Source organism: Periplaneta americana, chromosome 5, assembly GCF_040183065.1.
Source record: "Periplaneta americana isolate PAMFEO1 chromosome 5, P.americana_PAMFEO1_priV1, whole genome shotgun sequence".
In the NCBI taxonomy this organism is placed as follows: domain Eukaryota; kingdom Metazoa; phylum Arthropoda; class Insecta; order Blattodea; family Blattidae; genus Periplaneta; species Periplaneta americana.
The window spans coordinates 149,279,437-149,423,615 of NC_091121.1; the positions used below are offsets into that span (position 1 = coordinate 149,279,437).

The 144,179-nt window shown below is 36.3% G+C and overlaps 2 long non-coding RNA genes across 3 annotated transcripts; one reads left to right on the forward strand and one right to left on the reverse strand.

Moving 5' to 3' along the window:
* Nucleotides 1–23,367: 23,367 nt before the first annotated feature.
* LOC138700212 (uncharacterized) lies at nucleotides 23,368–48,381 on the forward strand. The gene is made up of 5 exons (XR_011332301.1): nucleotides 23,368–23,747; nucleotides 23,851–24,747; nucleotides 24,844–25,081; nucleotides 37,745–37,973; nucleotides 47,486–48,381. It is a non-coding gene; the product is annotated as an uncharacterized lncRNA (long non-coding RNA).
* Nucleotides 27,939–97,885, reverse strand: LOC138700213 (uncharacterized). Of its 2 annotated transcripts, XR_011332303.1 has the most exons (4): nucleotides 95,362–97,885; nucleotides 72,614–72,748; nucleotides 29,041–29,207; nucleotides 27,939–28,931 (listed from the first exon to the last, which is right to left on the reverse strand). It is a non-coding gene; the product is annotated as an uncharacterized lncRNA (long non-coding RNA). The 2 variants fall into 2 exon arrangements; XR_011332302.1 differs by having other exon boundaries at nucleotides 27,939–29,207.
* Between the last annotated feature and the right edge of the window lie 46,294 nt (nucleotides 97,886–144,179).

Consider the following 144,179-nt stretch of genomic DNA (forward strand, 5'->3'; position numbering starts at 1 on the left):
TTTCAATTTTGAAAATTTTTGAATATTGAAAACAGTTCAGAATTTTGAAAAATTTTGTAAATTATTGAAATTTGAAACATTTTGAAAATTTTTTGAATTTTGACATTTTTTTAATTTTGAAAAATTTCGATTTTTTTGTAATTTTGAAAAATTTTAAAAATTTTCGAATTTTGACATTTTTTAAATTTTAAACAATTTCGAAAATTAGTTGAATTTCCAAAAAATTTTCGAATTTCGAAAAAATTTGAAATTTTTAGGGATTTTTCAGTTTTGGAAAAGTAAATTTTTTTTTATTTTGAGAATTATTGAAATTTTTAATATTTTTAAATTTTGAAACATTTTTGAATTTTGAAAAATTTTGAATTTTTTTCGAATTTTGAAAAATTTTGAAAACTTCTGGAATTTTGAAAAATTTTGGAAATTACGGAAATTTGAAAAATTTTCAAATATTTTGGAATTTTGAAATTTTTTTAATTCCAAAATTTTCGAAAATTCGTTGAATTTTAAAAAATTTTCAAATTTCCAAAAATTTTGAAATCTTTAGGGATTTTCAAAATGGAGATGCAGTTGATCGTCTATGCAAGATGTACTAACAAAAGACTAGACAAACTAAACCTAACCTGGATTAATTTCAGAACACTGATACCTTCCTTTCCCTCTTACTCCAAAATTCCAACCTTGTGCACCTTGTGCCAATAATATATTTTGTGTGCACAAAGTTGGAATTTTGAAGGGGTAAAGGGTGCAATCCCTGTTCTGGTCGTTCTGGAGTTTATCCGACAGGGACGTTATAATTATTCATATCTCCCAGTCTTCGGATCATAAACTGATGCTTCTCTTTCAGTATTCTGGGTTTCAAAATGTAATTCGCATACCTGGGAAACAAATTACTACTCATTTATTGAGTAATACACATCACACATTGGACAGTTTTAACAAGTTTTGGCAAGGACGTACTACTGACTCAAAAGGATGACGGAAATAAGAGAAGGCTAACGGTTTCATGTATGGAATTATGGACGTAGTTCACAAAGCCTACACTACACTATGCGCAATAGGTCTGCAGTTTGAACCAAATAACAGAAGGCTAACGGTTTCATGTATGGAATTACGGACGTAGTTTACTAAGGCTACAATACAAAGAGTTGCATTCGCAAAATATGTCTGCAGTTAGATTCCATAGATAGATAGATAGATAGATAGATAGATAGATAGATAGATAGATAGATAGATAGATAGATAGATAGATAGATAGATAGATAGATAGATAGATAGATAGATAGATAGATAGATAGATAGATAGATAGATAGACAGACAGACAGACAGACAGACAGACAGACAGACAGATAGATAGATAGATAGATAGATAGATAGATAGATAGATAGATAGATAGATAGATAGATAGATAGATAGATAGATAGATAGATAGATGCATGGATAGATGGATGGATTGATAGATTGACGGATGGATAGATGGATGGATGGATAGATAGATGGATAGATTGATAGAAAGATAGATGGATGGCAGGATCGATAGATAGATAGATAGATAGATAGATAGATAGATAGATAGATAGATAGATAGATAGATAGATAGATAGATAGATAGATAGATAGATAGATAGATAGATAGATAGATAGATAGATAGATAGATAGTTTGCTGTGAAGTGATTGTAGTGTCTTTATAGATAGCATATAACACTACCACCAGAGACACAGTCGATTAAGGGGCTCAGTTGGTCACACACGTTTATATATACATTTATATTAGTCTTCGGAAAAGTAATGCCTGATTCTGACAAAGAAGCGACACTACACCACTTGAAACGGAAATGCACGAGAGAAAGGAAGAATGCTACGCTTTTCATTACGGAAATAGATGCATTTACTGATGACACCAGCCTAGATGACCTTGAATATTTCCGTGACCGGCTTCAGGAAACCCTGAGTAAATTGGGCACACTTGACGACGCCATCCACGATCTCCTTTTAGACAGCGAGTACGATGATGACGTGGAGAAGTGTGAGGAGTACATGGATTCCGCTAAATGCGCAATACAGAAAGCGTCGCGATGGATTGGGGATAGATTATCAACCTCGATGACGAATACAAGTATCTCTGATAAGCAGGCAGTCGCAACTGCACCAACACAAGCTTCGATCACACACTCGGTCCGTCTACCATCGATCAAGCTCCAACCATTCTCCGGAGACGTTGAGACCTGAGCACGATTTTGGGAGCAGTTTGAATCATCTATAGATAAGGATCCCTCCCTCTCTACAATAAACAAACACATATTTCTCCGTGGCTATTTGGAGGATGAGCCGAAGCAATTTGTTGATGGAATTCCTGTGATTGCAGAAACGTACGAGGAGACGAAGAAAATACTACGGACGCGCTATGGCGACAAGAACGGGATAATTCAAGCACACTTAGATTATCTGGAGGATGTAAAACCCATACGAATTGCCACTCCTAAAGCACTGAACACTACGTACATAGAATGTCACCAGCGGGTGCAAGCCCTTCGAGCACTCAGAGAAGATGTCAATGGATATGGAAGGATCCTCGCGCCTAAAATACTGCGAGCAGTGTCGCCGGTGGATAATTCACGTGAAGAGAGAAAACTTATCAGAGGGAGATATTCTCAAGCTAATGGAGTTTTTGGGCGAGGAAGTAGACGGCGCCCTGACTACTCAGAGGATCCGTGGTGACGCCTTCTCTTCTGCCAGCATCCCTACAACAGCAACATTCCGAGTCGACACCAAGACAGGATCGAGATCGCGAAAGAGCAGGTCGACACCTGACCCCTTTTGTGTGTTCTGTGAGTCCCGTGGTCACTGGGCTCAAGATTGTAAGGTAGTCCCAGATGCCAGTGAGCGAGTGAAGAGACTGAAGAATGCTAACCATTGTTTTCTTTGCCTGAATCGCGGTCACTCTGCCAGAGACTGCAGCAGAAAGGGCAAAGCATTGTGCACTCACTGCAAGATGTCACACCACAGGTCTATCTGCAGCAACCCCAGATCTACCGAGCCAAGAACTCACCCGACAAAATTTACATCCGTAAATAGGATAAATGCTGAAGCAACAGATTTCACATACCTGCAGACAGCACGCGTATGGGTCACAGAACCCACTGGTCTAACTGAACTTACGTGCTGCGTGTTGGACGGTGGGAGTCAGTCTAGCTTTGTCACCAAATCCATAGTGGATGAGCTGAAGCTAGAGGTTGTCGACTATCGAGACTTAGCCATTGCATCCTTTGAGACACCTTCTACATCAACTCCACGCAGACTCGTGAGATTTTCGATGAAGAGCATCTGGACCAACTCTACTACGAGTGTCACTGGATTTGAAAGCACCCATGTCTTTTCTCCACAGCCAGCAGTACCTCACGACGTAAAAATGCTAGCGCATACTAGAAAACTGCGGCTACCTGATCCCAAGGATCACACCAACGATATGAACCTTTCAATCGAGATCTTTATTGGAGGTGATCACTACTGGAAGGTGGTTAAAGACAGCTCACCCATCCGTATTTTACCAACAGTAGTACTTATCCCCTCCAAGTTTGGTTGGATACTAAGTGGGAATCGAACAGGCATAACCGTGGGCTCAATATTTGTGAATTACATCCACTCAGAACATGCCCCCTCTTATCCGGATGACATCCTCAGAAAATTCTGGGATCTGGAGACCCTGGGGATAAGAGAAAATCAAGATCGACAACGCAGTTCCAAGGACTCAGCAATACTTCATGCCTTCGAGGACTCCTACCTCATCGAGGACCAATGGCGGGTAGTTTCCCTTCCCAGGAAGGAGGGAATTATTCTGCCCACCAATTGCTATAATGCACAGAGACGGTTCCACAATTTAGAGAAGAGACTGCAAGGAAATCCGCATCTAAAAGAAATATACTATACTCAGATGATGGACTACATTGTTAAGGGGCACGTGGAACTTGTTGCACTAGGAAGTCAACCATATGACGAATTCTGCTTACCTCACCAATTAGTAAAGAAAGAGAAACGTGGAAAGACGAAATGGAGGATCGTCTTCGACGCATCTGCTCGTGAAGGCGATGGTCCCTCACTCAATGATTCACTAGAGATGGGACCAAATTTATTACCAGAGGTTCTTTCGATTCTTCTGAGATTCCGAACATACCGTACGCCAATAATTGGGGACATAGCGCAAGCGTTCCTGCAGCTTAAATTGGATCGGAAAGACAGAGATTTGACCAGGTTTTTTTGGTACAACATAACTCAAGATGAAGGAAAATATGAAATGACAAGTGACGTCACCATCTACCGTTTTACACGTCTACCTTTTGGCCTTACCTGCAGTCCGTTTCTCCTTTCAGCAGCACTAAGAGAACTTGCTTACCTACACAAGTCCACATTTCCTAGTGACGCGAGTCTCATCGATAACAGTACTTTCATGGACGACTTTGTGGCCGGCGGGGAAAATGATAACCAAGTAATCTCCCTGTACTACGAACTCACACAACTGATGAATATATTTAGCCTATCTATGGCAAAATGGGCAATTAACTCCGAGCAGTTAAGATGTATTTGGGAAGCCGAGGGTCGTGAAATCGAGACTGACACACAGGTTCTGGGAGGAAGGTGGGACACGTCATCTGACCTTCTACATAGATCACCGTGACATCACAGAAACGCTCCTGGAGGGACCAGCCAGCAAGAGGCAACTCCTGCGTGTAACGTCCAGATTCTACGACATACTTGGACTTTTGACACCTATATCCATCACCGGGAAATTTCTATTTCAGGACATATGGTGCAGAGGAATGGCATGGGACGAACTCTTGCCACACGATCTAGGAACTCGTTGGCACATGTGGATCTCTAGCCTTTCAGAGTTGTCGCAAATATACATTCCTCGATGGATCGGCACTTCCGAACAATATATCCACCAACTTCACGTTTTTTGTGATGCTAGTGAAAGAGCCTATGGAGCAGTCATTTACGTCCGTTCCACCAAGGATGACTGCGTCTCCATCAGCCTAGCCTGTAGCAAAAATAGACTCGCACCAGTAAAGAAGGTAACACTGCCAAGATTAGAACTACTAGCTGCTCTGGTTGGAGCGCGACTGCTGAATTACTTCAGCAAGGCGACAGGCCACGACACTTCTGAGGCAACTCTATGAACCGATTCGACTGTGACATTGGGCTGGATCCGCAGCAACCCTAATTGGTGGAAGACATTCGTCTCGAACCGTGTCACCGAAATACAGACTCTGACTACTCCCTCCCAATGGAGACATTGTCCTGGGGAGGAGAACCCAGCGGATCATTTATTGAGAGGGGTTCCGGCGAACCAGTTAAAGACACTTGACACATGGTGGCATGGACCCACATGCTATCACAGAGCCCATGCTACTGGCCACATCAAAATTCCGCTTGCATTCTGTTACCAGAAGAAAAGTCCACTAGCCATGTCCTCAACATTGAGATATCTCCACCTCTTCTGGACCCTTCGCAATTTAGCTCATACTGGAGATTGATTCGCATCACAGCTTGGGTTCTTCGCTTCCTTCACAATGTTAGAGGAAATGAAAATTACACCGGAGAGTTAACATCCACAGAACTTAGAAACTCGCGCACATATTGGATTCAAGTAGCGCAGGGGCACTGTTTTCCAGCAGAACTACAAGCACTGGAGAATAGATTACCACTATCTAAGTAATCTAAAATAGTCCGCTTTAACCCCCTTTTGGAGGATGGCCTTATACACTTGGGTGGCCACTTACAATTTGCAGACCTCTCTCGAGAGTAACGACACCCCCTACTCCTGGATGGATTGCATCCCTTTGTGCAACTACTTATTCGGGAGACGCACATTAGACTTCACCATCTAGGAGTGCGAATTGTATTGTCGGAGCTGCGTTCTGAATTTTGGATACTTCGTGCTCGACAAGCAGTTAAGAAGATACTACGCACCTGTCTTCCCTGCAAAATGGCGCATAATCACTTGGGCCAAGCTATAGAAGCCCCACTCTCAGGAGACCGCGTAACGCCACTGAAACCATTCGAAGTCACAGGAATCGATTTCGCAGGACCGCTCTACGTATAGGTGGTCGGAGGGACACACAAGAAATGCTACATAGCCTTTTCACTTGTGCTACAACACGGGCATTGCATTTGGAACTATGTTCTGATATGTCTACTGACACATTCCTACTTGCGTTTCAGAGATTTGCTGGAAGACGAGGCCTACCTCATACCATCTACACTGACAATGCCAGATCCTTCCATGCTGCCAACAAGGAATTAGCTTCTATCTGGACATTTCTCTCAGCTTCTTCAACCCATCAATATTTAGCCAAACATAACATCCACTGGAAGTTCATTGTACCTAGGGCGGCTTGGTGGGGAGGATGGTGGGAGAGAATGGTCAGCACTACCAAGAGATGTTTGCGGAAGGTTCTGGGAAAGACACAGATTAGCGAGGAAGCGTTGAATACTACCCTAGTCAACATAGAAGCCGCCATAAATTCCAGGCCCATCTCGCAGGATGTAGACAATAGTGATGCACTAACACCAGCTCATTTTCTGACAGGACAGCACTTACCACAGGACCGGAACCAAAGATGAAGAGAGACCTAACAAAGGAACTGACGATGCGTCAGAAGTTAGCCGACGACTTCTGGAAGCGTTGGACCAAGGAATATCTGTTGGAGCTCAGACGTTTCCATGAAGTTCGGCGTCCACACGGCAGTTCACCATCTCTGAGAGTCAACGACATAGTTCTTCTCCAAGAAGATAACCGGCCGAGGCACATGTGGAAAAGGGCTCGTGTCGAGACTCTACAAACAGGACGAGATGGGACAGTAAGAACTGTCATACTTCGCGCCGCCGACGGAGAGAGGATGGCCAGACCTGTACAGCTGGTCGTCCCCCTAGAGATCGACCAGGGTGGGGAGGATGTGGAGGATTTAAGACGCCCCTGCCATCTATGACCACCCTATTGAACCATGTTATACTGTAACTTTCTATTTCAGCTATTCAATTGTTTGTTCTAGCAACGTCGGCCTTTTAGATTGTTGTAACTTTTGATTTCATTAAAGCAGTCTTTCAGTGAATACGACGACTCATCTTCTCTCTTTGCATTCCCCACAGCCTTTATTGAGTTTCTTACATACTATGTCAATATGACAGTCCCATTTAAGTATAGATTGTATATGTAAAAAGGTAAAGGTAAAGGTAACCCCGTAACATGCCATGAAGGCACTTGGGGGGCATGGAGGTAGAGCCCCATGCTTTCCATGACCTCGGTACTAGAATGAGGTGGTGTGGTCGGCACCACGCTCTGACCGCCTTTTACCCCCGGGAAAGACCCGGTACTCAATTTTATAGGAGGCTGAGTGAACCTCGGGGCCGTTCTGAAAGTTTGGCAACGAGAAAAAATCCTGTCACCACCTGGGATCGAACCCCGGACCTTCCAGTCCGTAGCCAGCTGCTCTACCAACTGAGCTATCATAGATTGTATATGTACTCCTAAAAATTTGACATTCTTTACAATTAATTCTATTGTTTAAGAAAAACTCTCTAAGTTCTGGATCTTCTCTTTATTTAAACAAAGAGAATTAGCTTGAACACCAATCTTCTATTTTTTTATTGATTACATCAAATCATTAATAATTTTAATCTATCTTATCCAGTAATTGTTATAGCAAGATTGTCCACATATAAATATAACTTTATGTATTTGTCATTGATTATATAAGTAAGTCATTTACATAAATTATGAATAAAATCTGCCCCAAAATGGAGCCCTGAGGTACACTAATATCAGTAGTTGTGTATTGAGAAAAACTGTTATTAAGGGCCGTATTCATAAACGAGACTTTGGATGAAGACTTCCCAAAGTCGACTTTCGTAGTAAAGTTTAACTTTGTTAAAAGTCCTATTCATAGACAATACTTCTGACTCAGAACTGAGTTCTGAGACTTTGACTTTGACTTCGGTAAGTCGAGATTTGACGATCTTGTTCTAATGTTGGCAATAAAAATCACTGCCTTCTAAACGAATTAAATTAATAGATAGTTGAAATAGAGTAGGCATTTCCACAATCAAAGCCATTTGAGTCACAAATCAATGAAACAATTGAACATCGGTACATGTTAAGCAATTGTTAATAGTTCTTGCAGTTTTACATAAGAATAATATTATTCGAGGGCTTATTGTGAAACTAACGTAAGTACAAAAATTGACATTTTCAGGTCTTTATACCAATCGATAATAATTTGTTCTTCTACCTGGTCACAAAAAGCGTAACTCAGTTCGAACAGTCTTATATATAACACAATTCATAACTACAAAACGTGATGGTATAGTTTATCTGAAATAGTATTGCCTGTTAAGAATTTTGTTGTGAATAAAACATCTATTGCAGTTACTTTAGTTTCACATTAAGCCCTGAAATTATTCCATTGTAAAATAGTTTTGTTGTGAAGATATGGAAGATAAGAGTCTACCAATGACAGACTATGAAAGAGACATATTATCCAGCTGACAGTTGGCAGAGTTATTCCCTGCATGTCTGTAGAAACTACTTAAAAATTATCTGAACTCAATATGTAGAAAACATTATTATGACGACCGCAAGGATTATAAATTAACTGCATTTCCAACTGTATAACCTATCTTCTATAAAATTAAATAGTAAGAATCAATATTAAGCTATTAATCCTTACCTATAGCTTAAAATCGCGATGAAATAAGTTGTATTATTTATGGTGGAATAGATAATCCTCTTTGATTATTCATCAATGAAAGTTGAAACATGACGAGGATATCTAATACTGTCTGTTTATCAAATCTGTACCTTGATTTGAATTTATAATCTATAATAATACGCTAAGGAACATGAGAAACTTTAATAATCTCCTAGATGTCTTCAATATTCTCGGCAAATTCAACAATTTCCCAAATATCAATCATTTTCCTTTTGTCCACGAATGAAAGTCAAAGTCAAAGTCTAGATTTTCGGCGACTTCGAAGTAAAGTCACGATTGAAGTTTACTTTCCTCAAAGTGTCGACTGTGAAGAGGAAAATGGTGACTTTGTACTTTCCTGTTGTTTAAATAATACTTTAAAAATTTCAAATTTGATGCACTAAAACCATAAAACTTCAATATCTTTAAAAGTACTTCATGAGAAATATTGTCAAATGCTTTGACATGTCAAAATCGATTTAATACGTACATTTTACCATCAATATTTTCAGTGCATAATTTAACAATTACATGGTAGCTCTTATTATGACTTGGTATTGTGTTGAAATGCTAGAGCAGACATGGGGCATAACGGAGGGGAGATAAATATGATCCAGTTCATCCCTTCCACAATATTTCGGACTTGTTTACGTCACATGAATTTCTTTTCTTGAACTTGTCATTATGGCATAGCACTCTTTATAAATAATCACTTAAAAGCTTTAGATCGCCAATGCTGTTTGGTCAGGATGAGTCTATCTATATTAGGATGAATATTTCGTTTTAGAAAAAAAAAATGTTTGCAGACATATATGGATTCAAAGATTGTCACTATCTTAGCATCAATATTAGGTAAGTTAGGAGACTTGTCATTAGGCAATAATTAATTCAGTTCCCTGCTGGTTTTACCTGGCTTTTGAAAAAGGCTATTGTCCTCTATGAGTCACCTGTATGTTTGAACTGCAATGAATTGATCAGACTGCAGTTTCAACTAGTAGTGATTGTTGTTGTTTAGTCAACTGTCTGATGACAGGTCTTAACCTCACAAGTGATATCAACATGACATCACTTATGAGACAACTAGGCCAGGAGATAATGAGGATCACATGTAACAACTATTTTGTTAATATAAACGATTTTTAACAATTCCATTTTAAATCCTTACCTATAATTTTATATTCAAGATTAATATTCTAATGCTTCATATAAATCTACAGTTGAGGCGTTGAACTTTATCTTTATTCATAATAACAAAATAGTCTCTCTTTTTTTTCCTTGGAAATTAAAATGAAATCTACAATTTATTTCATATTCCACCACTTTACACACCCTGATTAGAACGCTATGGTACAGAGTTCAACTTCTGTTTATTATATGCACATGCAGACAGATAGAATATATATGGAAGAAGAAATGAAGGGGTGGTATATTATACTGTGCCCATGTAGGAACATAGTATCCAGGCCTGTGTTAGAGCATCTGCTTTCCAAATTCTAGATGATTTTGTTATAGGCATAGATGTGTTGGGATTGTCTTAGGTGTTTTGTTTCCTATTGTACTACCATTTCATGATAATTCTCAGAATCATCTTTTCCACCAATGTAAAGAGCAACAGAAATCTTCTGCATCATACCACATTTCTTAGCAAAGTGGTGGTGGAGTATAATTATCTTGTTAATCTGCAACAATTTAAGCACAGTTTGATTCCTGTTCTTTTGTTGTTGCTTTATTTGATTGTGTATACCCTATTGCATTAATATTAGTCATCATCATCATCATCATCATCATCATCATCATCATCATCAACAACAACAACAAGATAGGCTATTTGGCCTGTTTCGTCTCAGAAGTTGTCTTCCCAACGACGCCTAGGTCTGCCAATATCACGCACCCCTGTTGGGCGATATTGCAGAACCTGTTTTACTAATCCGGCATCCGGGATATATGTCCCTTCCACTGAACTTGATTTTCTTCAATTCTCTTATTCAAACAAAAAATATTCAGGTGTGCTCTTATATCTTCCCTTCTAATGTGATCTCTAAGAGTACAGCCAGCGACATATCTTAAAAATCTCATTTCAGCTGTCTCTATTATTCTTTTATCACTTCTGTTCATGGCCCAAGTCTCTGCTCCATAAGTCAATACTGGTACTGCCATTGTTTTATAAAATTTTAAAACCGTGTCTCTTCGTGTTTTGTTTTTTAATGTTCGTTTTATGGTGCCACATATACTTTGAAATTTATGCACCTTTTGTTTGAGATCTCTCTCCTCATCGAAAGATATATCACACCCCAAATAATTAAAATGTCGCACCTGTTCTAATACCATATTGTTGAGGATAATTTTGGAACGTATCTGTATTTCCCAACCTTCGTTTTTTCATGAGAAACATTTAGATTGTACTTGGACATTATTTTGTTTAGCTGAAAGAGAGCTAGCTGCAGTTTGTCTTCCTTGTCAGCAAAGACTACTTGGTTATCGGCAAATAGAATAGTATTTAAAATCGTCGATCCTACTTAATATTAGTAAACTACAATAACATAATAATTCGACCTAGAAACTATTCCACAAGATTGAAATCTCAACTATCTTATTTGATGCGTTCTTCCAACTTAATGAAGTACCTATTATATGACGTTTCCAATATACAGTATTTCCTCTGCCATTGACCAAAGTTTATTGTTCTTTATTTCTTGTTCATAAGTGATGCATCGGGTCCTAACTTCATATTCCAAGATTTTTTTTTTCCATTTTTTCCTCAAAATCTGGATGCTTACAGTCCAATAGAATATGTTGAAACGTCTCCTCTTGTAAATTGCAGACATTACATGACAGTGTGTCAGCTGAAATATGAATATGTAGGACTAACATACACAGTATGTCCAATTCTTGCTTAGGCTGCAAAGATTGCCAATTGTCAAGGAAAGCCGCAGTTTTGTGTTACATGATTTGGGTATTCTAAGAGAGCAAGCATATAGAGACCTTTCTATACACAGGTGATCAAATGATCCATTCAGTTCCTATCAGAGCAGTACACTTGGATAGAGGAATTCTTTCTTGTGGAACTGATTTGCCTTTTTAATTGGACAGGTTTAATATTTTTTTTGGCATGTAAACTGAACGAAAATATAAAAACTGCATTAGTGGCCACTAACTCAGTGTCCATACTATAATACTGGAAGAGGAGCTATAAAATACTTTACTTGGCTGTGTATTTTGTGCACTTATCACGTGGACGTGAGGCCAGCTGGTCGGTCATGGTCCTTCATGGGCTATTGTGCCTCGGATTATCATCATTATCATGTGACATTAATATGCTTTCATGCTACTTAGCTCATGCATCTCATATTCTTCTTGGCTGCAACATTTTGTCTTGGCACATGTAATATTTAAGTTACCATAACTAACAGTGACTGAGTCTTAACATTACAACTAGGCAACTTTGCTTAAGCTCAAATGCCTAGTTTTGTTATGAGTAGCTAAAAGCTGTGACCTCCATGAACTAAGTCACGTGAAAAGGGGTATAGATGTTAAACAGTAATAGTTAGAATAGTAAAATTGTCAGTACTTATGCTGTATTGTTTTATTATATTAAATTTGGGACAGGGATGATTTTGTAATTTTTGCTTTATTGGCACTGTGTAGTTTATTTAAATTGTCCTGGTGTGAAGCTTGTGTTAATGATAATGTTTGTAAAATTGGCAGATATTTTTACTGGAAATACATGATTTTTGGATAACTAAAGTTCTGACAAACAACCATACAACATGTTAGGTGTTTCATTGAAGATACAGAGAGATAATTATTTTGCGAACTTCCAAGTTATGGCAAAAATGCCAGTGACTTAGTGGAGTTTACTGCATTATCTTATTTGTGGGAAAGTTGCATAAAAGTGTGTGTGTAACTTATGATTCATCTCCGTAAATTGTGTGAAATGTTTATTTTTAAGTGAATTTTATGCTGTTACTGTAATCGACATGTATCTCCAACAGGTAGCTGACGGTATTTATGAAGAGCTTGATTCTCGTGATGAGAAACTTAATCTTGGTATTACACTGATATCAGCTGTGCCAAGCGATCTCATAACACCTTCTGCCAGTATGTCTCTACCAGTCACATCAACATCCTCTAAGTTAATAAAACAAGAAGACAGCATATCAGAAGAATATATTGAGGTATTTTTATTTTTATAGTTAACTCTTTATTATTTGGGTTAATGGTAGAGTGGCAGCACTGGTAATGTTTATGAAATAGTGGTAGAATAATAAAAACTTACCTGACTTGAATTTGAGAATTGTAATTTTCTTATGTTTTACTTTCTCATCATATGAAATGTAAATATTGAAGTGCCAAATGGTGAATGACTTCATTGTCAAGAGCCTAGGCATTGGACCAACAATAGTAAGTCGAGCATGTTAATGGCAAGTTCATTATGAAAGTGGAAAATGCATCCTAAGTACAAGTGCGAAGAGTTATGTAAGGTAAATCAAAATTATGTTTCTGATTTCAGTAATTTATTATGCGAAATCTATTGAATGTATTTTGCTGTGAGATAAACTGTTGGGATTTAAACTCTTACTGATAACTACACCAAATGGCTTCGTACAATGTTAATTCCAAATTTACCCCCAACTCTGTTCTAGTTATCGACAATGCTTCATAACATAATACACAACTGGATAAACCCCCAACCTCAAATTCCTTAAGAAAAGATATGCAAGCCTGGTTAGTGAAACATGACATCCCAATTGGTGAAAACAGTACCAAAACAAAGTTGTACGATTTAATCTTAGCCAATAAGCCAACACAGAAGACCTACTTAATTGACCAAATATTAGCTAAAAACAACCATACAGCCTTAAGATTCCACCTTACCATCCCGACCTGAGTCCCATTGAATTAATTTGGGGAGACGTTAAGCAATGGGTTGGTAGTAGAAATACCACTTTTAAAATAAAAGATGTCGAAATGTTGTGTCGGCAAATATTTGAAGAAATTGGCCAAAGGGAATGGAAAAATGTATGCTGTAAAGTGGAAGAGATTGAACGAGAGTATTGTGAGAAAGATGGCATCTTGTAAGAAAGAATTGAGAGGATTGTGATTGAAAACAATGGGATGGAAAGCAGCGACGAATGTGAAAATGACCCAATGGAGAATTAAGACGACATGTCAGGTATGGAAGAAATAGAGGATGATTAGTTGTCGATTTCGTAAAATGTGACATTTAAAACATTAACAGAATGCCACTATTATATATTGGTAATGAGTGTACTTTGTCCGTGTATCAACATACTGTAAACACGGAGTGCAATTGTTTTTAAATAACATTTAATACCAGCAGCTAAAAGTGTGGGATTTAAAAAAATTAACAGAATGCCAGCATTATATTTGGTCAAGTAGCGACTGTACTTCCAGTAAATAAAATAGTGCTTGTGTTATCGATGATGTCTGACTCTGCTAACTGCCTGACACTGCAATGGTTATGAAGTATGCTGTCCACCGCCCATCCACATCTGGTGAGTAACTCGCATCTAAGTTTCCATTACAAATTTCCATTCGTGTAGAACGAATGCTATGCCTGTACACCATGGGAGGCAAACTATGTAACACTGTATGGTTGATGATTAATGTAGCAATAATGGAATGCTGGTATGGGAAACGAGAGTATCTCACGAAAACTTACCACCATAGTCTTTGTCTGCAATAAATTCCAGTTGGACCCACCAAAATTCGAACCCAGGTTACCACTTTAGAAAGCCCATGCTCTAGCTGTTTGGCTAACAGTGCATTGAGATATGCACACACACACACACACACACACACACACACACACACACACACACACACACACACACACACACACACACACACACACACACACACACACACACACACACACACACACACACACACACACACACACACACACACACACACACACACACACACACACACACACACACACACACACACACACACACACACACACACACACACACACACACACACACACACACACACACACACACACACACACACACACACACACACACACACACACACACACACACACACACACACACACACACACACACACACACACACACACACACACACACACACACACACACACACACACACACACACACACACACACACACACACACACACACACACACACACACACACACACACACACACACACACACACACACACACACACACACACACACACACACACACACACACACACACACACACACACACACACACACACACACACACACACACACACACACACACACACACACACACACACACACACACACACACACACACACACACACACACACACACACACACACACACACACACACACACACACACACACACACACACACACACACACACACACACACACACACACACACACACACACACACACACACACACACACACACACACACACACACACACACACACACACACACACACACACACACACACACACACACACACACACACACACACACACACACACACACACACACACACACACACACACACACACACACACACACACACACACACACACACACACACACACACACACACACACACACACACACACACACACACACACACACACACACACACACACACACACACACACACACACACACACACACACACACACACACACACACACACACACACACACACACACACACACACACACACACACACACACACACACACACACACACACACACACACACACACACACACACACACACACACACACACACACACACACACACACACACACACACACACACACACACACACACACACACACACACACACACACACACACACACACACACACACACACACACACACACACACACACACACACACACACACACACACACACACACACACACACACACACACACACACACACACACACACACACACACACACACACACACACACACACACACACACACACACACACACACACACACACACACACACACACACACACACACACACACACACACACACACACACACACACACACACACACACACACACACACACACACACACACACACACACACACACACACACACACACACACACACACACACACACACACACACACACACACACACACACACACACACACACACACACACACACACACACACACACACACACACACACACACACACACACACACACACACACACACACACACACACACACACACACACACACACACACACACACACACACACACACACACACACACACACACACACACACACACACACACACACACACACACACACACACACACACACACACACACACACACACACACACACACACACACACACACACACACACACACACACACACACACACACACACACACACACACACACACACACACACACACACACACACACACACACACACACACACACACACACACACACACACACACACACACACACACACACACACACACACACACACACACACACACACACACACACACACACACACACACACACACACACACACACACACACACACACACACACACACACACACACACACACACACACACACACACACACACACACACACACACACACACACACACACACACACACACACACACACACACACACACACACACACACACACACACACACACACACACACACACACACACACACACACACACACACACACACACACACACACACACACACACACACACACACACACACACACACACACACACACACACACACACACACACACACACACACACACACACACACACACACACACACACACACACACACACACACACACACACACACACACACACACACACACACACACACACACACACACACACACACACACACACACACACACACACACACACACACACACACACACACACACACACACACACACACACACACACACACACACACACACACACACACACACACACACACACACACACACACACACACACACACACACACACACACACACACACACACACACACACACACACACACACACACACACACACACACACACACACACACACACACACACACACACACACACACACACACACACACACACACACACACACACACACACACACACACACACACACACACACACACACACACACACACACACACACACACACACACACACACACACACACACACACACACACACACACACACACACACACACACACACACACACACACACACACACACACACACACACACACACACACACACACACACACACACACACACACACACACACACACACACACACACACACACACACACACACACACACACACACACACACACACACACACACACACACACACACACACACACACACACACACACACACACACACACACACACACACACACACACACACACACACACACACACACACACACACACACACACACACACACACACACACACACACACACACACACACACACACACACACACACACACACACACACACACACACACACACACACACACACACACACACACACACACACACACACACACACACACACACACACACACACACACACACACACACACACACACACACACACACACACACACACACACACACACACACACACACACACACACACACACACACACACACACACACACACACACACACACACACACACACACACACACACACACACACACACACACACACACACACACACACACACACACACACACACACACACACACACACACACACACACACACACACACACACACACACACACACACACACACACACACACACACACACACACACACACACACACACACACACACACACACACACACACACACACACACACACACACACACACACACACACACACACACACACACACACACACACACACACACACACACACACACACACACACACACACACACACACACACACACACACACACACACACACACACACACACACACACACACACACACACACACACACACACACACACACACACACACACACACACACACACACACACACTGCATACCTACATAAAAGGTGGCCCATATAAAGCAATACAAGTTAGTATCTCTTCGATGGATCACTACAGGTACTGTCTCATAATATTATCGACTTTTGAGCAGAATTTTAGTTCGAGTGTGATGTGACAAATTAATCAAATCTTCATAGTAAAGGCCATTTCAATCTGATCTTGAACTACTTTTCAGTGAGGTTTGTTAGCCCATGTTGATACCACTTTCTGGTTTTTTATACAAAGTATTTGGTGATACCCATTCCAATGGCTTCATGCAGGAAGTGGGTTAAGAATCGTAATAGATGGCAATCTAATGGTGCAAGATCAGGGCTATATGCCAGATAGGGTAGCTAGCTCGAGTCCTCCCAATTTTTTAATTTTCTCTATGGTTGTTCGAGCAATACGTGTTCTTGCTTTTTCTTGTTACAAGAGAATTCTATTTGGTTTAGCTAATGCCAAGCTCCTCTCTCGAAACTTTATGAACTTGTTGAGAATGAACATCCGCATCAACAGTACATCCATTTGAAACAAACTTCCAGTGAATAACACCTTCAGAATTCCACCAGACACACATTACTTCAGGGTCAAACCAATTTTGTTCAATGATGACTTTGGCAAGTTGATTGGGATTGGGCCACTCTTTTGAGGTATCAAGTTTGTGGTAATGTACCCATTTTTTTTATCACGTATAACAATTCTCCTGATAAATCTATCATTCATGAGATTATTAGATATTAACTCGCTTTGAGTCTGTTCAAGTGTCAATTCATGAAGTACAGATCTAAAACTGTTGTATAATGTTGTAAGCATCTTAATGTGACAATGTATTTTTTGAAGCACCAAGTTCGTCTGACAACCTCTGAGTACTTTTTTGTGGATCTTCTTCCATGATGTTGTAAATCTTTAATATCTCCTCTTTTATTGTTTGTTGTGCCACATGCTCGGTAACAAGACCTTCATTCTCGACGTAACATAAATTGTAGGCATTTATTTATAATTTATTTCCATGTAATTATTACTTCCAAACTGGTACTGACTAGATGAGAAGGCTAAGAAAAAATATTCTGTGCATAGTCTATAATTAATGGTATTACATACAGTTGATTTCGCTTAGTGTTGCTTGAACAAGTGATTTTAAAATGAAGAGAGTGGGTTATTAAATGCTCCCTTCCATTCGTTAAAATTAGAAGAGAAACTTTAAATTAAACAGTTAGGTGCACATCAACCAAATGAATTTATATGTATGCAACTGTATGGAAGAAAAAGAGAATTTTCTGTAACATGTGGTTTAGTAAGAAATTGTGGTTAATAGTGAGTGAAGAAATACGAGAAAAGTGAACTTAAACATAAAAATTTTAATCCAGAACCACAATGAACTGGTCATAGACACATACTAAACAGTGATAGAGTGTTTACAATTTTGTGGCACTCATGAATAAACATTGAGGGGTCATATTGAAATAGAAGAATCAGCAAACCATGACAATTTCTTAGATTTGTTATCTTTACTGTGTAATCTTGATGTGTTAGATAACCACTTGAATAGTATTTCGGTTTTTAAATATACCTCACACATTATACAGAATGAGCTGTTAGACCAGGCGTCTCAAGGCCAATGCATAGAAGTTGTTACAGAGAGCAAGTGTAGATAGTGTAGTCAGCTGAAGAGATAAGCGCAATACCCAAAGATAGCCGATTGTTGATTATGTTACGAGCGTGAGTGAGCTAAATTGTGTCGCGGGAGAAATGCTACAAAGCTTTATTTTTGTGTTGTACTTAATGCGCATGTCACAATAGAAGGAAGGAATTTCTTAGGTAATTATTTAAGCACAAGGGACTGGCCACCCTACACCATTATCTTCTGGCCTAGTTGTCTCATAAATGGTGCCTTGTTAATGTTTGTAATATTTGTGAGGTTCAGACCTGCCTTCGAACAGTTGACTAAACAACAACAGTACTTCATTTCTAGTAAATTGTTTTTGGTATCTTGATAGGTTGTTTTTCGCCAGTATTACTGGATTCACGACGTTTTTCTCTTCTTCGCCTGTTACAATCAGTCTGCAATAAGTGGATTCCAATTGTTAGCACGAGATGGAACTCTCAGTGTCGGGTTGTGAATAGTGTTAATGAAAACAAATCTAATTTATTGGAATGCTTTGAGGAGAAAAATGGATGGGATGATTTAACAGTGAGGGAAGCTTTTAGTTTAAAGAATTTGCTTAACAATCCAGGATTTTTATTTTTCTAAATTTTTTCTACAACATCATGAAACATGTTGACATCTTGTAGTCCTGTAATATGATTCAGATGCAGAATGTCAATAAAATTACCATATCCAACACATTACAACATTTTGAACCAGCTGTATTTTAATTAAGACAACACTGGATGGTATTACGTTGATGACACATCGCTGGCTAAATGCTACAAGGGTGTATGTAGTAATATTTCTGATATAGACATATGTAGAACCTTGTAATATTGAGCCAGCGACATATACTAGTTCTTTAAGGCAGTGCGCTACTGAAATTTCTAAAGTCCATAATTTTTTAGCTACAGACTTAAAATTTTTACTGATAATGCATATCAGTATCATAATCACACATTGTAAATTTCAGTCTTTTCTCATAAACATTTTTAAAAAAGTTACTTCCCCCCCCCCCCCAAGGTATATATGTATACGTTAGAAACACAAAAAATTATGAAAAATGGCATTTTTTGAAACATTATGTTTTGGACGTAGCATTTCTTCTTCTTTCATTTGCTGGTTTGCTTATTTAATTCTGACTGGTAGTTTTGTAGATAATGGCACTTTTCTATGATAGTAACAAATGGTGAACACACAGAACATTATGGCTTTATTCTTTTTGATGTTAGATATTTAACAAAATTAATTTTACTACTGGCTTGTCCAGAATGTCTTATGGTGGGTTCAGTTTCATTATGTTTGAATAGTGGCAAGAGAAATGGTTTGGCAGTATGTGTGAAACTGGCTTGTTCAGCATGTGGGTATAATTCTGATGAATTATTCTCAAGCCACAAAGTTTCAAAATATTTTGAAATAAACAGGAGAATTGTCTATGCGAGCCGAGAAATTGGTTGTGGCTATAGTGAATTGAACAGGTTATGTTACCTTCTGGGCTTGCCATGTGGCCTCAGTAAAAATTCTTATCAGGGTCATATCAAGCATGTAAACAAAGTGGTAACACAGCTTGCTTATGATACAATGAATGATGCTGCTAATGAAGTACGTGAAAATACTGGTAGCAATGAATGTGCAGTGTCAGTTGATGGAACATGGCAATGGAGAGGATTTTCTTCTTTGTCAGGTGTTGTGACAGCCATGTCAGTAAAAACTGGTAAAGTTCTCGATGTGGAGGTAACGTCCAAAAGCTGCATGTCTTGCAGAATGAATGCTAAGGAAGACAAAAAATCACCTTCATATCAGACTTGGCTAGCAGACCATGTACCAGTATACTCCTGTAACTACAAGGGATCTTCACCTAACATGGAACCTGTTGGGGCAGGTAGGCTCTTTTTGAGGTCAGTCCAAAATAGAGGATTACTTTATACTCAATATTTAGGAGATGGCGACTCAAAAAGCTTCAAAACTGTATCTGAACTTGACTCATATGATGGGAAAGAGATTGTGAAATTAGAATGTGTGGGGCACTACCAAAAGCGTTTAGGCAAAAGTCTTCGGCAGTTAGTAAAGACCAAAAAGATCGGTGGAAAGGGGAAACTGACTCAAGCCCACAGAGACAAACTTCAAAATTACTTTGGTATTGTCCTCAGGTCTAACACAGAAAGTGTAGAAAAAATGAAAAGAGCTATCTGGGCCTCTATGTTCAATGTCGCAGCAAATGACAGCCAGCCACTTCATGCAAAGTGTCCACTAGGTGAAGACAGTTGGTGCACTTATCAAGTGGTCAAAGCAAAAGGCATCCTTTACAAGCATGAAGGTCCTGGTATTCCCATTGCAGTGATTAGACAAATGAAACCGGTCTACGAAAGACTGACGGACCATAAGATGTTGCAGAAATGCCTGCATGGGAAGACCCAGAACATTAACGAGTCCTTCAATGGGATGATCTGGAAAAGGTGTCCAAAAGAAACCTATGTGGGACATGCAACACTGAATTTGTGTGTAATGGATGCAGTGTGCCACTACAACTGTGGTCCTGAAGTGGAGCTGGACATCCTAAGGAAGATGGGAATTGAACCTGGACTGATCACAACTTCTTCGAAGGTTGTAAAGGATATAATGAAGAGAAATCAGGCTACACCAGAAGCAAGAAGCAGAAGAAGATACCTGAGAGGAAGAAAAAAAAATGAAGGTGGATCGCAAGACTACTGCTGAGGGTATAACGTATGAAGCAGGAGGATTTTGACAGCCTAACTTTCAACTGCCGTTTCCCGTAAGTACAGTTTCTTGACATATTGGCTTAAGGAAAACATCATATCTCATCCAAGAAAAAAGATAGAAATATGATTCTGGTATCATTTTGAAGCTTGGAATGTAATCTAGTGCATGAATCAAATAAAAATTTGATCTACATGTTCACAGTCCCATTAAAATTTTTTTTCTTCAAGGTTGCATACTTTTTTGTCTAATATTTTACAAAATTTAAGATATTTATGGTAAATTACAACAAAATGTTATTCAAAGTTTATTCAGGCATTAGACAAACATTTTTCCTATAAAACAGTGAAGGAATTTTGAAAATAGCTTCATTAGGAAAGAGGGTATCATATTTACCATTTTATTAAATTTTTTAAACAAAAAAAATATTATTATAAACAATTTCAAAGAAAAATTGTTTAAAAATAGTTAAATCTCTTAATAACAATGTATTCTTATAGCTAAAAATATTGAGAGCCCTAAATGTTGCCTGATTTAAATTTTCACCCCCTAATGTATACATTTACCTTAATGAAAATTCCAAAAGCATTATAAATTTTTTAAAATCTAATTGTTTCTTGAAGGTAACACTGCATATTGTGCAAGAAGCATTAGTAATGCTCTATTCTAGATTGTTGCATTTGCAATATGTTATATATAAAATTCAATATTCAAACATTAAGGGGACCCGGTAAGCCAAAAAATCTTGAATTTTTCATTTTTTCGTGTTTTATTGATCTATGAAGCTTTATCTTTCAGATGAGCCATGATTTAAGTTTGTATCTGATTCCTAAGTATGTTTTTTTTTTTTTCGGTTTAAATGGACAGCGACATTTAAAGTGGGCGTGTCTCCTGTTCAGCTGGCATACTACTATCTTAGTTTCAAATTTTGCGCCTTATATGCGAAATTTTTTTCATTGTAGGGAATTTGTATGTATTGGCATACCTGGTTTAGCGGCCTGTGCTTTGTTTCGTAGCAGCTTTGTTTCGCCTTACAGTATATGCGAAATTTTTTTCACTGTAGGGAATTTATATGTATTGGCATACCTGGTTTAGCGTCCTGTGCTTTGTTTCGTAGCAACTGGTTTGTTTACATGGTTGTGATATACACGTGTTGTTAATTGTGTTACGATACAGTTGAGTTGCATTATAGATGTGCATTTTGTGATAATTTCTTACAATATGGGTTACAGAAGTAGTTTGAAAGTATTTAAGAAGAGAAGAATGTTGGTAAACGCAAGAACACATTCGGCATTATCAAAGCAGTGTGTACGCGTTAGAAAACGATTTTTTCACGAGAAATGGGAGGAAGAGTTTTATTGCTGTTTAGAAGGGGAGAACATGCGATGTATGTTATGCTCGAAAATCCTATTAGGCATTAATAAATTTAATATACAACGACATTACTCCTTACGTCATAAAGAACATGCTGAATTAGAAGGTAAGACAAATTAAATGTTATTTTTTCGCACTATTCCGAAGAAAATTTATGATCTTAACATTTGCACAGTATACTAAATATAATTTTTGAAAATTGTTTTTAGGTTCAGAACGTGCAAAACTATTATATTAAGTGGCCTTAAGAAACACCAGAATATTCAAGAGAATAAAATTTGTAGATAACACAGAATATTACTGGCTAGTTTTGCAATTTCTTGGGAACTCGCCCGTGATTTAAAACAGTTCAGAGACGGGGAGACAGTAAAGAAGTATATGATTAAAGCTGCAGAATTAATCTGTCCGAGTGAAACACAAAATTTCGAGAGTACTGTATTAAGTTATCTAGGCGCACTGTCGGTAGGCGAATTGAAACAATTGGTGACCACATTAAGAACACAATCAAAACTAAAATTAAAGATTTTGTGGCTTATTCCTTAGCTTTAGATGAAACAACTGACCTTGTTGATACTTCCCAACTTGTTTTATTCATTCGAGGTGTAGACAACACTTTGTCGCCTCAAGAGTACTTGTTAGACTTAGTGCCCCTTAAATCCCGAACCACTGGCGAAGTCATCTTTGAAGCAGTGTGCAGTGTGTTAGAAACTAATGAAGTGTCATTGATGAAACTGGTTTCTGTTGCTACTGACGGCGCACCAGCTTTGTGTGGAGAAAAATTGGGGTTTGTTGGTCGCTTAAAATCTCATTTAAAGAACATAGGAAAACCTGAAGAACTGCAGGCATATTACTGTATCATACACCAAGAAGCTTTATCTGCGAAAATAATAAATTTACAACATGTCATGGATGTAGTTACAAAAACAATTAATAAAATCAAATCAAAAGCTCTAATGCACAGACAATTCAGGCAACTCCTCCGTGATATTGACGAGAATTATGAAGATCTTGTGTATTATACAGAGGTTAGATGGCTCAGTCGAGGAAAAATGCTGAAGAGATTTTTCGACTTAAGAATTTCAGTGGCCGATTACATGAAACAACAGGTAAGGGGCTTTCGATAAATCTATCAAAATTTGTTGATGTTAATGATACACTTCTTCTATCATATGAATTAATTATACTGTTCTATTTGCTTTTAGGGAAAGAATATACCAGAATTAGATAACGATGAATGGATACGAGACTTGGCATTTTTGTGTGATATATCGGGGCATCTTAATGATCTGAACTGTCAGCTGCAGGGAAGAAACCAGAACGTTGTACACCTTTATGATCACATCAAAAGTTTCGTAATGAAATTAGATTTGTGGATGGAGCAATTGAAACAACAGCAATATTATTATTTTCCTTGTTTACTTTCTTTGCCCGTTAACAGAGGTAATAATGATAATTACATAAGCATGCTTGGAAATTTGAAACACGAAATAATATAAATGTTAGATTTCATGACTTCCATGATAAGCATAATGATTTCTTGCTTTTCGCCAATCCATTTTCTGTTAATATCATGGATGTCAGGCCGTATCTGCAAATGGAAGTAATTTGTTTACAGAATGATACTTTTCTGAAAAGCAAATGTGTCAATGTAACTGGTCTAGAAATTTATAAACAACTGGACATAAATAAGTACCCCAGACTGCATACATTTGCTGCAAATATAGCATGTGTGTTTGGTTCCACATATATCTGTGAACAGTTCTTTTCAAAGTTAAATTATGTGAAATGTAAAACGAGATCGAGATTGACAGATGAACATTTAACTGCTCAACTAAGGATTGCTGTGTCAGATTTTGAACCTGACTTCGAAACAATTGCATTTTCAGAAATGAACATCGTTGAGAACGACGTTGATAATAATAGAAATTGAATTCATAATAGTAATAATAATAATAATAATAATACATGAAGAAATACATATTACATGGTTTATTTCAGTTTAAATAAGTTTAAGGGGAGCAGATCTCGACAATGTTAAAATCACAGAGTTCAGGTACGCGTAGCTCTGAAACCATTGAACATAGAGGTTTGAAATTTTTACATGTTATATTTATAACCTTTATCTATGTATTAGAATAATTTCATTAAGTACATTCAATTCCTATAATTGATAAAAATTTTTTTATTGTGATCTAATTTTTTTTTTAAATTTTAATCACATGTTATTTTTTTGGGACCACAATTTTAAAGCTACAATAATACATTTTGTTTTAAAAATAGAGGACTTTAAGATTGATAAGTGTTGTAAAAATTGTTTTTCTATCTCAAGTAGTTTCTGAGCTGTGCGTACCTGAATTTAACATTGTTGAGATAGGCAGTACCTGCTCCCCTTAAGTCTTCTTATATTTCGAATTTTTTATATAAAAAGTCATAATTTATTGCTTTTGTTTATGCAGATGTCTGTATGTGTATCAGTAATTTCCTTTTGCACACTTTGTATATGTATATAGAAAAATAATTATAACATTTTCAAGTCTTTTCCTGTGTTTAGTATGCTTTATTAATGGTTACTAACAATCTGCCACTGACCACCCTAGCAATTAAGATAAGCGGACGCCCTAGCAATTAAGATAAGCGGACACCCTAGCAATTAAGATAAGCGGACGCTGGTCGCAGTTTGAATCTTCCTTCCTACTCTGCCTCCTAATAAACAAAGTATTGCGTAATGTTGTGCTTCACGTAACTGAAAATTCTGCCCATGTATGCTGTAAATAGTGGCTGTGCATCAGGAAAGAAACTTGAAAATTCTAAAATCATTTATGAAACTCTGCAACAAGAACACAGTGTTAGGCCGGTTACACTATACCAAGAAATGTGTAATGTGAAATGTGTGCCGAGAAATGCGTTTAATCGAAAGCATTGTTTTAAATGGAACGTCACACACTACGAGTTTCTCGCTCACCTCGCGCGAGGCAAACACATTTCTCGCTCTGATCGCTAGCCCAGCGAATTTTTCAAGACACATTCGACCTCTGTCAACGATTACAGTTACACACAGATATCGGGAAAACATTTTTCAGCTATTTTAAATTCAGAAAACATAGCAAAATTGTTCTAATATGTCAGATCGGCCATTGAAATTTTTCGGTGTCATACATATAAGTATGATACATGAGACGATAACTATAATAGTAGTAAATTGAAGACGTCGCCGGAAAAAGGAATGTAACATCAAATTATTAAAATATGTGATGTAGGTAGGAAAAGAAACTTTAAAGCATTTATTTATAACAAATCATTGAACTCAATGGCTGAATAAATTTGTATCCCTGTTTAGTGAAATGATTGTGATAGTAATGAAATGTGCTCCTGAAATAATTTTCCTTTCTACTGAAACATGAATTTACAGTTTTGTTCGTTATATCCTTATTCCGGGGAGGTCTTCAAATAAAAGAAGAAATATGGAAGCAGATAATCGATTTAATCAGACATTAATTAGGTTAAGTTTCTAATTTGCAATGCCAATCAACATGATATTGGCTATGAATGAAATTATGCCTTCATGATCACATAATACTTTACCCTGCATTGGTGACGTGGGGTTTGACACACCCCACCTTGCTTTGTTTTTTGTTTGCTACTAGATACTCTGGTTTGTTATGTGGGGATTCGTCTAGCTGCTTGCAATACTTCCTTCAGTATGTTTCATGTCATATTCAGTAAAAAGCCAAAAAAATGAAATGGGGTATCTCAAACCCCACGTCACTACTGATGTAATTTTTTTCAGGTCACACAATGAAAAGATATGATTTTATATTAGATGTTACTGTATGTATTACTTGCTAGTCAACACGATAATTTATTAATGATTAAGTTTTCTTCATTGTACTCGTGATGAAGGGGTTTCATTATTGGACTGAAGAGAATGCTGTTCCTGGTCATGAAAAAGTGAACAGTATCATTCCGTTTCGCGATAAAGTGAAATACGATTTTGCTGCATGCCATTTAATATAGCGAGGGAATAATGGTAATTCTCCAGAAAAATTACACCAAAGAAGGCACAATTTTCTTTCGTTTCACTGACTTCTGCGAGTTGTATAACCTAGTAAAACATGGTTTTGGTTTGCAGCCACATATAATATTGTACTTTCAGAATAAAAAATCTTTTGATACTTGTGTATTCTAATGCGATTTTGTAGCCCACACTTATTGAAATTATACAGATTTGATTCTTTTGTATTTTAATGCATTGTTGCAGTTAGGTCCAAGATACAATATTATGAAAACTAGTCATTTCCCTAGTAACCCATGCTGGAACTATCACGTCTGATATTGATAATTTTTTCAAATATTTTATATAATTGGGTGCAATAAAAGAAGCTCCAACACCTCCTCTATTATGACCACATTGTCAGAGCCAGTGCCACTTTCGCATCAAAGAGTCTGTCAAATAGGCCTACACTTATTGCAGTTTTATGCAATATAAATCTTTTTCTTTTCATGGTAATGGAGTAACAATCAAAATATAACTTCCCAAAGAAAATAAAAGTTATATTTCATTAATTTATATTTTGCACCACGAAATTACGTAAACTACTTACCTTTTTAGTATTATTAAACTGTTGGTTCTTGGTTTGATCCACTGCTGTATTTTTATTAAGACATTGGATGATTTATAAGGTTCAAACTATAGACTACAACATAATAAACATAGAAAAAACAAAACTATTTGTATATTAACATTTTATTTATATTATGCTAAGAATATGAATATCTCATTTATCTGTACAATGAACTTTGTATCATTTCTATAGAGTCCGAGGATTAGGAAGAGCTGTATCAAATTCTTTAACAAAGTTATATGTGTTAGGGAAAAGAAAATTAATTGCTACCGGTAGGCTAGGTACGTTTTCATCACACTGTTTCTTTTGCTTTTTACCATTAACCTTTCATATGTATCTTGAGAAGAGATACAAAAGTCTTTGAAATGGAACGTGACATATCACAAAACTCGTATCCAAACAAGATTTTCTGTTTCACAGTTTCCAACACATCTTTTAAATCACCCACTGATTTCACCACTCGCCATTTATACTGTTGCAATGTCTTATTCTCTTTTTGTACACAAAACTATCCTTTCCTTAACTGCCTTATTCTTCTTCGATAAAACCCAAATTTCATTTTCAGTATCAGTTTCCAATGACATAATGGAGGTCCCAACTTCGTCTACAACTGTCACAGTAGAGTGAGGGAAGATTTCAGCAAACTTTCGTTTTACTCTTCTTCTTTCCTGAAAATAATAATTCATATAACATAATGAGCCTACTTTATACACAGTAGCGAATGGATATACCAGTATTATTATGGTTAATTATCAGTGTAATGCTCATCTAACTAACCTTTGGTTCTTCAAGGTGCAAATATATACAACACAGCCCCCTGTCTGATACACATATGATAAGGTCGTGCGATCCACATCCAACTCCCTGAAGTGACTGGAACAAATTGTGTTGCAACGACAACACGAGGTGTTTGAACAGCTTTAACCTCAGGATCCTTTGGAAAGCTGTAATACAATTTTACATTTAAGTATTAATAAACTACAGACAACAACAACTCCGGATATTTGCGTACATAATGCCATTAATCTCTCATACATATCCATGATAGGTTATGTTCTTGGACTCTTATTTCCTCTGCCATACAGAACATAGATCAGCATATTTAAATTTATCAAAGTATTACTGTACAAATTTAAAACAACACAACTACACTATGAAAACACAGTGATAGGTTAAATTAAGATGGATACCGCGCGACACTGACAACTATTATGTATTCTGTACTTTTTGGTTCGATTACACATTTCTCGGCGCAGTGTGTGGACAATGCTGTCTCGCCTCGCTCGCGCATTTCTCGGCACACATTTCACATTACACATCTCTCGGTATAGTGTGTAACTGGTCTTAGTGATACCAATGAGGTTATAGATGTTGGCATATTATCTAGTGTACTACAAAATAATGTACTCTGTAAAGGCTGTGGCAAAGGTGGGATATCTCTTGAGGTAAAAAAGCACATTGGTCTTGCTGCAGAATTAGTTTTGGTCAATGTAGAGTATCACCACCCACTGAGCGTTGAGCGACTTCCGCCGATTTTGGAATAGACACCGACACAGGTTAGGTTAGTTTAGGCTTTTATTATCACGTCAAGATGAAGGTGAAAGCAATTGAGTGTGATTTTTTGTTTTCTATGTTGGCAGTTCAAGTGCAGTTCCTATAGTGGGCGGGACATAAGTAACATTCACCAACAGTGTAAAACTCTACACAGTAAATGTTACACTAGTGTATGGCCTTAGGGCTATTACAGCTGTAATACAATTTACATTTAAGTATTAATAAACTACAGACAACAACAACTGATGTGAAGAGCTCATGCAAAACGTAATAGAAATGGAAATATTATCTGGCAAAATGAAAGGAGAAGATCATTATATTCCATATATTCTTATGATACCCACTAACATGCATTTAGAACTTAAGCAACTGCAATTTCAGTTCGACTAGCATTTGTAATGGTCGTATTAAAATAAAGCTCAAGTACAGTCGCTCAAAGTTGCAGACATTCACTTAGAAACTCCGTGTTTTTCGCAATGTTAACTATGTACTTTCCTTTCGAGTGAGCACACCTAAACATTTATATACACCATGTCCTGCTTAGAGGGATCGAGAAATAAATGCTCACCATTTAAAATCAGATGAAGATATCTTTGTGATTTACATCTGACAAGATGCAGAAACTGTGCAAGTTTATGCACCAATGGTTTAAAAACAGTTGCATGTTCATGTGCATGCACACTAACGTTTATTGTGGAAACAAGCTTGGCGCCATTCAGTAGAACATTCCGTCGTTGGACCATTCTTCTTCATCGAGGCAACAGTCACAGGGAATGTGTATCTGGACATGTTGCAGAACATTTGTTATTGATCAGCTTCTCCCAGAATCGGCTCTTCAGCAACCTGGGGCTCCATCCCATTACAGTGGAGCAGTATGTGGCTTCTTGAATGCAAACTTTCCCAATAGGTTGGTCGGAAGAGGAGAACCCTTGCCTGGCCACCTAGGTCAACCAACTTGACGCTCATTGACCTTCATCTGGGGCTTTGTGACAAGTGTTGTGTACCAACGTGATACCATTGGCACTTTGGAAAAACTGAGACAACACATTATAAATGCAGCTGCACTAATCACCCCACAAATGTTATGGAACACTTGGGAGAAGGTTGAGTACCTTTTAGATGTCTTCAGGGTAGCTCGAGGCAAACACATCGAGTTGCACTGACCATTCTCCGAAATTCGGAGAGCTTTTACATCAAGTTATACAAAAGGTTATGTTATAAAACCATTATTTATACTTTAAATCAGCACTTATTTCTCGATTCTTCTAAGGGACATGGTGTAAATGCAATAGAGGAGAAGAAAGGAATTGTACGCATAACAAAAATAAATTCAATGGTACCTTCATCATGTTCGTAATGTAGTATCTGAATGTATGCAAGTCCACTGAAAATAACACTGTATTAATTGAATCGGTCGGAGCTAAAAGGAATTAAGTCAAAATATGAAGTTTTGGGTTATGCAACAATTTGAACAACTGATGTCATGTGCATCGAACGGTGGAAGAAGGAACTAAGACTTTTAAATGTTCTTTTGTGTTCTATAACATAAAAATATAATATTTGTGTTATTAGATGAATATTTTTTGCTTCTCCTGAAAGGTTGTCAAAAGTGAGTTAATTCCTTTTAGCTCCGACCGATTCAATTATAAAGTAACATATCTCTCAAAATATTGTTGTTAATGTCCAAAAATGCGCTACTACGAAATTCTATGTGTAATCATGTTGCTAATGTAATATGTTAAGAGTTGTGGAAAGAAAAATCTCTGAATCTCTAAAATATGTGTCTGTCAGAATATAATTATGTTAAATAATGACCCCGTGAAATTATACAATACATATAATATATTACATAATTACTATGCTCTGGATTCCACTAGTGTGAAGTAACGGTTAGCATGCGTGACCATGAAACGATCGGACCTGGATTCAAATTATGGTTGGGACAAGTTACTTGGTAGAAGTTTTTTCGAAGTTTTCTGACGCTATATAACCATAGTAGTTGATAAAGCGTCATAAAATAAACAATTAAAAATATGTTCTGAATTTTTTAGGTATAATTTCTCAAGTCATTAAAAAAGGGAATAAAGTAAGCGAGCATACAGCAGTCAAGGGGGTAAAAATTTTTCCAATATAAATTACATTATATAGCCCTACGTATATATGATCCTTTGGTACGACTGATAAAGAGAGAAATTTTGGCTCATGATGACACCACAACGGGTTCACACTGGAAACGAGGGAATTTCTTATATATCATCAGCTGTCTCTGAAATTCAAGTGAAAGCACACATAGACATGAAATTACGTGAAATTTATGTACCACAGCTTCAAATCAATGTACAGATCTTATAATGGAGACGGCAGAAAGGTTGTAATGCTTTTCAATATGCTGACGCCCACGAATAAGATAAGCCACTTGAAATTTAATGAACACTAACAGGCAGAGATAAAATGTAAGATCTGTAGAACATTGAGTCATCGCTTTAGTTGGGGTATAGGTACCGAGGGGTATGTTTTTGTTTTTTCCTGAACTTCAAGACAGTACTAACTCATTTAAAGTTTGTGTGACTAGCCTTTATATATTATATATTTTCATTTGGCTTTACTTAGTTTATAGTTTTATTTTCTCTGTTATTTTATTTGTATTTCTGGTGGTGTGGAAGAGAAGACCTGTTGGTGTTAACTATACCAGATTAAACATATATATATATATATATATATATATATATATATATATATACACAGTGAAACCTGTCTAAAGCGGCCATCTGAATTACCTTGTAAAATGGCCGTTTTATCAGGTGGCCGCTTGATTAAGGTTACGGTTTTTCATGAATGAGCATGAAAATACTGAATTTCATTGACTTTTTAGTACTATGCGAGCACAACAATCATGCATATTAATTTATTCTGTATTGTTAATACTAAATATGCTTAGAACTACAGCACTACAGTATTACATTAAATTATTCTACATTTCACATTGTGGAGTTCACTTTATGTATGTTATACAGTATAGTAGTCTTTCAATGTCAACTGTTTTAGATTTTTACATTTTCTTTTCACTGCACAGTTCTCTAAAGTGTCCAACAATTTATTCCATGATTCCATTGCATTCATTTTAAAGTCTTTATCAATTGTTTCACACAGAGATTTTATGTTTTGAAGAGCAAGAATACCGTCTTTTAAACTTGAGACCGAATCTCTTATGCCATCAGCTTCTTTTTCGGTGTCACTTCCATCTTCCTCAGGTACAGGGACACCTATGGAAGATGGCGAGGAATTAATTTTCATCACTAGGCCTATTCGGTATATATTAGGAAATTAAACAAAATACTGTTTAATGAATGCTGATATGCATGCAAAATGTTGCAAAGAAACATTACCTTGATACTCTGCCTTAAGTCGGTCTTCCCAGTTGCCGTTCAAATCATCGAAGCAATCAATAGGCATCTCGTCAAAATCTGGGTCATAATTAACTCCTGCTGCCCATGCCAGAGATTGAAGCTCTGCGTCAATGTCGTTTTCTTCACCAGGTTGGGATGGCGCTGGTTCAGCAGGACTCGAATATGCGATGATCCCACACTTTGCGAAACACTTTGTTATTGTAGTCTCACTAACTTCATTCCAGACAGATTTCGTCCATGAAATGGCATCTCCAACATTAACTGTCTTCGTGAGTTCTGTCACACTGTCAGTCTCTTCCATTCTTGCAACTAGCCTTTTCAAAACTCGCTTGCGGTACCTCAGTTTAAATGACTGGATAATGCCTTGATCAAGGGGCTGGAAGTGTGATGTCGTATTTGGGGGAAGAAACACCAATTTTACGTTTGACAATTGCGTTTCAGGATGACACGGTGCATTGTCCAGGAGCAGGATCACATTGCGATTTTGTCGTTTAATCTTGGAATTGAAATCGCATAGCCAATTCTCAAACAATGATGATGTCATCCAAGCTTTATTGTTGGCAGTCCACTTCACCCCCAATAAGCCCATGTCAACATTTTTCAAACATCTGGGCTTTAATGATTTCCCTATCATTAAAGGTGGTCCTTTTTCTCCTGCAGCATTACAACAAAAGAGTAGGGTTATTCTGTCTTTTGCCAACTTTCCCCCTTTACACTCTCCTTTCTTAAAATAAAGTTTTGTTAGGGAGGGCCCTGAAAAAAAGACCTGTTTCGTCGACATTGTAAATGTCTCTGAGTTCATAGTCCGCAAGAATTGAAGGCAGTCTGTTTTTCCATTGTTCAATATCATTGGTTGCAATGTCACCTCCTTCACCAGACACAGATCGAAATGCAATGTTATGTCGTTTTCTGAAGCACTCTAACCACCCATTACTAGCAACAAAATTGCTTACACTGAGTTCTTTGGCAATTTCAAGAGCTTTCTCTTGAATCATAGGCCCACTTACTGGCAATTTCTTTGCCCTCGCACACTTGAACCATTCGTAAATGAAATCATTCACATCACTAAACACAGATTCTCTCTTCATTTTTTTTGGCCACCATGCTTATTTTCCTCCCACTCTTTTAATATTTCATTTTTATTCCTAATTATACCGTTTATTTGTGTCCTTCCACATTTGAATATTTCTGCAATTTTTCTCGCAGATGTTCCCTTCTCACTTTCTTCAATCACTTTTCGTCTCACCTCTAAACTTAACACCACTCTAGATTTATTGTTAGACATGATTTCTCTCTCAAACTAACGTCACAGTTCCCCTAAATCAACTGAGTGAAGAAAAGAAAAATTCCTGAAAGCTGGTCCAAATAGAGAAAGATAGAAAGAGGAGAGAAAAAAATATAAAAAATTCGAATGGTTAACTACTGACCTAAAACATACTGTGACTTTTCGATAGAAAAAGTCCGTGTTTCAATCCTTTAAAAACGAGTAAGAATTTATAGCTGTGCAGGGTCGGAGTGGAAAGTGACAAAAGAGTCATAAAACAGTAACCAACTAACCCCAAGACATGGAGGGTGTACTGATGTACACTTAGGTATTGTCCTCTTTATATTGCTTCCTGTCCTCTAACCATTGAAAAAATAGGTCAGACAGTATCCGTGAAAATATTTTCTGTTGGACAGTGACTGTTATAGTCAGGTTCCAATCCAAATAGACCCTGGCCTCTGGCCGGTGCATGAGGTGGCCGCTAAATAAAGAGAGAATTTGTATTGTTCTTATAGAAAATCCAATTGGTTCCAGAGAAAATTGGCCATTTGGCCAGGTGGCCGTTTAAATGAAGTGACCGCAAAGGCAGGTTTCACTGTATATATATATATATATATATATATATATATATATATATATATATATATATACACAGTATATACACACATACACATTAAAAACCAGTTGAACGTAAGGCACATGATGAAATGTTTTCTTTTCGGTGCCTGATCTACAACTGTTTTAAATTGAGTTGACCCTGGCAGGTATTTGGCTAAGAAGCTTATTAATTGATGTAAGTGACGCTATGTAAAGATTCATCTTTATGGACGAGAAAGCATAGTAAAGGCAATTTGTTTTGTTTGTATATAGTTGAGTTCCGAGATTTCTGAAAAATCTAACAAGTTTGATTAAAATTAGAAGCAAAAAGGGAAAGCCCGGGCTTTCAGCTAGTACAACACAAAAAATTACATTATTTTGTTTTGTTGTAAAATAAAATTAATTCTTTACTAAAGGACGTTTTATAGCTAAAAGAAAAAAATAATGGTTTTTCATCAACATCCTCTAGGATTCCGGAATGGACACTATTTTCGTTGAAATTAATGAATTTTTCAAATACAGTAGAACCTTTATTATTCGAGGTAATGAAGGGGATGAACTGAACAGTTAATCGAAAAAATCGGATAATTCGTGAATTAAACTATAATTTCGTAATTTTCTCCGTGATGGTGTTTGACATGCTAGGTAATGAATGAGAACTTCAGTGATTTAAGTTCTGTTGTCAACAACGGGTTCTAAGGACCAAGGGTGATGGAAGACAGGAAAATTTGAAGTCTCGTGTTGTAGATTTGCGTACTCGTACTTTGCACAATTGTATTCTTGTATTTTTTTAAAATAAATATCGCAGAGTTGTAACGCCAATCTCGTATGAAATGAGCCACAGTTTCTTCCTCAAAACTCTCAATTATTTGTTTTTTGTTTTTTTTCGATAATTAGCACAACACCTTTTCTTTTGACACCCGTGGAAGACATTTTGCATAGAAGTACACATTACGCCCACTCGAATAGTAAGAAGAAGGTCTGAATGGTATATGAGTTGAAAGTTCTTGGGGTAATTTCTTTGAAAGCATGTACAGTAGTGTCTATTTTACAAGTTGGGGAAAAACACCCCTTCCCACAAGTAAATGTCCCAGTTGCCAGTAACGAAAACACTCCTACTACATACTGTGTAAGGGTAAAGGCTTGTAATTAATTACCTCCTGAGAGCTTCATTTGTTCTCTGCAATAAAAAAATTGAACTAGAAAAAGACATCGGATAATCTGCCAATCGGTTAATAGGGTGATGGATAATCGGGGTTCTACTGTACAAGCTTCGAAAATTGAAATGCAATGCTAATTATCAGCATTAGTTTTAAAAGTAATTACTAGTAGAGATGGGTCGGAGTCGTTCATTGATGCGAGCTAGCTCTTTGACTCCCGCTCCTTTTGAGGAGTCGTTCAAAAGAGCGGAGCAGTACAGTGTCCTCCCTCTTTCTCAACCAGCTCGCTTCTAGTGATCACTCACCCTACGCTTCACCACCGCACCGCTCCGACTCTTCTATGATAACTGCAGAGCGGGTTGTTAACTGTATGACATAGTACACATGCTTCTCAATAGATGCCATTGCAATAGACATTCGAATCGGTTTGCATCGGTCTGTGAATGCGGAGAAAAGCTTCTTGTACACGTAGAGTAAGGCAAGTTTCCATGTTATCCCAGAGGGAGAGAGCCCATTTACATTACTTACGCTATTTTAGGAACCAGTAACAATCGTGAAGGATCGGTATGTAGTATAAACAGATCAATTAAAAACAGTTCTGAAAGTGTTGGTAAACAGGGACGTCGCTAGGGGGGTGCGAAAGGGTGCGCAAGCACCCCATAAAAAATCGGAGCACCCCTTTCCACACCCCAAAGGGCAACTTATTAACAAAATACTAGGCATAAATTATTTTGAAGAACAAAAACAAACAAACAATTTCTTGGATGTGAAAAAACTGCGTGCAAGAGAGTGAGGTGAAGTTGCCTTGCTCTCCCAAGAGTAGGGAGCGAAATGCAATGAACGACTCGCTCTTTTGTAAGGAGGGAGCGGGAGTCGTTCATTCGAAACGACTCGCTCATGAGCGGCCCATCACTAATTACTAGGGAAATATACATTTATTCCAATTATCTACTGTCGACTTAACTTCTTTGTATTGTATTATTAATTGAAAAAGTTTTGACTCCTACACAAGTTTCTGCTCTACGAGTATATTTCAATCACCACATGACTGACATAATTATGATACAAAAATGGTGTAATTTCAACTATCTACTTTCACTTGTTCCAGATAAAATGGGGACACATGCAAAGAAATGTAATTTTTTAAAAACCAAATATACAAATGAACTATGTTTTCTTAACTTCACAATCGCAACATTAAGGTTCATCTCGTATTATGAAAACGCAGCCAACATAGTATAGAATGAATTTACAGATATAAAATTAATAAAAGACGAAGATCTCTAAGCCAAAGGGTTTTGAAATTAATATTCTCGGAAAAAGTAACGATTTGTGATTTCTATAGTGACAAAAATAAAGTAACAGGAATGCAATATATAACTGCATAATAAAATGTACATTATATCAATTGTGTTTTAAATATAAAGTATGAAAACGACAGGGGAATTTTAAAGTCAGATCGAAAGTTCTCAATGTACTATCAATTTTCTTATTTACAGCTTCCTCTCTCTGACGCTAGTTCCATTTTTTCATTCTCTATGGAATTCGCGATCATCGCCCAACGCGTAACAATGCCTTCTTCAACTATGCAAATGACATATTGGACCGCCATTATGAGTTTTGATTTCATTTAAAGCAAGCAAAGATAGCGCTTTATGGAGAGTACGTGAATTGAGGAGCTCGGTTCGATTCCCATGGGACAACTAGGATAAACCTCTTCCCACTGAGGTAAGCTTTCTAAGTTATATTACGATTCTTGCTTGAAAATTGCAACAATAAGTAGGGAATAAAAACATTTACGTTTTGTAGCATCAATGACGATTCTACGAATAAATGTGTATATTGGAAGCTGATAATTAAGCCTCGATTAGAAGACACATTTAAAAATACTAGTACCTAACGCGTGATGCAATATAAAAATTACTGAGGGCAATGAGAATTCATGATTTTAATACATTATATTATTTATGGCCATCCTTTCTTATCAATAAATAGAAACAAAATGAATCGTGGAATGCAGCGCTTCTGAAAGTGTGGAATTCTGTGAATCGTAAATTGTATTTAAATAGTATTTTAAGTTTGGAGAATAGTTCAACGGCTAAATGTATACAGTCACGAAAAACGAATCAATAAAAACCTGAAATGTCACCAATAATAATTATAATATAATCGTAATATTACAAAATAAATATTAAGAATTTTTATATTTCATTATTGTTAATACTAGGCTACTAAAGTTCTAAGAAAAATATAATATTAATCAGTTTCATATCTGGATTCTCTGCGAATTTATCCACGAAAATAAATTACCGAAATAGGTTAAATGCAGAAGAAGAAATTAGGCTACAGTTTTTTGCCCTAAAACCAAATAATTATACAAAAAACATTGTAGGCTTTAAAAAGGAACATATTCATCCCACTGAGCAGAATAATTAAGTACGGTGCTGGATTTTATATATTGTGTTAATTATTAAATAGGTACTGTACCTTGACCTATTTCATTACTATTAATACTATTAAAAATCTAAAAATAAATATAATATTAATCAGTTTCATATCTGGATTCTCTGCGTATTTATCCACGAAAACAAATTACCGAAATAGGCTAAATGCAAAAACATGAATGAAACTACAGCATTCCGCCCTAAAACCAGATAATTAGGGAAGTTTCCTAGTACCCGGTACTCGTTACATAAGCCGTTAAGTCAGCCATTGTTGTATATTCATAAGAGATGTGTATTTTCCCTGGACCAAAAATATATTACAAACTGACTAAAATCACATCTAGTAACAAACTATTGAAATTCTTTTCAGAAAGGAACCACTGTGCAAACACAAAAAAAAACTTACATGACGAGTACTGGGTACTAGGAAACTACCATGTGCACTTAAAAATAAATTGAAAATGCAAGTTTTTGACGGTATGTGCATTATTAACATAGTTTCAATTCTACATTTACACCCACTTCAATGATACCGTTAATAATAATAATAATAATAATAATAATAATAATAATAATAATAATAATAATAATAATAATAATTCTAGTACTAATGAAAGTCCACTGCTGTGGTCTCGTGGTAGCAGGCCGGGGTTCAATTCCCCGCTTGGGACGAGTTGCCTGGGTGAGGTTTTTTCCTCACTCCTATGGATGAATATCAGGCATATGGAATCCCACTCATTCTCGCCACTTCCTTTCCCCCCCCCCCCTCATTATCCTTTCCTTATCATTCTGCTTGTATTCTTGGTTTTCAGATTGCCCCTGCGGCGGCCCTCCGAAGCTCCTGATGCTCTCGGTTGGCCTCCACGGATATGGTAGTTGGTGACCCAGCAGCAGAACCCACTTCCCTTCCGACGATAGGGGTGGCCTATACCTCAGACCGTTTGCGGGGGGGGGAATGTGGGGGCTGTTGAGATGGAATGGTACACGGACTTAAAGGGATGGTGGGACTGTCGTTAGGGTGTTGGGGGTTAGGTCGGTTCAGCATGGGTGCGGTCATTGGGCTACAACTCATCCCAGGGGTGCACAATAGACCTCAGTTCGCGGTGCATAGGGATGTTCCCCTCCCGGCCTCATAGAGAGAAAATGAAACTTCGAAATCCTCCCATACCACACATGGGACTGTGCTCTCATTTGCGTTGTGTTAATTCATAATGAAATGAAAGTGAGAAATGTATTAATATTTCAAAGGATAACACATTTTAGACAGGAACTAAGTCAAAATTTGCTACATTTTAGGAGAGCAAAAAAAAAAAAAAACTTATTTTCATGAATATGTTAAATACGAGTGTACGAGTCCCATACTATAAATATCAACTTGATGTTAGAGATACAGGGGAAGGTCTGACTGACTAAGTTCATTTCTTTGCAAATCAGTACTTCATGAAAGTATTAATCATTTCATCACAAAAAAAATGCAAATTTTGACTTTGTTTCTTTTTAAAACGTGCGATTCAAATATACATGTGGTATATATTAATTATAGGTTAAGGTACACATATTTTATCACCTAAGTTAATTATGTATATGAGTTTGCTGCAGTAATGTGTACTTAAAATCAATTTGTTCTTCATAAAATACTACTTTAACTAAATTTCAATATAATAACAAAACAACAACAGTAATAATAATTATTATAACAATATCAATAATATTTAATTACAAATTGCTTTTAGAAAATCCAGAGGTTCATTGCCTCCCTCACAACAGCCCGCATCGCACAGTGTGCAATTGGGATATTCCATGAAAAACAGGACATTATTATGAATTTATCATAATTTATTTTTTTCAGGTAAAAGTTTTGTAAAATGGTACATAAAACCCTGAATTAAGTAGAAACACATTGCCTTTTCAATTGCTTCAAAATTTAACTGTGGTACATCTGCATTTAAGATGACCTTTATCAGCCATTTCCCACTAGACTGAAACTGCATTGTTTTTGAGACTCTCAGTTGCTTAACAAACATTATTGTGCAACTTTTTCCTGTTCTGTGTGAAAAGTGAATATATATTTTAACACAAGTTTATTATTATAACGTTATAAATGTGTTAAGTAATTATTAATTAAGCCAGTGAAAAGAATTAACATCTATGTCCCACATGTGACTCAAAATAGGTTATATTTTGTTTTGCAAAAGAAATATATTCATTAAAAAAACTTCGAGTAACTTTTTTCCTTCTTTTTTAATCAACAATTGCATGACCACATTTTGAAATTATTTTATTAATTACAAACAATTAAATAATGATTTTCATTGTTGTCCCACACATAACCATCCTATATGGGACATGTATGCAATTTTATTTTTATCACCTTTGTAATCAAAACAAAACTTGCTCTCCAAGTCTGTTAGAAATTCAAAGTGCTCTTTGATCACACACAAGTGTACTTTTATTTACTGCAGCTGTTTTCTATAAAGGACAATGTAAAATGTACCTTATCTATTCTGACTGCCAATCTAAGACAAAGACATTGTATTTGTGTTCACTTTCTATATGATGAAATCATTTGATCAGGTAGTGATGAGCCGAAGTTGAAATAATATGGAGCGATGGGTCATTGTCAGAATTTTAAAATAAGTTCATGATAAAGATGCTGGAAATATAGGGTATTTAAAAAGTCAGTTCAAGCTTAAACAGCTATAAATATTATAATATTTGAGATAAGGAAAAAACAAAAACATTATAGTGTTGGGCAAACAATGGGGTTTACAAAACATTGGGAAGATGCCCGCTGTTCTCTTGTTCAATGTACAATATTCTGTCAGCGACACCATGCACAGCATTTTGCAGATAATATCTTGGAATATTGGCAATTTCTTGAGAGATGGCATCTTTCAGTTGCAGTAGAGTCGTTGGATGTGTCAGAAAAACTCGTTCTTTAAGGTAACCCCACAACCAAAAAGTCGGATTGAAATCTGGAGATCGCAGAGGGCACATTGTTGGAAAGTGCCTACTGATGACACGATCGTCAAACATCTGCTTAATTAATTGTTTTTCAGGGATAAAGATGTGGGGTGGAGCGCCCAAATCGTGATTCCTCAGTCTAGGGATGACGAAGTTCTGTAACATGCTTAGTAGCGCTCCCCATTTACTTTAACAGTCTGTCTTATTCCATTATTGTCCACACCTGTGGAGTAACGGTTATCGCGTCTGGCCAGGAAACCAGGTGGCCCGGGTTCGATTCCCAGTCGGGGCAAGTTACCTGGTTGAGGTTTTTTCCCGGGGTTTTCCCTCAACCCAATATGAGCAAATGCTGGGTAACTTTCGGTGCTGGACCCCGGACTCATTTCACCGGCATTTTATCACTTTCATCTCATCAGACACTAAATAACCTAAGATGTTGATAAAACGTCGAAAAATAACCTACTAAAAATTAATGGTGGAGTTAACACGCGTAATTGAGGTTCTTTTTCCGACCAAAGTCATCAGGAGGCACTTTCCAACAATGTGGCCTCCGCGATCTCCAGATTTCAATCCGGCCGACTTTTGGTTGTGGGGTTGCCTTAAAGAACGAGTTTTCCTGACATCCAACAACCCTACTGCAACTGAAAGATGCCACCTCGCAAGAAATTGCCAATATTTCAAGACATTACCTGGAAAATGCTGTGCATGGTGTCGCAGACAGAATGCTATACATTGAACAAGAGAATGGTGGACATCTTACCAATGTTTTGCAAACCCTGTTGTGTGCCCAACACTGTGATGTTTTTGTTTTTTTCCCTATCTCAAATATTATAATATTTATAGCGGTGTTTAGTGTTCGAACTGACTTTTGAAATACCCTATACTTTCTGAGAAGTACTAGATAGATTTTGCTTGGAAGTATTTTCACATTAGGAATAATAATCAAATAATTAAAAAAATTAATTTCATAAAAAACGAAAACCAGTAGGCCTACTTATAATTACCCAGATATTTTGCTGAACTAGCCTCACAGGTTGTTAGCAGTACCCATACCTGTTACGTGGCAGAGAATCACATTATACTGACTCTGAAGTAATTGCAGGTACATGCTTGTGACAAAATTGAAGTCTCGGCTTTGGTACAGGCTGGAATTTCAAATCACTTCAAGTGGCCTGAACGACCTGACGTATCTCCTACAGCCAACAAGAGAGTGTCAAGAAACTGTTATCTCTAGATGTTGTGAATAATCATGGAGTTTTTTTATTTTTCAGAGCATTTTTAAAGTAGAATAAACTGTTGTATTGTGTTCTTTATGAAGAACATTCCTTTTTAAAATTTGTTGATGTTTCCTTAGTTTTGTGATATTTATAATTTTTTTTGTTATTCCATAAAAAATTTACGTATAATAGCCTAAGAGTATTTACAGTCATCTGTTTTAATTCCTCCCATAAGGGTAAAAGTCCCACACGTGACCCCCTGTGTCCCACATGTGACCAACAAAAAAAAAAATCTACAGGCTCACCAGTTAATGTTTTGTTCAATGTGATTGGGTGAGATTATAGAATTTTCTGCAAGTAATTCAGAAAAAAATACAGCATGGCAGCATTAGCAGATGGGCTGAATTTTCTATCATAACTCAGTAATTTGTTATGTTAGGGAAATGCATGTGTCCTGCACGTGACCATCTTGTGTCTTGTATTGTCCAAGTACACAAAAAAGATTTAACTTTTCATAGCTCAAAAAATCAGTCATTGTTGGCACTTTCTTTTTGGCATACAAGACTTTTAATTTAAAAATTTACTTAACTAATTATATGAAGATATGTGATTAAGAAATTAGTACAAATGTCCCACACATGACCATGGAATGTCCCAATTACTTAATCTAGATGGACACAATTAATAACTTCTCTCCTATTCAACAGATTTTCATTATATTTTATGCCGAACATTAAGGTAGCATATTTGTTTTAGTATAAACTCTGATTACGATTGTGCAAAGGGAACTACGGTACCTCTTTATAGGTGGTGAATTTGGGCAAAATTAATAACTTCCTTCATATCTAATATATTTTCATGAAACTTTATCCAGAACTTAAAGGTAGCTATTTGATCTGAGTACAAACTCTGATTACATTTGTGTAAGGGAAACTACCCTTTATAGGGATTGAATTTAAACAAAATTTATAACTTCTTTCCTACCTAATGTATTTTCATGAAACTTTATGCAAAACTTGAAGGTAGCATATCGTCGGTGAAGAAACAATACCGCGTAACTGACTTTTTGACGATTTTTTGTTTTCTGGTGCGTTGGCATCCCTAACACTGCGAGCACCATTTGATAGCGCGGGAAAGTGTAATTTCACCATGTAAATGTGAGAAAAAGGAGTTGAAACAATACCGCATATTTGAATTCCTGAAAATATTACTGAAATTCCGCATAACTACACTACATGCAATATTGCTTAACTGCATTCAGGGTACATTTGTTGGAAATACCGCGTAACTGAATAAGAAACATTTCAACACGGAAGAATAAAATAATGCTGTAGGCTATTTTATGAACAAAGTGTGCGAGCTGTGTACCTCCAAATAGATATTATCTCACAGTAATGCGTACGGCGGAAAATACTTTAATATAACTAAACTGAATTAAAGGAGTTTTACATTTTTTTCAGTAACAAATTGAAATGTAATACATGCTCATTTAATATGGGTGAGTTGATATGGGTCATCGAAGGAAAAGACTTAATATTAATATTTAATATTTCTCAACAATGCTACGGAAACACACACGTCAATCTGTGTGCCACAAAGCATCGTTTTTCCCGCCAATTCGAGGTGTATGCACTTATCTGACACATCAATACTTCTGTACCTATTAGTTACTGAGTTTCGTTGTAATAAGCGTACACAATATTCTGTGAAAACTGCAAAAAAGAGAGAGCCTACGTTGGGTATATAAGGCTGAAAACTGGAAAAGTAACGCATGACACACACAGGGACTCAAGGAAACTAGGGGCATCATGTAATTCCAAAATGTGTCAAAAATCAAAATTCAAACAATGCAATGTAATTGGTAATGCTGAAAGACAAGACATTTTTTATATATCTTGGAATAGAATGACCTGGGATCAGAGAAAACAATACGTAAACGGTCTTGTGGATGTAATCCCGACAAAACATCCTGGGAAGAGTACTAGTGAGTCAAGAAGAAAAGATACTTTGTTGTATCATTTCCATGTGGGCAATGAAAAGTTTCAAGTGTGCAAGAAACTGTTCTTGAATACTCTTGCAATAAAAGATTGGTGTATCAGGTATTGGTTAGAAAATTCAAAGCATGGAATGTCCTCTTGTTCTACTGTTTTCCACACTCATGCCAAAAAGGACAAAAAGGAAGAAGGTACACAATTTCTCTGGACATTTTTTGACAGTCTCCCTAAACTACCTTCCCATTATTGTCGACAGTCAACAAGCAAACTTTATTTAGAGCCTACAGTTCATTCCAAAATTCAGTACATGATTTGTATAAACAGAGATGTGCACATGAAAATACTGACCCTCTGAGCAGAGATATTTCAACCTGCTTTTCCAGGAAAGTAACATCAGCATTTATAGCCCGAGAAAAAATCAATGTGACATCTGTTGTAGTTACAAAACCGGGAAAAAAAAGTGAAGCTGTATGGCTGCAACATGATGGAAAGAAGAAGGAACCTCGAAAAGAAAAAAAAAAGGATAAAGAGGATGCTGAAATGGAACTGGGCAATGTATTCAACATGGATCTCCTGGCAGTCAAAATAGTTCCATACATACAGGCAAGTTCTGTGTATTGTAAGACTAAGTTATGTGTGCATAACTTTACAATTTACAACTTGAAAAATCATGATGTCATGTGTTACTGGTTCAACAAAACCCAGGCAGAATTGGTGGCGTTGGTTTTCGCCAGTTGTGTCATAAATGCATTGACTGACTGCATAAAAGAAAATCCTCTGCCAGTAATTTTGTACTCTGATGGATGTACATACCAAAATAGAAATGCAGTCATGTTTAATGCCCTCCTTGGTCTAGCAATTTCTGTGTTGATTACCCAAAAATATCTAGAGGAGGGTCGCACTCAGATGTAGTGTGACTCAGTTCACAGTGCAATTGAATGCAAGTTAAAATGTTTCAATAACAAGAGAAGCAAGAAAGAAACCCACACCTTACTTTGTTAAGCATTTAGATTATTCTTTATCCAGAAATTATGGTGACAAAATATTTTGGATTTATTATTCAATTCGCCCAGGAAGAGGAACTAATGAACCCACTGTAACTGATCCGAGGGCAATACAATATCGTCCTGATGGTACAATTTTTTTCTTAAAAGCAACACTATAATTCATTGACACGTCTCACAAAATAATAAACATAATTATAATTACATCATATTGATCTTTTTCAAGGTGATTGTTTTACAGGAAACCTTTTCAAGTATTGTTTAACAAGTACAATATTTTTCTGTAAAAAACTTAAGTAATATCAAAAATAAAATTAAGAGTACCAAAACATTGCTTACTTCTTTTAATTATAACACTTCTTCACTTTAAAAATGTTCTATCATTGAAATTAAGTGAAAACTAATTTAATGCAATACCACGTAACTGACATAAATCTTCACAGCTAGCCTTCTAATACCACGTAACTAACATAAATAACTTAAAATTGGAATATAATTTCATTTTCGGATACCGTACACATTTCTAGCATTATTTACTAATACCATGCTGAATTTCACATTGCGGAAGTGATTAGTTTTTTTTTAAATTACGTTTCTTGTTTGCCCTGTAAAATTTGCATTTTGTTACTTACGTGGTATTGTTTCTTCACCGACGATATTCGATTTGTATACAAACTCTGATTACGTTTAAATAACAAAAACTACATTTTTATAGAGGTGCATTTAGACAAAATAGTAGGCCTAACTACCAATAGAATAGAATTTATTAAACATTTATTTTGTATATAATATATTTCTTACCGTTAAACATTTACTTTCAATAAAAAATGTTGAATTCATAATATATGTTGTGAACTGTTGAAGTGCGTTAAATATACACGATAATGTTTGCAGAATCACACAGAATCGCTAGATGAGTTCATTTATTCTTCTTGTGTCAGGGTTTCAGGTGGTTTTTAAAAAACTTCTTGCCGCTTTATCGTCAATAGTGGTCCCTCATCCAGGTGTCATTCCATCATTTTATTTCCTTATGAAATTTAACATTAGAATAATTAAGTTACACATAGATCAGAATTTTCCGACAGTTGTAAGGTTAACCAAACACTCCCTGTTACACTTTTAAAATATTAACAGAACTTACTCTTGAGTAAATACACTTGCCTAACCTATTACATCACATATCTTATATTTTGAACATCATCTCGTAAAATAACGATAATACAATAATTTTGTTATCTATATACACATACTTTTATATACACGTTCACACATAGATTTAACATTCTTGCTATAACATTTTGAACAACAAAAATAGCCAGGTATATTCAACATTCCCTGCATACTAAACAGAAACCTGTTTTAAATAGACATAACCAAAAGAAGTGAATGAGTAGTCCTTTCCTTTTCTTCTCGTACAAATACCTGAATTAGTCCATAACACCATATAGGCAACACTCACACACATAGGCTTTTCACTCTTGCTAGAGCACATTCTAGAAACATAAGAAAACTTCTCCCGATATGTTTTAAGTTCTCCAACATACATTACCATATGTACTAAACCGAGACAGCCAAAATAAGTGAATGACTAATCCTTTCCATTTCTTGTCATACAAGTAGGCTGCCCGGTTCACACGAGAGGAATGTCTGTGGAAAGGCAGCTGTGCGGCAGCCGCACCATTCTGAGGTCACACGAGCAGATGAAGGACGGACGGAAGGATTTGAGGTGGACAGTCGCCATAGATGCTAATTACCGTGCAGTACTAGTGTACTTCGAAAAGTAAAGATGAAGACATTGAGTGCATCCAATAGTCAACAGTCCTTTATTATAAGGAACTTTTTATGTGTTGTTTAACAAGTTGCACAAGAAGGAATCAGTTTATTTTAATTAACTTCAAAATGACATTTCTGAGCTTCGATAATTGTATCATACTCTGAAAAATGCCTTCAGAAGATTGGCTATACCTCCAATACAATGCTGTCTATGACATTTATGGTAAATTAATGCCAATAATTGTATGCATTTAATTGTTGAAATGAAGCTGTAATAAGTGCATTTAATTTCGTATTCACTTTGGAGAAAATATATTACGGTACGTACATTACCAGTACTTTAATAGAAGGTAAAGAGAGAGGAATTAGAAGGAAGTATCAATACTAAAAAATAGAGTTTACTGAAATGAAATATATTAATCGATGGCCCAGAACCAGATTGTTCCAAGTCCATTTTACTTTTTTTTTTTTTTTCAGGAGAGCTATTTTAAGCTTCTGACATTCAAAGCTTCATGAAACAATTTGGAATAGCTTCATAACAACCTTATGGAGAGGAATATTTACAATTTTGTTCGATTCATATATGCAGAGAAGAACTGGAACACAATGAAACACAGACTTAGAACAGTCTGGTTCTCAGCCGTCGTAATGTTACTGTTTGTTTTATTTTCAGAAATTGAAATGTTGTTGTTGTTTTCTAATGCCAGGCGTTTGACAATAAAGTCATTTGACCTCTTGCACTCCAACATTTTTCAAAGATATTATCATGGCCAGCCAATGAAGCACAGATTTGGAGGTGTTCCGAATCCATTTCTTGGTTTGAGTTGCACAATGGGCAGTTAGGGGACTGATATATTCCAATTCTATGCAGGTGTTTGGCCAAACAATCATGGCCTGTTGCCAATCTAAATGCAGCTACAGACGATTTTCGTGGTAAATCTGGAATTAACTGTGGATGAATTTGAAATGTTATCAGTGTTATCACTTTATTAAAAAGCACATAGAAAAATTAATGAAGTAAAAAGTAAATATCATAAATTAAAATAATTTATGTATTATTGTAGAGGCTTATGCGAGAAATATTTGACAAGGACTACTTATTAACACATTTCCTTTCTGCGTCGGAATGTTCCATGAAATTGGGAAACAGTACACAACAAATTTCATACCAGGGTGAACATTTTTTGTTTCTGTCCTTGTACTCTTCATTTTGAATGTCCTAAATATATGGCCTTTTCTCATTCTCGATCACAAACACCTCAATGTCAACTTTCTCTACATCCATATCCTCATCGAATACAATCGCAATGCGCAATGCAACACTACAAGTTAAAAAAATTGCAACAGCCAGTACTACAATACATGTGTGATATGTCGACTGTGACTCAAGCAGACGTTGCAGAGGGTTTGTCTCGGGGTACTCCCGTTTCCCTCTATCATTCCATCAACACACTCCACCTACCCCTCATCTATCATCTGCAATAGTAAAAAATAGATGGGGGTAGTAGTGCTTACGGATTTCCTATGCTGATATAGGAAGGGTTTGGGGCTCATCAGCCCGTATGCCTGGCTCTATCAGGGGCTCAGATAGGATGCCTGTCTCTCAGCTGACGATGGCAGGAAGGGCTTGGGGCTCCGGCCCCTGAGACTTATCAGGCTACTCGTCTGTAAAATGGGACCTAGCTCTATTAGGGGCTGATGCAGGATGGCCCACCTGTCAGCAACAGATTCACGAATGTCACTCAGGCACCTGTCAGATTTGGACAATCGCATATAGGCCTATAGACATACAAAGCGCCAAAGCATGCCTAAGGTATCAAGTCCAGCTCTAGTAAAAGCCAAGATATGTCGTCTGGACACTCGCCGCCAAACTGTCGCGTCCGCTCGTGTGATTGATACAATATAATTCAATAGCCCATAGCGAACTTGCGGCCACTGTGCGGCGTCCGTTACGCTATGGGCGATGTGGTTGGCATGCGGAGATGTTCCGCTGCCGCAGACTGTCCGTCCTGTGTGAACTGCTACATTTAAATTAGTGTGCCATAGAAAATGGTGCGGCCACCGCGCGGCTGCCATTCTGCAGACATTCTTCTTCTTCATCTATTCCTTGTGCCTTGCAGCGTCGGGTCCTCCACCCATTTCTTATATCTCTCCCGGTCCAATGCCAATCTTCTTATTTCCCGGATTTCCTTCCCTCTTCTCCTCACTACATCATTAACCTATTGTTCCCATTCTATTCTTGGTCTACCCCTTCTCCTTTTACCTTCTACTCTTGATTCGAATACTTCTTTCACTTTCCTCTCATCTCCCATTCTAACCAGATGTCCAAACTAATTCAGTTGTTTCCTTTCAATTTGTTATAATAAAAATAAATTTAGCTTCCCTTATGAAAAGGTTGCCAGATTTGACAAAGCGTATTACATATAATTTGGAAACACACCTAAAAGGTAAAATGATATACATTTGAAACGGTTAGGGAATCGAATATGCAAAATGTCAGAAAAATTTACACCTAAGTAGCGTTTGTGCTCATTTACAGTTAAGAAATGTGGGAAAAAATATCATCAGATAGGTTAGAATGATTTGAATGCCATATACTGTGAGAAAAATAATAGTACGGATTGATTGGCATTGATATCTAAACCAATCAACAGCCATCGGTTAAGGTAACTTGAAATTTCCATTATCACTCCCATACAAATGATTTCTCAATATCTGAACCGATCCTTTGAGGGCACTAATGGCTATTTCCTTCACAATGCTGTGTGTTAGGCCCAGGTTTTTACATTTGTTGGCAAAGAAGGAGGGTATGGTACTTCGTGCTCCCACCATCAGACCTATCACATCAATGTGGGACAGGCTATATTTATCTTTATAGAACGGGATTGTTGGTTCATAGATCCGTTTCTTTTCACTGTCCACCTCATGTGGTTGATCTGCATGTGTCTCAAATCTGATGGTGGGATCGAGAATGTATGCCGAGTTGTTCTTAATGGCAATGATATCAATTCGCCGAACACTTCCTTGTGTGATTAGTCCCTGCACCTCTTGATGGAGTGTAAACCCTACTTCCTTCAGCGCCTCGGGCAGCATAGAACGGACAGCATGGTGACGGATGTTGACAAAGGCCTCACTATATGGCCAGAAGTCAAGGATATGGGGAAGAGTTTCAATCTCGCTGAGACAGCGCCTACCATCCTGACTTCTACCCGGTACAGCTCGGACCAGAGCAACATAGCCTACTGTTTTAAGGGCGTCTATCCATTCCGAGAGGGTTAGACCTTTGTGATTTCTTATCCAGCTGTTTGCTGGGGGGAACTCTTTGTTAAGAATAATTCCTTTACCCTTTTGTTGCAATGTACATCAATTTTCAAATTCTTTGTCTCTTAAAGCATCTCTAACTTTTCGAGAGTCCACAAAATTTTCACGATTATTTAAAAAAGAATTAGCAGGAGTTAATTTAAGGATCTTTAAACATGTTTTACTCTCCTCAGTAAGGTCCCGAGTGGAAGTAATGTAAGAATCATTAGTTTTGTGTAATACCCTTAATTCGTTAATGTGTTGTAGCGTGGATTCCCAGCGTACCCTAAAAAGACCAAGACCTTTATATTTACGATGTGTATATATCATAGAATCGGGTGTGTCAGCTGGTAGTTGAGAAATTTCTTTAAGAATGCTTTTAATAATTTTATCAGCGTTATCTAAAATAGTATTGGGTATTGTTTTCAAGGGCATTGTCTGAAATGTGTAGATTAATGATGGGCAAATTGAGGAATTTAATATACAAAACTTTTGATCAGGATGTAATAAAGGCGACAAAATTAGCAAATCTAATCTAGTTTTCAGGTCGTTTAAAATGGTTTGGGAATCGAATATACAAACATCAGAAAAATTAACACCTAAGTAGCGTATATGCTCATTTGCAGTTAAGCATGTAATAGTAGTGTCATCAGAAATGTTTAGTTGATTTGGATGCAATTTACAGCGAGAAATATTAATAGCTACAGATTTATTTACATTTATATCTAAACCAATAGCTTTGAAACGATCAATAGCCATCCTGGTGAGTTCTAAAGCAGAGTTTCTGTTTTTAGCTATGATAACAGTATCATCTGCAAAACCAAGTACAGTAATAGGTTTTAAACCTGAAACAAGATTGAAACCGTATTCGGCAGCGATCGAGTCTTCTGACAATTCATTAAGGATGTGATCAGTACATAGATTGTATAATGCGGGTGAAAGGGGCGATCCTTGCATAACTCCTTTTCGTAAATCTATGGGATTGGTTTTTTTATGATTGATTTCTACTCTAGTGGAATTATTTAGTTGAAGATTCAAAATTAACATTTTCAACATGCTTGGAATAAGCAAGCTATCTAATGTGTTTGATAGGTGCAAGTGCCTGATATTATCGAATGCCTTACTAATGTCAAGGAAAACGAGAGTTGCATCACATTTTTTTAGATTTTGCGGACATTAAAATGGTCCTGAGAAAGGATGTATTAACTATTGTTCCTGGAGAATGTGTAAATCCCCTCTGATGAGGATTGAATTTTATATATTCTCGAAGGCGTTTATCGAGGATGCATTCAATTACCCTACGTAACACGGAACAAATAGTAATTGGTCTCCAGTTTTTAAAGTCATTTTCGTCACCAGATTTATAAATGTGAACACTTCTTGTGGTCTGGAAGCATGGAGGTACGTGACCAGTCTGGAGCATTCTTGTAGCTATGGAGGAGATGATTTCTGCAGCAGTATCGTCCTTCAGAACGCTCATCAGGACATGGTCTGGGCCAGGAGTGGTGTCCACTGCGATTCGAGATATTGAAAGCGCAACTTCTGACTTGGTGATAGATTTCTGGAATGTTTCATTTAATTCGAGTATTTCTGCTTCGGTGTAATGGGGTGGATATTCTGATCGAATATTGTTATTTGGTTGAGAAAGATTTGAACTGTAAAGTTGTTGCACCTCGCTGACATCTAATTTGCACGTTGGTTTATTTTGACTCAGTACTGTTCTTATTGCTTTCCACTGTTGATTGAAGTAGTCAAATTGTGTTTTCTCATAGAGAAATCTGTTTCATTTTGTGGCTCATTTTGTGGCTCTTTATGGGTTAGTGGATCTGCTGTAAGTCCTCTGGTTATTTAAATTTTTCTTTAGTTTTATGGCTTCGTAATATTTCCTGGTTGGATGTTTCGGTCCGGGCAGATAACACTAGGGAACAAATGAGAACTTTTTTTCTGCGGTATAAATATAAATATGCACTTTTACTAATTTCGGTGTGCTGAATTCAAAAATGCATTTTGTTTTGCCGTACCAAGTCAGGTTTTTTGGCTATGTAGCAAAACATTATTTTGCCACAAAATGAAATTATAAGTTACAGCGTGTTCGTAGAAATCATATAATTATTTTGTGTATCTGATTCTTTAACACATTCATCTATTTTTTCTACGATGTATAACAATAAAATAAACAGTTAATGATTCACAGAAACATTAAGCCTATATACTGCACAAGCAAAACATTTTACTAAACTAAATTATAAGAGCAGAGAGCTCACCTTCAGAATGTAGCCTATGTTAGACGTCCTCGGTTTCGCTTTTTCTCTTTCCATGGAATCTTAGTGTGTGTGAAGTAATCGAGTATTCTCTTCAACACTCCAACAGTAATCGGCAATCATATTTACATCTCAATGTCCCTGGTAGCGTCGCTCTACCTCTTTTAGATCCTGTGGAACCTTTCACCTTGCTCTTCGCTGAGGGCTACTAAATTCGCAGGAAAGTAATCTATATGGTCCATTAGAAAGTGAAGCTTTAGGTTCGTGTTACAACCGAGCACTTTGAACTTGTCCAACATGTTTTCTACAATTTCTTTGTACCGTGGATCCTTCACATTACCAAGAAATTTCTTCACAACTTCTTTGAATGCGTTCCATGCACTTTCTTCTGTTTCTTTAATTTAAGTACTGGTGAAATTGTGGTCCATCATCAGCTTTCGAATTTGTGGGCCATCAAATATTCACTCGCTGATTTCAGCGTGTGACAATGAAGAAGAGTTTGTACATAAGTACTGGAAGCAAGAAAGATTTTTGTCTAGTGCCTTGACAAACTGCTTCATAACTCCCAGTTTTATATGTAAGTTAACAGGGGGAGTATTTATTTTCCTACGAGCAACGAGACTTACATTATTAATATTTTTGTCTGCTGGCGTTAGTTGCTTTCTTTCAGGCCAGTATACAGTGTTCCAATGTTTGTTCCTGACCCTGCTACCCACTCGCACAGGACGCACGGAAATTTTGTGTATCCTCCCTGTTGTCCCAATAGTAAACCAACAATCATCAGGCCACTGCATATTTTGCCACTCATGTTCATGATATTTAATTTTTTCGAGAACCAACCTTAATGTTTCATATGATTCCACTAGGACTGTAGAATGTGGAAATGGTATGGACGCTAATTTACTGCCGTTAAGAAGCAATACTGCCTTAAGGCTACTTTTCGAAGAATCAATAAAACCCTCCAACTTTTGGGCTCATATACCTCCTCTCCAAACTGTTTTAGTAGATTTCTCACAACTGTACAATATACCATCTATCGTCCTGTGTACAGTATTTCCGGAAATGTTTTTCACGATTCCTGTACCACGAAAATGTAACTCCAGGTGCCAACATGTTCTTCTCATGCAGTCTAGAGCCTAGTAATTCACTTTTCTTTTTGATGAGTCCTAATTCCCTTACCAAATCATTCAGATTGGGTTGGGTAAATTTTTTTGGTGAATTGTCAAATTCGTCTGGATCAGAAGACATCTCAGTATCTGCATTCAGGGAACTGCTTTCAGATTCACTGTCATACAAGTTTGCTGGTGGTGCAGGTACAGGTAAGCCCATGAGAAACAGGCCTCAAAGCTGATTGAAGATTTGGATACTTAATTGATTTCTTGTTTTCCTTGATGTAATCAGTAACATTACACATACAAAAATAACAGTCATCATAGTGATTCCTTTGTTCACCCCATACTATTGGTATAGCAAATGGCATTGCTTTCCGTTTTCCTGCATACCAGCAACGCAATCCTTCTACACAGTTGTTACAGGCACTTTGAGGTGCAAATGATTTATCCATGTCACCAACTTTTACTTTGAAGTAAGCAAAATATAGCTTCTTTACAAACGAATCTATTTTACGAACTTTACCATCGAACATATAACACCCACAAATATAGCAAAACTTCTAAGGATTTTATATACACTGTCTCCTACGCAATTCTGATGTACTCGCCATATTCAGTTTTTAAAATCACACTTTTGCACTACGATTCTAGGGACTCCACTGTAACAAAATTCACACAAGTTCACAGAAGTAAGCCAGGTGCTCAACTGACAAGATTTAAGAATTGTATATTAGGGTTTTCTGTAAAGAACAACTTCCCGGCAAAGTGAGGAAGGAGATGAGGTGATAGGGCATGGGATAATAAAACGTCATTCTGAGATAAATATTAGAACAAAAATATTTACTTGTGGAAATTTAGTGCCACCTCGGCTTAATATATAGTGAATAGTGCGCGGCAATAAATATCGAAAAATTGAAATTGCGACAAAACTAGACGTGATACATAAAAAATGAAATCATTTTCGGACTCAGGGCATCGGTTTCCATACTAATTACCAACTTTCTTTTTTACCGCAAAACAGTTGTTCCCTAGTGTAATCAATTGCTTCGGATAAGAAAATCAGGAATTGCTGTGTCACATCATCAAACACATTGTCGGATAACTCTGCGCTAAATTTATCCTTCCAAGTAGAAAGATTATGTTTGTAGAATGATGAAGGACTTGTATTAGTAGTAGAGTGGTTTTCAGAATTATTAGTTAAATTATTGGAATTGTTCTTCCACATGATGGTTGAACATTGGGGTTGTTTATGAATGAGACGTTCTCGATGAATATCTGGGTGAGATTTACTAATATGTATGGCTATTCCTCTTGAATATAAGAAACATTTTTCACAATAATCACACTGAATTTGATTAGGACTCTGCATTGTGTTACAAGTGTCTAAAGAAATATTATTTATGTCAGTTGACTCTTCTCCTGTTGCAGCCTCCATTTAGTAGGAAATATCAAAGATTTGCTTATACTTGACCAGGTAAGGGTCTGTAAATTAATAACAATATATGGTATTTGTAAAGTTTCATATATCGCAATAGTCTCACCTACAGTATATTCCAAAACTTATATAAGACACAGCACAGAACTATAAAACTTTCATATCACGATATGCAAAACCAATAAAAACTGGACGTTGTTGATAAAATGTCTATAGCAACACATAACAGTTCAGGAAACAAGGTGAAAAAGTCACTATTTTCCAAAAGTCATTCATTAAATCATTATGCGAATATCACTTTGTTTGAAAAAGAATAATTACTATGTATATCTTGCATAAAATAAGTGGAAACACCTTAAATGACACTAATAAGTTCACATAAATAACGTCAAACCGTTCTGTTTCTCCGATCTCATTCCATGGTGCCTGCTGTAGTTCATTTCTAATATTTATATTTCTAACTCTATCTCTCTTAGTTTTCCCAACTACTTTTCTCAGAAATTTCATTTCTGATGCCGTCACCCTGCTTATCCTTCATTGCCCAAGTCTCAGCACCATATAGGAGTACAGGTAAATATACTGTTTTATAAATCTGCATTTTTGTTTTCTTGTTTACTTCTCTCTTTCCAATAATTGTATTATTTACATTATAATAAACTTGATTTTCTTTTCTAATTCGATTGTTTATTTCTTCATCTAGTTTGCCATCATCATTTATTGTTGTTCCTAAATACTTATAACTATTTACTTGTTCTAATGTTTGATCTTTCCATTTTATTTCGAAATTTACCTTTTCCCCTCCAATCTTCATTATTTTGCTTTTACTAATATTCACAACCATACCTCGTTCTTCTAAGGTACTTGCCCATTCTATAACTGCATTTTGAAGGTCTTCAAAATTATTATTAATCAAAACAATATCGTCTGCATATATCAGTGATTGCAGGTATATACGTAGGTCTAAGTTTCCAATTTCCAATTTTATATCTTCTTATTCGTCTTCTGCATTGTTTTATGATTTGATCCATGAATGTTATAAATAATAATGGGCTTAGACTGTCTCCTTGTTTCATTCCTTTTTCCATTCTAAAAATTCCACTCTGTTGTCCATTTATTCTTACTGACCCTTGGACATTCTTATATATACTTTTAATTAATTGATTAACTAGTGGACTTACTCGTGTTAAGTATGTAAGATTTGTCCGGCTTACAGCTGTTTCAGTGCTTCACGCACCATCCTCAGAGCCTTCTAGATCACGGCGTCATCTCGAACTTCTCTGCCTGTTAAGTGGGTGTGTTTTATTGTTGAAAGGTGTTGAAGAGTGGAGTCGAATAGTGTGTGTGTACTGAAATTGATCTGTGTGTTGAGAATTTGATCGGGGTGTGTTTTAGTGTGTTTGTATATTTCGTATTGTTCTAGTGTGTTGAGTTTTTGGTTCTTGAGTTGTATGTGTAGGATTTCCATGTCCGTATTTATGTTATTGTATGTATGGTTAGTATTGGTTATGTGATCAGCGTATGTAAATGTATTGTGTCCTCTGGTTATTGCTTTAATGTGTTCTTTGTAGCGTGTTTGGAATGATCTGCCTGTCTGTCCTATGTAGAACTTATCGCAACTATTACATGTGAGTTTGTACACACCTGTGTGGTCGTATTTATTTGTTTATGTTGTTTGTGTGTTGAGATGTCTTTATAGTGTGTTTTCTGTTCTGTATGTTATGTTGTATTTCTGTTTTCTGAATGAAGATGCGATCTTATGTGTGCTTTTGTTTTCATATGTTAGTGTGATGTATTTCTTGTGTTCTTGTGTTTGTGTTGTGTTTTGCGTGTTTTTGTGTTTAAGTTTTTGTTTTGTCTTCCTTATGATGTTGTCTATTATGTTTGGATTGTATCCGTTTTCTTGTGCTATGTATTTGATTGTGTTCACTTCTTCATTGTAGTGTTGTTGGCTCATGGGTATGTTGAGTAGTCTGTGTACCATTGTCCTGAATGCAGCATGTTTGTGTTGTATGGGGTGGTTAGATGTGTTGTGTATGTGTGTGTTGGTGGTGGTTGGTTTTCTGTATATTTTGTAGGTGTGTTTGTTGTCGATTTTTGTTATGGGGACTTTTAATTATATTTATTAATTTCTTATTTACTTCTAAATTATGTAGTGGTTTCCATATTTCTTTTTTCGGTACTCTATCGAATGCTGATTTTAGAACTAGGAAAGTTAAGTATACATCTTTTCCTATACTATTAGCTTTTCCTATCATTGTTTTCAATGTACAAATATGATCCTGGGTTTGTCTTAATGGTCGGAATGCTGCTTGTTCTTCTTCTAACTTTCCTTCTACTTCCCTTCTAAGTCTGCTTTCCACTATTCTAGTATATAGTTTAAAGACAACAGAGGAAAGGCATATAGCTCTGTAGTTCTCACATTTTGTACTACTTCCATTTTTAAAAATGGGTATTATATAATGATATTCCCAATCACTTGGTATTCTTTCTTCATTCCATGCTTATTGGAAGATCTTTCTTAGCCATATTATAACCCATCTTCCTCCATATTTGATAATTTCCGGTGTTATACTGTCTGGTTAGCTGCTTTTCCCAGTTTCATGCTATCTATAGCTATTTCAACATCTATTTCATCTATTTCATTTACATTGTGTTTTCATTTACATTAAAATTATCCTCTACGTCATCTTCTTCTTCCACTTCATTCATTTCTTTCTCTTTAAAAATATCTTCATAATACTCCCTCCATGTATCAAGTATTTTAGGTGTATCAGTAATTAGTTTATTCTGTTTATCCTGTATCTTTCTTATGCTTTTTCCTGTCTTTCCACATAGTCCCTTAATTAATGTCCAAAATTTTCTTTTATTATCTTTAAAATTATTTTCTATTTCATTCCCAAACTCTTCCCATGTTTGTTCTTTGGCCTTTCGAACTTCTATTTTGGCTTCATTTCTTGCTGTTACATAACTGTGCCAATCCTCTCTTGTCTTTGTTTCACAATATCTCTTCCATGTCATTTTCTTCTGTTTTACTTTCTGTTTAACTTCTTCATTCCACCATTTCGTATGTTTCATCCTTGAACTAACTGTTTTCTTCCCACATACTTCTTCCGTAGTGCTAAGCATTATTTCTTTAAATTTTTGCCATCTGCTCTCTAAATTTACAAAATTCTGATCATCATTTTCTATTAATTTATCTTCTATTTTCCTTTTAAATTCTTGTCTTTTATCTAAATTATTCAATTCTTCTATTTTTAGCTTCGTGCATCTTTTGGTTTTAACAGTTTTTGGAGCTCTAAACCTGTTTTAATTACTAGTAATTTATGCTGTGTACTCAGTTCTGCACTACGAAAAACTCGTAACATCTAGTATTGCATACCTAGTTCTCTTTGTGTATGTAAAATAGTCAACAGCACTCCTAGCTTGTCTTTCTTCAGCTATGAATTTTAGTTGATGTATATTTTTATGTGGGTAGAATGTATTTCCTATCAGGATTTGATTATTAATACAAAATTCTACCATTCTCGTTCCATTTCCATTCCTAATCTCTTCTGCCTCATGTGTTTCCCATGCATCCAAAGCCTGTATTCATATCTTTTCCTATTCTTGCATTCCAGTCCCCCATTATTATTACATGTTCTATTTCATCTCTTGCCTTATCTAATATTCTTTGCAGTTCATCATAAAATTCGTCTTTTTCTGAATTGTCTTTCTCATCTGTAGGAGCATAAATTTGAATCAATGATACCTTTTCATCTAGATCTAAGTCTACTCTTATTATTCTTGAGTTTATTGGTTCCCAAAATATCACCCTATCACTAGTTTCTTTATTTAACCTTCTGAGGACTGGATACATTTTGTTACATAGACGACTATGTAGGGTGTTTCTTCAGTATATTTATTTCAGTATATTTCTTAAGTATATTTATTCACAAAAGTATAACAGGATAGTAAATGATCCTCAATAATGAACATTGCTGTAAAACCGAGACCACTAACAATGGTAACTAGCAACATTGTTTACAAACAGTTTTATTTCTTATTACATAAAATAAGGAGAAAAAACTTTTTACAGTTTATTCTTTCTATGCACTCTCAGTAACTGAGGCTTATCAATGAACCAATTTCTTTTAGTGTTCTGCCCAAGGGCAGGTCTTTCACTGCAAACCCAACATTCTCCAGTCTTTCCTATTTTCTGCCTTCCTCTTTCTTTCCTCATATGATCCATATATCTTAATTTCGTTTATCATCTGATATCTTCTTCTACCCGAATCCTTTTCCCGTTCACCATTCCTTCCAGTGCATCCATCAGTAGGTAGTTTCTTCTCAGCCAGTGACCCAACCAATTCCTTTTCCTCTTCCTGATCAGTTTCAGCATCATTCGTTCTTCACCCACTCTTTCCAACACAGCTTCATTTCTTATTCTATCTGTCCACTTCACACATTACATTCTTATCTATATCCACATTTCAAATGCTTCTATTCGCTTCTCTTCACTTCGTCGTAATGTCCATGTTTCTGTCCCATACAATGCCACACTCCATACAAAGCACTTCACTAGTCTCTTCAACTCATCTCTAACAGAAAAAATAATTTGTTGACCTAACCCTTTCAAACAATTAGATTTTCTAAAAGAAAGCAATACTGCAAAAGAAGAAAACAACTGAACTCCTTGCGCTGCTGCTGAAAACAAAGCAACACTTCTTGCAATTTTCCCCTTATTATACTTTCCATGATTACTATTCCTAACTTCCATCAAAGATTTCAATTTATTCATGGGAAAGATAAATGCAGTAGCTTTCCGTTACTTTCTGCACACCACTCTCTCTTTCGTATCCTAAAAAGATAAGGTAAGGATAGTGGATTTGACTAATTAGGCCCTCCGGACTTCACCGAAATTCACTGCAAGGGTTACATATCAGTTCTATCAGGGTTTTTGACCCGATCAGAGACCAGGAAATCCCAATTAGCCTTTGCCCCAATGTGAACATATAAATGACATATTTGATTCCATACATTGCTGGCTTTGACTTCACATAAACCCTAAAGGGACATCGTCCCCTAGATGGAACTAACTGTTCATCAATTCTGAAGTGTGAACAAGGATTATAATTTTCTTGGCAGTGCCGAACAAAGATAGTGAAAATTTCTCGGAAAGCAGCCATTTTGTCTGTGGATTTCCTTTCTGACCTAGTATTGTAATCGTCAAATCTTAAATCTCTAAGCAAATCTTTGAACCTATCCCTGACCATAGATCCTGAAAAGAAAGACAATTCTGAAGAATGCATATATTTCCTCACGAAATGCAGGAACCCAATGCCTTTTTTAATAATTCGGATTTTCAAGGTCCATTTTCCGGACAGTAATTCTCCTTTTTGATTTGAATTTTTTCTGCTTTTCTCCACTTTTACTAAAAAGATACGAAGAATCGCCTTCTCCAGAATCTCCTGTAGATATATCATCAGGTATAGGTTCACGGGTGATTACGTCAAATTTCTCTGTAATTTCTAAATTATCATCTGCTTCTGAATCAGAAGGAGAAGAAGAAAAAGAAGAAGAACTATCATTTACCAACCTTCCTAGGTCTATATTATCAGTTATAATTCTTCTACGTTTAGTACCTTTTGATATGTTGCAGAAAACAAACCATACTTCAAGACAGTAAGACAGTAAGTGATCCTCAGCAATGAACAAATAAGTTAAAATTTGGAACATTTTTAAATATCATGTTGTAAAACCAGTAGACTACTACCAACATAAATAATCTATAAAACATTTGAAAAAAGAAAAAAAAAAAAAAAGAAAGAAAATTAGAAAATGACAATAAAGACTATGTGGGGTGTTTTGAACACCCCAACTACTAGTTATGTGTTTTCTAAGAAAATTAATTAACTGTCTTACTTTTAACAGTTGGCATATGAAAACATAAAGCAAATCTGACACAATAAAAAGTTATCATTACATAAGACGAGCTTTCAATGTGTTTTTAATTAAAAAACTGCAACTGAGGTGTCAAAACACCCCACCCAGTCCTTAGAAGGTTAATATTATTCCTACACCTTCCTTCACACTCTGATCTTTACCAACTCCAGAATATTTCAGTGTATATCCTTTATCAAGCTGTAAGTCTCCAGTTCCTTTCTTTTTAGTTTCACTAAGTCCTAATATGGCTATTTTATATTTTTCCATTTCCTCAACTATTTCAACTTCCTTTCCTGTTAATGATGTGATGTTCCATGTTCCCATAATCATATTCCTTTTCTTGCTCAGTTGTCTTCTAGAAATTCGCCCAGCTATATTCATATGTATCCTCTGAATCAATAAGAATCCACTATGCGGGTGATTAGCCCTGCGATAGCTTCACTAGAGCCCCGATTTGCCTAGTGTTTCGTGGTTCTTGTTAGGCCTTCACAGCTACTGTAGCGGTCGTGGGACACATGAAGTTCCCGCTGTACATCACCCTAACGAGCCATCCACTACTTTACTAGTTACCACCATCCATGACGAGGAAGTTGGGGTTGGACTTGGGGAGGTCTGCAGACATTCCGCTCATGTTAACTGGGCCAATTCAATAATCTCATACTTAGACTAAAACCAAGGAGCACTAAAATAGTAGAAAAATTGTATTACAAACACAGTTGTTCATCACCGTATATCTTGAAGCTACGTGTTTTACAGATGCAATAATTTTAGTTCCTGAAAATTCTGAGAATATAGCCTATGCCACTGCACTTTCGCTCAAAATTTTTTCATTCTGTTTTTAATATTTTCAAAAATTCCTTCATCATATGAGTATGTGCTGATGCTGTCAGTTGGTAATGCAGAAAACCTGCAGCACGCCAAGCCTTCACGAATACAGCATTTTTTGTTGGAAGGTCTACTAACAATAGGGTTTGTCGTTCAGTTGTGACGTGGACTATATCTGCTGCAGTAGGTTTTTTGCTCCGTCCCAAGTCGTTTTTGCAGTTCCACAATTAGTTATTCGGTGTTTCAGCATATCTAGGAAACCACATGTTTTACATGCAGGCGAGTCCGTCAGATGGTGTCGGTGTTTTCTTTCTTCCGTCGGTATAATTTGGTTGACATAACAATAAACTGTTGTCTGCCATGCAGTAGGAATATTGGCCAGATGTATATTGTGCTAGATTTTGTGCCAGCGTTGATTCGGAAATTGTTAAACAATACGTGGGGGATGAACATTGTTCTTCATGATGTGTTTATAAATTAATTTTGTTTGTTTCGTGTTCGATGTGATGAGTTCTGGAGGGTATGACTCTATTAACTGCCATAAGTTTTGTATTGCCTTTGGTAGCAGGGATTTTCTGCTACGCAATTGCGGAATGTGTCGTTTCCAGAAATCGTTGTCCATGGGATCACTTTCTCCTCGTCCGCGTAGAATGTTTCGTGTTATAAGTCCTTTCCATTTTTCTTTCACTGCCGTCATTTGCAATCCTTTCCCTTTGACAAAACCAACTGTGTTTTATTTAGTTTATAGAGGTAACCTTTCCAAATATAGAAACTAACAACTCGTTCAAGGACCTTAGCATATTTATCTGGAAGTGGAAGAATTTGTGCTAGGTACCACAATTTGGACAAACATAAAATATTAACATGCCACACTCTTTCAAAAAGATTTAGATATCTATGTATCTGTTGAAATAGTGTAACTCTTGTGCAGGCAGTTGTCTTTTTCCAGTTTATTTCAACCATTTCATCGAAAGAACCACAAACTGTCATTCCTAGCATCTTCGCTTGCCGTACCGTAGTGATATCATTAAATGTATGTCCGTCAGGCCAGCTACCCAAGGGTAACAGGAAAGACTTCTGTGTGTTCAATTGTGCACAGGAGGCTGCATTGTATGTTTCTACAATCCATGGCAGTGTCATACAATCATGTATGTTACGAAGAAGAAAGACCACCTCATCTGCGTACACTCTGCTAGTGAATAACGGGAAAGTTGTTCGTTGTTCCGAATTTAAGTTCTGATGTAGGCCTACATTCGAATAGAGGTTTCACACTAAGCGCAAACAGGAACATAGATAATGGACAACCTTGGCAGACAGGTGCTTGGATGGGAATTCGTTTCGTAAAGAAGCCATTAACTTGGACTCTGGAATGTGCAGTACTAATATATGTTTTTGATAATCTAATAATTTTATCCGGTATGCAGAAGCATTCATGACCTGTTGTAAGTACAGGTGATTAACCCGATCAAATGCCTTATTCAAATCCACTGACAGCAATGCTCCCTTATCGTCATGATGTTCTTCAAAATGCAGCACCATGTCGCGATTGGTGGAAAGATTATGTATAGTGGATTTTTCTGGAACACTGCATGTCTGACCAATTTCAAATATATCCCGAAAGGCCGGCTTCAATCTATTGGCTAGTACTTTCATCAACAGCTTGTAGTCTTGTTTAGTAAGGTGATAGGGCGATACTCCGCCACTTTATTCGGGTTATTCATTTTCGGAATTTCACCATCACTGAAACCTTAGATAACTGAACCAGTGTCTAAAATATAATTCATCAGCTCTAACAAATAGTCCTTAATTAATCGCCAATGAGTCTTGTATAATTGATAAGTTAGTCCATCGGGGTCAGGTACAGTGTTTTTGGGCGCACCTTCTAATGCTGAGCGAATTTCTTCTTCAGTAATTGGCAGCTGAAGATCCTGTTGTTGTTGCAAACTCAGATGTCTGTTCACACTTTTCAAAATGTTGGTTATTGCCTTCCGTGATGTAGGAGCTGCAGCATACAGTGAAGTAAAAAATTCCTCAACTTCTTTGATGCAAAGTTTATCTATATATTTGATTCTACCCTTTTGTTTTTCCTTTACCAAATGGTAAACTGCACATAGTTCTTCTTTGTGCTCGGACCATCATGCCACACATAACTATTTCTGTCCATTTGTTGCCCTCTGTTTTTTGTGCCTCATACAATTCAGTTAACATCTGATAGTAAAAATTGTGTTTCTCGTTTCTTGAGCTCGGTGAATCCCTACAGACTGATAAAAGTATTTGACACCAGGCTTTATTATTTTCATTCATTTTTGCATTATATTAAATTTTGAATTTCTAACCCTTGTGTTTAAAGTTTCGAAATGTTGTTCAAATTGGTATTTGTACTCTAGTATAAACAACAACGATTCATTAAGTTTCCAATAACTTTTTCCAATTAGGGGGAGTTGTGAATCTGTCTGCATGGAAATGCAGACACAAGCGTGATCAGAAAACGGTGTCGGGATAACTTGGATTCTGTATACATCTGTTGAATGCGGTCTCGTGATATAAAAGCTGTCTAATCTGGACGATACGTTCTGTGTACGGAAAGTATATTCTACATCATTGCCATGAAGAGTTCCCAGGTATCCATAAACTGTAGTTCTCTTGTTAAATTTTCTAATGCTTGCGATGGATTATATTGACCAGTCTGGTCTTTTACATGTAGTACACAATTGAAGAGTCCACTGCAAGAATGCTGGATGTCATTTGGAATACATTTTTCAGGAGAAGCAATTGAAAGTTTGAAATGCTTAGCGCTCAAAGCTTAATTGTGATTTTTCGATCATTACTAGACATGACTATCAGTGTTAATGCCATATAACTCTCTATGTACATTCTATATGTCGTAAGCTATGCATTGACAGTCTTGGTTCATTTTCGACAAGAAAGTGATATCCATCATTCTTGCAGTGGACTCTTCAATTCTAATCTCCACCTATAAGTAGTCGATTGTATCAGTGACGCAGATAGAACGGAATTTCTTTACTAATAAAATTTTCTCTCTCCTGATGATGGTTGTTCCTGAAGGCAGATAGACATTTATAAATTATTATTGAGACTCATGGATATGACTCTACCACTAGGATGTTTCTCCAATTGATCAATATTCATGCCAGCACGATAAATGATAGCAGTACCACGATTATTCTCACCAGTGTTCACAACATTTTCATATTGCGGGCCCAGAAATTCGAAATTATTGGTATTTACTTCTTGCAATGAAAGAACATCTATATCATTTTGCCTAATGAAAGCATTTAGTAACTGTTGGTTATGTTTCCCTTGTATGAAATTTACATTTAAAGTTGCATATTTTCGTAATTTTACCATTGAAATTGAATATTCATAATGTTGTAAAAGGAACCAAGCAAGACCGCATACGTAATACATTTACATACATTCTATACATCTGACATGTCCACTTCTGCAATACACTCGGCAGTAATGTTGTTATTGTTCATATTTCCCTTCTGATTTCATTTTGCTTCAACACCCTCTTTCTTGTTGTTGTCTTTGGTACGTCCATATATAGCATATGGACGTGGTCTTGTTGGATTGTTCTTCGTTTTACTATTAGTGTTGACTTGTGGCGTATTTTTGTCTGGGCCCCGCGTCTCGACTTCTTAAACGTGAGTCCCTTGAATTATCCTGTTGTGTTGTGGATTTTAGTTTTTTTCGATGGGGTTTCCGTTGGTTCTTCTAATTGAAGTATGCCTCCCGAACAACACTGTATAGAACATTTTCTGTTTTTTTGCAGAAGAGACATAAAACAATATTGTCATAAAAATAAACAATAATTTAATCCGTATATCAAGGTAACAGGCACATTACAACATCACAATACATATGAAGTCTTGATCAGCTATCTACTACTGAATGTTTTACAATTGAAGTAGTTATATAAGGAATATCAGTGGAACAACGATGTATGTTACTCAGTGGAACAATGCTGTATGTTTTCTATTGATGAACACTTTCTATTAAGGCATGGATTTGTGATCTTATAAACATTAAAAACAAAGAAAAGGCACCAAATAACATAATGCATATAACACTTTAGGGTTCTATAGCATGTAAATACTTTTTACATCTTGATTTCACAACTTTTAACACTGTATCACTTCGGAAAATGTGTTAAATTTTATATTACCTTATTAACATGTTTCAGCCTGCTATCGGCCATCTTCAGAACTGATTGTTGGTGGTCTTGGTGCCTTTTGTTTGTGTTTCCTGTGGGGGTGTGTTTGTGTAGTGTAATGGGGAGTTAAAGAATGTGTGTGTTCTGAAATTGAGCTGTGTGTTGAGAATTTCGTTTGGATGTGTTTTTGTGTGTCTGTATATTTCGTGTTGTTCTAGTGTGTTTAGTTTCTTGCTTTTTGGTTGGATGTGTAGAATTTCCATATCTGTGTCGATGTCTCTGTAGGTGTGGTTAGTATTTGTAATGTGTTCTGTATATGAATAGGTCATTGCAGAAAGGGGATAAGTCATGAAAAACGCGAAAATGAGTTAAGAGTGCCATTGCTTTCTCCAGACCTAGATACACATTTCCATGCAGAAATGGGACAAATTTGCTCATTCTCAATGCAAAGCAGAGTACCATAAGCTGCGCAGTCATTGCAGAAAGGGGACAAGTCAGCGACTTACCTTCTTTCTGCACTGACTGACGACGTGACACAACTGAGTGCCGCAGATCTAATAAGTTATGCTCCCATCAACTGATAAGGAAAATGACAGATAAGCTAGAAGTAGTAAGTGACCAGGAGAAGAAAACTGTGTTATTAGTGGTAAACGTAAACACAATGAAATTAACTACCGCAGAAATGTAATTAAGAAAAATAAACTGAAGGCATTGGAATGTCAATTCCATTGGAAAATCTGTAGCAGCCTGTATGACAGGAGAGCAATGTGGGTAAAAACTATTCATTGTTTGTTTAGACGCAAGTTTGGGTCATCAATTTTCAACATTCACAATTTCAAAGACTATATGGCGCACTTTTATTCCTATCATGAAGGTATAGGCCACAAATCTTCAAATGAAGTGTGTTCCTTCTGAACTATATTGAAAATAATATCCCTTCTTCAGAAAAGGAATTGTGTCTTTTCTCTGATAACTGTGGAGGGCAAAATAAGAATCATACCTTAATTCGATTGTTGCTTGCACTGACCCAAATGGGGAGATTTAACAAAATCACTCATTATTTTCCACAACGAGGCCATTCATTTCTTTCCTGTGACCGCAACTTTGGTGTAGTGAAGCGCAAACTAAGGAAGACAGACAGGGTAGCCTATATGTGCCAGACCAGTACAATACCTTGATCCACCAGGCAAACACAAACAACAGATTTTCTGTAGAATCAGTTACTACTGATGATATTTTGAATTTTAAATACTGGTGGCCAGAGTATTACAAGAAAACCACCTGCTCATTAGACACACTTCAGCACAATTCAGTGAATTTGTTTACTCTAAAGATGATCCAGGATGTGTGACTGCCAGTTTGTTCATTGGTAGTGAAATGAGGAAACACAGATTCTGTATGAAAAAAACCAGGTTCTGGACACATAGTAATTCCTACACAAAAGCATACAAATGGAAAATTCCCATTAATACGAAAAAAACTTGGAGAGTGTATCGAAAGTGAGGCAATACATTCCATTGGAACACACTTTCTTTTACGAAGAGATCCTGAACTGACCACCTTGTGACAAGGAATCTACAAATGACGTGGCTTCCAACGTCTACCAATACACTCTATAACAATCGAAACAAATGATTTTGTGTAGTACTTTAGTGTATTTTATTGTGCCCTCCTATATGCAGTTTTTAAGTATTAGTTTAAAAGTAGAGTTTTGATTTAAAACTGTGATATAAAATCACATATTGGTTCATTCCTGTAGTAGGAATAATGATTAAAATGCAAAAATAATTATGTAAATGGTGACAGTAATGTAGTAATTACACACAAAAACATTGTTATCATTGTAATTATTAACATTTAGTTTGTTTTCAAATATTACATAAGCCCAAAATTGTAAATTATATATACTGTATATATATTTAACAATTCCTTGCAGAAAGAGGATAAGTCATGGTTCGATTAAACAGCTTTAAACAAAAGTGTTTGAGATGTCAGATGTCTAACATGATGTATTATACTTCACTATTCATAAACAAAGTAAGAAAAAATATTTATAATGATTACTCCAGTATTGGAAGAAGAAAACAGTTTTTATTGATTATCTCAAAAGTAAGATTTTATGACTTATCCCCTTTCTGCAATGACCGATTCAATGTGGAAGTGTTTTGTAATTTTGTTATGGCTGTGATGTGTTCTTTGTAATGTGTTTGAAATGTTCTGCCTGCCTGTCCTTTTAGAAGTTATTGCAGGCGTTGCATTTGAGTTTGTATATGCCTGTGTGGTTATATTTGTTTGTTTGTGTTGTTTGTGTGTTGAGATGTTTTTGTAGAGTATTATTTGTTCTGTATGCGATGTTGTAATTTAATTTCTTGAATGAGGTTGCTATTTTGTGTGTGTTTTTGTTTTCGTATGTTACTGTGATGTATTTTTTTGTATTCTTGTGTTTGTGTTGTATTCTTTCACCAAAGCTATTGACTGTTCATTATAAGTAAGTCTGTGATATTCCTCATATAATGCAACTTTTATTTCCAGTGTCATAATATAACACCCTTCTTTTCTGATTTTTTCTGGGCCACACACCCTAGGCTGAGAATAAAATAATATGGTATTCTATTAAAATTCCAAATAATTAACTTTAAAATAACTATTAATAATGTAGGTTTTGGTCATTTCTATGTAGCCTACATACTGCTCAAGCATTATACATGTATTAAAATTATGATCCATCCTTCATAGTACGTTTACTATCAGTCATAATATTTGAAAAGAACTTAAAAATAGCACATAAATTTATAGGAACATGAAGTCATAAGTAGCGATCAGGTGACCCGAAATTTTGTGTATTGCAGTAGGAATAACATTATACAGCGTTGTTCCACTCACCTTATTTGGAAGGGTTTTTCCAGGCACCTCTTTGCCTTTCCGGTTTTTGTATGGCTTTCCAGAGTACCGTAGCTTTTTCCGTTTTATATCAGACATGTTAATTTTGCGTTTTCTCGACATAGTGAGATGTTTTAGATCGTTTGGTGAAACATGCATACTGCCTGCGTCCGCCATCTTGTTTGCTATACATCATTGTTCCACTGAAGTGGTTCAAATGTCTGACTATTACTGCCACTTGGGGGTTGATATTCGACATTCCAGTGTGTTTTCCATGTGTAGGGTGTGCTATACATCATTGTTCCATTAAAAACTCAAATTCTTAAAAAATGTTATATACAGCGTTGTTCAGGGGCGTACTTCAATTGTAAAGTACAGCTTACCTCTATTGATGAACATCCAAACTGCGGGTATGACTTCGATTCTGGTGGGATTAATGTTGTTTCCATTAACTCCGGAACTGCATGATGTCCATCTGTGTTTACCTCCTCTGGTCGGTCTGTAATCTCCAACATAGGCTGTGTCATCTACCGGTGCATCTCGCTCCACGGGCCGTCTCATCGTTTGCTCTGTTTGTGATATGGGTGGTCCTTGTGAAGATTTCCCCATAACAATAGGCCTATCACTCAATAACATTTTCCGTTACTGAATACTAACTGGTATGGTCGTTTTCCTTCGTGGGCAGTCTTCTTTTTTGTGATCAGGCTCATGGCACACAAAACATAAGATTGGTTGACCAAAGTATGTGACATGAACGTTGTAGCCCGCTATTGGTACTGAATCTGGAATATTGTGTTTCACCTCCATCTTTAATGCACGGATACCGTTATTAAAAGGAAATGGAAATGCTGTGCTCCACTGTTCATTCCTCACTGAATGAATAACATCATACCTAGTAAAAGCTGTCGTTACTATTGAGTTCGGCACTTCAGGAGGAAGGTTAAATACTCCAGCGGCGGTTCCTCTATATGAGCACAGGAGCATGTGAACACCTTAAAAACCAACAATAATCATACATATTACTGTATTAATATTATTACATCTATTACTTTCCAATGTGTAATGACGTTCCTACATTTTTCGTATCGAGAGAATGTCCCGTTCATGTGTCCTGTGTCTTTAAATCTCCATTGGACAAGTTGACAGCAGCTCGCACAATTTTTCTCTAGCAGGGTGAAATAGGCTGAGGCAAGAATATTTTCTGGTTTGTTACAATGGTTACAATAGCTCTGCTCGCACAGGTCTGAACATGATAGTGACAGAGAAACAGATGCTCCATCTCCCTTGGATCTGGCATCCTGTTCCTTTCTCCATCTTTCCTCGTTTTCTCTCTTTAGTCTTTCTTTTAAAAATACCGTTATGCGCAGGAGCTGATTCTGTTGTCTTTTGTTCAGCAAAGTAAGGAAAATACAAGCTGCAGTGGTGCGTATTGAAAGTTGAAACAGTAACACTTGAAGTTTGGAGATGGACGTGTGTGAAATTGTGTGTTAAATTAAAAGAAGATTAAAACATTCCTCCGCACCATGACAGAAGACCGATTAAGTACATTGGCCATGTTGGCAGTGGAAAAAAAAACTTGTTAATGACATTAGAGACTTCAATGATAAAGTTATTGATAAATTTGCATCTCTCAACACTAGGCGCATGGAGTGTCTCTACAAATAAATCTAGATCTTCAACACCATCTACAACAGGAGTCAAGGTGAGTCCTATGAATTAATTTTACTCTACTCTTGTTTAATGGTTTTAATTTTGGTTTATATGCGTAGATTTGGTAAATGCATATTAGAACTGGTTTATCTCTGACATGTGACTCAGCTATACGAGAATATATCAGTGTGTTCATTACTCAGTTTTTTTTTTGTGAACACCAATCCAAGAAAGGCACGAGCCGCCACTGAAATAGTCGAGCTGTTATAGCAGGAGAATCAGCTTTACTAATTTTAATATGTGTTTGTTCACCGTTGCCATATTTAAAGTTTGTTTCACCTTCATGTTTGTGCACTAGTTTCTCATAAACAGTTGGCGATATCACTTTTATATACTGTACAACGATTTTTCTTGAATGTCCAACTGCAGTATATCTCCTTGGTCTGTGTTTATGTTCAAAGTTTGTTGTATCCACAAATGTAACTCCATTGCCATAGGACGCGGGGCACTTGCCTCAAATTGAACTTTTATTGTGTTAACACACCGGATATTTACCATGTTCTGTTCAATTTCTTTGTTGCACTGTCTTTATATCACCCGACAAAAAAAAAAACCAACACTATATATGTAATAATGTAAACACTGTTTGCGATGTATTACGCGACCAAACGACTATGTACTGTACTCAGTCCTTAATACTCATGTAAACCATACAACCATACTCTGCCATACTCTGCTGTGGTCGAAGCCACACTGATAGGATTCGCAGATATACACAACCCGGAATAAACATATATAATTGTTTTGACAGCACACAACAGCTCGTATTTTATAAGTCAAATTGAAGTCAGAGTTTTTGGAAAAAAGTATATAAATATCTTTCATACGAAATAAAGTCATGTAAGGGGATCTGATTTATTAATTCCGCTAAATTACACATTATATTGAAACACATACCTGGCTTTACAAATTTCATGTGAAAGAAAAAAAGAAAACGCAATTCACTGGCATTTAATGTGCTTTCAACAAAGTGCTCTCTATAGCGATAGAGGAGTATGGAATCAACATTTGAATTTGAATTTGAATTTATTTATTTAATACTTTACACTTGAGTTACATTAGGCATTGCAGCCCGAAAGAGCAGAAGCTCGTGCTCGGGCGCAGTTCAGATCAGTTATACAAAATATATCACAAAATTAAGAGAGTTCATTGAGCACAATAACATTAATAAATGGTATAATACATACAGCATCTAATAAAAGGGTCTGTATACAAATAGAAAATACAAGAGTACATGAATATTAGAGTATCAATTTTTAACTCAATAAGCTTAAACATAATCCATTTTGAATCTTGCGTACACTATTTTTAACACTTGAATATAAGTAATTGATTAACTAGCGGACTTACTCATGTTAATTATGTAAGTCTGTGTGGCTTACAGCTGTTTCGGTGCTTCATCACACCATCCTCAGAGCCTACTAGATCTCAGCGTCATCTCGAACTTCTCTGCCTGTTGTGTGGGTGCGTTTGATTGTTGAAAAGCTTAAACAATAATTAAATAATTAATCTGATTTGTTTCTTAAATCTATGTGTGTTAAGTGTACTTAGCTCAGGGCAAGCTCTAATTAATGCATTATATATTTTGGGTCCAAAATTTCTGCAGTGTTTTAATCCAGAAGTTGTGTGGCATTTGGGAGTATTTAGAAAGAAACTGTAGTTTTGTCTCATATGGTATTCATGAAGATTAAATTTAAATTTATTGTGATTTTTATGGAAGTAAATCAGCAATGTTTGTTCTAGATTTGATACACAAAATTCCTGAAAAATTAATTTTGTTGGGTAATCAAAAGGTTTATATAGACAAATTTTTATAATTCTTTCTTGGAGCAAATTTAAAGGATGGAGAGTCGATTTCGCCATTCCTCCCCAACCTAATATACCATACTGAATTATTGATTGAAACAGGTAAATAAGATCGTAGAATGGAAAATTTGTGGATTGTTTTACGCAATCTGTCACACAGGAAGGAGATATGCTTGTCCCATTTTAAATGTTGGTCAATAATAATGCCTAAATATTTAACTTGTGAGGATATACTCAAAGCGTTACATGAGCAAGTAGGTAGGTTACAATCATGTATTGTTATACTTCTATTATTATTTATTTTTAGTTGTTCAAGGCCATGTGTTGTTAATGAAAATGGTATTAATTTTGTTTTAGAAACGTTCAAAGAAAGTAAGTGAGCATCCAGCCATTCTTTAATAATGTTAATATCACTGTTAGAAATTTGATAAGTTTCATTCCAACTCGAACTCTGAGGTACACCTATATCAATGTTACGTGATTCACTAAGGTGATCATTTATTTTAGTTGCTTTATTTCTGTTACTTAAGTAAGATTTAAATAATTTTAAAGTCATTCCATTAATTCCCAATCTATCCATTTTATTGAAAAGTATATTGTGATTGACTGTATCGAAAGCTTTTTGTGAGTCTAGAAAAATTCCTAGACATTTATTTCCTACATCTAATTGTTGAATTATTTTTGAAGTAACTGCCATAATAACATCATCAATGCGCAATTTTTTTCTGAAACCAAATTGATTATCATGTAGTAGTTTATTTTTTTCTAAAAATTGTATTAACCGTGTTTTTATACATTTTTCAAATACTTTAGAGAGACTGGGTAATAGTGAAATGGGTCTGTAATTATTAAGATGATTTTTGTCACCAGACTTGTGAATTGGTCTCACCACAGCAGATAGTAATGTTTACGCTAGCCTAAAACAAATAAATATCCGGTAGATATATTGCGCACTGTTTTTACAAGATGCCTTATACAGTCACGATAAATATATATTAGCCGTTCAGAGCAGAAGTAGTGTAAGTCAAAAATGGGTAATGAGGGTTAAAGTAAACATTCTGTAAAATATAGCGCAAAGTAGCAATTAATTTTCAATGTATTTAAACTATTGATAGTCAGTGGATGGCACGAGGAACATATTAATTGCTACTTTGCACTGTATTTTACAGAATTTTTACTTTAAACCTCATTACCCAATTTTGACTTACACCACTTCTGCTCTGAACGGCTCATAGGCTATAGTGAAATCAGCAAGTGGAAAAATTAATTTTATCCAGCCAGATTAAGAAAATTGCATACTGTGCATCGATCACTATCCTAAGCAAGATTAATCCAGTCCCTACCATCATATCCACCTCCCTCAAATCCATTTTAATATTATCCTCCCATCTACGTCTCGGCCTCCCCAAAGGCGTTTTTCCCCTCAGGTCTTCATTCTAACACTCTATATGTATTTCTGGACTCACCCGTAGGCCTACATGCTACATGCCCTGCCTATCTTAAACGTCTGGATTTGATGTTCCAATTATGTTAGGTGAAGAATGCAATGCGTGTAGTTCTGCATTGTGTAACTTTCTCCATTTTCCTGAACTTCATCCCCCTTAGCCCCAAATATTTTACTGAGCACTTAACAGACTTAATCCTCTGTTCCTTTCTCAATATGAGAGGCCGATTTTCACAACCATATTGAACAACTGGTAATATAGCTGCTTTATGAAATCTAACTTTCAGTATTTTTAAAGCAGACTTGACGACAAAAGGTTCTCAACCAAATAATACCAGGCATTTCCGTTATTTATTCTGCGTTTAATTTCTTCTCAACTTTTGTTATTGTTGCTCGAAGATATTTGAAATTGTCCACCTTCTCAAAGGATCAATTTATAATTGTTATATTTCCATTCTGTGCTAGGCTCTGGTCACGCGACATAATCATATACTTACCTTTACGGGATTTACTTCCAAACATATCTTATTACTTGGTTCAAGTAAAATTCCCGTGTTTTCCCTAACAATTCGTGGATTTTATCTTAACATATTCACGTCATTCGCATAAACAAGAAGCGGATGTAATCCGTTCAATTCTGAACCCCCTATGTTTTCCTAGACTTTCCTAATGGCATATTCTAGAGCTAAGTTAAAAAGAGAAGGTGACAGTGCATCTCTTTGTTTTAGCCTGAAGTGACTTGAAAAAGCCTCAGGCAGAAATTGGCCTATACAGACCCTGCCGTGCATTTCACTGAGACACATTTTACTTACTTACAACTCGATTTTAAGCAACCCGCAGGTTCATTGCCACCCTCAGATAAGCCTGCCGTCACGACGGTCCCTATCCTGTGCAAGACTAATCCAGTCTCTATCATTCATATCTCACCTCCCTCAAATCCATTTTAATATTATCCTCCCATCTACGTCTCGGCCTCCCTAAAGGTCTTTTCCCCTTCGGCCTCCCAATTAACACTCTATATGCATTTCTGGATTCGCCCATACATGCTACGTGCCCTGCCTATCTCAAATGTCCGGATTTAATGTTCTTCATTATACCAGGTGAAGAATATAATGCTTGCAGTTCTGCGTTGTGTAACTTTCTCAATACTCCTGTAAATTCATAACTCTTAGCTCCAAATATTTTCCTAGGCACCTTATTCTCAAACACCCTTAACTTCTGTTTCTCATTCAAAGTGAGAGTTCAAGTTTCACAACCAAGAATATAAGGCAAATTGTTTATATTCATATTTCAAAATTTCGAATCGTCAAACTGAAATACCAGTACTCTCCCATTTTTAAGTAAATTCAGATGAAAATGAAGTTCACTGAAACAGGAAAAATGAGCCATTTCTGTATTTAAACTCATGATTTAAAATAATAGATAAAAAGATTTAAGGTGCTTGTACACGACCAAATTTTTCTTCCAATTCAATACTTTACAAGAAATTTAGATTGATCTATACTGGGAGGAGGGGAAATGTATGTGTGTGTGTGTATATATATATATATATATATATATATTTTCAAAGACTATTTCACATCCAAATTTTTCTTCCAATTCAATACTTTACAAGAAATTTAGATTGATCTATACTGGGAGGAGGGGAAATGTATGTGTGTGTGTGTGTGTGTGTGTGTGTGTATATATATATATATATATATATATATATATATATATATATATATATATATATATATATTTTCAAAGACTATTTCACATTGCTAAAAATTTGACAAGATTGTAACACGTGTGCTTCAAGTTCAAAAAGAAGAAGGGTAATATCTTCTTCAACCTATTTTACAGATTTTGTTGTTGTTTGAAGCATCAGGAGTAATAAATTTTAAGTCTGTGTAGTGATGACTACAATTCCTTCCTAAACAAGGTAGCTGGACAACCATGAAATTCAATTTAAAATACGTGATGATGCTTATTCTGTCTTAATAAAACTACACTGCATGTTAGAAACGTAACTTCACTTGCTAGCTACCAAACTGTTCACTTAAGAAGATCCTCTAAGACTGTTATTCACCAGTACCTTGTTTAAGAAAAAATTATTCCATCTCTACTTATTACATTAAAAACGAAATTAATAGTGTTAAAAAGTGACATACTGTAATTGAGGAGTTGAATCGAAAACGGGTGTAATCCATGTTTTGCCCTTTTTCCGTTTAATGCATTATTAGATTCTCTAGTGTGTTTTTGGTTACCCTGCAAAGTTTCGATTTGATATCTCTTTTCTAGTGGTCTATGGCGCAGTATAAGTGTTTAGCTGTTTTCACAGTCTAATGTTGGTTATTAGGTGATGGTTGGAAGGTTGTGTTTTCTAATTCCTACGTACATACTTGGGACTTAAGGGAGAAATAAATTTATTATTGTTTTAATGTTACTCATTTTTTAAAATACCCAGTGATTTTTATGTGTTCAGTGATGATGCATCTTTCGGTTCAAGCAAATGTGAAAGTGACTAGTAACAAACAAAGCAACGAGAAAACAAAAAATAAATTCTGGATTCAACTATCATACCAAGAAAGGAAAATCTAAAAAATTATACTTCGAAAATCTCAATCTCAATATAAAGGTGTTGTTGAGGAATAAATGATAATAAATTAATTTCTAATCCTATTCATGCCCCTAATCATGAATTAGATGAAATTGAAATTAATATACCTCTTATTAGAGTTGTTAATAAGAGTATTTTTGTTGAATTGTTGGTCATTAGAGAAGAGAGGATTTCCTCTATAAATGAGGTATGAACCAATCTTATTAGCTCTTACTACAGGCCAGAAATGGGCACAACTCTAAAAAAAAAAAGGGTACAGATCCTATTTCAGCTTTTGCAAGAGGACAGATTACCGCGAACAAATGTTTGTGTTAGAGTTTGACTATGTCCAGAATTTAGCACGTCCCAGATTGAATGTTACCTCTCAGTTTTATAACAGACTACTGTGGTTTTACATCTTCAATATCCACTGTCACAATGATGACTCCAGCTTCTTTTACTACTTCCTAGAGACAAAGTTGAAAAAGGATCCTAACACAGTATGACTATGTTTGCAATACACGAACTTTACAGATTCAGTCAAAATAAGAACCTCACAATGGTACGTTTCTGTTCATGGTTGCCAACGAAGATGAACGTTTAAAGTTACTCATATTTTTATAGTTCGTGGTCACTCTTACAACCAGCGTGATTAGGACTTCGGTTTGTATAGCACGATAGTCAAGAGGAAAGAAAATATTTACACAGCTGTGGAATATGCTCAGATTCTTCTAACCTGTAGGCTGATTGAAGGAAATGAGAACATATTTGACTGGAGCCAAACTTTGACAACTCTTTTCAAGAATAAGAAACACGCAAGAAAGATCAGGATTTCAAAATTCAGTCATATACAAAACTGAAAAATTCTTCTATTGACACTGTGTCTACTTCAGAGAATTTTCTTGGTTGTTACTGTCCATATTTTTTTCGGCGCAAGAGAACACAGCATTTAAGGGTTTAGGTACAGCTTACAGCAGTAACATTTTGGAAACATTCAACGTTTTTTTCCTCCATTACTGTATCTTGTACAATATTGAAAATTGGTATGTTTAAAACACTGTCCTTCTGCTATATGAAAAAAATATTTTTACGATTTAAAAAAAATATATATATTTACTTTTTTTTTTTTTTTTTTCAAAATTCAGTTCACTGTGCAGTGATGAAGTATTTCCCACATAACTAAAAAACTAACCAACATTCTGTGATAACATTTTTTTTTGCGTATTTATACATGACATATCTACAAAATGTGAGATCATTCCTCTACCTTTGATAGATTGTCTGATAAAAAATAAAATTCATTTAAAAATGGTCAAATAACAGTATTTTCTTCTAACACAAAATAAAAAAAATATATATTATTTATTAAGGTATGTAGTTGAAAGAGCATGATATTGTAAATAATTGTTTCAGCACTAAAATAAAAGAGAGAGAATATGAAAAAGTTAACAAGTTTATGAGTTATGAGGGAAACACTTCATCATTGCACAGAGAACTGCCACCATTTTTACTTTTGAAAAAAGAAAAATATAAGTATTTTTTTTAATTGTAAAAATATTTTTTCATATAGGAGGACAGTGTTTTACACATACCAATCAATCAATCAAACTCCTCTATCTCCTCATGAGGAGCATAGGGCATTCACAAAGTGCCTCCATCGGACCCTATTTGTAGCTAACTTCTTCACTTCGCTCCATGTTTTCCCCTCCCTAGCAATTTCCTCAAAAACTGTTCTCTTCGATGTATTTTTTGGCCTTCCTCTTGTTCTACTACCCTGGGGGTTCTAATCCAAAGCCATTCTTTCTACTGCTCCATCTTCTTTGCTGATTGTGTACCCTGTCCAGATCCACTTTCGTCTTTTGATTTCTATTGTTATTTCTTTCTGATTTGTTATCTTTCATAGTTCTGAGTTTGTGATTATATCTGGCCATCTAATTTTTAAAATTCTTCGTAAACATCTATTAACAAATGTTTGCAGTTTATTTTGTATAATTTTACTTGTTTTCCATGTCTCACAGCCATATAATAAGACTGATTTCACATTACTGTTGAAGATTTTAATTTTTGTATATCTAGATATATAATATAAGATTTCCATATTGGATACAACTGGACAAATGCACTATTTGCATTTTTTATTCGGTTCCTTACTCCTCAAAGGTTCCACCATCCTTGTCAATTATACTATCCAAATATTTAAATTCTTGAACAGTATCAATGTTATTATTATTATTTTATTATAACTTTATCTGTCTTTTTACTATTTAATCTCATTTCTTTAGTTTTCTTTACGTTTATTTTCATATGAGCCCCTTTTATTACTTCTAATAAAGTATTAACTTTATTCTGCATATCACCAAAACTATGGGAGAGCAAACAGATATCATCAGTTTACACATACCAATTTTCGTTATTGCACAAGATACAGTAATGGAGGAAAATAATGTTGAATATTTCCAAAAATTTTACTGCTGTAAGCTGTACCTAACCCCATAACAGATTTAGATGTTCCAGTAGTCCCACCAAACTCTAAAATCGAGGAAGGAAAATGATGTAAAGAGTCTGTACATATTCCTGTCAGAAGAACAGAAGACTTAGGTTGCTTTAAACTAGTCTTTGTTAAGTTTCATCAATTTACTTGACTTTTGTTGTATCTAGCACCTTTCTTCTTAAAGAATTTCCTCATGTTTTCTTTTTTTACACAATAACTTTACCATTTCAAGTGGAATCTTTAATATTATTCTGAAAATATGGTTGTGTTTACAAAACAGAAAGCATTTTACTTGTAATCATTTCTCACGAATTTTAAAATATGCTGAAGCACAGTGTTGTCCTTAAAACAGTATAAATCGTGTGTTCATATTCCTTGTGTAATCCTGTTTATTTAATCCTCAACAAGAAATCACAGAAGGAAATTTATTCTGTTGTTTTTCCATGCATAGGGTAATTGAATGGAAGAAAGGTCATTGAATGGGATAAGGGCAATTGCAACGTTCTTTTATAACGACTATTTCTTTTTTACTGTATATATATTTATGTCAATTAAAATGTTTTTCAGTTAATGAAATATTGAATAATAGCGTGAATCTCCGTTATTTACTATGACTAAAAATGTGTTATTTATACAGGTACTCAAACAATTTCAAGACTTTTTCCTCAAAACTTCAATTTCTGGGTTATGTCCATTTTCGATTCAACTCCTCAATTCCTATAGTTAAAAAGAAAATGCCATGTTGCCAAAAATAATAACGATTGATCCCCAATTTGGCCAATGGAAGGGCCCTCTTTACACTTCTTGTATTCCCTTTGTCATCCTTGACTTAAACTTGATCTCATTGGATTCCCCTGGTTACCCTTCTATTCCTCTTCACATTCACTATATTTCCTTCATTCTCCTATTCCTTCTCATCTTTCCCTTTCTGTCATCTTCCTCTTTTCTCATCGGCTTCACCTCGTTTTAATTATAATTTCATTGTTCACTTTTTAATCCCCTTGTTCTACTTGCATTTCATATATTTTACTATAGCCTATATTATAACTTAGTTCCCATTATATTCATCCTGTTCTTCATGCATCTGTCATATTTTCCTTGTCTTGCCTTAATTCTCCTTGCATTTCCCCTTGCTATCATTTTATTCCCATTGTTAATATTGTATTCCTCTTGCAATCCTATTATTCTAACTGTTCTCTTTGCATTCGTCTTATTCGCCTTGTATTCCCCTTGTTCTGCTTGTATCCCCTTGTTTTCACTTTTCTCCCTCTGATGTCCTTTGTTCTGCTTTTATTAATCTCATTCTCCTTGCATCCTCTTGTCATTGCGTGTTCTTTTCCTCATTGTATTTTTTTTCTGCATGTCTTCAACTTTCCTCCCCGTCTTCGCTTTGTTCTGGTTGTATTATCCTTGTTCTGTTTTTTTACTTCTCTTCCATTTGTTCTTCTTGCATTCCACTTGTTGTCCTGATATTTGCCTTGTCCGCCTTGCATTTTTTATCGTTTTTCTAGTCTTTTCCTTGCTCTCTTTGTTTTCCCCTTTCTTTCCTTGCACTTCTCTTGTTCTTCTTGCATTCCCTCTCTTCTCTTTATATTCCCTTATTCTCCACGTATTCCATTTTTCTCATATTTCCCTTTCTCCATTCCCCTTTTCTCTTTCAAAGACCTATGTAGTCCTTGAATTCCCCTTGTTCTCTTTGTACATCCCATTGTCTTTGTATTCCCCTTTTTCTGTTTGTATTCATCTCTGTATAGAACATTTTCAATTTTTTTACAGTAGAGACATAAAACAATATTATCATAAAAATAAACAATAATTTAATCCGTATATCAAGGAAACAGGCACATTACAACATCACAATACATATGAACTCCTGATCAGCTGTCTACTACTGAATGTTTTAAAATTGAAGTAGTTTTATAAGGAATATCAGTGGAACAACGATGTATATTATTTAGTGGAACAATGCTGTATGTTTTCTATTGATGAACACTTTCTATTAAGGCATGGATTTGTGATCTTATAAATATTAAAAACAAAGAAAAGGTACAAAAATAACATAATGTATATAACACTTAAGTTCTATAGCATGTAAATACCGTAATATTACTTGTGGCAGCACACACTCCTTACTCCAAATGAAATTTTACAAACTTCAAAACTAATATAATTTGCAGTTTTATAAAATTAAGATATTTCAAACAGAACACACTTCTTTTTTCCATTTTCACAAACTGATCCCGATTTACCACGAAAATCGTCTGTAGCTGCATTTAGATTGGCAACAGGCCATGATTGTTTGGCTAAACACCTGCATAGAATTGGAATATATCAGTCCCCTAACTGCCCATTGTGCAACTCAAACCAAGAAATGGATTCGGAACACCTCAAAATCTGTGCTTCATTGGCTGGTCATGATAATATCTTTGAAAAATATTGGAATGCAGGAGGTTAAATGACTTTATTGTCAAACACCTGGCATTAGAAAACAACAACAACACAAACTGATCACGTCACATTGAGGGCAATAACATATAGAATTTCCTGTATGCTTGCTTCAGATACTGACACATGTTCTTCAGGTCTTCCTTCTTTTCCTTTGTTATTGGAAGTACTCCATTGTAAAGAGTGAGAAGATTTAGAGGAGGGACGAACTCTATAGACTGATTGGCTCTTCCTTTTCTCAGAATGACGCCAATTTTCGAGAATTTGCATCACTTTTTCTCTTTTTCCGTCTTGCTGGTTCTGACATAATATATTTTACAAAAGCTATTGACTCTTCATTAGAAGTAAGTCTGTGATATTCCTCATATAATGCAACTTTTATTTCCAGTGTCATAATATAACACCCTTCTTTTCTGAAATTTTCTGGGCCACAAACCCTAGGGTGAGAATAAAATAATATGATATTCTATTAAAATTCCAAATAATTAACTTTAAAATCACTATTAATAAAATAGGGTCAGATCATTTCTACATAGCTTACACACTGCTGATCCATTATACAAGTATTAAAATATTATGATCCATCCTTCATAGTACGTTTAATATCAGTCATAATAGTTAAAAATAACTTAAAAATAGCACATAAATTTATAGGAACATGAATATCATAAATAGCAATCAGGCAATCGGAAATTTTGTGTACTGCAGTAGGAATAACACTACAGCGTTGTTCCACTCACCTTATTTGGAAGGGTTTTTCCAGGCACCTCTTTGCCTTTCCGGCTATTGTATGGCTTTCCAGAGTCCCGTAGCTTCTTCCGTTTGATATCATTCCACTCAGACATGTTAATTTTGCGTTTTCTCGACATATTGAGACTTTTAGATCGCTTGGTGAAACATGCATACTGCCTGCGTCCACCATCTTGTTTGCTATACATCATTGTTCCACTGAAGTGGTTCAAATGTCTGACTATTACTGCCACTTGGGGATTGATATTCGACATTCCAGTGTGTTTTCCATGTGTAGGGTGTGCTATACATCGATGTTCCATTAAAAACTCAAATTCTTAAAAAAATGTGCTATACAGCATTGTTCGGGGGTGTACTTCAATTGTTCTCCTTGTATTTCCCTTGTTTGTTCTTTTATTACCTTCGTTAACCAGATATTCCTCCTGTTTTCCACGTATTTCCCTTTAATCTATGTATTCCATTTTTCTGTATGCATTCACCTTCTTCTCCTTGTATTCCTTTCTTCGTTTAAATTTCAACTTGTTCTCCTTGTACACCACACAATCTCCTTGAATTGCTCTATTCTTCTGGTATGCCCTACATTCGACTTGTATTCGCATACTAGTTATCTTTATATTCCACTTTTTTTTTTTTTTTTTTTTTTTTCATTCTCCTTATTATCTTTGCACTCTCCATGCACTTGTATCTCAGTTTCTCTCCTAGCATTCCGGTCGTTCCCTTGTGGAGTTGTGTTAGCTTTTTTACCCTTGTATGCCGCTTGTTTTCATTGTATGCCGATTGTTCACCCTATATTCTCCTGGTATTTATCAGGTTCACCTCGTTTTTTCTGCTTGTATTCCCCTTTTTCTTGTGTTTCTCTTTTTCTTCCTGCACTACTATGATTTCTTTTGTATTCCATATTCCATGTGTACTGCTTGTATCCCGCTTATACAGAGGTGAGCCTGCCTGGAGAGAAATAAAAAATAGGTTGCAACCGCCAAATTACTCTTCAAGGAACGACCACTCAAAAAAATTGAGGGAAAGAAGACAGAGGACGGACACTGGAAAGTTTTCTTTTCTCAATCGTACTATCAGGGACTGGAATGCTTTACCTGCTGACTTACTAAAGGCTTTACCAACAACCAAAAAAGTGCTTAAAAATAGGCTTAAGGACTTTACTAATAGACGGTAATTATACATAGTATGTAAAGGGTAGCTCAGTTGGCAGCTGGCTATGGACTGAAAAGTCCGGGGTTCGATCCCAGGTGGTGACAGGATTTTTTTCTCGTTGCCAAACTTTCAGAACGGCCCCGAGGTTCACTCAGCCTCCTATAAAATTGAATACCGGGTCTTTCCCGGGGGTAAAAGGCGTTCAGAGCGTGGTACTGACCACACCACCTCATTCTAGTGCCGAGGTCATGGAAAGCATGGGGCTCTACCTCCATGCCCCCCCCCTCCCCAAGTGCCTTCATGGCATGTTACGGGGATACCTTTATACCTTTTTTATGTAAAGGGTGTAAATGATATTTTGTTTTTGAAGTGTTGTATCAGTGAAGAATTATGTTGTGTCAGTGAAGTGTGTTGTGTAAGTGAAACGTGTTCCTGTCAGTAAAGCTTTATAGTTTATAGTGGCAGTGCAAAGTATTTGAACAGTGAAATGTTTTTGAAGTGTTAGTGAAATCAGGATAGAATCAGTGAAATGTGTCGTAGTTCTAGTGCAGTGAGTGAGTTGACAGCAAAATGAGTGTAATGTGGAAATGTACTTGTGCAAATATGAACATATACTCGTGGGTTTTAGTTCGAACTTAGGTTTAAGATACAAATTAGATTTATTTTAAATGTTATTTTAAGTGATCGTGCTTCATTTAATATAGGATATTCCCTATTATTATTATTATTATTATTATTATTATTATTATTATTATTATTATTATTATTATTATTATTATTATTATAAATTATTGTTAGTATTAATTATTGGTATTATTATTACCTGTATTTTTAATTAATAAGTCTATTATTGTCATTATTGAGTGTAATTAGTTACCACTGCCACTGGGTATATACCCATGGCAGTGTGAATAAATACATACACATACAATAATTAAATATGATTATTAATATTTATTTTGCAATGTTATGATTATATTATAATGATTATTATTGATGATTTTTTGTTTTTATTGATTAATATTTTCGTGACTTTATATACATTTATCAGTAGGCTATTCTCCAAATTTAAAATATTATTTAAATATAATTTACGATTCACCGAATTGCTCACTTTCAGAAGCTCTGTATTGACAATGTATGTATGTGCACTATTAAGGGGAGATTTAAGACCGAAATCGCCAAAAATGACTATTTTTTATTATTGGTTTAAAAAATTCTACATTTAATTGCGAATAAAAAAATATATAAGTAGTTATATATGATTCTGACGTTAGTTACGCCCTTAGTTTGACATTTAAAAATGGTCTGCCACGCCCACTGGATTCGTTTTGACTTCACTGGAAATGGATCTACAATCTACTCGTATTTCTTTCGAATCGATTCCTGAGTGTCCCTTGGCAAGTATGAATTCATATTTTGAAGGAAATTGTCAAGGTGTTCTTTTATTATTGGTATGAATGAGTCATACATTGTTCTGTTATTTTCTTCTATAAAGTTAGAAATCAATAAAATTATTCTTGACGCTTTCTATGTAGAACGCTATCTTTTTCTTCAGCGTGGCAATTTTGTCATTAGCATCGAATATAGTCTTCCGTTTACCTTGTATGAATGTGTTGAATTAGTTAATTTTGAAAAAAATGTCTACCAAGTAACATAATTTGCACAAGCATTCCTGATCATTCAAATAATCTGCTAGCAAACTGTTTTGGTCATTCAACCGTTCAAAGTTCAAGTAAACGAGACAACACATCACACGACAACCATCGCACTTCTATGTGTAATAACAATAACTTGTGTAGGCCTATACTTCCCATATCTTCGCACAGAATACTGAGTAGCCTACACTGCAAAGGTCGTGCCTTAACAAAGTTAATAATTTTGACGACGTTATGTAGTACTTGCTTTAATAACGCTGGCATTTTTTTCGTTGCGAGAGCGTGTTGGTGTAGTGCACAATGACTACTTGTACAGTTTTTTTTTTTTAACTTTCTTGATCCTTAACAGCACCAGAAACAGGACCTACCATGGCCTTAGTGCCATCTGTGCACACATCAATGCAATTGTCGCAAGGTTTTCAATGAAATTTCAGTACCGCATGTAGAAGATGGCAGTGCCTTGCAGAACAAAATATCTTCATGAAAGGACCTGAAAATTCGTACCTCACAAACGTCATTAACACAGCTAATCCGGTGACGTCTGTGGATTCGTCAAGTTGTAGCGAAAATTTCATTTGACTGATACAGGAAATTATTATATTTTTAACATCTTTTGATAGATTCTGTATTCGATTACGCACAGTGTTATTTGATAAGGGCACACTGGAGATCAAGTTTGCAGTTTTTCGCCCACCATGCACTTCACTACCTTCACTAATAGTGGTTTCAGCAAGAGTGAGGTTTACCAGCAAGAACCAGGTCATGACTAATCAAGTACGATGCTTCCAGTGCTTTCTCGTTATTTATTTTTTACATGAGATAAAAATATTGTCTGAACTGCATGGAGTTCGTCAGTTTTTGTTTTAATGTACCTAGTCTGAGTTTCGAAATGCCATCTCTAAGCTTGGCAGGGAACATAGAACTATTGGACAAAACTTTGTTACATATCTCACACTGTAAATGTCCATCAGCAAACTCAGGGAATCCCATGTCCAAATTTGAATCACAATATTTTCGTTTTTTAATTCCTTTCACTACCTTTACACTAGACATCGTAGATTCTGAAGCAGGATCATGTTCAGCATATTCCGAACTCAATCTCAAGGAATTCGCATTATCTTTTTTAAAGTAAGGTTACACCTGTTGTTATTTTCCTTTAACTGAGGACTGGTTGATAGCTGATGACTCTCGGGTATTACGGAGCCCGTCTTAAGCCATATTTCCATTTCAACGAAAGTTTAGCTAATACTTCTGCAATCATATTAACGTGCAGGTATATATATTTTTTTGAGGCAAGATAACAGTCAATAGATTGTAGATTCCACGTATCACAATTAACAAACATTGCCTGCTTGGTATTTAAAACATAAAATAAATTTCGAGAATCATCGAGTACTTGGCAAGCAAGAAACATCGAGATACTTCCAGTAACTAGTAGATCTATTATTGGTGCTTTCATCTAGAAAGAAAATGCAAACTATTTTTCTGAGAAAGTATTTTCGCTTGTTGGAAGTAGTTTGCATTTTTCTCGCTAGAGACTAGATGAAAGTAGAAATTTTTGTCATCTTCATAACTGCCGCAGACGGAGCCCTTGGGGCTCCGCGGAGCACACTTTGGGAACTGCTGGTGTATGGTATGAGGTGCATAGGAAAGGGACTAGAAGCTGCTAAAACACTCTGTGCAGTCTTAGACCTACCACCTCCACCTGCAATTTTTCAAAATTATAGCAGCATGCTCAACAGGGCTATAAAAGAAATTAGTATAGCATCGATGATGAATGCTGCTAAAGAAACTGTGGAAATTAATGGTTCCACAGACATTGCTGTTGCTGTTGATGGTCCCTGGCAACGAAGAGGACATACATCACTTAGCAGTGTAGTGACAGCCACATCAGTAGCCACAGGTAAAGTGATAGATGTCGAATGCCTCACCAAATATTGCTCCAAGTGTAAATTGAAAGTAGGTGCCCACATATGCTATGCTAACTATGCTGGCCCTAGTGGAGGGCTGGAAGCTAAGGGAGCAGTAGATATATTTTGGAGATCTGAACATGCACGTAGTGCACGATATGTTGGATTCTTAGGGGATGGTGACTCCAAGGCTCACCTTGCTGTGAATGAAGCCAAGCCCTATGGTGACATAAAAATAGAGAAGGCAGAATGCATAGGGCATATACAAAAGAGAATGGGAGCAAGACTACGGAGGCTTGTGAATGAATGGAAAGGAAAGAAGCTCTCAGATGGCAAGGCACTGTCAGGGAAAGGTCGACTGACAGGCACTGAAATTGATAATATCCAGCGATATTATGGACTGGCAATCCGTAATAATTGTCATGACCTTAGATCCATGAGGAAAGCAGTGTGGGCCACTTACTTTCACAAGCTCTCCACCGATGAAACACCACAACATGGTCTGTGTCCAGCGGGTGCTGATTCATGGTGCAGATATCGAAGAGCCGAAGCGTCTGGTGAGGTTTATGAATATAAGCACTCTCTACCAGAAACTGTAATGAACCTGATGAAACCGATTTTTAGAGAGTTGAGTGATGAAAATTTACTGAAGAAGTGTTTGCATGGGCGCACACAGAATGCAAATGAGAGTTTTAATAATTTAATTTGGACCCGTGTGCCTAAAACAGTTTTTGTGGGGTTAGATACCTTGAAGATTGGAGTAAGGGATGCTGTGCTCTCATTCAATGAAGGGGCAATAAGCAGAGTTAATGTATTGGAAAATATCGACATTGGATGTGGGTGGAACATGAGGACAGCATTGTTGAAGATTGACAAGCAACGTGTCCAGAAAGCGGAGGTCGAAGCAAGTAATATCAGGTCAGTTCCACGATAGGTTGGACATTGAAGTTAAAATTAAATTTCATGTTCAGTATATGTTCTTTATATCATTTTCTTCAGGAAAGTTCATATTTTTATAAATTAACAGAAAAGTTCAATTTATTTAATTCATCTTTGTTTTACATACATCCGAAGTGAATATTTTTAGTGTGTTCTTTTGATCTGTCAAATTTACTTTGGCAGTTTGTTTCCAAACCATAACTTAAAATTAATAAACAAGGCTGTTCTCTGTTGTAATTCTATTAACAGAAAGAGAAGACTTTAAAATCAGTATCAATTTACTTTTATGAATGTCAGTGAGTTTAAAAATTTGCTATTTTAAAAATGTGTTTTTATGTAACACCTGTCACAGAATATGCTTAAAGTTGCTCTCTTACTTTCAGTTTTTGTCCTGAAAGCACCAATTTTTGATAGCTAAGTCGAAATATGATGCCAAAAGTACAGTATTTTTTTAATTTTTTTAAAACTGAAAATAACAAGTGTTTTAATGTGATGGGTGTTACAAAATTAGAGCATGGAGAACACAGAAATTCTTTATTTTGATTTATTGCAGATAATTCCCACAACACATTATTAAATAGGTTTCAAATGCTGGTAAATCTGAAGTTTAAGTTATCAACAGTTGTCAATACCTGTTTCCTCCAAAAGCTTACTTGTCTGAAAGATTTCCCACCAAATTTACATTAAGCTGAATGTTTGGTCGAAAGTTCTGATTTACATAAAAATGAAAGGTTACAAAGGTAAATGTACTTATGTTCTATTTTAGTTAATCATAGTACTTTTCTATTCTGTAACATTATTTCTTGCTTACTTAACAAGGAATGAATTACTGAAGATATTAACCACTAGCATAACCTAAAAATAAATGTAGATTAAGCTGCTGCATTTTTAGGATAAACAAAGCTGCATGTTAACCATGCAATTATTTATTTTAACGTTTTGAGATAGCTGGATACCATATAGGCTATATTTAATTGCAGAATGGGGAAATCAGCAGCTGAGAGGCAACCTGAATGCCGTAGGGGAAGAAAATTAAATAAAGATAAAATTCTGTGGTGTTCGAGTAAAGGGGGATAAGTAATTTTTTGTGCAGATGGAATTTTGTTCCCCAGATGAACACACAAGTTAAATTATACAAGTGAGTGTGCAAAAATAAAAGAATACTTGCAGTTGATGTGTTTTGTGTAGAAAATTATTTTCAGTAAGAGTTCCAAGTTTAATTTTCATTTATCACCAAGCTCATTTTATGACATCTCTCCTTACCCAAACAACACAGATATGAAGACTATTTGCAGAAGGAGAGAGAGAGGGAAAAGCTTAGGAGAACAAAGAAGCTATCAAGAAAAGAACTTACTGCTCACAGTAAGAAAACAAAACTGAAAGTTTGAAACTAAAGGGCAAGAAAAGCTGCATTAATAAACAGTAGTGTTTTCAGTGATTCACCTGTGTACGAAATTCCAGTCATTAGGAAAAGCTGTCCAAATAGTAAAAATTGAGACAGCTCTGATTATGATGCTGCTTAAGTTTTTGCATTTTGTTTTGTAATTACAGTTTTAGTAAAATTTATTAAATTCCATTGTGAGAAATATAAATTTATATTTAGCATTTGTTGAAGTGAGCATAGGCTATATACTAAAAAGTAAATTTATGTTAGGAACAACAGTTTAATATCAAAAGCTAATCTGTTTTTCTAGCCACACTATTTTGATTTTATGGCTATATTTTTTATTGTTACTATTAAGGTAAGCAAGCCTTCGTTTATGGTTCAAAATATGGATTTTTGGATTTCTGTGTTTATTGGTGTTTCAAGTGTTCTGAATGCGAATATGCGGTTTATAATCGATTCGGACCAAAATTGGATGTTTAATGAGCATATAATTGATTGCATGTCTTTTCTGATCACGCCCCCTTTTGCAGACATTAATGTTTTTTTTATATATTTCCTAAACCTTTGAAGATATTTTTATGAACTAACTCTTGTTTTTTGCGAGAAATTTCATATTTTCTGTTGATGCCTCTATCAACTTTCTCTTTTTTCATGGTCATCTATGGTTTGGTTTCCAAGGAAACAGGAAGCGAGATAAACGTAAATATTTGTTAGTTTGTATTTGTGAAGGTAAAAAATGGGAAGAAATAAGAAGTTTGGAAAGAGAACGTTTACTGGGAACACTTATACAAGAAAGAAGGAAGTTACTAGTGATTTAATAAGTAATGGAAAAGTTAGTAATGTATTTAGTGCAGAAGAGGTTTGACCGAACACCATGTGAAGCAAATGTAACAACTACCAGTGCCAGTAAGTGTGTTACACCTCCTAGTTCATCGAAGAAGAAACTTTCATCTTCCATAGAACTATTTGATGAGATGTGTGAAATGCAACAGTCTAATATTGTGAAAATAACATGTTGAAATCTGGTTATGTACTAGTGGATTTGGAACTGATGTCAAAAGCATTATCTCAACAAACAAAATGTAAATACTGTGAATGTGACTCTCTGTCAATTCAAGAAGACATAAAGAAACGAAAAGAACTTGCCAGATCATTAGTAATAGTGTGTGCAGTGTGCAGAAAGGAAGGCACTTTTCAAACATCAAAAGTTACCGCTAGTGGATATGAAGTGAATATAAGATTCATATATGGGCTACGCTGTATTGGAAAAGATTATGCTGGTAGATTGTGTGTCATGATGAATGTCTAAGCCCCATTCAAAATTTCATAAGGTGATTGGACATATTCAAGAATCAGCTGATAGTGTCTCAAAGATAGTACCGTATGTTAGAAGCATGTAAGGAAGCAGTGCAATGCAATGACAGTGATGATAAGATTCCAGTTGCAATAGATGGGACATGGTATAAGAGACGCCACTTGTCAAACCATGAGTTGTGATAGCTACTTCAGTTGATACAGGCAAAGTTTTAGATTCAGAATTGCTATCAAAATATTGTGATACATGCAAAAAGTTGTGAAGATTGTGTAAAGAATTTTGATGGAAGCAGTGGTGGTATGGAAGCAAAGGGAGCTGTATGTATTTATCAATGTTCCAACCAGACTCATGGTGTAAAATAAAAACAGTACTTAGGTGATGGAGACAGTAATGGTTTTGTAAAAGTTGTGGAAAGTAAACCATATAATTAGGGACGATTGTACTGTGGACATGTACAAAAGCGCATGGGTTCTAGGCTTCGCAAACTCAAGAAAGATTTAGTGGGGAAGAAACTTTCAGATGGCAAAGGTGTTGGGGGATCAAAGAGATTACAGATGGGATGATAGATAAATTACAAAATTACTATGATCAAGCCCTAAGAAATAATTTGCATAGTCTGTAGGATATGAGGAGTGCAGTATGGGCTACATATTTTCACGAACTTTCCACTGACGATCATCCCCAACATGACCTGTGTCCTAAAGGTGACAATTCGTGGTGCAAATATAATAGAAAGGTACCTCATTATAAACACCATGGTTTACCAGAATCTGTTATGCTTGCCATAAAACCAATATGAGACTTGTACCATCCAGAATTACTAAAAAAATGTTTGCATAGTAAGTTTCAAAATACAAACAAAGCATTTAACCGTGTTCTGTGATGCAGGATCCCCAAAACAGTCTTTGGTAGTGTCAATACACTTAGTTTAGGACTAAGAGATGCCATCATATCATCCAATGATGGAAATATTGGAAGAGTGGAAGTCTTACAAAAGTTGGGGATTGAACCAGGCTTCAATACCATAACATCTTGAAGGAATTAGACTCTCTTCGCATCAAAAAAGCAGAAATGGTAATGGAGGAAATGGCAAAAAAAGGAAGAAAATTGAAGAGGAATAAGAAGAGAAGCCATGAGGACACAGAAGATCCAGATTATGGTGCTGGAATGTCCTAGCAGTGCACTTAAGTATGAGAATATTTGCCAAAACTTTAACTCCATTTTCCTCAATTGTACATTTTTTGTAACGTTGGTGCACGTTACATCAACACCATTAAAGATAAATGCATGAAATTTGGACTGGACATTAGGAATACAATAACTAATAATAATATGAAAGGAAACAATATTACTTAGTACCTGAGTTTTCAAATTTTGAATTACAAATTTTAAACACAAAATTAAACATTTAGAAAAAAATTAATAATTAAAAAACTAATAACATTTGATCAAACCTAGTTCGTATTATTAAAGATAAATGTATATTAAATAATCCCTGAAAATTTGGAGTTTGTACCTCAGATACATCCAGAATAAAGTGCACCTGAAATTTTAAAATTTAACATGGGCGGTATAGGGAGGGCTTGCTTACTTTAAATATTTGTATTAATTTACTTTAGAGCGTCAGAAATACAATTTTGAACCTGTCAACATCATATTTGTAATTTACTAAGTGAAAGTTAACTTAAAACAAAATTGCACACTTTGAAAACATATGTCTACCATTGATATTAGGCTACCAGTACTCTTAAGTCTATGTAGTGAACTACAGAAAATGTATGTTATATGATTTGAACCAAAAAAAAAACCAAATGTGAAATTTCTTCAGCCAAGTAACACCCATCACGTTATTAAGGAACACCCGTCACATAAGATTAATTAAATTGTAAGTGCAAGGCTTAATATTTTAATTACATCCATTATATCACTCGATTCCTTGAACTTTCCTCTCACTGAAAATAGGCAACACAATTAATTCAAACTGTGAACTTCACAGAGTTATCAGTTAAACTGGATCATTAATTTATGCATGTCTTTTTCATGTTACACCCGTCACATTGTTTATTTCACTTATATCACCTGACAAATAATGGTTAGGAAAAAAATAATTAGTTGTGTCTGACAAGCAAAAAGTAGAGATTCATTGGAATACAAAAGAAGTAGTAAAAATATTTTATTAATTATTGTATTCCAGTTAAATTTCGAAGAATCTCTTTCTGAAAATAACACCCGTCACAGTGGAATTGACCATCACAAAAGAAAACAGAGTGAAGAAGAGGAACGAAAAGAGGAAGAGAGAAGAAGAAACAGAGGAGGGACAGAACCACTATGATCCAGGAATGTTTTAAGGTACACAAAATTGTGCAAAATAGGTTTTCTTGTAATAATTATTTTTAAATTAGTTTTTCTGAAAACTATATTTTTTTCACATTTATGAACGAATTTCTCAGAAACTACTTAACCAAAATGAATGAAACTTTGCACACACATTTACCTTAATATATTACAGAAATTGACGAAGAATTACATATGTGGGACTATTGATTGCATAACAGTGACTAATTATGCATTGAAAAAAGTATGAAATTTATTATAAGTTGCAAAAATTTTTTTTATTGGTATGACAGTTCTATAATACTTGCCTGTTCGTTAATTGCCTTCTTATAAGTCATTTTTGGAGTGTGCAAAGTTTGAATCAATGTTCTATGATATTTTCTGAGAAAATGTGCATAAAAATTACTATATTTTTAAGATAAATTATTTTTAATTACAAAATGAAAATTTCAATATCATCGAAATTACACTTCCAATCTGCTTCATATTTACACAGTATATGCACACATATGTCTAGAATATCTCTGCAAAATTTCGTTACAGTGGCTCAAGTGTGTCCCAAGTTATTGAAGTTTCAATGTAAATGTGAAAATTACACCCCTTCTCCCCTTAACATAGTTTCAATTCTACATTTACACCAACTTCAATAAAGAGTAATAGTAATAATTCTAACACTAATGAAACTTCGAAATACTCCCATACCACACATGGTACTGTTCTCTCATTTGCTTTGCGTTAATTCATAATCAAATGAAAGTGAGAAATGTATTAATATTGCAAAGGATAGCACTTTTTACAAAGGAACTAAGTCAAACTTTTCTCCATTTTAGGAGAGCAAAGAAACTTATTTTCATGAATATGCTAAATATGAGCGTATCAGTCCCCCTACTATAAATATCAACTTGATGTTAGAGATACAGGGGAAGGTTTGACTAAGTTCCTTTCTTTGCAAATCAATACTTCATGGAAGTATTAATCATTTCATCACAAAAAAATGAAAATTTTGACTTAGTTCCTTTCCAGAACGTGCTATTCAAATATACAGGTGGTATAATTAATTATATGATAAGGTACACATATTTTATCACTTAATTATATTTGGATTAGCTGCGGTAATGTGTATTTAAAATCAATTTGTTCTTCATAAAATACTACTTTAATAATTACAATTATTATTACTATAATAATAATAATAATAATAATAATAATAATAATAATAATAATAATCATCATCATAATAATAATAATAATAATAATAATAATAATAATAATAATAACAACAATAGTAGTAATAATTAATTACAAACGGCTTTTTAGAGAATCCAGAGGTACATTGCCGTCCTCACATCAGCCCGCATCGCACAGTGTGCAATTTTGTTAATCTAGATGGACATAATTAATAACTTCTCTCCTAATCAACAGATTTTCATGATATTTTATGCCGAACATTAAGTTAACGTATTTGTTTCAGTATAAACTCTGATTACGATTGTGCAAAGGGAACTACGGTACCTCTTTATAGGTGGTGAATTTAGGCAAAATTAACAACTTCCTTCCTATCTAACATATTTTCATGAAACTTTATGCAGAACTTAAAGGTAGCTATTTGATCTGAGTACAAACTCTGATTACGTTTGTGTAAGGGAAACTACCCTTTATAGGGACTGAATTTAAACAAAATTTATAACTTCTTTCCTACCTAATGTATTTTCATGAAACTTTATGCAAAACTTGAAGGTAGCATATTCGATTTGTATACAAATTCTGATAATATTTAAATAACAAAAACTACCTTTTTATAGAGGTGCATTTAGACAAACTTAGTAGGCCTAACTACCAATAGAATAGAATTTATTAAAAATTTATGTGATATAAAATATATTTCTTACCATTAAACATTTCCTTTCAATTAAAAAATGTTGAATTCATAGTATATGTTGTGAACTGTTGAAGTGCATCCACATTTGAGTTAGATCCACAAGATAATGTTTGCAGAATCACATAGAATCGCTAGATGAGTTCATTTATTCTTGTTATGATAGGGATTTGGGTGGTATTTAAAAAATTTCTTGCCATTTAATCGTCAATAGTGGTCCCTCATTCAGGTGTCATTCTATCAACCAAGAGACCCATTTCACTTTGGAATTCTTTAATTACACTACTCAACAAATTTGAACAATTTTTTTTCATAACATCAATAAAATTTGCATGTGGTGAATACGAAAATGACAATGAAAAGTTTGTAACACGTCACGTTTTTGTGTTATAGATACTTACTTGATACATTGAAATATCATAATTTTTTATCTATTAAAAATTACTTTGTTCTCATTTTTTGTGTAAAAATTTCCAAGGGCAGCTTAGATATGATAAAACTGATACATTAATAACTGACCTGCTATTAATACTTATAAAAACCACTCTTCGTGTAATAAAATATAGAAAGATAAAAAAAAACCTTCATTTTTCCTCTTATGAGAACTGAAATCTTCCCTTTTTAAAAACTGGCAATAATCACTCATCATCACTGGATACCATCTTTCTTGATACCGTTGCTCCATTGTAACAATGTCTTGGTGAAATCGCTCTCCGTGCTCATCACTTACAGTCCCTAAGTTCTCAGGAAAGAAGTTCAAATGTGAATGTAAGAAGTGGATCTTCAGTGACATACTGCAGGCCATTTTTTTTTGTAGTTTATTAGTAACATCTCTATTAATCGGCGATAATTTTCTGCCTTATGATTTTCTAAAAATCCTTTGATGCAAAAGATTTCCATGCTGGTAATTCCTTGGGGTTAGTCTTTTCTCAAAAATGCTGTCCTTCAAAAGTTTTCTAATTTGTGGACCGACAAATATGCCTTCTTTTAATTTAGCATAATTGATTTTAGGGAACAGAGTCTTTAAGTATTGAAAGGCTTCCACTCTTATCTAGAGCTTTCACAGAATTTTTCATTACCCCCTAATTTTATATGCAGTGGAGGAAGAAGTACTTTTTCATGTTGCACTAGCAGAGGATATTTAATATTATGCTCACCAGGAATATAATCTTGTTTGATAGGCCAGTTCTTCAACACATAAAGTTGTGCTGTTGCTCGACTGCCCCACAAACATAAAAAACAACATCGCTTAATAAACTTTCCTTGTAATCCAAGCAACAAAGCTATTACTTTCAAATGCCCACAAATTGCACAGCGAAGTTCATTACAATTTACTGCGTTCAATATTAGTGACATATTTTCATAAGTTCCTTTCATAGTGGCTGAATGAGCCACTGATGGAAGCTTTTGTATTTCTATTGTGCAATAAAACTATTTTTAAGCTTAGTTTTGATGAATCAATGAACAGTCTGTTCTTCTGAATTATATTCAATATCTAATTCATCCATCAACCTGTTCACATTTTTGCAGGCACAAACAGAGTTTTCCATTACAAAATAACTTGTCAGTTTATCGCTTCATTTTCTGAACAAGGAAATCTTGGTATCTTTTGCTAATAAGTCCCATTCTTGTAATCTAAAACCTAATAGTTCAGCGTGTTGCTTGGAAAGATCTTAATCCCTAACTAGGTCATTAAGTTCTGGCTGTCGTATCAGATGTGGTGTTCTATGATGTTCGGGAATGTAGGTGGGATCAGCGGAAGTTGAAGGGTAGTCTGAGGATTCTGATAGTTCGTGTTCCTCTGGAATGACATAATCTTCCCCACTGGGCGAAGGGATAGGGACAGGAAGCTCAGGAGAATGTGGTACGGGTCTTATGGCTGGTGGGAGATTAGGATACACAAGTTTATCTTTAATTTTCCTTGAAAATCCCTCTTTTTGGTAATGCAGAAGTAACAATCATCCATTATGACTGGTAGGCTATCATTGGAACAGTAAAAGACATATTGTTATTTTCCCCCCGCAACCACTCAGTTAACTTCACGTAACATGTTACACAACACACGTGTGGTGACCAATTTTTGTCTTGTTCACACACTTTACAGCCAAAATACAAGTAATAGGCCTATGCCTTTTTTTACTTTGTCTGTAATTGATTGACGTTGTGATTTCAAAGTTAATTTCCCACAAAGATAGCAGAAATTGTTTGGAAAAATTTTACATGAACGACGATTGCGATCCATTTAACACTATTACAGAATAACTAGTACCGCTCACAACACTTCCACAATCAGAACTAATCGCTAAATTGTTCATTTCTTGTCTAACGATACAACAGCGACCATATTTCCTCCTTTCCCTTAGTCAGTTATAGCCAGATGTGACCTACCCTCCGTGCAGCTGCATAATAAGGGTAATAAAACAATAAATCGTCGCTAAGGGTAACACTTATTTATCCCACAAACGTGAAAGTATGTTTCAAATGGTACCTTAAAAGGACGGAAATGATATATAATTGTGTAAAACATCTATGTTAAAGAAAAGAACCTCTTTCAAAGTAGCTAGGTTTTAACACATTTTTATATGATTCGCTAACTAAAAATATAAGTTTCTGAAAAAATGTGACGTGTAGGCACTTTTTCAATGTCATATTCGTAATCAGGACATACAAATTAATAAAAATAGTTATTCTTGTCCATGTTATGAAAACTAGTTGAGTAGTGATTTTCTTCCTGAATTCGCACTTCGGTTTGTCAGTTTCTCCTCTGATCTGCCATAGCGCCTGTTCAGTCGTGTAACTTTAATGGATCAGTCCTGGAAACGGAAAGTGCTGTAAATTTTAACTATGCATTTCTTGCGTGCATAATAAATACAGAAAGGCGAGAGTATGATTATTCCAGTATTCATGTTAAACAGTGTATCATATACAAATTTACAATATAAATAACACTGGGCAATTCTGCAAAGCATAGCCTATGGAAAGTGTTGTATGAACGTAGTTGTGTGTTGTGCTGACCATCATGGAGACTTGCAATATGTAGGCCTACGTACCTGTCTTTAGTGTCAGTCCAAAGATAATTGCACAGCACATAAAATAATCTTCACAATAGCACAGTCAAAATTACCCCATGCCTATCTGTGTGCTCCCCACTTCACACGTATCATATATAAAAATTGAAGTTAAGCTTTTTTTCAGAATTATATCATTTATATATTACTTTAATACCCGTATATTATATTCAGTTCGCGATTTTTCCTTAGCATTTGTTCGACAACTTTTCTTAGCACTGCATAAATTAATAGTATGGAAGTGTTTGTTTACTTAAGCTTGATAGAAGTTTAACTTCATATTGTTTCTGTTTAGCATCTAGGTATTGCGCAAACTGAAAATTAATTAATGGTATTTGTGAATTTAAAAATGGTGTCGTCCTAATAATCTTATAGGTCATTCCATGAAAATGTAACATTTTCACGAAAAAGAAAATTCTCACGAATCTCTGCTTGCTATATGTCATTTTTTTCGTTACGATCCCAATTTTTTAATCTGACAGCATTGATTGTGTAAGATTGTGGGAGAAAAAGCATAAAAAATCTGTGGTTTAAGAGCGTGAAATTTTCTATTAGAAATCACATATTTGAATTCACATTTTTTTAGACAGATAATTTAATGTCATTCAGCAAATATACAGCCCATAGACAACGTCAAAATACAAATATATAATACATGGCCTATATTAATATCGATAGATATTGAAATAAAATCAAAATAAATATACAATTACTTACTTACTTACTGGCTTTTAAGGAACCCGGAGGTCCATTGCCGCCCTCACATAAGCCCGCCATTAATCCCTATCCTGAGCAAGATTAATCCAGTCCCTACCATCATATCCTACCTCCCTCAAATCCATTTTAATATTATCTTCCCATCTACGTCTCGGCCTCCCCAAAGGTCTTTTTCCCTCCGGTCTCCCAACTAACACTCTATATGCATTTCTGGATTCGCCCATACATGCTACATGCCCTACCCATCTCAAACGTCTGGATTTAATGTTCCTAATTATGTCAGGTGAAGAATACAATGCGCGCAGCTCTGCGTTGTGTAACTTTCTCCATTCTCCTGTAACTTCATACCTCTTAGCCCCAAATAGTTTCCTAAGAACCTTATTCTCTAACACCCTTAATCTCTGTTCCTCTCTCAAAGTGAGAGTCCAAGGAAATTTCAGATTTTTTGACAGCAGATTAGATGACAAAAGCTTCTCAACCGAATAATAACAGGCATTTCCCATGTTTATTCTGCGTTTAATTTCCTCCCGAGTGTCATTTATATTTGTTACTGTTGCTCGAAGATATTTGAATTCTTCCACCTCTTCGAAGGAAAAATCTCCAATTTTTATAGTTCCATTTCGTACAATATTCTGGTCACGAGACATAATCATATACTTAGTCTTTTCAGGATTTACTTCCAACCCTATAGCTTTACTTGCTTCAAGTAGAATTTCCGTGTTTTCCCTAATCGTTCGTGGATTTTCTCCTAACATATTCACGTCATAATATACAATTACCAGACAATAAAATTACAAAGACAGATTAAAAGTGTTAAAAATGGTATAAGATAAGATTAAAATGTACAAATGTGTCATTTACAGGAGGTTAAAACGTAATATTGCTAAACTCATTGACACTGTAGAGTGGGTTTGTCATCAATGCCTTTCTCACTAACCTTCTGAAAATAAAATATGACTTATTTCTTATATTCATGGGTAAAGAGTTATAAAGCTTATAAGATATGGAAATAAAACTATTGCTTGTAGTATTATATTTGTACTTTTGTTAAATATATATCAAGTCTGGAATGGGTGAATAATTACGAATAGATGAGCAAGTAGGAAAATTATGCACATTACACTTAGCATACAGAAGGCAATCGAGAATAAACATTGACGGCAATGTAAGTATTCCTATTTGAACGAAAAGTGGTTTACAATGAGTTCTAGAAGAGACATTTAAGACAAATAAATCTTCTCTACGTCAATTTCAATTAATAATGAAGTGCTGACTTATTTTAACAATGATAATGCACATAAACTGTAATACAATGATTATTTCGTTACAGTTATTACAAAGAAAGATTGAGAGTTCGTGTGTCATGCTCAAATCGACATTTGTTTATATTTATTCAAAACCATTTCATTTTTTAATGTTTCATAAATGGAAAAGTGAGACACATCACATAACAATCAACTTTTTATATGGACAACATTTTGATTGATGTATAAATGCTACAAGAAAAACACGTGATACACGTAAGACAATGACTGTGACACACGAACAAAAATGTTATGTTCGTGTGTCACTAAAGTTTATCCTCAAATCCAGTTGCAATTTTTCTTGTTATTGGAAGTCTTTATGCCTAAACATAATTAGCGGTGGGATTTCAAATACTTATTGTTGATTTAGAATCTAGATATTTGTGTGTGTACTCACAAGCACCTGTGCGTTTTTTAATGTACATACACTATAGGCTAAACATTCTTGAAAATATGTGGTCCATAATTTGTTCTTGGTATTGTGAGTCTTCGAACAGTTGACTAAACAACGACAACTGTTGTAAAAATATAGTATGTAGGCCTAAAATTTGTATAAAACATTTATTAATTTATGCCTAAAGTTCGTATAAAATGTTTACTTTTTTCATTCCTTGAACTAAAGCTTGTTATGTTATTTTATACCGGGTATAAAAAAACAAGCTTATACATATTATTTATGGTAAGTAGGTAGATACTATACTAGGCCTATGTATAAATACATTAATCGGTTATATATTTGCACATTAGGTAAATGGTACCTACTACATTTAATTTAAAATTATCTTATTTAATGATATTAATTAACTTACGGAAGATATTATTTAGCAATTTTAAAATATAGGCCTTTTAAAATCTATGTTAGTAAGTGTTTGTACATTTTGAACATTTTTTATATATATTTTCAAGAATTTAAGTGAGATCAATTTAGTTTGAGTTAGCAGAAAAAATGAGGTAATATCAGTCCACTGGATCACTGACTCAACTTATCCAGTTATCAAAAATGCTGCAGTAGGCCTACTCTACTACAAAATCAAAAGGGCAACGTGATGAACTATGCTCACAATATTACGCAGTTACATATAATGTTTCGAAACATACAACATCTTAGGCAAAAATTTTGAACAAAGCAACACTTGAAGATTTTACAGCGGTAGAACAATAAAGAAAGTGGCTGCCTGGAAGGAATAGTGCAGTCGCACATTTAAAAAATAACTATCCAGATGTCATCCATTATGATTAACGGAACTTATTTGAATCTTATCATAACAAAGGAGCACGTGATGGCAATGGAGCAACAATCAAGAGATAAAATTTAATTATGGTTTATTTAACGATGCTCGCAACTGCAGAGGTTATATCAGCATCGCCGGTGTGCCGGAATTTTGTCCCACTGGAGTTCTTTTACATGCCAGTAAATCTACTGACATGAGCCTGACCTTGGCCGTGATCGAACTCGCAACCTCGAGTATAGAACGCCAACGCTATACCAACTACGCTACCGAGGGCGACTTCAAGAGATATGTCTGGCAACATATCTTAAATGGAAGAAGTGTTGTGAAAACTAAAAAGACTTTAATGTCATAAAAGAATCTAATATCAATGTGAAATATATTTTTTGTAGACAAAAGCTACATTAATCTGCCTGAAGACAGAAAGGTCTTTCAAAAGATTGTACCAATTAATTTAATACAACATGCTCAATGCATTCACGAATTGAGGCATCTTGTTGTAGGTGTCTTTAGAAACACTACAGATCATTCACCACAACATGTTTTATCACCCATTGAAACAAATCAGTCCACAGCAAGGAATTTAGCACGTTGCAGTATTGCGAAAGGTCAATTGAAGGTAGAAGGAGATTGGTGTATTGTAACCTATGATGACATCAAGTATGCCACAGCGCAGCTCAGTTAAACTATAAAACGTCTTTGGCTCAGTTGGCTAATGCGCTTGCCTGCCGAGCCAAAGTTGCGCTGGTGTGCGGGTTCAATTCCCGCTTGGGCTGATTACCTTGTTGGTTTTTCCGAGGTTCTCCCCAACTGTAAGGCGAATGTCGGATAATCTATGGTGAATTCTCGACCATCTTGCCAAATGCCATTTCTCTGTCACCAATCCCATCAACGCTAAATAACCTACTAGGTGATACAGCGTTGTTAAATAATCAATTTAAAAAGAGACATCAAATAACCAGAGGAAGTTACCCAAAGGCTTGTAGTGGCGAAGAATTTGAAGTGTCTGTGATGTTCAAGAAAGGAAAGTACTGTACTACAAATGGCAAAAAAAGTGGATAGCCTATATTGGTGTATTCGTCACATGACATTACAAGACATCGGATTTTTAGGCACTAAAAATTGCAGTTTTAGGCGCCTAAAATAAGCTCAAAATTTGTAAAATTAGGCTCTATTTTAATGAAAATAGGCATTTTAGACACATCAAGGTATCATACTTATTTCTTTCACTGAAATTTTTAGTTATACACTAAAATACGCACAAAAAAGTATGTTTAAACATTAAAAAAGAATGCTATATTATATTTATAAACAGAGCTGCACAAATTTAATATATTGAAACTAATGAAATAATGATTATTGATGTCAAGATTACTCATTTTAAGTTATTGAAATTCAGTTCCATGCTCAGACTTTATTATAATTATCTGCACAGTACACCACCAGAATTTTTTCTAAATTCTCCACAGTTAACCTTTGCCTTTTGTCACTGAGAATCATTTTGAAAGCAGAAAAACTTCTTTCAACCGAAACTGATGTGAGAGGCGCAAATTTTAAATTAGGTACAATAGAAACATCAATACTTACTGGAACATTTACACTTTCCCCCGATATCACTCTTGATACTTTTTCCAACAATGAAAAATCCTACATTCTTATTTAATACGTTGTCCCACTTATTTTTAACTTTTTTTCCCAGTTTCGCCCAAAGCAGAATGTATGTTCACTTGAGCTTCCTTTACTATTGCTATTTGGCTACAAAGAGATTGTTTTTCACGTTCTAATTGTTCAATGCTTGCAGGTATGAAAGAAAAGTTTGATGTTATGTAGGCAATATCGTTTTTCACTCGTGAGTCATTCAGACAATCTTTCACTGCTTTCACACACGCTGCACTATCAGTTTCAGGTAATTTATCAATAACTGTGACCACTTCTTTAAAATACTTAGAATAATACACCACTGACTGAATCCAGGTTCCCCATCGTGTAACAACCGGCTGAGGTGGGAGTGGGATATCTGGAAAGTTCTCTCTGAATATTGAAATCCTGGATGGGGCTTTACAAAAACATTTTTTTGTGTTAGAAATAAACGAATTGACAAGAGGAAATTCATTCCGGATTGTTTCAGAAACCCTATGAAGGCCATGTGCTAGACAGGTTACATGCGTGAGGTTAGGATAAAATGTTTTAAGAAGTGGAGCTGCAGCAACCATGTATGAGGCAGCATCAGTACAAAACAACAGAACTTTAGAATCGTCTATATTACCTGAGTATAAAGACTGTAGGCCTTTATTTACAAAATAAGCAATGGCTTGGCTATTCACTTTCGAAAGTTCCTTAACACATACGAGGTGTGGAATTGAAGGTCCATCAGGACTAAGTTTTCCTACTACCATATTTGCTATATACCTATTCATAGGATCTGAGGTTTCATCCACAGAGACCCATATGTAAGAATCACCTATATCCTCCCGAATGGAAGCTAAAGTTTCATTGTATATTCTGTCTAAGTAATTTTTTCTTAGGGTCGACTCAGATGGGATATTTTGTTTGCAGTATTTTTGTAAAAACTGTCTTAAAACCGGATTTTCAATTGCATTCCAGGAAATGTTAGCAGCAACAAACGCTCTGGTTAAATCAGCATAGAAATTGCTGCTGAGATTGGATGAAGTAGGCTGTGTTAGTAAAGTTTGCTGCAGTTGATTTTTCTGCTGAGCTTTAGCCTTATGAGCCGCTCCTTGCACATGCTGCTTTAGGTGGCACTTCTTTTCTTGCGAAATCTAAAAATGTAAAGTAAACTGAATTAAAATAAAATCCTAATTGTTGTATTGCCGTATTTCTATTACAAAGTTAGTGGGTTCGAACAATCAAAATTTTAATGACCTGCAAATACTTGAACTATCGGAATTTAAAAGGTTAAAGTGTAGTGGTCTTAAAAATAATTATACCTCAGGATAGCTCAGTCAATGTATAAATATTATAGGCCTACTCATTAAAATTAATAGAATTTATATATTTCAACTATTGTTACATACCTGTTTGCTACAAATCTTGCAGAATATTATTTTTCCATCATAAGTGAATTCTGAATATTCTGTTAGCCATTGCCGGATCAATGTAGATTTTGCACTTATATTTTTTCGGCATTATCGCGTTAAACTTCACAGGAAAACGTCCTACCGCTCAAAACTTCTCGACACAAATAAGGTGAGGGAAAGAGCAACTGTTAACGAGCATTCAAATGAACTGTTGTTATTGAGATTCAATTGGACAAAAATACAAAGTTCCACTTATTGTTGCATTTCCTGGTAGTGTTAACACTAGGAGGGCCATTCTTTTAAATATTTTGTAACGGTTTACCCTACTAATTCGCAGTTTTACGACTTTTCATAAATATTTCAAAAACACTCTTTCTCCAAAAATTGTGATTTTATGATACTCTGAAGGGCAGTACAGCTAATCGGTTTCAGACCGAAAACAGTCATTTTTATAGTATAGTATATCTCTGAATCGGTAGCAGCACATGTTGTGATTGTTGCCTGCTTCAAAACTAAGGTTGGTTCTTTGTCGGCATTTATGCCTCCAAACATGTTAAATTCGGTGAAATCTATTGCGAGTGTCGTGAGATTCAAAACATTTTGTTTCCTTTATCAATGGTTTCATGGCCGGTGTGAAGCAAACTTTCCACTTTTTAAATGCCTTAAATTTCGCAGTGAATGCATGTATAAATTATAAAAAGTAAGAGTAAAATGCGAAACTTTACAGTGAGTTAGGCATTTTTAGGCGAATATTAACAAATTAGGCTCTAATAACCGTTTTAGGGCATTTTAGGGCACTATAAAACTCTTTGAATACCTTTAAATTTCCATGAAACACAAATATTAATAATTATTTTTACTTTTCTCCTAAAGAAACAAAATAGGCATTTGCCCTAGAATCCGATGTCTGGACATTACACAGGAGATATGGTTGTAAACAACCGTGGATATTTTAAATGTATTTTAGTGTAATAAAGTGTTGTTTTGTATAATAAGAACTGTACGCATAGTGTGTAAGTCTTTATAGTGCATTTAAAACAATTAGTAATCAACTTGACAGAAATGTTCGTGTGTCACTACATAATTTTCAATATTTTATTTCTTAGTGACACTGTTATTCTTTTAAAGTTTGTTATTTAGCAGTTACATGTACTACACAAGTGCCTTAATTGTTTGGAGAACAACTGAATGTATTTATGTCATTTGACACAAGAATATGATCATTTTCCATTTTTGTAATAAATCAAGTGGCAAGAAAATGTACGTGTGTCACACCATATAATGTTTCATATCTTTTACATTATTATTTCTTTTCATTAAGTATTTGTGTTTATATTTTGGAATGCTAATGTCTTTTTCATGAACTACTAAGTATTTAATTAAATATCCTGCGAAGATCATAGTTAAAGGCTGTGTGATGTATCTTGTCTCACTGTGAAAAGAGAGAGAAAGGAGATATGTCTTACTTCGTCTGTGTTGTTATGGCGATGGGGGAGTGGAGCGATGCCATCCATCCTTCCAGTGGCGGAAGAGACTAGTTGATACATTCTGTAACGCAAAATAAAATAACAAAATATCTCTCTTTGTATTGTGTAGTTCCGTCACTGAGCTTGTCTTTCAAGAAACTGAATTCCGGCAGCCTGTACAATAACAAGATTTTGAAAGGAATCCTGAAAATTTACAACCCTCCTATAATCTCCACCCTCATTTGAAGGGACTTGGTTTTATTGCTACTGAGACAAGATAAACCTTACCAGGTACAGTTACTTCGAAAATGTTACGTGTTTCACTATGGAATGACCCTTATTATTAATGGAGACAGAATTTCATGTTTATTTCTTAGAAATAATGTTAATTTTACATATCTATTATTTCAATGACATAACTATAATCTTAAAAGTCCACATCTGTGGAGTAACGGTTAGCGCATCTGGCCACGAAACTAGGTGGTCCAGGTTCGATTCTCGGTTGGGGCAAGTTACCTGGTTGAAGTTTTCTCCGGGGTTTTCCCTCAACCCAATATGAGCAAGTGCGGGTAACTTTCGGTGCTGGACCCCGGGACTCATTTCACTGGCATTATCACCTTCATCTCATTCAAACGTTAAATAACCTAAGACGTTGATAAAGCATTGTAAAATAACCCACTAAAAATAATCAAATAATCTTAAATCATCCTTTAAGATTAACTTTCTTGGTGTCATGTTCGATAAGTATCTTAGTTGGTCTTTTAACACTGATGATCTTTAGACTCAATAAGGGGGGCAAAGGCTAATTGGGATTTCCCGGTTCTGATCGGGTCAAAAACCCTGATGGAACTGATATTTAACCCCTGTGGTGAATTTCGGTGAAGTCCGGAGGGCCTAGTTAGTCAAATCCACTCTCCTCACCTCCACGCTGGGGCCCCCTGGGATCTTTTAAGATGCGAAAGAGAGAGTGGTATGCGGAAAGCAATGGGGAGCTTCCGCATTTATTCATCCCAATAATATTGTTCAATTATTGCATAATGAGTCTTTTTCCGGTAAAAAACTCCGGACGTAAACTATCTCCCCAATCGGATGTCCGGGTGGGAGATACTGGAAAAGGACACTTTATGACGGAACATAATGGAGAGAAGAAACGAAAATCGACGAGAAGATGGACTACAACGTGGTATAAGAAGACTCCAGTTCTACAAGGTAAGTTGGAAAACTTGAAGGGAGCAATGAGAAGAAATAGAGTGAATGTGATGGGAATATCAAAAGTGAGGTGGGAAAATAGTGGTGAGTTGATGATTGATATTAGGGCTCGGAAGTTGATCACATATTTTTCTTAGAATCACAGACAATGCAGGATACAATATATACTCGTTTCACTTCAACACAAAACCAATATATGTAGCTTACTTTTATTTTGCGTATTTGCATTTTTTGATCTTATATTGTTCACTGGTCATTTTTTAAGAAATGTTCTATTTTTTGTTGCTGTAGAAGATATGTCATCATCATCATCATCAGGATTGTCACCATCGTCATCATCAGTCAAAACAACAAAACGAAAAAAGGCGACGAGGTGGAAGAAATTCTGTTGCCGCTTCTGCCGCTTCTGCCGCTTCTGTTTCTGCTGCTGCTGGTGTTTGAGAGGTAAGGAGTAGTCAATTTTAAGTATGTAGGGATGACTAGAGCTGGAACAATTCCCTCCTAAACAAGCTATTAGGACAACCATGTCATTAAATTTGAAAATATGTGATGGTGCTTACTTATTCCATCTTAATAAAACTGCACGGCACGTCAGAAATGTAACTTCACTCACTAACTACCAAACTGTTCACTTAAGGGGAGGCAGAGGTGAATATTTCAAAATCCACAAAATCTATCCGATTTGTTTGAAATTGATCATGGATACTAAGTATGTTATTAGTAATGGACATACCAAGTTTCAACTTTCTAAGTACAATAATTCTGTAAATATTAATAATTTTATAAAGCTTTATATCGTTTGATATAAAATGCTCCATGCACCATATTGTAAGAAATTTTCAATATTTATTTTTATTTATATGTCCAGAGAAGGTATATAAGTAATGATAAGTATTAGTTTATTATGGGAACAATATAGTAATACAGTTATCTTGGTTTTAATTTCATACTTTTAAGGGCACAAAATCAAAAACTAACATCGGAATATGAAAATAAAGATAGTAAAAATGGAAAAAACCCAATTTTCATATTTTCTTCAGTTTTGTTCGAAAATTTCACCTCTGCCTCCCCTTAAGAAGACACTTCTGCGTGTTCAGTTCAAAGTGTGTCATGGCTCGCCGTATGTCGTCATGTGGCTATACTAAAAGCCAGGTTATGAACTGACTAAACCAGAAGCAACGTTCTGTTTCTCTCTTTCTGAGCTCTGTTGCCACATAGTGGTGCGAGATTCAAAGCTTGTTCAGCGTTTGTCACATAATATGTTTAAAATAACTGTCGTAGCTGTGTTTTCAGTTATTAATATAATAAAGAAGTATGTAACGAATTCAGACATTTCAGTTAAATGAACGATTCAATTCAATAATAATAATAGGCCCTAATAATAATAATAATAATAATAATAATAATAATAATAATAATGTAGTGTTAACTAAATATATCAAGATATATTATAGTAATTTTTATTTTATTTTGAGTTGTTATAAATCGAATTTACTATTTAGCTATTTTTGTACAATAATAATAATTTAATGGATATGATCTTAATTTTATATTGATACTAATTAAGTCATGTACGAGTATGTACAATTATTATTATTATTATTATTATTATTATTATTATTATTATTATTATTATTGCTATTATTATAATTATTATTAATTCACATAATATATAAATAAGCAAATATACAAATTTAAAAGGAAAACTCGAGCCGGCTGAGCCATTGTTTAAAATAAATAAGAGTATTCGGATAGTGTTAGGTCTACTATTAATTTATAGTACACACAATATGGAAATTAGAACAGTTAAGTAAATCACAAGCAGTGCCTCAGCCATTTGCCGCGCTGCTTCTTCTACCGATGTGATGCCTCCATTTACACTTTTTGTCGGTAATGCTTGTAGGCTATACAGACAAAATCATTTCTCTTTCTCTCCAGACTTAAAAACCCGCTTCCTTTTGTGTCGTAGCACTCGGGAGAATTCATTATTCTATTCAAGTATATAGTTCTCGATAATACTATCAACAATATTAGTAATTAAAATTACTGTTTTAAGAAAGCATGAGCTAATGACGCTGGTACGAAATGCAGCTCGTAATGCACGTGGTACTGCAAATGAACTGGGAAGTTTGGCTACACTGTCTCCGTGGTCCCGTTGCCAGATTTTCGTTAGCAGACGACATGTTCACGTGAGGTCCAATGAAAAGCTCCGTTCTCCTTCTCCCCTCTACCCCCCACACTCAACGTGTCATCACTGCACAGGCTACCCCTCTAACCCGCACTTTCCTCTCGCCCACCCAGCTACTTCCTGTTTATAGTCGGTTCATAACCTGGCTTTTAGTACAGCCGATGAGCCTAGAGAATTCAATCTTCCTACACTTTCGCAGGGACATATTACCTAAGTGCCAGAGAAGTTGCCTAGTAAGTACGGCGTTCATTTGAAGAGTACGTACTGATACGCACGGTAACGCCGGTAGTGGCAGGAATATGAACTGTTTGGAAACACGTTCGGTGATTTTTTTTTCTTACTGTCGGGATATGGCGAGAGGGTTAAGACGATTATAGTTGGACCATTGGATCTGTGCCCCCATAAGATATGCGAACTGAGCCCTAATTCCTTCTCAGCCTCGGTAATTCATTTCTCTCCCTGCATTCCTGTCTCTCTCCCTTTCTGTCCCCCACTACTCACAATTTTGGCCTTCTTGCGGGACAGTTTACAATATTTGCACTTGCAGTCCAGTGTTGTCAACTCAACATGAATACTGTAGCATGGAGTGGCAAAAGAAATATTATTAAGCAAGTACGTAATAGCATTTTGTGATGAAGAGAAACAAACAGGTCAATATCTATTTCCTATAAATCAGGCAACGAAAAGAGCAACTGATATCACAGGTGAGGCTTATTTTATTTCAATTGATTATGTATTAAAATTACTTAACTAATACTAATAATACAACATTTTATGTAATTTATATAGACAGGTCAGAACTCCTAATAAAGAAAATCTGGAGACAGGGAATCTGTGCAGGAGATGTAAAGCTAGAATCACCAGAGAAGAACAGACCAAGGGAACTTTTAATTATTGTAGATGATATGAACCGATGTATTTTAAGAAGAAAGATACAAGAATTTTATACCATTCAGAAAGAAGTTTCAACATTGAAGAAGTTACTGAAGCTTGCGAGAGAAGTAATAATTTCCAAGGTTGGAGAGAAAAACTATGGAAAGTGATTCGAGACATGGGATTTAGGTTTAAAAAATGTAGAAATACAAGATGTATTTTGATTGAAATAAATAATATTGTAGCATGGAGGATCAGTTATTTATGACACCGTTTGACGGAAGTTTGGCAACATCCCTATTCGGCAAGGTTCATGGCCTGCTGTTTAACGTGGTGGGAGGAAAGCGGGTGGAATGGAGTGAATACAGGCGTTAACTTTTCCAAGAACGATGACAGCGCTGAAGGGGCACAGATCCGATGGTCTGACAATACTTATGTATTTGTTGACATTAACTTGGACGGTCAACATGGGCACGGAGCATTTGATTTGTGTTGTGGAATGTTGCGGTACGCAACCGATGATAACAAATACCCTGCGTACGAATTGCCCCCGCAAAACACAGTTCGAAAGAGGTTATGGTAGCACACAGACTGTACAGGCCACCATCTGTTGCTACGACGTTTAAGTTGTACCGTACACGTTCTCAAGTTCAGATTGAACGCCTTGAATAATAGGCAACTTCTCTGACATAAAAGCTGAAACTCGCTTCAAATCGCTGACTTACAACAGTGACGTCATGACACACTTTGAAATGAATACCCAGTAGAGCCAGCTACTTTACTACTGCAGGGATGGCTGCTTGGACATAGGGAATGAGGATACTATTCGCGAGTCAGGTAGTACAGACTGTAAAATTTGACAGTCCTTAAACAATAGCTCCCGGCCTTGGAGACCAGCTTCAACCCAAAGACGTTATATAGTATACTAGACTCACATAGAGCGCTGGTGTGCTGTCCAAAATTGAAACCAGTCTGCACATGTTTACGCCGCCATGTTACAGGTAGAAACAGAGCGCTAAACATGATAGTGTCACACTTGTCCTTTGTTTTGTCTCGGGTGTTTTTAGTGAACAATGTGAAAGTAATGTAAATTGATGTGATAATAGTATGAATTTTGGTTTTGTAAATATTATTATAGTTGATATGAAGTGATGTACTTTGTAAATAGTGAAAAATGGTAATTTCCTGTTCGGCAATAACATGTGGCTTAGAGGGTCAGGAATTTCTTTTCACAAGTAAGTATAAACGCTGTAAAATAATAAAATTGAATTCTGGAGGCTACATTGAAACTGCAACATATTATGTATATCTTAGATACCATAGTTGAAAAAGTTTATAATTAGGCAACAATCTGTCTTTACAGATTCACTTTGAAGAAGCCCGAGCTTGTTGTTATAATAAGAGACAAATTTGTGTCTTCACTTTATGTAAAATTGTGTCCGTCTCATTTTAAACACATTAGTGGAAAGATAACTTTTTGTTTTTATTATGTAAATGAATTTATCTGCAAGATAATAAACTTTCATTCAAAATCCATATATGGATAAATAAATATACAGATAATAAATAAATAAATACCTGGCCTTCTTTGTGAACTTATGATTCAGGGTTCACCTATAAATAACTCTTCTACATTTTGCCGGATATAACTTATTAAAAAAGCAAGGAATGGCATCTTATTGATATTACATAGGTGCATAAAGATTAGGTACCATCACTCAGCAAGCAATGATAATATATCTATTTTATTTATTTAAAATAACAATACAATATATAAAGAAATCCACACTTAAAAAGTGTCTCTTTTTTATTTTTTATAAAGTGATTATGTTTAGTTTTTAGGTCTTCACGTTACCTATTGTTTGCAATGTATTAGGTACCGGTACTTTTTATAATTGATAGCATTCCCTTTATTAATTGAAGAATGAATTCAATGTAATTTGGCTACCTTTGCTCATTATATTTTGTCAGATTTCTTATGTCCTGTGGTTTAGAAGTATCGGTAATAAAATTTTCGATTCTCTAAAACTTAGCAACAGATCTATATTGATTATCACATATATATTTCGCTTAAGAATTTGATTATAATAAGAATTTTTGTAATCAAGTTGCATATATTTGTCTTGTGATCTAAGAGTAATGTATGTTAATATAATTTTAGATTCTCTGAAACCTAACAATATGCTGATTATCGTAAAATGATACATTCTGTAATGTGTATTGTGTAGGCCTATTTATGGACGTATGAACATGTTGTGTATAAGTTGCTCCCTAAGTATTTTCTTTCCTTTAATGCTCTGACGCATATTAATGAAACTTTGAATATGTTTAATTCGTCCTAATTTTACGTTAAACGTCGAAAATGGCCATAATCTGTCAATTTTATATCATCACAGCGTTAAATTGCGTGATTTACGTACTGCTATTATGTGTCTGCTCTCCAACAACATGGCGGCAAGCGCAGCGTTCAATTTGCCCTGGTTTCCTCGTTTTGCATAGCCGAGACTGTAGGGGCTTGCTTCAACCTTTCTCCATTATTAGTACAGTTAGATCTGCAAACTGGTTACTCCACCTACAAGTCTGACAGTTCTCCGTAACTGAAAGACTCAGAAACGCACTTCATTCATACAATCTTTCTTTAGTGGGTCATGTCACGTTAGCATGGAAACCAAGTGCTGTATGAGAATGGGAACCCAAATACATTTCACCTCAACAGTATTTGAATGGGTTATTTATGAAAGGGCCTAAGTCGCTAATTTTGTGAAAATGAGTTTGTAATGTAATACTGCTCTTTGGGTGTAGATACATCGATTTAGATATGAAGAGGACTAAGTTTCACACTCTATAATGCATAGTAGAATTTATTAAACAATTTTTTATTTCAGCCTTAATTTAAAAATTTCGGCAAGTAAGCAGTTTTTCTTAGACTGCTAACAATTTAGTATTGAAGACTTAGGACCTGTCATAAATAACCCATTCATTTAAGTTCTAATAGACACCGCTCGGCGCTCGTAACAGTTGACATTATTCTATTCAGCGGACGGTTACAGGTACTATTTATACAACTAAACACTGTTCATAACGACTGGAAAGAAATACGGTACTGGTAATAACTAGAATTAATTATTAATACGAGATAAAATTGTGTTTTACACATAAATAGGTGAAGTGGCACTTCACCTACTTCACCTGTCAAAGGGCTTGAACCCCCTCTGAAAGTCTTGAAAAAAAAAAAAAAAAAAAAAGAAAAAAAAAAAAAAGAAAAAAAAAAAAGAAATTTATATTTGAGTATATTTTATCACAATCTTTTCTCATCTCTAATTTTTCACTGTCAGAGTAACAAACCTACATCGACATAAGGCATAGTCTTCCTAACTCTCCTTCAATATAATCCCTGTCCTAAGTGCTGCGGCACATTCGAATTGTAACAATGCTGTCTTTTTTATAGAGAGAGACCTACTGCCTCGTACCAACCTTATAACAAAATGAAGCTGACACTATATGAAATTAAAAGGGTTGTTTTGACAGTTATGCAGTGCAAATGTTAAATATTGTAAACTGTCGATTTTAAATGCAATTTAAGACTGGTATTCGCCAGTTCATTGGACTTATGACTTAATTGTGAAACGTTCGTTTAACGTTTTGTGAATCTGACAGTTCATATTTTTAATGTAAACTTCACATTATCGTTCTGGGTTCTTTGATATGTCTAAGTAACCGCGAAGTTCAATTTTACAATTTTTTAAATAAAAAAGTCTCGTATTGATCCTCGCGAGGACAATGAAAATTTCACATTTTCAAATATTTCTTTTTCAACTGCAACGTAACGATGTTGTCACTAACATTCCTCATGGAACTAGTTTCACATCCCTCTGTGGAAAATCAATTGTTAATGATGATGATAATAATAATAATAATAATAATAATAATAATAATAATAATAATAATAATAATAATAATTACAAATGGCTTTTAAGGAACTTGCAGATTCATTGCCACCCTCACATAAGCCCTCCATCGGTCCCTATGCTGAGCAAGATTAATCCAGTCTCTACCATCATATCCCACCTCCCTCAAATCCATTTTAATATTATTCTCCCATTTACGTCTCGGCCTCTCCAAAGGTCTTTTTCCCTCCGGTCTCCCAACTAACACTATATTCGTTTCTGGGTTCGCCCATACGTGCTACATGCCTGCCCATCTCAAACGTCTGGATTTAATGTTCCTAATTATGTCAGGTGAAGAATACAATGCCTGCAGTTCTGTGTTGTGTAACTTTCTCCATTCTCCTATAACTTCATCCCTCTTAGCCCCAAATATTTTCCTAAGAGCCTTATTCTCAAATACCCTTAATCTCTGCTTTTCTCTCAAAGTGAGAGTCCAAGTTTCATATTCATACAGAACAACCGGTAATATAACTGTTTTATAAATTCTAACTTTCAGATTTTTTGACAGCAAACTAGATGACAAAAGCTTCTCAACCGAATAATAACCGTCATTTCCCATATTTATTCTGCGTCTAATTTCCTCCCGAATGTCATTTATATTTGTTACTATTGCTCCATGATATTTGAATTTTTCCACCTCTTCGAAAGATAAATCTCCAATTTTTATATTTCCATTTCGTACAATATTCTGGTCACGAGACATAATCACATACTTTGTCTTTTCGGAATTTACTTCTAAACCCATCGCTTTACTTGCTTCAAGTAAAATTTCCGTGTTTTCCCTAATCATTTGTGGATTTTCTTCTAACTTATTCACGTCATCCGCATAGACAAGAAGCTGATGTAACCCATAATAATAATAATAATAATAATAATAATAATAATAATAATAATACACAAAATTTAAGATACCGATAATGTAAATTGTAAACAATTTTATTAATGACTCCCCCATTTAAAAAAATTCTACGTATGCCATTGGTTGAACTTAATCAAAATTCAAATCATGTTTTATATATGCTGTAAGTTTCAAATTAGTGTGTCTTAATAGATTCTTTCAGCAACATGAAGTTTTGAATTCCAGTTTTCTCAAAACTTTAAATTTTGAGTTGTTTCCCTTTTGAACTGGCCCGTGGATATTATGCTTGCAGGCTTGAAACCCATCTGCAATTACTTTGGCAGTCGTCTACCAATACCTCTTTGAGCGTAGGCGGAGAAAGAACCGTTTCCTTGGGGGGCAAAGCAAAACCATAAAATCCCCATATAACGGGATTATGGGGGACATCATTTACCTCCTACCCCCGTTATACCTTGACCGTGGTACAGTATATCGGAATATGATCATTTAATAAAAGTATTTTCGGGGAGCATGTTTCTTATAGTGTTACCATCCATATCCGCGATGTTTCAGATTGAGTTGTATAGGGCTTGAACTGTCGGCCTACTACAAGTTATAATAGGGTATAACTTAAAACAATCTCCCTCTTTCTCTCTCTCATACAGAAACATATGCATGCATCAATAAAACTACATAACAGTGCTAACAGAAATTTTTTTAAATGAAGCTTACCTTCTGAAGACTTCATATGAAATGTAATTACGTGAAATTATTTTGTTTAATCTCGTCTTTAAGTTTTGCACATTATACTGGGATCACTTTCCTTTTTCCTGCATTGTTGCGCAGTATGTTATTCGTAATCTCCAAATGGTGACCTGAACACCTGTAGACCTCTAACACATGAGTACAGGCTGTTACAAAATGAACATTACAGTGCTTCCATTGCTCAAATGAGGTATAGAAATTCTTATACATTCAGAAATTTAAAATAAATATTATAGTTCAGTCACATGATCTGAAGACATTAATTCATAAATTTAAACACAGAAACTTAATCATAAACAAAACCAAAATAGATCTTTTGAATTCAACATTTTCTAACGTTAATAGAAAAAAAAAAAAAAGAGTTCAGACAAGTTTTCCCCCCTATGCCCCCCCTCCATAACTCCGCCTATGCCTTTGAGTGCTAATACTGCATACACTACAATGAACCATAGCTTATTATTCAAAAACACAATTTAAATAAATAAATATACTTTAAAGTACAAAATATAACTATTAAGAACATTACTAAGATACCTTGTTTTATTCTTTTAATTGGGTACTCCTCCCTCAATTTTTTTATTCCACTTGAATGAAATAGATTATTGTTTTCACTAAAAGTATTGACAATTCAGAATGGTTTATGGTCACTGGGTCGATAGCAGTAGCGACTCGTGCCTGAAGCACAAAATTGTTGCAAGGTTTTCAAAACCCATGTAGGCTAGTTGCATTGATAATCGGGAGGGAGATCTATGTAACTAAAATAATTTCCTCCCATAAATTCCCATAATATTCAATCGTGGAAAGGAATTTCATTGTATTGCAACTTTTATACAATAATGTGACTTTTATTCTTAATGATTCACCCTACAACAATGGGTATTCACTCAACACAGCAACACAGTAGTCGTTATTGCACTCCACGCAGCGACAATGACAATACATGTGTATTATTGAGAAGAACAACAATGTACTCCTAATTTCAACCTCTTGTTCACAAAGCAATATGTGTAGAACAAAACTGTCAGTTCTCAGTTCTCAGTTCACAGTTCGTTTGCTAGTTCTTCTAGCTCACTCACTCAAGTTCACTGTATGTCGAACCCAAGCCTTCCAGATATAGTTCACTGCACTTCGGTCCCAATCCTCCAGATACGTTGCACTCGTCTGGATACTGCCACAATTACGGACTCATTCAAGTTCACTGGACGTCGAACTCAGATCCTCTGGGTACGTCCAAGACAAGACTTGAAGGCTGACTAGAGATTAACTAACTGCCGAAGACTGCTCGCGCTTTTATTACTAAACCAGTTCTCGAATCTTCGATTCGTGTGGCTTTTCGAATCTACGAGAGGATTTCGCTTCTAGAGGTTTTCCCTGCTCTCTCCGCTCCGCGCCGTCCCATAGTTTTCCTTCCCTTCACCCCGTACCGCGCTACAGCGCCTACTGAAGCTCGAGTTTCGTCTCCCCACGCCTTCCTTCTCGTTGGATGCGCGCGCAACTCCCCGATGCAACCAGAATGTTCCAGACGGGTGCCACAGTATTCATTTCTGCCAGCTATCAATGCACTTACCGCTACATGTAAATTAAGATATGCCTATTGCTTACCTATGTTTCGTACACTAAGTTGATCCTCCAGTCCTTCAGGGCTGTGAACCTGCCAATAAGAATTTCATTTTTGTTTTGTTACCGATAAGCTGCTATAATTTAATGTGTAACACTTTTATTAAGCCGCCAATGCTTATCTACTATAATAGTCATTTACATGAATAAGATTTTTACATGAACGTTTTCGATACCATTTTTTTCGAAATCGTTCATGTAAAAATGTTATTAATGTAAATGACTATTATAGTAGATAAGCATTGGCGGCTTAATAAAACTGCCAATAACATTCTCATGGAAGGGCTGTGATTCCATCATCTTGTCCAACACATCTTTTTGGAGCGAAATATTCCCTAACGCTGACAGTCTCTTCTGTGACATTGAGTTACTCTGTTTTGTTTTTATTTGTTTTAAACACGAGAAGCTCCTTTCGACCTATACACTAGTAGATGGTAGTATTAAAATGAGGGAATATAACTTGTACAATTCTCCAAATACATCTTTGTTGGCATCGTTGTCACGAAGAAGTTCTAGCACTTTCTTAACTGGTAGGCTATATTCCTATATTCACTGTTCTGGTACAAAAGGTCAAGTTCAGTTTTTAGAAGCTGCGTCTTTTTTAATATTCTGAAATAGCTAGCTTGCAGTAAAGAAAGCGGATCATGGGGGAAGTTTTTACTACAAGTGTCAAATTTGAAAGTATCAGCCAGGCTGACGAAACGAAGTTTTTCTAAATCCCCAAATATTGTATCGATCTGCATGATGATATTGTCAAATGTCAGTGATCTCAAAGAACAATATCTTGTAATTATGATCATGTTCTACATCACTTTTTCCATTGTAGCAGCAGTCTGTACTTTCTCCCTTCAGAATTCACTTCTACTTTTTGCTGCATTCAAAATTCTAGCATAGTGCTGTAACTGAAATTTCCATGATTAAGCGAAGAAGTGCTTTCTTCATGGCCCCGAAATGATAATTCCTGCTTGCTTAAATACAAAGCAGCGTCGATGACTGACCGCATAACTTGTCTGTTTAAACGAACATTTTCAATATATTGCACTAACAATAGCCTAGCATTTTCTTTCAGAATATTCCCAGTAGTGTTTATATTCTTCTGTAAATGTTTAACTGCAGCACGCACTTTAAATGTTCCGCCGAATTTTCATGTTTTTGTAGAGCATGACTAACTTTATTTTAGAAAATCACTGAATCCGGTTTCATTCCACAAAGTAGTAGACATGACTAACAAAATAGTATTTCAATGTAGTGACTCCCACACAACCACTCACTGATGCTTGCAGTACTATGAAGTTTTAAAATTAAGTTTCTGTGCTTTACCATAAAACAGTTATATTACCAGTTGTTCTGTATGGTTGTGAAACTTGGACTCTCGCTTTGAGAGAGGAACATAGATTAAGGGTGTTTGAGAATAGGGTTCTTAGGGGCCAAAAGGGATGAAGTTACAGGAGAATGGAGAAAGTTACACAATGCAGAACTGCATGCATTGTATTCTTCACCTGACCTAATTAGGAACATTAAATCCAGACGTTTGAGATGGGCAAAGCATGGGCGAATCCAGAAATGCATATAGAGTGTTAGTTGTGAGGCCGGAGGGAAAAAGACCTTTGGGTAGGCCGAGACGTAGATAGGAGAATAATATTAAAATGGATTTGAGGGAGGTGGGATATGATGATAGAGACTGGATTAATCTTGCACAGGATAGGGACCGATGGCGGGCTTATGTGAGGACAGCAATGAACCTCCGGATTCCTTAAAAGCCATTTGCAAGTTGTAGGTTTGTATGATTTACCAGCTTGTGAGTTTAACTTTTTACAGTTTATGTCTAAAATTGGTTGAGCATCGTCTAGATATCTCTTATCCTCCTCACACCAGCGATTAAACGAGGTTAGAATTAATGTACACACTGTGTCATTGAACAGATTCATTTTCACATTGCAACATAACAAGAGAAACTTATATAGTAGGTTCTAACTAGTGCTGATTTCTCTTAAGGAGCACAGGAGCAGTGCACCACCTCTTCAAATAATACGTATTTTAAATTAATATTGATGAGCTGCAGTAGACATAATTCTTTATTATAAATTTATAATGCTATATAAAAGCCTGAAAGTAGCACTCCACATGTACGGATCTTGTTGACTCCTGGGATTTACGTTTGCCGCTTGACACTTGCAGCACACTGTTCCATTCAAGCATGCGCAGTAGTAGTGTTTCACTGGCAAGCTTTGGAGCAGGGTAGGGATAGGGAGGCAGTATATTGTGCGTAGGCAAGGTCCGTGGGCGGCGGTCGCTGTCGCTCTCACAGGTCCCTTCATAATAGCGTTTAAAGGGAAAGTCAAGAGGGTTGTAAATCTGTGATGTCACCACGGGAACACTATACTCATTGTCAACCCTCAGCTTGCACTTTCTAGTGATAACCAAGTGATTTAAAGACCTATATTTAAATATTTGTTTGGGTCACATACACTGGAGAGTAAAGGCTTAGAGGTATAACTCCCACTTCAATATCTCATCTTTTTTTAATTCAGTGATCATTTACTTTCCAAATTCTTGTAGCAATATAAGAACTGTTATGATTGCTCCATTACTTACTTTTGTATCTCTGACCTTTGTAGAACATTTCAGTCCAATTTTAATGAAAGTTATTTTACACTTAAATTTCTGTTTCCGAGCCTCAAATATTAATTATATTAAAGTAGTGTTCAATAAATAAAAACTATACTGGTGAACGACAGAATTTAAATTACGCATGCAAAATGTATTAAATTTCCGTATTAACACTGGACTAGAGTGTGCACTAAAACTAATTAATAATTAATTTGGTCAGGATTGTTAAATGAATATTTTACTGAAGTGGTTGAGGAGGGATTTCAATAGCGTGGGGAGTGAAAGTATCCCAATTGTAACACTGATTTTACAAATAGAACAATTTATTTTAAGAATGTTTCACAAAATTTAAACTGACTCACTTAGTCTTGTGAAGGGCATCGAGCAGCTCTGCAACCATTGTTTCCGCTTCATACGGTTTCTTCTTTTGACGTCCTGTTTCCTTCTGTTTAGGTAACGAATTGTAAAAAAAAAAAAAAGTCCGTGCTCTACTAAATAACTTCAATAATTTTGGATCTTCATTTGGAAACTTTGTCCTCAAAAATCTAAATAAACGGCCTATTACATTCTTTTTTTCTGTTGACTGATTTTTTATGAAATTTTCTAAATATAACTTCACACTCTTCAATTGTTGCCATCCACTGAGAAGAGGGATAAACCAGTCCCCCACGTGAAACGATCTCTATCCATCCTGGAGATTGTTGACTGGAATTGGTATCCGAAACAGCACTTTTATTACATTTTCTAGCAACATATCTGAGCGCTTCCATTTCTTCCCTGTTGTGTCAATTCTATCATCAATGTACGTCTCTAATGAGTTTATTTCCTTAGGGATTTTTCACGTTTTCATGAGAAATGTCTACGAGATCCCGAAAAACTTGTTTTGTTATTAGTACTCCACCTGTATATTCTACAGGGGCACTTGTAGGGTGGGACAGTCGACATCCTAATATTAATAGGCGCAAGCGATTTTTTACTTCGATGGGCAGAGGATTATTATAAAAATGTCCTATCCCACGAATTTAGAAAAATAGGTTTTCCAGAGCGTCCTGATTGACTTTCCTGGTCATGATATAATCAATTCCTTTTTCTTTTAAATATCTATATAACCCTTTCAAGCTCTTAATAAAGGTAAGGAACCCATTCTGAAAAGGTAGAAGAGTATTTTTTCCTCTGACTCTCAGTTCTTTTACAGTTTCCTCCATTCTATCTAATATCTCTACTTGGTCTTTGTGGTTAATTCCGAAGGCAAATTTCAGTTTATTGTGTGTAGGATCTTTCGGAATTCCCGAGTTCATTACATCTGTGAAGTCATGAGTTGAAAAAAATGATGAATTTCTTCACTTTCGGGTACAAAATATTTAATCAGAGCAGCAGTGTGTTGAGAAAAAAGTTGGTGCAACTCTTTGTCTGTCATTCTCTTTCCCAGTAATGTGACCCCATTGTAATTTCGGGAATAGTTGCAACTCCGAAGAATCGGATTTAATAATTCACTCAATTACATTTATTAACCCACTGTCAATAAAATGGTTCCTTAATAACTTAATCAGGTGGGGCAAATCTGCAAAAACCCAAATATTTTCATCCGAAGCAGGATTTGAAAAGCAGGTTCGATTTACATTTATTTGTAACTCATTCCACAGTCTTCTATTGCCGCCACTCAGATCAGAAACAATAATTGAAACTACTCTGAAACCTGCCACTTCAATTTCTGTTATAATTTCGAACAGTAGCTCTCTGTTCATTGTTTTGTCGAAATCATAATAGATGGGCTGCTTCCACTCACTTGTCAATCCTCGGATCATTACGATTTGAGCATTTCTGTGAGGACTCAATATCGAATCGTTCTTGTGATCGTAACAAATTACACCATTGACATTCATCTCATCAAATAGTAACACTGATAACTTATCCATTTCACTCAAAGACAGTCCCTGCGCTTTTAAAATTTTCAGTACCGGTGTAAGAATGCAATTTTTTGTCCAACGCTGCAAGGTAGCAACGCTTGGTAGCAGGAATTCCCATCTGTGATCTCAAATGATTGTACAGTTTATCACTAATTGCTCGCTGAGCTAATGCCGGAATTATGTCTTATTCTTCCCATCTTTGCTTTCTTTTCCCGCTGATAAGCATTTTTATTTGCCCTGGAATGAACACTTTAGCTAATACATGTTTTATTTTTCCATTTACTAAGCGATTTAAAAACTTTCTTTGTCGTTGTAATTTTGGTTGACCCTAAAATATGCTTGGTTTTTATATTTTATTTGTAATGCTTTTTAATTTAGACTAACTTTTCAATGTCTAATTTAAGTTTTTCATTTTCTTTACGTAGTTCATTTTCTTTTTTTGAGATCCAGCCCCTCATTTTCTAATGAACAGACGAAAGATAACACAGCCAATGGATCGTCCTGCTGCACTGTTGTCTTTGCATGTAATGGTTCACTCACCTCAGACAAAACTGTTTGTCTGCAAGTCCTCTCTTCTACACGTTTACTTTTAGCACTGTTTATCTCCCTGTTTTTCACATAGTACACTGGTAAATTCAGTGATGGTTGGGCATTTAATTTCAATTTTTTCTTTGCTGGCATGTTAAAAAGCTCGGCTTTCAAATTACGCTCATAAGAATCAGATGTGAAATGTTCGGAACAAATACGCGCAGTTTCTTTTCAGTAACACTTAATCTCCCAAATCTTTCGCAGCTTTGGATCAGAGGGAAAAGTATGATAAATAACACTCGAGCCTTTAGTTTTCCTGCTATAGTTCTGACACTAGCTCACCGCACAATTTGGCACTTTGTATGCTACAATAGTAACAATAGAAGCCTATTATAAATAGCACACTAGCAAGGTCTATACAAAGTAACAAACACAGCCTGCGTTTTCTAAATTCCAGTAACTACTAATAAAGGCAGCGCAAGCCAAGGAGTTGACAGTGGAGTGTGTCCCCGTGATGACGTCACAGATTTACAGCGCCTTCACTTTCTCTTTAAAGCATACATGGGCACAATTTTCGGTTACGTGAGGCACTCGATTTGAAATAGTTTGTTTACTAGGAGAGCAGACTGCAGAGTAGGATGGGAAATATAAACTGCTGTGACCTACGTCACCTTATCGTAATCGCTAAGGTTGTCAGTGGCAAATTATTAGGAAAGCGCTTGGTTAACATGAGAGACTCAAAAACTTTTATTCAACTTGGCAAATTAATTCGGCAGCTTTAATCATAAACTTCTTTACTATTTTTCCATCATTGAATTGATTTAAATCACAGGCGAGAAATTGCATAACTAGCCAATAATATTCCATCACGTTGTCTACGTTTATTTTCTTGAATATTCTGGCGTTTATCAAGATTACTTAATAGATCTGCACGTTCTCGACCTAAAATAATTTCAGAAAATCATATTTCGTTTTCTACGCACATTTGATTTTTTTTTATAATTCTTTTGGAAAGAATACGTACAAACAACATTTAATTCCTCGTACCTTTTAATGCAGCGTGTTTAAGGTATAATGTCGTATTTAGTATACTATGCAAATGTTAAGATCATAAATTTTCTTCGGAATAGTACGAAAAGTAACATTTAATTTGTCTTACCTTCTAATTCAGCATGTTCTTTATGACATAAGGAGTAATGTTGTATATTAAATATATTAATGCCTAATAGGATTTTCGAGCTAACATACATCGTATGTTCTCCCCTTCTAAACAGCAAAAAAACTCTTCCTCCAACCGACCGTCCATGAACCTTGGTGCGTAGGAGGGGTTAGGAGCACTTTCATGTGTCCTCAAGCTGTCTACAATAGTAGTTAGCTCGTTCCATCATAAGTGTTACAATGAATATTGTGCAAAGTCTTTTAAATATGCCAATTTCTATAAGACTTATACATGAAAAGATCGAAATAAAGAAGGTGGGTAGACCTAGACCTGAATTAAAATTACAAGTGACGAAGAACAGTAATAGAGAAGTGACAAGAAAATTCAACAGTCGGGCTTACAAAAAATGTGAGTGATTATGCGGCTGCAATATAAAAAAAACACTGTATTTTGTTTTCCTTGCCTATTCTTCGGCGGCGAACATCCATGGACAAAAACAAGTATGTTGTACAAGTTTGATTTATTTTTCTGTTTGAACTTAGGACTGTGCGTAGTAATCAAATAATTTTAATTATCGTTCTGCATCTGCAGGCATGATTGATGTGAACCACATGAATGAAAGAATTAAAAAACACGATTCTTAAGCTGCACACATCAACAATATGTTAAATTTAGCAGTGTTGGATCAAACAAACATACAGGCACAATAAAACTGGATTCAAGTTATAGGCTATCTGTCGAACTTCACAATGATAAAGTTTTCAAGAACAGATATGTGCCTGCGGTTTGTGGAGCTCAAGATGAAGGAGACATCTTTAAATGCTGGTATTTTTCGTGGCCTCATCAATTTCACTTCTGAATTAGAGCCAGATCTTAAGGAACATTTGAAAAGAGTACCGGTAACAGTGTTTAAGGCCACATCAAACATTATACAGAATGAACTCCTTCAAGCCATTTTGGATGTATGCTCTGATAATATTTGAAAAAAATAAAGAATGCTACTGACTTATTACCAGTCATGACTGGTAAGACGACAGACTTATTGAATGCTACTCAACTAGCAGTGATTTACCCATACATTGCAAATGGAAAGTCAGTAGAGAGGTCCTGAGCCATAAGAACCTTTCTGAACAAAATTCCGAATCTTTGTGTCTGTGCATAAAGGAGGAAATTGATCGACATGTCGCAGAAGATCCCAGTAAATTAATTAATTAATTGCGCCGTAAACACTATTTACGAGTACTACAGAGAAGAAATCCTGGAATGTATGAAGACAATCGAAATGCAGGAATACATGAAACACAGGGGCGGTTATTCAGGTGAAGTAGGTGAAGTGTCACTTCTCGTATTTACGTACACAATTTTATCTCATATTAATAATTAATTCCAGTTATTACCGATACCGTACTTATAAATAAAAAAAAAGTTTTCTTTTCAGTCGTTATAAACAATGTTTAGTTGTATAAATACTACCTGTAACCGTCCGCTGAATAGAATAATGTCAACTGTTACGAGCGCCGAGCGGTGACTATTGGAACTACAATACCGTAGAGGTGAAATTATTTGAGCTCCCATTCTCATATAGCACTTGGTTTCCATGGTAACGTGACGTCACGCACTAAAGAAAGCTTATATGAGTGAAGTGCGTTTCTGAGTCTTTCAGTTATGGAGAACTGTCAGACTTGTAGACGGAGTAACCGGTTTGCAGATCTAACGTTACTAATAATGGAGAAGGGTTCAAGACGGCCTCCAAGGCCGGGGGCTATTGTTTAAGGGCTGTGAAATTTTACAGTATGTACTATCTGACTCGAGAATAGTATCCTCATTTGTTATTACCAAGCATCCACCCCTGCAGTGGCAAATTAGCTGGCTCTGTGTCATTTTATCAGGAATGCACCCCACATAAATTCACAAAGTTTAAAAGTTGTTTTCCGCCGCGTGTATTATTTTTTCTCATGAGCTCATGATCTTGCCAGTTTTGTTCCAACTCTTGTATTTGAAAGTTTAACGCGCGCGTAAATGTACGCATGTAGTTTAATATTGTGTACGTATATATTAACTTATTTAATGTATTTAAAATATATTAGTGATAAGTGTACATAGTATATTAATCCTACATCAAAGGCCATATTATATGTTTAATCACTATAGTGCTATTATACAAATACTTAGGTACCAGTACATAGAAAATGATGATTAATGAGTGCGAAATATATAGGCCTATCCCGAAAATGACATGGTTTGTAATTTATTAGAAATGTCGTTTTGTAGACTTAAATATGAGGATTAAAAAGACGTTTTAAATTCTGGACGACCTACAGTTCCATTTGTTATTTGTTTTAAAAAGTGCTAAGAAAATACAGAAGTTGTATAAAATAACTTTAAAAAATTCTTCCGATGAAAGAAGCTTTTCTGTTTGAAAAGATTGAAAATTTCACTTGGAATGCTACATTATAGGAGAGACTTTCATCATTAGCCCCACAGCTTTGCATAGAGATATACTGTCCACCCTCAGTTAAACTCAGACATTTTATGAAGACATCGTCGACAGGTTTGCTGCTTTAAAATGTAGGAGGATTGACTTTGTATGCAAGGAATTGGGCGAGTCCTGAAATTAATTAATTTTCCTGTTTGCATGTGTTCTAGAACTATTAAAACTGTACGTAGTTTACGAATAGTAGGCCTACTCATTATAATGGTAAAACTGTTCATGCATTTGTGTACGTGAACACACTTCACCTATTTTTTTACTGCGAGCCGCTACTGATGAAACACAAAACCAGAATAGAACAGGTAACTGGGCAGAAAAGAATAATAAAAGACGATCATTTTTGTATTTCGACTCTCGATGTTTCATCAAATCATGCCTCAAGTTGACATACTGAACTTTAATATAGAACAGTTCATACAGGAATAATTTCAAGGGAAAAATTGTTCCGGGGCCAGGTATCGATCCCGGGGCCCTTCGCTTAGCGCATGAATGCTCTACCGACTGACCTACCTCAGGAACTATACACGACATCGTCACAATTCTTCCCTTTATATCCACACAACTCAAATGGGCTGACAAGATGCCAGAACCCAACTTTGAGTGCACACAATTCTGTGTGATTTAAATTGAGGCTTTCTGTTAACGTATCTACAGTAACGAATATATTATGCAAATATGACTTTAAGGTAGAAGCTCCCTGTGATGCAGGCTTTAATAATTTCAAGGGAAAAATTGTTCCGAGGCCGGGTATCGATCCCGGGAACCTTCGCTGAGCGCACGAATGCTTTACCGACTGAGCTATCCCAGGAACTATACACGATACCGTCACACACATCTGAAAGTCAGATTTGCATAATATATTCGTCGTTGTAGGTACATTAACAAAAAGCCACAATTTAAGTCACGCAGAATTGTGTGCACTCAAAGTTGGGTTCTGCGTCTTGTCAGCCCGTTTGAGTTGTGTGGATATAAAGGGAAGAATTGTGACGCTGTCGTGTATAGTTCCTGGGGTAGCTCAGTCGGTAGAGCATTCGTGCGCTAAGCGAAGGTCCCGGAATCGATACCCGGCCCGGGAACAATTTTTCCCTTAAATTATTCAAGCCTGCTTCTCAGGTAGCTTCTACCTGAAAGCCAGGTTTGCATGGTTCATACGTGAATTTAAAAAGAAAATATTAAGCTAATGATATAGGCACAAATGAAAATAATTCTGAAAAAGAGAGTCCTGCAAAGTGGAGCTGAGAAGGCAAGTTCCTGAGAATCATGGAAGCCAAAGAAGTCTGTGATAGTGTGATATAATAATTATTTGCCAAGCAAAAGAAAGGTTCTTTTTTCTCTCGTAGCTGTTAATGTCTTTCTGCCAGAATGTTTTTCAAGATATATGCAGTGTTTCCCTGACAGATTCCTCATCTTAATAGTTCGAGCCTATCTCATTCTTGGATTCGAAAAAGGTCCACATAGAATTGGGAGTGATTTATGGTAGGAACGAGTTCATACGCATGTCTGGAGCCAATGTACTCCTTCATACATGAGAGAAACTTAGTTGGAATGTATGGAGAATGTCTAAGGCTTCTGAAGATTAGGCCTATAATTATAATTCCGATGATAAAATCAGAAACAGAGCGATAATTTCTACGCTTAAACGTGTCAAAATGTTTTTTAGAAATTCAATGCTCCAAGAAAGACTGATAGCATTCTGTATGTTATCCATAGAAAGGAAATTTATTTCTGAAATCCCAAATTTCAACAACAAATTTGCGAAATTGAAGGAGAGAAGAGCAGATTTTTTTGTACAAAAAGCGTGTGGATTTTCTATAAAATACAAGATTGCATAACAATATCATATTTTATAGGCTACTGTGTAACAAATCAAACAGACCACTTTGTACAAACGTGTGTGAATGTGATACAATAGAAATTGAACACTTTATTTGGCTATTAATGAACCTACATAGGAAATTGATTAACTGTAATTTCATGACTAACAAAATAACGGAAATCTATATACGAGTATAACACAATATTAATAGTTATGTAGTAGTTAGTACTATAACAATAATAATGATCATAATCATAAGAAATATTTGTGCACTACCAGGATTATTTATCACCACATGCCACTACTGGTCCTAACACACTTATTAAAAATTCATTAAAACTGAAATACACATAATGTCTTCACCTAATAAAGTAATAAGTAAAATAAATTATGTTTTAAAAACTATCACAACTGAATAGCAAGAGTCGAGAGCTCGACATACCGACACAAAACACAATGAAAAACAGACCGAGGCACTGAGGAAAGGCAAAAATTCATTCACAATTTCCAGTAACAAGGCTGTGTTCAGAATAACAACTTTCTTTGTATTGCTTTCATAATTTTAATTTTGGGTGATTCTCATTTAACTTGAACAACCTATGTCCCCTAACACTGACATTTGTAATATTTCTGTCATGTGTAATTCTTTACTAAATACGATCAATAATGTTATAAAATGCTCTGCAACAATGAAAAGGAGAAATATATTGGTCTATATTGTCATTTTGACTAAAAATAAACCAAAAATTTCACACAAGTTACCTGTCCCTGGCACATTTTATTGAAGGCAATTTGCGATTGGAAATTTGTTTTCATTTGGAAAACAACATGTTTATGTAATCTGCAACTTCAGAATTCATTATTACTATTACGTTAAACAGTTTTATTTTTATCCATATTATTAATTTTTTACAAGTTTACTATTTTGTCACCAGTGTGTTGTGTCACTTATGTTACTACATAGTTAATTATGTATATAACAGATATCTCGGGTTGTTATAATTTGATACACATCTACACATCTCTCCGTTATGTTTTGGCGCTACTGGGATAGTTACATTGTGTTGTGAAGTTTATTGTGTTGACTATCTGTGTTCGAGTTGCTACATATGAGTGAGTATGTAAATTGTATGTCACATAATTGTTGATCACAATTTTAAAAATTATGCAACTGTGATTCTTTATACATAACATTCCATCCAGCTACATTTCGAAACGTATTCAGTTTTTAGATTATGCACTTTAACCTTTTAAATTAAATATGTCACATACGTTATAGTCACTTAAGTTACTTACTGAAAGGTAACATAAGTGACTGATAGTAATTTATGTGACATAGCATATTCATATTACCTTAGTTAAAGATAAATACCTTCATAATAAGAATACTGCTTCCATGCAGGGCCTTGTATATAAATTAGCGATCCCAAATAATCTAATAATTTTAACTTTAATTGTGACTAAGAAACTAAAGTGTTTTATGTTAGGGTAAACCATACAGTTATTGGCCACTTGAACTTTGATGTGTTATTATAAGACAGGATGTGCAAATAATTAATTAATATTTTGCCAGATGGTAGCAGCATGTTTTCTTATTTGGTAGTTACTTTAATTTCCAACAACAGATAGCATTGTGAGATGAAACAGATTTTTCTGCAAAATATACGTTTCCAGACTTAGGTTTCTTGTGAAATTCGTAAGAATTGTGTTGTGGTTGAGTCGTAATAATTGCTGTTTCTTTTAATTGGTATTCATTTTTATTCCAGTTATGAGGTAAGTACATTTCTATTTTCACTTTACACTTAAAAATTGTAATAAAATACAATCGCTAAATTTTGAAAATTTACTGGCTAATAACTGTTAATTATAACGCATTTTTCAGTTATTGGCCACCCCGGCCAATAACTGTAATTTTAAAATAATTTAAAAAATCAATTATTTTCCTTCATGTAACTTATTAAATGCCACTATTTCACTAGTATTTTCATTTTTAGTCCATTTAATGTGTGTATAGTTATTAGCCACGTGGCCAATAACTGTCTTAATGGGTGGCCAATAACTATTCTGATTTCTTTTATACCCTGGTTAGGTTATTTTTAAGATTTCAAAATGGACTGACTATAAGTCAGAGACAATGAAGGTAACATTGAAAGAATTGGAAACTCATAGGAGTTCACTTAGAGTCATTGCTAAAAAGTATGGTGTTCCGAAGACAACCCTAAAGATCAAAATAAAGAATGATAAAACATAAAGGTGATTTGAATCTTATGGCTTAGGAGGAAATTAATAAAGAGTGTTCTGAAAATGTCATTTCACATCGAACACTGAATGCAGACAAATCTACTGAACAAGTCTACTGATAAATTGATTATAGAATCATCAGTCTTCAAAGAAAATAACAAGTGAACAAACATTAAGAAACAATTTTATAGAAAAAACATCTTTCTGGTTTACCAATAGCATTTCACTTTTGTGGGTCACTGTAGGCCAGGACATATTGAAAGGTGATGTCGGTCCAGCTCTGTATTTTTCTTTTTTTTTTTATTGGGTTATTTTACGATGCTGTATCACCATCTCTGTATTAGAGTTACACAATTTGCAGGATGGTGTCTCCATTATTCCAAAATAGAAGAGGTGTTTCGCCAGTAAATCATGCCCTGTTGCTAGATGGAAGAGTGAGACTGCACTTTTTCTACATTATTGGTATTAATAGTGCAATTTCTACATCAAAGATTAGAAAGATTACAGCAATTAAGAAGAATCGTAGGGAAAATGGAAATCGGGCTCGGAATTGTGATCAACAATTACGTGACATACAATTTACATACAATTTTTTCCCGATTTTCAGTTTGTTTTTTTGATAGTATTGTTGCTATTACTATAATGATTGTTGATGACTGAATTGGTATTTTCAGAATTGACTCTCTCTGGTGCTTTTTAGATGTTCTTGAGCCTAGGTCTTGCAGATGTTGTGTCTTGAATTGCTCTTTTACAGCTATTTTCACAGACTGGAATGCTATTGATTTTGAGTAAGTTAGTGGGAGCAGAGTTCCCTTCTTAGCCAAGGAGTCTGCTTGATCATTTCCATAGATTGCCACTCTAATTGCTTGGACTTCCCCATCAAAGGCTGATGTATTCTGGCCTACAAGGATATAAAATGAAAACAGGCTACTATAGATTCCAGCTCCAGCATTCAAGTGTCCAGCTATTTTGGATCCATCATTGTAGATGTGCAGCCAATTGGATCCTGGTTATCTGGTGTGGATAGTCTCAAGAGCCATGAAACTTAACGTTTCCTTGTCAATCTGACTTTTAGTGAAAACTTCAAGTTCTATGGAGGATCTAACAGTGGTATTTCGAGAAGGTTTTGCAGATTTTGATTATCTATTTTTAGATGGAGGTTTGATGTCAGGTTGTTTACTGACTGAATAAAGTCTACTTGGGTTTTTAGACGTCTTTCATTTGTTTTATAACCGCACCAAAACTCATTTGAACTCTTAAGAAGTTTTTCATTAAGGATAAGTGCTCTTTCTTCTATCTGTTTTCTCATGGGTTTCACCTCTGTCAGAATCAGCATTGCATCCTTAGGTGTTGTTTTAACCCCTCCTGTTAATATTCGAAGCGCTTGAGTTTAAAGCAACTCAAACATGTTAAGTGTATTGTCCGAGGCTGTTATGGGTGATTCACAGCAGTAAGTAATACATGGTTCAATAGCCTATATGATTTGTAGGTGGACGTCAGAGTATGCCGTGCACATCCCCATTTACTTCCTGATTGTCATTTTAACATATTAAGACGCGTAGAAGCTCAACATGCAATTTTTTGGGTTTGTATCTTCCAGGTTAGCTACACAATATTGATAATTACACCCATTATAATGCGAGAGATGAACCCCTGAATCTGACTCTCCATGACAATTTTTTATATTTTGTATTTTTTGTTGGCTATTTAACGACGCTGTATCAAATACTAGGTTATTTAGCTTCGATGTGATTGTTGATAGTGAGTTGGTACTTGACGAGATGGGTCCCAGGATTCGCCATAGTTTACTTGACATTCTCCTTAAGATTGGGGAGAACTTTGGAAAAACTCAAACAAATGATCATCTCAAGCGGGAACGAACCCACGCCCAGGCACAAGTCTGGATCGGCAGGCAAGTGCTTCAGCTAACTGAGCTACGCCGGTGGCCGACTCCCCATGACAATACATCAACAAGTGTGAATGCAGTAGTCAACATTCTGGTGGTGGAAACATAAGTGAGAAAACTTCTTCCATGCTCAAAAGAGTCAAGAATACATCAATCGGCAAGTTCCTGGTGTGGCCAGAGATACCTAAACGAGAAGGCAAACTTGATATAGAAAGATTGCCGTTTTCGGTAACATCACAGAGCTACCAGGATATGCACAGAAAGAAGCGTGAACAGAAAGTTGTCCAGGAAAAGAGAAAAGAAAGAGAAAACGTGAAGTTGCGAAAGAAGGAAAAGAGAAAACACAAATGACAAAACGAACACTCTTCAGAGAATTGCAAAATGAGTCAATTTGTGACATTTGCAAGAAGGTTTCAGTAAAATTTGATGTGAAGATTGCAAAAAAGTATTTTATGTAAATTGTATGTCACGCAAAAACAGACAAACATTCCTGAAAAAGATGGTGTTGTCTCCTTATGTCACTCTTTTCTTATAAAGGAAAAGATTCACATAACAGTATGGACCTTAAGGGTAGTTCAGAGGATGTTGATAACCTTGAAGAACTTGATAAACTAGCACTATATAAATAAGGATCTATACACTAAAGAGATATGTAGATTTATATTTTACATAAAAGTGGTATTAGTGCAGTGCCATGGATGTGTAAATAACTAATAGAAGTAATAGCAACAGTTTAAAATAATATTTGCAGCCAAAACAAAGTAAATGTCAGTTATAGTTAATAATTGTGAAGTGGCCAATAACTGTCAAGAAGTGGCCAATAATTATAATTTCATACATATTAATTTTATTTTGTCACTAGTATCACACCGTATTATTGATTCCATTTTTGTAACAGTGATTTGAATAAAGAAATATTTGAATATTACAGATGTATCAACAGTTCCTTCTTACAATATAATGCATTGAAATCCTCGACTTTCAAATATGAAATTTCCCTTAAGTGGTCAATAACTGTATGGTTTACCCTACTCATTATATTTGTTTCTATAGTTTGTAATCTTAGATATAATCTTGGAAATAAATAGCCTACCAATATCGAGGAAGGCTTATGGGTTGTAGTTAGATACAATGATGATGTGCTTCAGTAGTTCGTCTATTATTTTGAATAGTAATAACAGGCAGAACTAATGATGGACTTTTATTGGAATAATTATATGTAAATTGTTTACTTTATCGGTTTGATCATCATCATCATCATCATCATCATCATCATCATCATCATTGGCATTACGGCCCTTATAGTTTAGCCTTAGCCTCCCTCAGAACATCCGACCAATCACTCCTGTCTAATGCTCGTGTTCTCCATCTTCTAATTCCAACTTTTGTTAGGTTTATCGGTTTGATAGCAGATTGAATCTGTAGGAATTATCCTATTCTTCTAATTATTACAGCTTACTGTGTAATTATCTCTTTAAACAATGATTTAGTTAACATAAACATTGTACTTAAAAAGTGATGTTATTTATTATCTTCTCAGGAGTTTAAGCAATATTTTAGGTTATTTCGTACCATTTTTTGTTGTATATATAGTATTTTGCGAATTTGTATTTGAATGATTAAATGTTCTGTTTTTAAGCACAAAATGCAGGCTGGAAGCTCAATGTCACATATGTTACTTTCTCTGTCACATACGTTACATTTATACCTTTGTGTCCATATTTTATAATTTAATGAAAGTTCGTTAATTAAATGTTCCCTATTCAGAAAATATTTCTAGTGGAGGTTCATCAGTTGTTGAAAACTTATATGAATGTCTAGCAAATTTATGTATTAATCATTGGTAACATATGTGACAGTAAAGATGTTAAACATTTCACTTAAGTGCTAAAAATCATAAGATTAAATTTAAAAAGTGCACTGCTGCAGCTTGTCTGGACATCCTGAAGACTTCAGGAACCTTCACAATGTAAGGATTATTGGTTTTAAACTATTTATTTTTGTAAATTTTAGTTTGATTTGGTTCAAGTTAAATGAGAAAGACCCTTTTAGTGCAATTTTTCTGTGAGGTACAGTATAATAATTGTAGCCAGAAAAATAAAAAATGAAAGGAATGAAGATATCAGCACAAAAATTAAAACCATAAAACATAATAGGGCCTATATAGGAAGAAGACTAGACAAAGCAGAGTTTTTAGGAAAGAATTTTCTTTAGGACGGGCCATGTTGCTGGACAGACAAGTAGTCGTAAATCACCATGTCACCCATCATAGAAAGCGCATCGACTGGGCTGGAGACCAAATACTGTATGTGTTCGTCACAGCAATACCGTTTCTTGAAGAATATGGAAATGAGGGGGGAAATGTCTCAGTCGTTGTCATAGCACCACCCTAACACAGAAGAACAAAATAATATTTTAAATTTGAGAATCACTGCCTCGTCGCTGTCACTCAAGAAACTGAGACGTGAAAGTTACACAACAGCGGGGATATTTAAACACACTGGTGTACTGGTTTAAACAGACTGTACTGTGCTTGAGATATTGATTTATAGTGCTATAGTTTTTAATATATGGAATATAAATCAAAAGACTCACAAAATAACAAGTGAAATGTTCTTCACCATCTTCATTTGAATAGCCGCTACTGGACTCGGTAGTACCCAGTATCATTTAAGCTGCGCCTATGTTTGAGATAGAAATCAGTGTAGTGCACTGAAATGTGAGACTGTCCCATCGAGTCTTTTAAAGAACTGACGCATGCGAGGTGCGAGACCGGTTTTGTACAAATCCACACTACACGACCAACAGTGAGTGGTTTGTAAAGCTAAGAGGTGCGCGGTGTGCGCACCTTCACAAATGTCCAAGGACAGGTAGCTACTTCACTGAAAATCCAGCATCCTCCAATCTTCCCTATTTTCCGCCTCTTTCTGAGTCTGCATATTAATCATAGTCTGTATCTTAATGTTAACTATTATGTGATATATTTCCCTGCACCAACCTTTTCTACCGTTCACCATTCCTTCCAGTATATCCTTCGGTAAGCACTTTCTTCTCAGGCAGTGAACCAGCCAATTTCCTTTCCCTTCCTGATCAGTTTCAGCATTATTCTTCCTTCACCCACTCTTTCCAACACAGCTTCATTTCTCATTCTGTCTGTCCATTTCACATGTTCTATTCTTCTCCATATCCACATTTCAAATGCTTTTATTCGCTTCTCTTCACTTCTTCGTAACGTCCATGTTTCTGCCCCCATACAATGCCACACTTCATACAAAGCACTTCACTAATATCTTCCTTAGTTCTTTTTTCAGAGGTCCGTAGAAGATGCTCCTTTTTCTATTCTAAGCTTCCTTGGCCACTGTTATCCTCCTTTTGAGTTCCTGGCTGCAGCTCATGTTACTGGTTATAGTACACCGCAAGTATTTGAAGTTGTCCACTTGCTCTACTGCCTCATTTAGAATTCGCAAGTTTACCTTCTGTATTTGTCTTCTTATGACCATAGTCTGCTCCTTATTTACATTTATCTTCATCCCATACTGCTCCATTCCTCTTAATGTTCACATTTCAAATGCTTCCAGTCGTTTCTCTTCACTTCGTCATAAAGAAAATGTATCTTTATTACGGCATTGTAATAGGCTACATGGCATAATACTTGTATGAATATGATGAGATGGTGAGATGTCTCGGAATTCTTCCTTTTGTGCATAGCACAACGGAACAAAAGAATAGTGTGGTTGTTTTGGTTTTTACACATCCACACTGCATATGCAAGGAATTTCCCGCAATCTAAGACAAAAATTTTATGTGCTGATAAACAATTCAGAATATTACTGTTTTACAAAATATGCTAATTTTGGGCTTTATGCCACAAAATCCTGCAAATATGGTACATTCCATGTTCAACAGTGCACTATATATATACAAGGAACACCTAAGATATGCAAAAATTTATATTAGTTTTGAATATTCATCATTACAGTCGTTCAAAACATGTTGATTTTGCATGACGACAATAAAAAGATGCAGTTGCATACGAATTATTGCCCTATTAATATCCCAATTACTGAAAGCATGTGAATGCAATGACACATGACTAACGATCAAGATTATTTTGTTCCAGAATATGGAGAGAGGGAACAAGAACTACCAGAAACAGAAGACACTCCCCATCCATTGAGAGAAGTATCAGAACACATGCCACTTTCCGTGGCCAGGACCAGGCATAAGGAACAGGACCAGGACTACGACCAAGACCAGCAGGACCAACAAGACCAAGACAAAGACCAACAAGACCAACGAGACCAACAAGACCAAGGCAATGACCAACATGACCAAGACCAACAAGACCAACAAAACCAACAAGACCAAGATCAAGACGACCAAGACCAGGACCAACAAGACCAAGACCACGACCAAGACCAAGACCATGACCAGCAAGACCAAGAGCAAGACCAAGACCCATTCACATACGAAGACCAAGACCAAAAATACGACCAAGACGAAGACAAAGACCAAGTCCAAAAAGACGACCAAGTCCAAGAGCAAGACCAAGACCAACAAGACGACCAAGACCAAGAGCAAGACCAAGACCAACAAGACGACCAAGACCAGCAAGACAACAAAGATCAAGACCAACAAGACGACGAAGACCAAGACCAAGACCAACAAGACGACCAAGACGAAATCCAACAAAACGACCAAGACCAAAACCAAGATCAAAAAGACGACAAAGACCAAGACCAACAAGACGACCAAAACCAAGACCAACAAGACGACCAAGACCAAGACCAACAAGACAACGAAGACCAAGACCAACGAGACGACCAAGACCAAGACCAACAAGACGACGAAGACCAAGACCAACAAGACGACGAAGACCAAGACCAACAAGACGACCAAGACCAAAACCAAGACCAACAAGACGACCAAGACCAACAAGACGACCAAGACCAAGAGCAAGACCAAGACCAACAAGACGACCAAGACCAAGACCAAAAAGACGACCAAGACCAGCAAGACAACAAAGATCAAGACCAACAAGACGACGACGACGAAGACCAAGACCAAAACCAAGATCAAAAAGACGACAAAGACCAAGACCAACAAGACGACCAAAACCAAGACCAACAAGACGACCAAGACCAAGACCAACAAGACAACGAAGACCAAGACCAAGAAGACGACCAAGACCAAGACCAACAAGACGACGAAGACCAAGACAAACAAGACGACCAAGACCAACAAGACGACCAAGAACAAGACGACCAAGACCAAGACCAACAAGACGACCAAGACCAACAAGACGACGAAGACCAAGACCAACAAGACGACCAAAACCAAGACCAACAAGACGACCAAGACCAACAAGACGACGAAGACCAAGACCAACAAGACGACCAAGACCAAGAGCAAGAACAACTAGACGACCAAGACCAAGACCAACAAGACGACCAAGACCAAGACCAACAAGACGATGAAGACCAAAACGACCAAGACCAAGACCAACAAGACGACCAAGACCAAGAGCAAGAACGAAAAGACGACCAAGACCAAGGCCAAGAAGACAACCAAGATAAAGACCAACAAGACGACGAAGACCAAGACCAACAAGACGACGAAGACCAAGACCAACAAGACGACGAAGACCAAGACCAACAAGACGACCAAAACGATCAAGACCAAAAGGACGAACAAAGTCAAGACCAACAAGACGCCCAAAACCAAGAGCAACAAGACGACCAAGACCAAGAACAACAAGACGACGAAAACCAGGACCAACAAGACGACCAAGAACAAGAACAAGACGACCAAATCCAAGACCAACAAGACGACCAAGACCAAGAACAATACCAAGAACAATACCAAGACCAGGACGAACAAGACGACAAAGAACAAGACGAAGACCAAGACGAAGAAGACCAAGACAAACAAGACGACCAACACCAAAACCAAGACCAACAAAAAGACCAAGACAAAGAGAAAGAACAACAAGACAACCAAGACCAACAAGATGACCAAGACAAAGACCAAATACAAGACCAAGACCAACAAGACGACCAAGACCAAGACGACGACCAACAAGACTACCAAGATCAATACCAAGCCCAACAAGACGGCCAAGAAGAACAAGACGAAAAAGATCTAGACCAAGACCATCGAGACGACCAAGACCGAGACCAAGAACAAGACCATGACCAACAAAACGACCAAGACCAAAACCAAGACCAACAAAACGACCAAGACAAAGACCGAGACCATCAAGTGGTCCAAGACAAACAAGATGACGAAAACCAAGAGCAACAAGACGAAAAAGACCAGGACCAAACAGACGACAAAAACCAAGATCAAAACGAAGAACAAGACAATAAAGACCATGACCAAAACCAACTTGACTACCAAGACCAAGACCAAGACCAAGAAGACGACCAATACCGAGACCGAAACCAAGACCAAGACCAAGAAAAACAAGGCGACAAAGACCAAGACCAAAAGCAACAAGACGACAAAGACCAACACGATGACCAAAACCGAGACCAACAAGATGACAAAGACCAACAAGACGACCAAGATCTACAAGACGACAAAGACCGAGATGAAAACCAAGAAGACGGCCAATACCGAGACAGATACCGAGACACATACAGATACCAAGACGAAGACACATACAAATACAAAGGTCAAGACACATACACATACCATGACGAAGACACATACGCATACCGAAACCAAAACACACACACATACCGAGAACAAGACACATACACATACCGAGAACAGGACACATACATAAACCGAGATCATGCCACATACACATTCCTAGAACAAGAAACATACACATACCGAGATCAAAACACATACACATATCAAGACCAAAACACATACACATACCGAGACAAAGACACATACACATACCTAGAACAAGACACAAACAGATACCGAGATCAAGAGTCATACACATACCGAGGACAAGACACATACACATACCGATACAAAGACAAATGCACATACCGAGAACAAGACACATATACATACCGAGAACAAGACACATACGGATACCAAGACGAAGACACATACAAATACAAAGGTCAAGACACATACCATGACGAAGAGACATACCCATACCGAGACCAAAACACACACACATACCGAGAACAAGACACATATACATACCGAGAACAGGACGGATACACAAACCGAGATCATGCCACATACACATTCCTAGACCAAGAAAAATGCATATACCGAGATCGAAACACATACACATATCAAGACCGAGACACATATACATACCGAGACCAAGACACATACACATACACAGAACAAGACACAAACAGATACCGAGACCAAGAGTCATACACATACCAAGGACAAGACACATACACATACCGATACAAAGACAAATGCACATACCGAGAACAAGACACATTTACATACCGAGAACAAGATACTTATACATATCGAGAACAAGACACATACACATTCCCATACCAAGACACATACACATACCAAGACCAAGACGCATACACATACCAAGACCAAGACGCATACACATACGTAGACCAAGACCCATACACATACCAAGACCAAGACACATATACATACCGAGACCAAGACACATACTCATACCGAGACCAAGACACATTCAGATACCGAGACCATGAACAACATCGCGACCAAGATAAAGACCAAGACCAACAAGATGACCAGGACCATGTCCAAGAACAAGACCAACAAGACAACCAAGACCGAGACCAACAAGACGACCTAGACCAAGACCAACAAGACTACCAAGATCAAGGCGAAGACCAACAAGACAACAAAGGCAAAAACCAAGACCAACAAGACGACCAAGACCAAGACGAAATCCAAGAAGACTACCAATACCGAGACCGACACCAAGTTCAAGACCAACAATACGACCAAGACCAAAACCAACAAGACGACAAAGACCAACACGGTGACCAAAACCGAAACCAACAAGATGACAAAGACAAAGACCAAGTCCAACAAGACAGTCAATTCCAAAGACGAAGACGAGGAAGACGACGGAGACGGTCACCAAGAAGAAGCCCAACAAGACGACGAAACCATGACCAACAAGACGACCAAAACGTCCAAGACGACAGAGACCAAGTCCAAGACCAACAAGATGACCAAGACCAAGACCAACATGGCGATCAATTCCAAAGACGAAGACGAAGAAGACGACGGAGACGGAGACGGTCACCAAGAAGCCCAACAAGACGACGAAACCATGACCAACAAGACGACCAAAACGAACAAGACGACAAAGACCAAGTCCAAGACCAACATGATGACCAAGACCAAGACCAACATAATGACCAAGAAGACGACGAAGATCGAGACCGAGAACATGACCAATACCATTACAAACAAGACGACCAAGACCAAGACCAAAAAAACGAGCAAGACCTAGACCGAAACCAAGTCCAAGAACAAGAGTGGTATCCCATCCCATACCAAGACCAAAACGGACACACATACACGTACCAAGTCCAAGACCGATACACATACCAATACACATACGAAGACGAAGTCATATACACATACCCAGACGAAGACACATTACCATACCAAGAACAAGTCACACTCCCATACCCAGACCAAGACACATATACATACCAAGATCAAGACCCATACTCACACCGAGACCAAGACACATACAGATACCGAGACAATGAACAACAATGCGACCAAGACAAAGACCAAAACCAACAAGATGACAATGACCATCAAGATAAGCAGGACCACGTCCAAGAACAAGACCAACAAGACAACCAAGACCGAGACCAACAAGACGACCAAGACCAAGACCAACAAGATGACGAAGACCAAGACCAACAAGACGACCAAGACGAAGACCAACAAGACGACCAAGACCAAGAGCAACAAGACGACCAAGACCAAGACCAACAAGACGACGAAGACCAAGACCAACAAGACGACCAAGACCAAGACCAACAAGACGACGAAGACCAAGACCAACAAGACGACGAAGACCAAGACCAACAAGACGACCAAGACCAAGAGCAAGAACAACAAGACGACCAAGACCAAGACCAACAAGACGACCAAGACCAAGAGCAAGAACAACAAGACGACCAAGACCAAGACCAAAACCAACAAGACGACCAAAACCAAGACCAACAAGACGACCAAAACAAAGACCAACAAGACGACCAAGACCAAGACCAACATGACGACAAAGACCAAGACCAACAAGACGACCAAGACCAAGACCAAGACCAACAAGTCGACGAAGACCAAGAGCAACAAGACGACCAAGACCAAGACGAACAAGACGACGAAGACCAAGAGCAAGAACAACAAGACGACCAAGACCAACAAGACGACCAAGACCAAGACCAAGACCAACAAGTCGTCGAAGACCAAGACGACCAAGACCAAGACCAACAAGACGACGAAGACCAAGGGCAAGAACAAGACGAACAAGACCAACAAGACGACGAAGATCAAGACCAACAAGACGACCAAAACCAAGACCAACAAGACGACGAAGACCAAGACACACAAGACGACAAAGACAAAAACCAAGACCAGCAAGACGACCAGGACCAAGACAAAAACCAAGAGGACTACCAATACCGAGACCGACACCAAGTCCAAGAGCAACAAGACGACCAAGACCAAAACCAACAAGACGACAATGACAAAAACCAAAACCAACAAGACGACAAAGTCCAATACGGTGACCACAACCGAAACCAACAAGATGACAAAGACAAAGACCAAGACCAACAAGACAGTCAATTCCAAAGACGACGACGAAGAAGGCGACGGAGACGGTCACCAAGAAGAAGGCCAACAAGACGACGAAACCATGACCAACAAGACGAAAACGTCCAAGACGACAGAGACCAAGTCCAAGGCCAACAAGATGACCAAGACCAAGACCAACATAATGACCAAGAAGACGAGGAAGTTCGAGACCGAGAACATGACCAGTACCAATACCAACAAGACGACCAAGACCAAGATCAACAAAACGAGCAAGACCTAGACCAAAACCAAGTCCAAGAACAAGACACATATCCCAACCCACACCAAGACCAATACCAATACCAAGACCAAAACGCACAAACATACACGTACCAAGTCCAAGACCGATACACATACAAATGCCCATACCAAGAACAAGTCACACTACCATACCAAGACCAAGACACATACACATACCAAGATCAAGTCCCATACACATACGAAGACCAAGAACCATACATATACAAATACCAAGACCAAGATCCATACCCATACACATACCAAGACCAAGACACAACCACATACAGAGACCAAGACACATACTCATACCGAGACAATGAACAAGAATTCGACCAAGACAACGACCAAAACCAACAAGTTTACCAAGACCATCAAGATGACCAGGACCATGTCCAAGAAGACCTAAAAGTCAACCAAGACCGAGACCAACAAGATGACAAAGACCAAGACCAACATGGCGATCAATTCCAAAGACGAAGACGAAGAAGACGACGGAGACGGAGACGGTCACCAAGAAGCCCAACAAGACGACGAAACCATGACCAACAAGACGACCAAAACCAACAAGACGACAAAGACCAAGTCCAAGACCAACGAGATGACCAAGACCAAGACCAACATAATGACCAAGAAGACGACGAAGATCGAGACCGAGAACATGACCGATACCATTACAAACAAGACGACCAAGACCAAGACCAAAAAAACGAGCAAGAACTAGACCAAAACCAAGTCCAAGAACAAGAGTGGTATCCCATCCCATACCAAGACCAAAACGCACACACATACACATACCAAGTCCAAGACCGATACACATTCAAATATACATACGAAGACGAAGTCATATACACATACCCAGACGAAGACACATTACCATACCAAGAACAAGGCACACTCCCATACCAAGACCAAGACACATACACATACCAAGATCAAGACCCATACTCACACCGAGACCAAGACACATACAGATACCGAGACAATGAACAACAATGCGACCAAGACAAAGACCAAGACCAACATGATGACAATGACCATCAAGATAAGCAGGACCACGTCCAAGAACAAGACCAACAAGACAACCAAGACCGAGACCAACAAGACTACCAAGACCAAGACCAACAAGATAACGAAGACCAAGACCAACAAGACGACCAAGACGAAGACCAACAAGACGACCAAGACCAAGAGCAAGAACAACAAGACGACCAAGACCAAGACCAACAAGACGACCAAGACCGAGACCAACAAGACGACGAAGACCTAGACCAACAAGACGACCAAAACCAAGACCAACAATACGACCAAGACGAAGACCAACAAGACGAAGACCAAGACCAACAAGACGACCAAGACCAAGAGCAAGAACAACAAGACGACCAAGACCAAGAGCAAGAACAACAAGACTACCAAGACCAAAACCAACAAGACGACCAAAACCAAGACCATCAAGACGACCAAGACCAAGACCAACAAGACGACAAAGACCAAGACCAACAAGACGACCAAGACCAAGACCAACAAGTCGACGAAGACCAAGAGCAAGAACAAAACGACCAAGACCAACAAGACGACGAAGATCAAGACCAACAAGACGACCAAAATCAAGACCAACATGACGACCAAGACCAACAAGACGACGAAGACCAAGACACACAAGACGACAAAGACAAAAACCAAGACCAGCAAGACGACCAGGACCAAGACAAAACCCAAGAGGACTACCAATACCGAGACCGACACCGACACCAAGACCAAGACCAACAAGACGACCAAAACCAACAAGACGACAATGACAAAAACCAAAACCAACAAGACGACAAAGTCCAATACGGTGACCACAACCGAAACCAACAAGGTGACAAAGACAAAG